Source organism: Rhamphochromis sp. 'chilingali' (genome assembly GCF_963969265.1).
Source record: "Rhamphochromis sp. 'chilingali' genome assembly, chromosome: 10".
NCBI classification, from domain to species: Eukaryota; Metazoa; Chordata; class Actinopteri; order Cichliformes; family Cichlidae; genus Rhamphochromis; species Rhamphochromis sp. 'chilingali'.
The window spans coordinates 33,292,792-33,436,118 of record NC_137937.1 but is presented as its reverse complement, the minus strand read 5'-3'; the positions used below and the strand labels follow the sequence as shown (position 1 = coordinate 33,436,118).

Sequence of the window (143,327 nt, the reverse complement as noted above, 5' to 3'; positions counted from 1 at the left end):
ACTGTCCCATTTGTAAAAGAAAATCTTCAAAGGATTTTCTAATTGTGAACTTTGCTCTGAAAGAACTTGCTGACTCCTTTTCTGGAAGAAAGAAATCTGGATCATCTGAGACAGAAAAGGGAGAGAAGAAATTAACAGTGGTGTGCAGTAAACATGAGGAAGAGCCTAAACTGTTCTGTGTGGATGAGCAGAGAGTTGTATGTCCTGTGTGTGAGTTTTCTCTCCACCAGAGTCACAAAGTGGTTCCTGTAGAAGAAGCAGTCAGTGACCTGAAGGAGCAGCTGAAATCTGACTTAAAGTCTCTGCAGGACAAGAGGAACAAATACAAAAAAGTGGAGAAAACATACAATGAAGTGATTCAACACTCCAAGAAGCAGCTGTTGTCCACAGAGAGGCAGATCAGAGCAGAGTTCAACAAGCTCCAGCAGTTCCTGAAAGAGGAAGAGGAGTCCAGACTGGCAGCTCTGAGGGAGGAAGAGGAGCAGAAGGGGAGGACTATCAGCAGAGAGATGAAGATGATTGAGGAGCAGATCTCCTCTCTGTCAGACAGCATCTCTGCTGTTGAAGAAGAGCTGCAAAAACACAGTGTGCCATTCCTCAGCAGTTATAAAGACACTCAGAGCAGAGCCAGAGCCCAGAGCTCAGTGTCAGATCCACAGCTGGTCTCAGGAGCACTGATAGATGTGGCCAAACACCTGGGCAACCTGTCCTTCAGAGTGTGGGAGAAGATGAAGGAGAAGGTCCACTTCAGTCCTGTCATTCTGGACCCAAACACTGCAAACTGCTGTCTCTATCTGTCTGATGATCTGACCAGTGTGAGACAAGGAGACACATGGCAGCAGCTTCCTGATAATCCAGAGAGAAACACTAAGTATGCCACTGTTTTTGGATCTGAGGGCTTCAGCTCAGGGAAACACAGCTGGGAGGTGGAGGTGGGAGACCATCCTGACTGGATTGTGGGTTTAGTTAAAGAGTCAGTTGACAGGAAGGGAAAGTGTTTTGCTTCACCAACATGTGGAATCTGGTGTTTAGTTTATCGTAGTGGAGAATACACTAATGGTGATGGTCAGACTGTGACAGTGAAGAAGAGTCTCCAGAGGATCAGAGTCCAGCTGGACTATGACAGGGGGGAGGTGTCCTTCTATGACCCTGAAGACATGACTCACATCTACACTCACAGAGACACTTTCACTGAGAAACTCTTCCCATATTTTAATGTTCGGAATTCAGGAGACGCCAAAACCTCTGAAATCAAAATCTGTGAGATTGAGATTTGATTGTAAAGTGATTCTTTTTTTTAACTGTGGTTTTTTTGTCTTGTTTTGTTTGGGGGGGGGGGGGGGGGGGGGGGGTGTTCTTTCAGTCCAGCAGCTTAATTTTAGGGAAATTATTAATCAAACTGTCTAACTTCATTATGAGGTTTTTTTTTAATTTTGTTGATTCAATGGAACCAAAGGAACTTTTTCATGTGAAAATCTGACTCACTCGAGTTTCTGTAAGAAATTTTTGCTTTTAATATTTTTGTTTCTTTTAAATTAATATTTTCACAATATTTCTCATGTTGTTTATGTAAATATTTTATTAATTTTAAAATCTAAATGATGATGATTTCTTTGCTTTTCAAAGTTGTTGAGTGTGAACAGCAAACTGTGACTCTTCTTTAAAGAAGGATTCATGATTAAACTTGTGTCACATCAGCAAGAGTGAACTTTACAACTACAAGATCTAAATGATCCTGAATATCAGCATCTTGTTTTCAGTTAAATAACATTTTATAGTAACATGTCTACTTTACAGTTTTCCAAATTCAAAGAAATGACTTCTAAGTTCTGACGCTGTCTCATCAGTGTAACTACACTTGACTGATTTCATTAAAAATGTTCTTTCTTGTGTTGTTTTTAACCTTAATCAGAAGCTGACATCTCTCACAGTTTGAAAGATTTCTGGATCTTCTCATGTTTCATAATTAGGTTTTAATTTGATTTTCAAACTTCACTCTCAGTCTCAGTGTTTCAATGAATCACCTACCTTTGATTTGTACTTCAATCTTATTCTATGACCCTGAAGACATGACTCACATCTACACTCACAGAGACACTTTCACTGAGAAACTCTTCCCATATTTCAGTGTTGGAGAGGCAGGAGACGCCAAAACCTCTGATATCAAAATCTGTCAGACTGAGATTTGATTTTAAAGTGATTCTTTATTTTAACTGTTTTTTCAGTACAGCAACAGGGTTAATTTTAGGGAAATTATTAATCACACTGACTAACTTCATTATCAGGTTTTATTTCATTTTGTTGTTCTAGTGGAACTATTAGCAATTCAATGAAACCAAAGCAACTTTTTCATGTGAAAATCTTGTGACCCACTCGAGTTTCTGTAAGAAACTTTTACATTTTTTCTTCTTTCTTTTAAATTAATATTTTCAGAATATTTTTCATGTTGTTCATGTAAATATTTTTGATAGTTTTAAAATCTGAATGATGATTTCTTTGCTTTTCAAAGTTGTTGAGTGTGAACAGCAAACTGTGACACTTCTTTAAATAAGGATTAATAATTAAACATCAGCAAGAGTCAACTTTACAATTACAAGTTCTAAATTTCTTGAATATCAGCATCTTGTTTTCAGTTAAATAACATTTGAAAGTAACATGTCTTCTTTAAAGTTTTCCAAATTCAAAGAAATGACTTCTAAGTTGTGACGCTGTCTCATCAGTGTAACTACACTTGATTGATTTCATTAAAAATGTTATTTCTTGTGTTGTTTTTAACCTTAATCAGAAGCTGACATCTCTCACAGTTTGAAAGGTTTCTGGATCTTCTCATGTTTCATAATTAGGTTTTAATTTGATTTTCAAACTTCACTCTCAGTCTCAGTGTTTCAGTGAATCACCTACCTTTGATTTGTGTCTCATCAGCAGGTTAAAAATGTTTAAACAGATAAAATTACAATATGTTTACTGCAGCAGCATCTTCATTTCAGCCATTTCAGTTGATTATTGAAAATCACAAAATGTCTCTTTGAAGTGAAATCAATCAAATTCAGTGATTCTGTTGTTGTTGTGTTTGACTGTAAATCAGCTTTCAGACACATTCAGTCATTGGTTCAGATTTATTTAACATGAAACTTCACTTTGATTGTTGTGTAAACATTTACTGACTCCTTAGAATAAATGATCATTTACTTCTGTTGGTTTGTAAATACAAACATTCACATGTAACCTCAGCTCTCTTAAACTGCATATCAGAGAAGACTTGTGCAGTTTGCTTTGATGGAGTCACTGATTCTCACTTTGGTCTGATCCTCACAGAAATCAAATGCAAATGTTGATAAAGTTCACATTCTCACACCTGTATGTTTATAAACTCTAACATATGTTGTTTAAGAGTAAAAATAAAATTCAGACGTATCCTACAGAAATATTTACACACCGACAGAGCTGAAGATAGTTTGTATGAACAAAGCTGCAGAGATGTGAGCTGAAGGTCAGATTTTATAATATTTCTTTAAAAACATTTAACGCCTAAACAGGACTGCAAAACGAATTTTCCTGACATGCTGCCATGTATGTTGTTGTGAGACTTTCGGAGATCCTGTGTCTCTGAGATGCCATCATAGCTTCTGTTTAAGCTGCCTGTGAAGATTCAGGGAACAAGCTAAAAACAAATTCTGCCCCACTAGCAGCAGGCAGCCACCTCTGATAGTTTGATCTTCTGATGTTTTATAATAAGGCTTTAATTTTATTTTTTACACTTCACTCTGAGTTTCAGTGTTTCAGTGAATCAAAAGTTATTATAACTCTCATTCCTATTTTATTTTTAGCTGACATGTTAGAATATTGATCACAGAACTGTTCAGCAAGTTGCCTCTGTAACGTGAAACAAAAATCAATTTAGGTGATTTTGTGTTGTTGTGGTCCACACTGCACAGAGACAAGCATAAAACACGAGTAGTTTATGGAACAACTTTAGTATTTGACAGGAGAAGTTCACCTTTTGTTCCACCATTCCTGCCTACTGCACACAGTACATGAAAACTTATTAGAGCAACTTAGAGGTTTCTGTTTGCCTCATCCGGTGTCACAGAGATCCACTAGCAGACACATTTGAAAGGAATAGAAAATAGGATAAATAAATAAAAACAGTAAGACCAGGGTAAATGACACAGAGGCTTCAATAAGAAGCCAAACAGTAAGTGCAGATTAAGTGCAGTAACTGGCTATTTATTAAAAACATTACTAAAACTGTATGAAAAATGGGAAAAACATGAGAAGACATATCTGACAACTGCAGGAAGCCAACCAACCCCACTAAACAAACATGTAAACAAATTCTATCACCAGACAAAGTGAGTGAATTCCCAGCATGCCAATAGAATCAAAACATTTCAGAGAATAAAACTATGAATCACTAAGTAAAACAATATATCAGTACAGAAACAATAAAACATTACAATATCTAAAACAACTAATAATAAGTCCAACATTTTGTTGGTCACTTCAAACTACATGAGGAACCCAGAACAGTCAAAGGAAATGGCTACAGGTAGTTTTCACCTATTTATCCACTTGTGCTCTACTTGGTTATTCTTCTGTCTGGAGTGGCTTTGCTACAATCTGGCCCATGACGTCCCAGGCACTATGAAACACTGGGAGGGAGCGTGACTTGATTTATGCAGGGGACAGTGGATCTGAAGTGGTGATTTTCTGTTTTCCTTTAATAACATTGTCTGCCCTGCTAGGCCTTTCCCAGCATGTTGTGAGGTGATTCCAAAATTCCAGAAATTAAAAAACAATCTGAAACTGAGATTTCTCTTTAATGTTCAGAAAAAAAAATGTTGTTTAATAATTATCTCCTCCTGCCAATGGACAGCACAACCTTCATGCACACTACTTATAATTTCACCAAAGACTGACTCCTGATGTACTGAAATGAAACCTGATCATGTGGACGCAACTGTGAACAGTTTTGTTCCTGCAAAAACCACAAGATGGAGACAAAGTTGATATTTTCTCAACAGAATCAGAATCAGAATTGCGTTTATTGAACAAGTATATGCTCAAACACATACAAGGAATTTGTTTCCGGTAGATGGTGTCTCTACCGGATCGCAAGAATATGTAAATGACTCAATACACACACACATTACACACATACACACATCTATTGCAGTCTAGCAGTGTGAAGCAGTGTGAGACTTAGGAGGGAGATGGTGAGGGGAAAGAACATGTTCCTGTGTCGGGTGGTCCTGGTCTGCAGGCTTCTGTACCGTCTGTCAGAGGGCAGCAGGTCAAAAAGTCTGTGTCCAGGGTGTGAGGGGTCTGTGATGATTTTCCCTGCGTGTTTCCTGGTTCTTGAGAGGTGCAGGTCCTGGGTGGAGGGCAGGGGGCGCCCATGATCTTTTCAGCTGCCCGTACAGTCTGCTGCAGTCTGCTCCTGTCCTGTTTAGTGGCTGCACCATACCAGACTGTGATGGAGGAGCACAGGACAGACTCAGTGACTGCAGTGTAGAACTGGATCAGCAGCTCATGTGAAAGACTGTACTTCCCCACTTGTCTCAGGAAGTACATCCTTTGCTGGGTCTTTTTAAGATGTTGGTCTCCCACTTCACCTCCTGGGAGATGGTGGTACCCAGGAACTTAAAAACAGTCTTATAACACAATTTATTTTCACTCTGTGACACTTTTTCATATGTAATATGATTTGCTTCAGTAACCTTAGTTCACAAGTAAAACAAAAAATCAAATCTCTGAAAATATTGCAGATACATTCATTAAAACCTTGTACTGTGTCTGAATATGGTAGCGTGGTGGCAAGAAGCAAGAAAGTCCTGAGTTTGAATCCACCAACTGACTTTCTGTTTGCCTGGGTTTCCACCAACTACTCCAACAGTTAACTGATGATTTCAAATTGCCCGTGGGTGTGAATGTGGGTGAAAACGGTCATTTGTCTCCTTGTGTTGGCCCTGGGGCAGACTAGACTGTCTCGATATGACAGCTGGGATAGGCATTTTGTAACAATGTGTCTGTTTCTGACTTTTATATCATCTTGATTAAAACATGACTGCTCTTTTTTTTTTTTTTTTTTTTAGCATTTTACACTTTCTCTTTTGGTTCAGTCTTGATTTGGATTTGATCAAAAATGTAAAAAGATTTCTTTATTTTCTATGCATGTTGATGTTGTTGTTAAGGTCATGCTGGGAAAGTGTTTCCTGTGGCAGTTGCTGAAAAACAAAGATGTTGTAAAACTGGTTTAGTATCTGTCAGTTGAAATCCTCCTCAGCAGACTAAAACAACTCAGATTTCTCCTTCTTTCTGTCATGTTTATACTTTATTTAAGTAAAAGCAAATCCTGAGAGCTCAACATATAATTTTCTTCTTTCATTTTCTTTCTGTATGGAAACAAAACTGCCGAGATCTTCTAAGATTGTAAGATTGAACTTCTGAAACACCACAGCTTCAACTCATTTTTATGTTCTATTTAGGTTTCGTTTTGTTCAATGGAGATGTCAAGATTTTCTACATTTTTCACTTTTGTGTCGTTTTAAGGAGCACAAACTGAAAACTATCTGAATGACACACACAGCGCCCTCTGACGGACACAAGTGTTATGTGCGTGTTTCAGTTTAACACGTGATCGTGATTCATGAAAATGAAAGTAAATTCTGACACTTTTGAACTGAGCTGAGACGCCATTACAGGGAGTCAGATCTCTGCTGCAAAACACACGTTTGGAGGATTTTTATCAGAAAGTTCAAGAGACACTAATTTGGTGAGTTAAAAATACTTAAAGATCAAATGGCTGAGAAACTTACACTTGTCGAAAGTTACCTGAGCTGCCACGTGTGTTCAGAGACTTTCAGAGATCCTGTGTCTCTGAGCTGCAGCCACAGCTTCTGTTCAAGCTGCCTGCAGAAATTCTGGGAACAAACTAAAAACAAAAACTGTCCCATTTGTAAAAGAAAATCTTCAAAGGATGAACCATCCATGAACTTTGCTCTCAAAGAACTTGCTGACTCCTTTGCTAAGAGACACAGTGCGAGCTCACCTGAGACAGAAAACGAGAAGGAGGAAGAGAAGGAGGAGGTGGTGTGTGATAAACATCCAGACGTCCCTTACTGGTACTGTGAGGATGAAGACAGAGCTGTGTGTCCTGTGTGTGACTTTTCTCTCCACCAGAGTCACAAAGTGGTTCCTGTAGAAGAAGCAGTCAGTGACCTGAAGGAGCAGCTGAAATCTGACTTAAAGTCTCTGCAGGACAAGAGGAACAAATACAAACAGGTGGAGAAAACATACAATGAAGTGATTCAACACTCCAAGAAGCAGCTGTTGTCCACAGAGAGGCAGATCAGAGCAGAGTTCAACAAGCTCCAGCAGTTCCTGAAAGAGGAAGAGGAGTCCAGACTGGCAGCTCTGAGGGAGGAAGAGGAGCAGAAGGGGAGGACTATCAGCAGAGAGATGAAGATGATTGAGGAGCAGATCTCCTCTCTGTCAGACAGTATCTGTGCTGTTGAAGAAGAGCTGCAAAAACACAGTGTGCCATTCCTCAGCAGTTATAAAGACACTCAGAGCAGAGCCCAGAGCTCAGTGTCAGATCCACAGCTGGTCTCAGGAGCACTGATAGATGTGGCCAAACCAGGGGCGGAGCGTGGGGGTGGCTTACTGGGCTTAAGCCCGGGTTGTTTTGTCAGAAGCCCGGGGTCTTTTGAAGTGTAATTTTTTCATAGTTAGATGCCTGGCTGACAACTGTATAAAACAAAAAGTACACACAATATTCGAAGCACACAGTGCACACTGTGGGAATTTACGACTGTGCGTGAATCCCCCCTGATATTGGTATGATCCGAGCTCGGGCACTAAGCGACTGAGCGAGGGGGCGGGGCAGCTGCTGCCAGCAGTGAGTGCGCTGTTGGAGAAACGGAGCCAGCCATACTAAGGAGAGCTTAAGTTTGACCAGGTACCAAAGCAAATCATTCGTACCGTACAAATAATGTAAATATGACGGTGCATCACGAAAGATTGATATCAAACTGATCACTTGACCCATATTACGTTACTTGCTCTTCAAGTGAATCAACAAATGGCGAAATGAAAAGCCGAACAAATGCTATTTTTTTTAGAGAGTCTTAGCTTACATGTGTTTATTTCATATTTTCAGTTCTTACCCTCCCCGACTAAATCGGTTTCAGTTATGTACTGAAACATAAGAATGGACATTAGAGGCTTCTTTCAAAGAAAAAACTCAGGTAAATGTTATTTTATATATTATGCTTTGTATGTTGTTCAGTATATTTCTATGCAAAACAAGAGGGATTTCAGTACACAGCAGGATATTTACATTTGTAACCAGATATTTACATACACTTTAGGGAGAAAACATGAAACATTTTTACTGTACAACATCAATTTAGATTAAACTTTTGTTTTAGATAAATATTGAAATATCTTTTGAATTAGTTAAATGTCAGAATAAAGAGAGACAGAGCTGTCTATTTTTTATCACTTTGATCAATTTTAGGAGTACATATACACTAAGTTTGTTAATTAATAAGAAAACTCCAGATGATTCCATTCTGAGCTGAAGAAGCTTCTGATAGGTTAGTAGAGTCCATGTGAGTAAATTGGTGGCACAGCTGTGGATGCATATAAGGCAAAACACAGAGCCTGTTTTTTTGACATGGGAACATCAAGAGATGTCAACCAAAACACCAGGAAGACAACTGTGGAGCTCCATAAGTGTGGCTCAATTTTGAATACAATTTGGTGCCATTTGCAATTAAGAAATACAGACAGTTTCTCTCTTTACTCTTAAAGTTAACAAATATGTTTTTTATATTTATCAATCTAAAAAAATAAACATTTAGTCTGATTTGATGTTACAATTAAAAAAGTGTTTGTGTTTTGATCTGAAGAGTACATAAATATCTGGTTTCAACTGTATATTTGATGATTGTCAGCACAAAGAGGGAGAGAGAGGAACAGAGAGGGAGATGCAGAATGAGGACAGAACAGAGATGAACAAGAGCAGGTGAGACACACATGTTAGTCAAATGATTGTTTACCAAAAGTATCACCGTATCACAGGTACTCATGTATCTTGTACCTAGTGTTTCTTTTTAGGTTTGCTATTTTTCAAATTCTACATTTATTAAGTTATGCAGGCTTGTTTGCACAACAAGGCTAAATAATTATATAAACTTTTCTCAATCTAAATAGTGGACTTTGGTAGAATTAAAAAAATAAGTGTAGTGCAGGTCTATGATGATTTTTAGTGCTACTATCATCTAGTTCTGATTCTGGTTCTGTCTTGGTTAAATCCTCGGTAGTCCTGATTTTGAACTCTTGTAGTCCTGTTTTAATTCCGGATCAGTTCTGGGTCTGGTTGAATTGGGGTTTAGTCCTCATGTCTTGATACAGCCCCGATTGTGTTCTGCCTTGCTGCTTAATTAAAAAACTAGTTTAAGGTGTCCTGCACATGTGATATATATTTTTCCCTATATGAAGTCATTCCTTTTTGAACAAAACTCAAAACAGAGCCTATTAATCTTTCAGTCATCTCTAACCCCCCCCCCCCCGCCAAAAAAAAAAAAAAAATCCCACATGCATACTACCCTTTAGGGCTAAGCCCCGGGTGTTTCAAATGTCTGGCTCCGCCTCTGGTACCCAGGAACTTGAAAAACAGTATTATAACACAATTTATTTTCACTTTTTCATATGTAATATGATTTGCTTCAGTAACCTTAGTTCACAAGTAAAACAAAAAAATCAAGACTGATTTCTGAAAATATTGCAGATACATTCATTAAAACCTTGTACTGTGTCTGAATATGGTAGCGTGGTGGCAAGAAGCAAGAAAGTCCTGAGTTTGAATCCACCAACTGACTTTCTGTTTGCAATGTGTCTGTTTCTGACTTTTATATCATCTTGATTAAAACATGACTGCTCTTTTTTTTTTCTTTTTTTTTTAGCATTTTACACTTTCTCTTTTGGTTCAGTCTTGATTTGGATTTGATAAAAAATGTAAAAAGATTTCTTTATTCTCTATGCATGTTGATGTTGTTGTTAAAGTCATGCTGGGAAAGTGTTTCCTGTGGCAGTTGCTGAAAAACAAAAATGTTGTAAAACTGGTTTAGTATCTGTCAGTTGAAATCCTCCTCAGCAGACTAAAACAACTCAGATTTCTCCTTCTTTCTGTCATGTTTATACTTTATTTAAGTAAAAGCAAATCCTGAGAGCTCAACATATAATTTTCTTCTTTCATTTTCTTTCTGTATGGAAACAAAACTGCCAAGATCTTCTAAGATTGTATTACGACAACACCATCTGCTGGTTGACTTGCTTTTAACAGTCATGAATGAAAACATTTCCACACTGTCAAACAGACTTTAAATTCCACTGCAAGGTGTGAGATCTCCTGCTGAAAAATACAACTACGAAAAATAGACAATTCAACAGGAAGTGCCTAAACTTTTCTGTGTGTCCTGTGTGTGAGTTTTCTCTCCACCAGAGTCACAAAGTGGTTCCTGTAGAAGCAGTCATGACCTGAAGGAGCAGCTGAAATCTGATTTTAAATTCCACTGCAAAGTGTGAGATCTCCTGCTGAAAAATATAACTACGAAGAACTGTCCTGTTGTTGGTTGGATTCTGAAAATAACTGTTAAGATTTTTACACATTTTTTTTACATGCTATGTTAAAATTCACAAAAAAAGATTGTTACTACTGCAATAACATATTTCTTTGTTTCATTTTTAACACATCCTTTCTAAGAGTGTACTAGCATCAGCCTAGTGAAAAGACTAATCGAGTACACATTCTTGTAATGCAGTGATCTCTCCAGAATAAAAAAAAAACATGTTTTTGAATGTTTTTTATTAATCCTAAATTAGTGCAGTGTTTCATAAATTCATTTATATGATGAATATGAAATTATTATCAATGGCCTAACACAGTTATATGTGACTCTGTGCATTTACTGTGCAACCTAACATTGATACTGTGGTTTCTTAGACATGTTAGTCAGTGCATTGTAGCATTATCTCGGCACTTATCTGTTTACACTGACTCTATTGGTAACAGTACTGCAGGCACGTGCAGAGGGGGGGGGGGGGGGGGCTAGAGGGGCTTGAGCACCCGCCCCTTTCCTGATGGGTGCCCAAAGTGCCCTTTTGATAAGGCAACTTTTTAAAAAAAATTATTATTATTTTTTTAATGTGTGTGTGGGTGCGGAGTCCTGTCTGTGCCCCTCAACAATAATATTTAACTATTAATCACAGTTTTGCTAAATAAAAGGATCTGGCTTGCATCAGTCACATGATCACATTTAACCAATGATCGCCCTTGACGGCAGAACGCGCTGGTTACGAGCCGGGAACGAGCTCACAAAGAGCACGCGCATTTTTAGCGGTCCGGAGCTGTAGGAGAAACACAAGTTAACTCAGAGACACAGACTGATGCGACAAAACCAGTAAGTAGGTGTACAGCGCACACTGTAGTGTGTAGCACACAGGAGTATTAGCTTATTACGTACACGTTGGTAAGTTGTCTTGTTGCAAACATTACCTGTCCTTTTATTAACTGCACAAGTAGTGCTGGTCATAGCTGCTGGCTACCTGTGTAAGGCTGTCATGGGTCTGTAGCTCTGTCACCGTTTTAGGGAACATATTTAGTTTTAAAGTATTTAGAACATATTTAGTTTTAAAGTAAGTTTCTGGGCTTTTCCTGCCTTTCTGGAGGGATTATATTTCACTAAAAAACGATCTAATATGCATGTCCACATAATTATGCATTATTATAATATTTTAGAAAACACACGCTGTATTTTAAAGAACATACATTAAGAAGCAGATTATATTAGATTTATATTTTAAATAAGACAAAATTTGGATTTTACAGCAGTAAAATGATTGTATCTCTACAGTTTAAAAATGTAATAAGCTTTGCCCTGCACAGAGTGGATAGTGAAACAAATGGAATCATCATAATGACATTATTTCATATTTATTACTTCCCCCTCCTCTTTGCTTTATTATTGTAGCTCTAGTAATAAATAATAATGTAAGGATTCTGGATCAGCACCATGATGCCCATAGTATATACAGTATTCTGAAGAAGGTCTAACATGTCACTGTGTGTGCGTGCATGTGTGTGTTTTATTTAGATGGATTTTTAAAAAAAAAAATATTACTCATGATATAACATTGTGCAGACATGGCTGGTAAGGACATGAGGAGGAAACAGCAGGAGCTGTGTGAGGCTACTAAAGGCAGTGCTATAACATTTTTCTGTCATCATTTTATTATAGATTAAGTGCTGGAGTTGTTAGGTGTGAATAATTAGATTATAGTTTATTGCAATAACAAGTTGTGCCTTGTTCTCAGATAGACAGCAAGTGGAGAGTGATATATGAAATGATGGGATGGAAGGAAGAAGAGAAGCAAAGAGTGATTCACAGGCAGAGCCTAAATTATTTCTCACAGTTTTTTGCTGCCTTATGGTTCCAAGCGCTGTCACCAATCTTTGCATTTTGTTATTATCTCATGACACTTGTTTAATCAGCTACCATCTCTCCTATGGACTTTTTAATGTCTACAGTCTCAGATCAACACTGCCCTGCCCTTCCCATATTAGATTCTTGATGAATGTGTGTTGTTGTTATTCAACCTGGTTCAATGTGCCCCTTTTTAACTTTGAGCACCCGCCCCTTTAAACCTCTCTGCACGGCCCTGCAGTACTGTCTTCAGTGCACTGCTGTTTCTTTAAATGAATGATCAAAATATTTGTTAAATGAGTTTTGTGAGCAGACACCTTCTAGACTTCACATCACTAGAGAGAATCTGTAAGTGAAATCTACTGAACAAAACTTGGAGGAGAACCCATTTCTCTTTAATAAACTTCTGTCCAGCTGAATCTTGTTTCACGTGTTCTCCAAACACTCTGCCTTTTCTTTCAACACATTTTCAGTTCCTTTAACTTCTCGTGTGTTAAGCTCTTCAAAGCATTACAGTTGTTTCCTATAAATATGTTTGTCTTTAATTTCCTAGCAGTTACTGCACAGGTGCATTTATCTAAAAAACAGTAATTATATGTTAATATTTTTTAACAGGGAGTGGTGCTTGATGACAGAATTCATCATTGCTGAGTCACCAACCTGATTGGATTCCTCCATCCAAATGACTGCATCCAAACTCAGAAAATAGTTTGTATGAACAAAGCTGCAGAGATTTCAGATGAAGGTGCAGCTTTATAATAGTGATGTTTTATTTGTATATTATATTTACACACAAGATGGAGACAAAGTTCATATAATACATACATTTCTTAATGAAACTTTCATACAAATAATATGTTCGTCTTTCAGCTCAACACGTGACTCCAACTTATATTGGTGTTTTATTCGTATATTATTTTTACTCACAACATGGACACAAAGTTTGTATTTTCATTTACGGAAAAACGTTTAAACATTTTATTTCCACTTTCTCACATTTTTAAATGTAAATCGTTAAATGTTAGGAATGACTTACCAGGTAAAAAAGAGCATTAAGACTGAGCCGAGTTCATCTGTAAATATTTTTAAATAGACAAATAAAACATCTTTTTCTTGTATTTCCATAAACAGTGGGTCTAAATAAATAATTTGTCAGGAGTTATTAAGAAATGTTGAGTTACTATAATTATCAGAGAAAGATGAGTGATTAACTAAAAGTCAGTAAAACTTCATTTATTCTTTTTGCCAAGTGAATCTTTTTTTACCCTGCAGACATGCAAAAACCTGTGATATCAAATCAGACTGAGATTTCATTATAAAGTCAACATTTTCTTATGAGGGAAAAGTTACAGTGGCAAAGCTTTATCGTAAACATTTGGTTGTTTTTTAAACTTTCTTCTTGTTAGCAAACATATTGTCTATGGTTGATTAATATTTTACTCATCAGCACCAGCAGTGATTTTATTGTTTGTTTTTCCTGAAAATCCTCTTTCAGACATTTAACCAAGCATGTAGTTTTATTTAATTCAAACTAGTGATGTCAAATGATTAAAATTTGTAATCAGATTAATCACAGGATTGCTGTGGATTAATTTTGATTAATCACAATTAAATATCATTCATTTTTTGTCATGGTCCTTGTGCCTGTCCTTAATAGGCGATATTAATAGGTCTGCAATTTGTTGCAATCCACTTGGCAATTGTGTCAGTCAAATTGTCCAAGGTAGGTTCACTGAGTCCCCGATGCTTCGTGAGTGGTTTGTTGCAAGCTGGGCAACAAAGTGCTAGCAGCATTCCCGACTAACGTATGCTTCGCGTTAATGTGATATTTTGAGCTGGAAGTGCTTTGGAGAAAACAAAATTCTTTCCTGCACAAAGCGCATAATACTTTATGTTGCTCGACTGTTCAGTCTTGTTGTTTTTATACTCAGATTTCCCATTGAGAGGGCCAACGTGCTGTTTGTCATCTTGCATATTGAGTTGGTTGGTTCAGCTGCCCGTCACCAGATCAACTGCTCATTTGATTCTACTTGGACAAACTGCCCGAAATGTGTTGACAGAGACATTCCAGGGATTTTGAGTCATTCTGCTCTTCAGATGGGTTAACTGCGTTAAAAATGTTAATCAGATTAATCATGATGATGGATTAATCTGCGTTAATGAGTTAATTTAGACAGCCCTAGTTCAAATGCATTCATCACAGAAGTTTCTACTTTTATTGTTGTTTTTACATTTAATTGATTCCTTAGAAGAAAAGAACATTTGATTCTGATGGTTTTTAAATACTCCTGTTGGGCTGACACTGTTTTCTTGAACCAGTTGTAGCACTGATGTTGCTGTAAAATAGATATATAAGCTACTGGACTAGTTCATGGTTCAGAGGAGTGATGGAGCAAAGCACAGTGAAGAGACCAGAGCCAGAAACGTTTCAAATGAAAAGCAGCCATCTTTAATAAAACAGAAAAACATCAACATGATCAGTTGATGTTAAGTAGCTCACACTTATCCTTACATTTGTTCTAAACCCCACAGCTAGGTTGTTTCTTTAAGATTTAGTTTTTTATTTAAGATTTAGAAATCTTCAGTTTCATAATTTACTTCTTTAAGAGACTTTAAGAGAATTCAAGACCAGTCTGTTCTGTGCAGGACTAATAAAGCTAATTTAGTGTTATAAGCTCATTTAACTTGTGCTCATTATTAATCATCCTGATTAGTTTCTCTCCTGCACGAGCAATCAAATCTTATCAAAACCCTTTTTGGTGCGTTGACCCTTTAACACAAAGTTCCTGTAGAGAAATAAAAATAAATTTACTCGTGTGAGCAGGATTTCTCTCCGAGCACAGAGAGCTACCTGCGAGAGCGTGAAACTGTCACAGCGCGTGTAAAGCAGACTCTGCTCTACAAAAAGGTCAAAACCACACAAAAGTTCAATTCATTTTTTATATAGTGTCAAATCACAAAAACGGTCACCTCAAGGAAGTTTTTGGGAGTCCCTACAACTCTAACCAAGTATAACACCATAGTTATTGTCTTAATTCACATGTCATGGTCTGAATAAAGCCTGCGTTTTGTGTGGATAGTTATGCTACAATCATGGCCAATAATCGGTATACCATTGTTGGGTCTAAACTCAGACCCCGCTGTATCCAGGACTTATTCCCATGAAAGAAAAGCAAGGCAACAGTGTTCGATCGGTTTCTTGCGCAAGGGAGGCCTTCATCCGTGTCCAGCACGTCGAAATGACCACACTGGTGGCCTCCTCTCGCTGCCTTTTATTGACAAACTTCAAACAATAGTTTACAAAACACCTCCCCTTGCAACCCCCCTTTGGTTACAAAGACAAGGCACTGTATGTAAATGTATACATGTATACACTGAGTGTGTGTGTGTGTGTGTGTGTGTGTGTGTGTGTGTGTGTGTGTGTGTGTGTGTGTGTTATGTGAGAGTGTGTGTGTGTGTGTGTGTCAGACCTCCTGCTGACCAAAGGGTCGTAAACCCAGGAAGTTTACATCAAAAGAAACAGATCTTTCAGATAGGATGTATCTACAATAAAACCTCCCCCAGCACAGAGTGGCTGGAGAGGTGGTCAGGATCAAAGGGATGGCTTTGATCCTACTGCTTAAACTAAGACTATACAAATTTAAGAAACACAATGGCAACATTCAACAATTAGACTTAACAACCATACACACGTTGCTCCACGTTTGGTGAAAGTAATGAGTTTAGGATTGTAAAAAAACTGAATATTTCATTAATTCGGTTTATACAACCTGATTGGATCCCTCCATCCTGATAACTGCTGCTGTGGATAATGGACCCAAACCATCCTCTGCATCTCCTACTGGACCTGCAGATAAACATTTCCTTCAACAACTGTTTCAGCTTCACTGACACAAGGATACAGAAAATCTACACCTCACACCACAATCCCTGTACTTAGTTTGGACATAAGATCCTTATTGTGTCATATTACGTATTGATTTATTGAACACTTCACTCTTTGTATTTTTTCTTTCATTGGCTTCATTTAATGCATTTATAAGAGCTCTACAATGTTGTTGTTGTTTTTTTTGTCTTTTTAATTATTTTTCAAGAAAGTGGACGTGATTGACAACTTCGAGGCAGTAGGACCTTAAACATGACTTTGACCAGAATCTGATTTGTGACATGTGACAGTAAATTCTTCTGTGTTGTCACAGTTCAGTGTCATATTATGTCATATCAACAGTTTATATCAGTTTAATTTTTTGATTATTAGCATTTCTGGTCTGTTCGCTGTGATTTTTCTCTTTATTTTTCATTATTATTTCGGTGACATCTCTAACACTGGTCAGCTCATCACATTTCAGTTCATGACAAACTTGAAAGTTGGAGTCTAAAGGTCTAAACTCTTATGCAGGTTTGAGGCCACAGCCCACGTAGTAAAAGCAGATATCGTGTTTGGTGGTTATTAATTAACTAGAACACAATTACAACAGGTGAATTATCTAAAAGAACTTTGCTTTCTTGAAGGACTGTAAGGTACAAGCTGTAAAGATGTGACATTTGATGAGTGTAGAAACTTTGCTGAACTGTAACGTGTTCAGAGACATTCAGAGATCCTGTGTCCCTGAACTTGAACTACTTACAGGATGTAGTCAGTTTACAGTAATACAGTCATCTTTGATTGAATCTGGTCAAAGGAAATTAACTTCACTGGTATACATTTAGTTTATAACAACCATATTTTAATGATGTATTATTTGAAAAAATTAACTTTTGACTTCATGTATTTCAGCTGCATTTTAGAATTATACTCTCATGTTCATGAGGGTCAAGAATTTTTCTTTGTTTTGAGTGTGAGAGCAGAGGTCTGGCAGGTTGACAAACTAAACCCTGTGATGAACTTCTGAAACACCACAGCTTCACCTTCTTTGTCTCATTTTTATGTTCTATTTAGGTTTCGTTTTTTTTAAGATAAGATAAGATAAGATGACCTTTATTAGTCCCACACGTGGGAAATTTGTTTTGTCACAGCAGGAAGTGGACAGTGCAAAAGTTATGAAGCAAAAATTAGGATACAATAAGAATAAATACAGTACACAACTGTACAGAATAGAATAAAATAAAATACTATATACAGTAGAATAAAATAAAATAAATATACAATAAGATAAAAATAGAATACAAATACAAATGCTATATACAACTGAGTAAAAATACAACGATGACAGAAAGGATTATTGCACTTAGTGTTATTGCACATGTGTGGATGTGTGTGTTTGTTCAGTTAAAGTCTTTATTATGGAGATAGCAGAAGCCACGACAGAGTCATAGAAGGTCTTCAGGAGTGGGCCCTCCACTCCAAATGACCTGAGTCTCCGCAGCAGGTACAGCCTGCTCTGCCCTTTCCTGTAGAGGGCGTCTGAGTTATGAGTCCAGTCCAGTCTATTGTTCAGATGAACACCAAGGTATCTGTAGCTGTCCACAGCCTCAATGTCCATACCTTGGATGTTCAGTGGTTGCAGTGGAGAATGCTTGTGCCTGCGGAAGTCTACCACCAGTTCCTTGGTTTTACTGGCGTTGATCTGGAGGTAGTTCAGCTGGCACCAGTCCACAAAGTCTTGGGTCAGACCTCTGTACTCCTTGTCGTCCCCATCAGTGATGAGGCCGACTATTGCAGAGTCATCAGAGAACTTCTGCAGGAAGCACTGGGTGGAATTGTGGGAGAAGTCTGCAGTGTAGATGGTGAAGAGGAACGGAGCCAGAAACGTTCCCTGTGGGGCCCCCGTACTGCAGATGACCCTGTCCGACACACAGCCCTGAGTCCTCACATACTGTGGTCGGTCGGTGAGGTAGTCCAAAATCCAGGTAGTGAGGTGATGGTCCACTCCAGAGTTCACCAGCTTGTCCTTCAGAACCGAGGGAAGAATGGTGTTGAAGGCACTGGAGAAATCAAAGAACATAATTCTCACAGTGCTTCCAGCGGTCTCCAGGTGAGCGAGGGAACGATGTAGGAGGTGAATGACGGCATCATCCGCTCCAATGCCAGGCTGGTAGGCAAACTGAAGTGGGTCCAGTGATGAGCTTATTAGGCGCCGAAGCTGAGCCAGGACCAACCGCTCCAGGGTCTTCATCAGGTGGGATGTCAGAGCCACCGGCCTGTAGCTGTTGAGGTCCTTGGGGCGTGAAGTCTTTGGCACTGGTACAACACAGGAGGTTTTCCAGAGCTGTGGGACTCTTCCCAACCTCAGGCTCAGGTTGAAGAGGTGCTCCATCACCCCACACAGTTGGTCCGCGCAGGACCTGACGACCCTCGAGCTGATGCCATCTGGACCCGCTGCCTTCTTGCCATTAATCCTCCTCAGTTCCCTCCTAACCTGGGTGGTTGAGAGAGACAGGCTGGAGCTTTGTGTTGAGTGTGTATTGGATGCTGTAGTTGGGGGTGGGGGGGAGTGAGCAGGGTGAATAGAGGAGGTGTGAAGAGTCTGAGGTGGAACAGCAGCAGTGGGGGTGGGTGAGTCTGCAGCCGATGTTGCAGACTGCCTCATGGCTGAATCAAATCTGTTGAAGAAATGATTCAGTTCATTTGCCCACCTCACATCCCTCCCAGGCAGAGAGTTCTGCTGTTTGTGGCCCGAGATGGTTCTGAGGCCTCTCCAGACTTCACCAACGTTGTTTTGTTGAAGCTGGTTCTCCATCTTCTGCCTGTAGCTGTCCTTCCCATTCCTTATCAGTCCCCTCAGCTCTCTCTGCACCCTTTTCAACTCCTCTTTGTCTCTGGATTTGAAGGCCCTCCTCTTCTGCTTGAGGACGGTTTTAATTTCTGGGGTAATCCAAGGTTTGTTGTTGGAGAAACACCGTACAGTCCTGGTAGGTACGGTGTTATCCACACCGAAATTTATATAGTCAGTAATGCATGTCACCAGGCTGTCGATGTCCTCTCCGTGGTCATCACAAATCACTTCCCACACAGTCGACTCAAAACAATCCTTAAGAGCCTCCTCGCTCTCCTCCGACCATCTCTGTACTGTGCGGGTGGCTGGTGGCTCCCTGCGCACTAAGGGCTCATACACAGGGACAAGGTGCACCAGGTTGTGATCAGATCTGCCTAGGGGAGGGAGAGGTGATGAACTGTATGCCTCTTCTGCATTGGCATACAGTAAGTCCAGTGTTTTATTGACTCTGGTTGGGCAGGTCACATACTGGGTGAAGGTGGGCAGTGTGGAGTCCAGTGAGGCATGATTGAAGTCCCCTGATATTATGAGAAGGGCTCTCGGAGATTGTGTTTGCAGTCTGCTGACCACAGAGTGGAGAGAGTCACAGGCTGCATCCGCATTGGCCGAGGGGGGGACATACGCTGTTTCTACATTTTTCACTTTGGTGTCGTTTTAAGGAGCACAAACTGAAAACTATCTGAATGACACACACAGCGCCCTCTGACGGACACAAGTGTTATGTGCGTGTTTCAGTTTAATACGTGATCGTGATTCATGAAAATGAAAGTAAATTCCAACACTTTTGAACTGAGCTGAGACGCCATTACAGGGAGTCAGATCTCTGCTGAAAAACACACATTTGGAGGATTTTAATCAGAAAGTTCAAGAGACACTAATTTGGTGAGTTAATAATACTTAAAGATCAAATGGCTGAGAAACTCGGACTTGTTGAAAATTTCCTGAGCTGCCATGTGTGTTCAGAGACTTTCAGAGATCCTGTGTCTCTGAGCTGCAGCCACAGCTTCTGTTCAAGCTGCCTGCAGAAATTCTGGGAACAAACTAAAAACAAAAACTGTCCCATTTGTAAAAGAAAATCTTCAAAGGATCATCCAGGTGTGAACTTTACACTGAAAGAACTTGCTGATTCAGTTGCTGGGAGACAGAAATCTGGATCATCTGAGACAGAAAAGGGAGAGAAGAAATTAACAGTGGTGTGCAGTTAACATGAGGAAGTGCCTAAACTGTTCTGTGTGGACGAGCAGAGAGCTGTGTGTCCTGTGTGTGACTTTTCTCTCCACCTGAGTCACAAAGTGGTTCCTGTAGAAGAAGCAGTCAGTGACCTGAAGGAGCAGCTGAAATCTGACTTAAAGTCTCTGCAGGACAAGAGGAACAAATACAAACAAGTGGAGGAAACATACAATGAAGTGATTCAACACTCCAAGAAGCAGCTGTTGTCCACAGAGAGGCAGATCAGAGCAGAGTTCAACAAGCTCCAGCAGTTCCTGAAAGAGGAAGAGGAGTCCAGACTGGCAGCTCTGAGGGAGGAAGAGGAGCAGAAGGGGAAGACTATCAGCAGAGAGATGAAGATGATTGAGGAGCAGATCTCCTCTCTGTCAGACAGCATCTCTGCTGTTGAAGAAGAGCTGCAGAAACACAGCGTGCCATTCCTCAGCAGTTATAAAGACACTCAGAGCAGAGCCAGAGCCCAGAGCTCAGTGTCAGATCCACAGCTGGTCTCAGGAGCACTGATAGATGTGGCCAAACACCTGGGCAACCTGTCCTTCAGAGTGTGGGAGAAGATGAAGGAGAAGTTCCACTTCAGTCCTGTCATTCTGGACCCAAACACTGCAAACCGCTGGCTCTATCTGTCTGATGATCTGACCAGTGTGAGGAATGGAGACACAAAGCAGCAGCTTCCTGATAATCCAGAGAGAAAGGCAGGAGATGTCAAAACTTCTGATATCAAAATCTGTCAGACTGAGATTTGATTGTAAAGTGATTCTTTATTTTAACTGTTTTTTGTTTGTTTGTTTAATTTTTCAGTCCAGCAGCAGGAGGCTTAATTTTAGGGAAATTATTAATCAAACTGTCTAACTTCATTATCTGGTTTTATTTTATTATGTTGATCTAACTATTAGCAATTCAATGAAACCAAAGAACCTTTTCATGTGAAAGTCTTATTACCCACTCGAGTTTGTATAAGAAACTTTTGCTTTTTATATTCTTATTTTTTTAAAATTTATATTTTCAGAATATTTCTCACGTTGTTCATGTAAAAATTTTGATAATTGTAAAATCTTTGCTTTTCAAAGTTGTTGAGTGTGAACATTACACTGTGACACTTCTTAAAAGAAGGATTAATGCTTAAACTTGTGTCATTTCAGCAAGAGCCAACTGTACAAGATCTAAGTTTTCCTGATTATCAGCATCTTGTTTTCAGTTAAATAACATTTAGAGTAACACGTCTACTTTAAAGTTTTAAAAATTCAAAGAAATTCAATTCAATTTTTTCAATTAAATTTTATTTATATAGCGCCAAATCACAACAGCAGTCGCCTCAAGGCGCTTTATATTGTACAGTATATCTTATAATAATTGATACACAGAAAAAGCCAACAATCATATGACCCCTATGAGCAAGCACTTTGGCGACAGTGGGAAGGAAAAACTCCCTTTTAACAGGAAAAAACCTCCAGCAGAACCAGGCTCAGGGAGGGGCGGAGCCATCTGCTGCGACCGGTTGGGGTGAGAGAAGGAAGACAGGATAAAGACATGCAGTGGAAGAGAGACAGAGATTAATAACAAGTATGATTCAATGCAAAGAGGTCTATTAACACATAGTGAGTGAGAAAGGTGACTGGAAAGGAAAAACTCAATGCATCATGGGAGTCCCCCGGCAGCCTACGTCTATTGCAGCATAACTAAGGGAGGATTCAGGGTCACCTGGTCCAGCCCTAACTATATGCTTTATCAAAAAGGAAAGTTTTAAGCCTAATCTTGAAAGTAGAGATAGTGTCTGTCTCCTGAATCCAAACTGGAAGCTGGTTCCACAGAAGAGGGGCCTGAAAACTGAAGGCTCTGCCTCCCATTCTACTTTTAAATACTCTAGGAACAACAAGTAGGCCTGCAGAGCGAGAGCGAAGTGCTCTAATAGGGTGATATGGTACTACAAGGTCATTAAGATAAGATGGGGCCTGATTATTTAAGACCTTGTATGTGAGGAGCAGGATTTTGAATTCAATTCTGGATTTAACAGGAAGCCAATGAAGGGAAGCCAATACAGGAGAAATATGCTCTCTCTTTCTAGTCCCTGTCAGGACTCTTGCTGCAACATTTTGGATTAACTGAAAGCTTTTCAGGGAGATTTTAGGACATCCTGATAATAATGAATTGCAGTAGTCCAGCCTGGAAGTAATAAATGCATGAACTAGTTTTTCAGCGTCACTCTGAGACAGGATATTTCTAATTTTAGAGATGTTGCACAAATGGAAGAAAGAAGTCTTACATATTTATTTAATATGTGCGTTGAAGGACATATCCTGGTCAAAAATGACTCCAAGGTTCTTCACATTGTTACTGGAGGCCAAGGTAATGTCATCCAGAGTAAGAATCTGGTTAGATACCATATTTCTAAGATTTTCAGGGCCGAGTACAATAACCTCAGTTCTATCTGAATTAAGAAGCAGAAAGTTAATGGCCATCCAGGTCTTTATGTCTTTAAGACATTCTGACAGTGGACTCATCTCTGTGCTTGTCCTGTTAGACCTCAGTGCAGCGTTCGATACTGTTGACCATAATATCGTATTAGAGCGATTAGAACATGCTGTAGGTATTACATGTACTGCACTGCAGTGGTTTGTATCACATCTATCTAATAGACTCCAATTTGTGCATGTAAATGGAGAGTCCTCTTCACACACTAAGGTCAATTACGGTGTTCCACAGGGTTCAGTGCTAGGACCAATTCTGTTTACATAATACATGCTTCCCTTAGGCAGTATCATTAGAAGACATAGCATACATTTTCACTGCTATGCTGATGACACCCAGCTCTATCTGTCCATGAAGCCAGATAACACACAACAATTAGTTAAACTGCAGGAGGCCATAAAAAGATCATTTGTAACCTTCACTAAAGCTGTTTCTGTGCTGTGATGAGCTCTGAAACCTGACTGAAACTCTTCAAATAAACCATTCCTCTGCAGATGATCTGTTAGCTGTTTGACAACTGCTCTTTCAAGGATTGTTGATATGAAAGGAAGGTTGGAGATTGGCCTATAATTAGCTAAGACTGCTGTGTCTAGAGATGACTTTTTAAGTAAAGGTTTAACTACAGCCAGCTTGAAGGCCTGTGGTACATAGCCGATTATTAGAGATAGGTTGATCATATTTAGGATCGAAGAATTAATTAATGGCAGGACTTCTTTGAGCAGTTTTGTAGGAATGGGGTCTAAAAGACGTATTGATGGTTTGGAGGAAGTAATTATTGAAGTTAACTCAGAAAGATCAATTGGAGAAAAAGAGTCTAAATGAATATCAATGGTACTAAGAGTAGCTGTAGATAATATTACATCTGTGGGATGATTAATGGTAATTTTTTCTCTAATGATTAAAGTTTTATTTGTGAAGAAGTTCATGAAGTCATTACTAGTTAGCGTTAAAGGGATGGTTGGCTCAATAGAGCTCTGACTTTTTGTCATCCTGGCTACAGTGCTGAAAAGAAACCTGGGGTTGTTCTTATTTTCTTCAATCAGTGATGAGTATTAAGATGTCCTGGCTTTGCGGAGGGCTTTCTTATAAAGCAGCAAACTATTTCTCCAGGCTAAATGATGATCTTCTAAATTAGTGAGACACCATTTCCTCTCCAGCTTACAAGTTATCTGCTTTAGGCTACATGTTTGAGAATTATACCACAGAGTCGGGTACTTCTGATTTGAGGGCTTAGTTTTCACAGGAGCTACAGTATCCAGAGTTGTACGTAATGAGGAGGTAAAATTATTAACAAGATAATCGACATCTGTTGGAGTAGCGTTCAGGTAGCTGCTCTGCTCTATGAGCATTGAAGATGATAACAGTGGGTGGATTATATTCTTAAACTTAGTTTCAGCACTTTCAGAAAGACATCTACTGTGATAAAGTCTACTCTCCACCGCTGTGTAATCAATTATCGTAAATGTAAATGTTATCAGGAAACGATCAGACAGGAGAGGGTTTTCAGGAAACACTGTTAAATGTTCAGTTTCTATGCCATATGTTAAAACAAGGTCTAGAGTGTGATTAAAGTGGTGGGTGGGTTCTTTTACATTTTGAGAGAAGCCAATTGATTCTAATAACAGATTAAATGCCATGTTGAGGGTGTCATTTTTAGCATCTATATGGATGTTAAAATCACCCACAATAATTATTTTATCTGAGCTGAGAACTAAATCAGATAAAAAGTCTGAGAAATCGGACAGAAACTCTGTGTAAGGCCCAGGTGGACGATAGATAACAAGTAAGACTGGTTTCTGAGTTTTACAGTTGGGGTGGACAAGGCTAAGCATCAGGCTTTCAAATGAATTAAAAGTCTGTCTAGGTCTTTCGTTGATTAATAGGCTGGTGAAACACCCAATAATTCCAAGGTCCATTGACAATGTGTCCTAAATTTTAATATGATCATTTAGATCAGATCTCTAATCCCTAAACCTAACCAAGGAAGGAAAAAATGGCAGATTATCTTGGGTAAAAGACTGAAAGTTGAGGCACACAAAGATGTGTCCTGCTGGTAAAGTTTCTGGGCTGCCTTTCCTCATAGCAGCCATCCCTCAAGATTTGTGGGAAGTGGAAGATAAATGTGGTACCTCTGTAACTGCTGCTGCAATGCCAGAGCAACTATTCAATTACCCCACTGTGCTTTTAATTACACTCAACAAAAATATAAACGCAACACCTTTGTTACTGCTCCCATTCCCCATGGGATGGACGTAGAGACCTAAAATTCATTCCAGATACACAATATAACCATCCCTCCCAAACAGTGGTCACAAATCAGTCCAAATGTGTGGTAGTGGGCACATCTGCCATATTGAGATAATCCATCCCACCTCACAGGTGTGCCACATCAGGATGCTGATCTGACATCATGAGTAGTGCACAGGTGTACCTCAGACTGCCCACAACAAAAGGCCACCCTGGAATGTGCAGTTTTGTCTCACAGCAAAATGCCACAGATGCCACAAGCAATGAGGGAGCGTGCAATTGGCATGCTGACAGCAGGAATGTCAACCAGATCTGTCGCCCGTGCATTGAATGTTCATTTCTCAACCATAAGCCGTCTCCACAGGCGTTTCAGAGAATATGGCAGCACATCCAACCGGCCTCACAACCGCAGACCTCGTGTAACCACACCAGCCCAGGACCTCCACATCCAGCAGGTTCACCTCCAAGATCGTCTGAGACCAGCCACTCAGACAGCTGCTGGAACAATTGGTTTGCACAACCAAACAATTTCTGCACAAACTGTCAGAAACCGTCTCAGGGACGCTCAACTGCATGCCCGTCGTCCTCATCGGGGTCTTGACCTGACTCCAGCTCGTCGCCGTAACAGACTTGTGTGGGCAAATGCTCACATTCGATGGCGTCTGGCACGTTGGAGAGGTGTGCGCTTCACGGATGAATCATGGTTCACATTGTTCAGGGCAGATGGCAGCTGAGAATGTCCCAGTTCTTGCATGGCTAGCATCCTCACCGGACATGTCACCCATTGAGCATGTTCGGGATGTGCTTGACCGGCGTATACGACAGCGTGTACCAGTTCCCACGAATATCCAACAACCTCGCACAGCCATTGAAGTGGAGTGGACCAACATTCCACAGGCCACAATTGACAATCTGATAGACTCCATGCGACGATGTGTTGCACTGCATGAGGCAAATGGTGGTCACACCAGATACTGACCGGTTCTGGGTCCCCAGACCCCCAATAGCGCAAAAAACTGCACATTCCAGGGTGGCCTTTTGTTGTGGGCAGTCTGAGGTACACCTGTGCACTACTCATGATGTCAGATCAGCATCCTGATGTGGCACACCTGTGAGGTGGGATGGATTATCTCAATATGGCAGATGTGCCCACTACCACACATTTGGACTGATTTGTGACCACTGTTTGGGAGGGATGGTTATATTGTGTATCTGGAATGAATTTTAGGTCTCTACGTCCATCCCATGGGGAATGGGAGCAGTAACAAAGGTGTTGCGTTTATATTTTTGTTGAGCGTATATTGGGTTTCCTTATGTCCTCTCCTGCAGTGGCTTCCTGCAGGATGCAGGAAATTAAGACAGAGGTTTCTGGAGAAACTGGAAAACTGTTCATTTTGAAATGAAGGAAGAAATTACACCAGTTAACTTATGAACAGGTTGACGTGTTGACTGGAAACCTTTTCCGGGTGACAACCTCATGCTGGTCAACAACAGCAGTGTGATTGTAAAGTCTAGTATATATACACTCCTGTATTTTTAAAGTGTAACAGTGCATTAGTGTTATCTGTAATATTTGAACTGAAAAGAAATCACACATAGTTTTGGTGGGGAAAAAAAACACTGTATTCAATTTCTGATGTAGTTAAATATGAAAAACAATAACTTCTTAAATATACAAAAAACTATAAAAGTAGAAAAAGTTGACAAGATTGTAAATAAACATCAATAATGACTAAAAAATATCAACAACATATGAGAATAAAAATAATAATGAAATGCAAAGAGGTGTATAAACACATTGGGAGTGAAGAAGAAACACCCAGAGCATCATGGGAGTGCCCCAGCAGCCTACACTTATTGCAGCATAACTAAGGGAGGATTCAGGGTCACCTAATCCAGCCCTAACTATATGCTTAGCAAAAAGGAAAGTTTGAAGCCTAATCTTAAAAGTAGAGATAGTGTCTGATAGGTTCGTAGCATAAACCTATTCGCTGGAACGTTCAAGACAATTCTACTACACAGCAAAGCAAGACACGATTAGGCAAAGTTCTTTATGATTCTCGTATACGAGGAAGACCAACTGGACAAAAGCCGTTCCTTTGCTTGACCTCAGTTGTTCTTGTCCGCTCCCTCGTAACACTGCTCTTTTATTGAGGTTACATGAATATACATAGGTTCATTAACATATGACGTCTTACATAGGTATACATACAAACAAAGAGTACCTTGTCTGTGCGTTGTGTAAGTGTGTGTGTGTGTGTGTGGTCAGAATGTGACCACATAAACGACTTCTGGTCTGGAAGTCCAGCAGTTCATCTAAACAAAAGGCACTTATACTTAAACAGATATACGTATGTTTGCTATATCATATATCAGAAGAGAAGATACGACCTTGCTCATGATCCCAAGAGGTGTGTGATCTATGCCAGAACACTCTGGAGAGGAGTGAACGCACCCCCCTCTTCAGGCTACACAGAGTTGTTACAGACTTCCTAGGATGAGACATTCTTTCAATCTATAAATGATTATATACTTCTAAGCATAAATGACAATCCAACAATATAAATCTAACAGTGTCTGTCTCCCGAATCCAAATGTCTTTATGACACAATAGTTTTCCTCATGAGATGAAGCAGGACTGTTTCTCTTCTGGAGTCAGAAGTTTTTCTTTCAGCTCATTCATTTCTTTATCATGTTTTTTCTGCATTTCTTCCAGTTCTTTCCTGGCAGTGTCTCCATCCAGCCTCTCAAATTTATGTTTCAACTCTTTCATTTCTTTTTCCTGTTTCATCTGCAGCTCATCCATTATTTCTCTCTTGTTAATTTCATTTTCTTTCAGGATATTTTGTTTGAATTCCTCCAGCTGTTGGTCGTATTTGTTGTGTAATTCATCTAATTTTTTCTTCTGTCGTTCTAACTGTTTGTCTAAAAGTTTTTGTTTCAAATTAGTCATTTTGTGTTCATGTTTGATGGTCAGCTTTTTCCTTTCTGTTTCCCGATCTTCTTTGTTTTGGGTCTTCAAGCCTTCCATTTCTTGTTTTTGCTTTTTCTGTAGTTTGCCAATTTCTTTCTTCTCTTCTTCATTGTTATCATCTGAAAGCTCTTTTTTAATCCTCTCTTCCTCCTTTCTGTGTGATTCCTGCATCTTTTTAAATTTTTTCTTGTTTTCTGTTTTCTGAGTCAGAAGCATCAGGATTAAGTCGGCCATTTCTGATTTATGTTTATCCTGCAGTTCATCCATTTCTTTCTTCAGGCTATTTTCTTTGTGGTCTGACAGATTCTTTAATCTTTCATATTCCTCCTTCTCCTGCATGTCTTTCTCATGTTGTTCTTTCAGATCCATCACATCCTTTATGAGTTTTTCTAGCTCAGCTTCATTTTTCTTTCTGAATTCATTGAACTCTTCAGCTGTTCTTCTGGCCTCTTCTTTAAACTTCCCCATATCTTCATACATGTTCTCAATTTGTTTCTGATAGTTCTCCTCTAACTCTTTCAGCCTCTCTTCCTGTTCTCTTTTTATTCTTTCCTCTGTTTCCTCTCTCTCACGTTCCAACTTTTTTTTTTCTTGATCATATTTTTCTTTGAGCTTCCTGACTTTCTGTTTTTTCTCTTCATCTTCTTGTTTTCGTTTTTCCTCCAATTCTTTTCTTTCCTTCTCCCAAGTCTTTTGCTGCTCTCTTATTCTTTCTCTGTAATCTTCACACTCTTTGTCAATTATTTCCTTTAAATCTGACTCTGATCTTAGTCTTTCTTCAAGCTCTTTAACTTTTTTTTCCCATTCTTGTCTTTGAAGTTCTTCCTTTTCTCTGTTCTTTCTGTCTACTTCTTCTCTAAGCTTTTGTTCATTCTTTCTCTCTTCAGACTGAATGCGGATGTTGTCCTGAAGTTCTTGAAGCTGTTTCTCTCTCAGCTCTCTTTCGTGATCGATTTCTGCTTTCTGTTCTTCCATTCTTTTTTTCATCAATTGGATTTTCTCCTCATACGTACTTTCAAGCTCTTCCTTCTGTCTCTTCATTTCTTCTTCTTTCTCTTTCAGGATCCTCTGCATTTCTTTCTGTATCGCAGCTTCAGCTTCTTGAAGCATCTCATTGGTGAAGCAGCTTCCACCACTGTACTTCACCATGGTGTCAATCTTTGTTATCAGCTCACTGACTTGTGTGCGGTTTTGTTTCTCACGGTTATTGAACACATGGTATCTTCCTCCACAGTCAGAGAGCAGCTTCTTGAAGGAATTATCACTTATTTTAATGTACTCATCAAGGGTCTGATCATCATTTTGCAGATTGTCTCCTCTGGTGAAAAGAACAATGGTGAACTTTTCCGAATTCTTCCCAAAGAATTTCTTGATCAGTTCTACTGTTTCTTTCTCCTCTTTTGTGAATCTGCCGATCTGTATCACCAACAGGAAGACATGTGGTCCTGGAGCCAGAAGACTGACACATTTTACCAACTCCTCACTGACCTCTTCATTTGACAGAGTTGTGTCAAACAGACCAGGAGTATCGACAACAACAACAGGACGACCGTCCACTTCACTCTCTGCTTTCTGACAGTATGTAGTTACTGACTGTTGGGCTGATGCAGCTTTAAACTCTTTCCTTCCTAGAATGGTGTTTCCTGAAGAACTCTTTCCACAGCCAGTCTGTCCTATCAGGACAATCCTGAGAGGCTCTGTGTTCATGATCTCATCATCACCTATAAAAGAAACATGTAGAATTAGATAATGTTAATATTTATTTGATAAAAATTACACACTGTGGAAGAACACTATATACAGTGGCTTGCAAAAGTATTCGGCCCCCTTGAACTTTCCCACATTTTGTCACATTACAGCCACAAACATGAATCAATTTTATTGGAATTCCATGTGAAAGACCAATACAAAGTCGCGTACACGTGGGAAGTGGAACGAAAATCACACATGATTCTAAACATTTTTTACAAATAAATAAAAAGTGGGGTGTGCGTAATTATTCAGCCCCCTTTGGTCTGAGTGCAGTCAGTTGACCATAGACATTGCCTGATGAGTGCTAATGACTAAATAGAGTGCACCTGTGTGTAATCTAATGTCAGTACAAATACAGCTGCTCTGTGACGGCCTCAGAGGTTGTCTAAGAGAATATTGGGAGCAACAACACCATGAAGTCCAAAGTACACACCAGACAGGTCAGGGATAAAGTTATTGAGAAATTTAAAGCAGGCTTAGGCTACAAAAAGATTTCCCAAGCCTTGAACATCTCACAGAGCACTGTTCAAGCGATAATTCAGAAATGGAAGGAGTATGGCACAACTGTAAACCTACCAAGACAAGGCCGTCCACCTAAACTCACAGGCCGTTTTCTGTTAACAATGTTAACAACAACATTGTTAACAGAAAACCATAAGAAGTCCCATTTGCAGTTTGCCACAAGCCATGTGGGGGACACAGCAAACATGTGGAAGAAGGTGCTCTGGTCAGATGAGACCAAAATGGAACTTTTTGGCCAAAATGCAAAACGCTATGTGTGGCGGAAAACTAACACTGCACATCGCTCTGAACACACCATCCCCACTGTCAAATATGGTGGTGGCAGCATCATGCTCCGGGGGTGCTTCTCTTCAGCAGGGACAGGGAAGCTGGTCAGAGTTGATGGGAAGATGGATGGAGCCAAATACAGGGCAATCTTGGAAGAAAACCTCTTGGAGTCTGCAAAAGACTTGAGACTGGGGCGGAGGTTCACCTTCCAGCAGGACAACAACCCTAAACATAAAGCCAGGGCAACAATGGAACGGTTTAAAACAAAACATATCCATGTGTTAGAATGGCCCAGTCAAAGTCCAGGTCTAAATCCAATCGAGAATCTGGCAAGATCTGAAAACTGCTGTTCACAAACACTGTCCATCTAATCTGACTGAAAGAAGAATGGGCAAGGATTTCAGTCTCTAAATGTGCAAAGCTGGTAGAGACATACCCTAAAAGACTGGCAGCTGTAATTGCAGAAAAAAGGTGGTTCTACAAAGTATTGACTCAGGGGGCTGAATAATTACGCACACCCCACTTTGCAGTTATTTATTTGTAAAAAATGTTTGGAATCATGTATGATTTTGTTTCACTTCTCAAGTGTACATCACTTTGCATTGGTCTTTCAGGTGGAATTCCAATAGAATTGATTCATGTTTGTGGCTGTAATGTGACAAAATGTGGAAAAGAATACTTTTGCAAGCCACTGTATTAGTCAAACCCAAATGGCATCACAGATGTGCTTACCAGTTACTGTGAGCTTTGTCTCCATCTCATGAAGCTGTTTCTGTAGAGAAATAATTTTTGTCTGCTGAATTGACATCTGATCCATTTTGCCATGTATCAATGTGTCTTTTGTGAAGCAGAAATGTTTTTCCTTGTCTATTCTCATTTTGTTCACAGTATCTAACAGTTTTGGGATCTGCTGTTTGTTCTTGATGTTGAGAACAACAGATCTTCCTCCACAGCTCTCACAGAGCTCCTGGATGTCATTGTTTTCCTTTAGAAAGTTAAGAACAGCTGGATCTATAGGATCTGAGTCCACAGTGAACAGAATCGTGGTAAAATCATTGACTCGAGAGCTGAATGTGTTCTGGATGGTCTCTAACTCTCCCTTGTCTTCATCAGTGAGGGGAGCCACAGGTAGGACCAGGATGAAGGCATGGACACCCTCAGGATCACAGAGGGAGATACACCTGAGTGATTCCTCCATCACTGCCTCCTGAGGTTTTTCATACAAGGCAGGCAGCTCCACCAGGGAAACCCAACGTCCACACACCTCTCCCTGATGTTTAACGCACTCTGATGAGTTGGAGACTGAATGAAGCTCTGTCTGACCTAAAATGGCCTTGGCTGCTGAAGTCCTCTCTGCTCCTCTCCTCCCACACAGAACCAGGTTTAAAGGGGGTTTGGATTTGTTAAACACTGTCACATGATCAGCATCATCATTTAATTTGAGATATCTCCCCCTGCTGTTACTCACTATCTTTTCCACTTTTTGCATCAACTCTTGCTGATCATGTTTTGAAAGATCTTTTCTATCAAGACTGACTGTGTGCTGCTGTTTCCTGCAGTCTTGGATGAGTTTTTCCACTGAGTTATTCTCTATCTCCTCCTTATGTGTAACGATGACCATCAAGTGTTTAAAGGAATCTTCTCCAAACAAACTCAGTATGACTTTCAGAGTCTTTCTGTTCTCCTCAGTCAAATCAGAAGGTTTCACTAACATTAGCAGAACATTTGGTCCAGGAGGACAGAGACTCACACAGAGCTTCACCTCTCTTTGAATGTTCTCCACAGACAGACTGAACAAGTTTGGAGTTTTCACTACTGTTATTTTTTTTCCTCTCCACTCTCCACATGAGGCCACACATTGTGATGAATGATCTTGCCTTTTCCAAACTTGTTGCCCAGTGATGAAGTTACCAAGTTTTGTCTTCTTGTCCTCACTTTTGCCCAACAGCACAATCCTGATATCAGACACTGATAGAACAGAAAAAGGATTCATTATCAGAAACATGAACAAAGCTGAATTTATAATATCAGAGAATATTTTCATTTTATCAGTTTTCACTTTGTGGGGACTGTTTGAATAAATCCTGGAGAAATTTCCACATGTTTTTTTGCAAATTAATACTTACTGCAAGACTGAGGGTTTTCAATATAGATTTGTTTGGGAAGACCCTATAAATAGGGCCATTTTAATTTTTATGTATTATGTGTTTTATTTTTTTCTGTTTTGTTTTATTCTATTGCTCTTAACTTATTTACTTTACAGCACTTTTTCTGTGCTGGCTGTGGTTTATAAATAAAGTTGGATTGGAAAACATAAAATTAATATGTAGAGTATTGTTCTACCCCAAACAAACAAACAAACACACACACACACACACACACACACACACACACATATATCTGCCTACCTTTAACAGTAGAAGTCAGTGGGTAGCTCACATGTTCTCCATTGTTCTCCTTCACAATTTGACCCAAACGTGTTAGCAGCTCTTGAAGTTCAAGGCTGCTTTGCAACAAGTATCTGTATCTACATTTTTTAATCATGTCTCTTAAATATGAGCTTTTGATCAAACCTGAGCTCTCCTCTCTGGGTTTTAATATCAGTATCAGTGAATGATCAAATGATTGCTCACTAAAAGTTTTGAGGACTTTAACGAGACTCTCTTTGTATTCCTCTGTAACGTTTTCAGACTGCAGAACCAGCAGGAACACATGAGGTCCTGGATCAGAGAGTCTTGCACACTCTTGTGTAAACTCTGTCACTTTGTCCATAGTGGGAAACTGCAGCTCTGGAGTGTTGATGACAGTGATTTCTTTGTCTTCTATTTGTTCAGAGAGCCTCAAGAAGGAGTTACACACTGCACTGAAACCAGTTGCTCCCAGTATAAGGTTCCCCACTGAACACATTTCAGAACTGTTATTCCCCAGCAGGACAACCCTCAGCTCAGACACTGGAATACAAGAAAAAAGACCAAATGTCCAGTAAGTGCATAATAACTCAGGAGAATAAATATAAATTAGATATTGCAAACTGTTTTTTCATTTGTAGTATTGATTGTGCCCTTTATTAGTCAATACACAAAGACAACAAGACAATCACATTTATTAACAAACAGCACATTCATCATAAATTTCTGGAGTGACAGCGAGATACTTATACATGTCAAGATCCCCAGAGCAGTACAGACATAGTTCAGCTAAACTTACTGTCAGGAGGCAGGATTCCATAGCTGCTGCTCCGCTTCAGAGGGTGTATATCTGTGACATTTAAGATAATTAAAAAATTATATATTAGCATATTTAGAAAACAGGAAATACTTTGTATCAATAGGTAACTTCACATCTGAGCAGACAAGTATCACATGTGGAGTTCCCCAAGGTTCCATCTTGGGACCCCTTCTGTTTAACATTTACATGCTCCCACTGGCACAGATTATAAAGAACAACAAAATAAACTATCACAGCTATGCAGATGACACACAAATGTATATCACAATGTCACCAGGAGACCAAGGCCCTGTGCAGGCTCTTGGTAAATGCATTGAGGAAATGAATGACTGGTTGTGCCACAATTTTCGCCAGCTAAACAAAAACAAAACTGAAGTAATAGTCTTTGGTGCCAAAGAAAAACGATTACAGGTCACCAGAGAACTTCAATCTATACACCTAAAAACCACAAACCAGGCGAGAAATTTGGGTGTAGTGATGGATGCAGACCTAAACTTAGAAAAACACATTAAGACAATAACAAAATCAGCTTACTATCACCTCAAGAAAATTTCATGGATAAAAGATCTGATGTCTCAACAGGGCCTGGAAAAACTAGTCCATGCATTCATCTTTAGCAGGCTTGATTACTGTAACAGCATCTTTACAGGTCTACCTAAAAAAATCAGTCAGACAACTACAGCTCATTCAGAACTCTGCTGCTCGAGTCCTCACTAAGACCAAAAAAGTGGACCACATCAGTCCAGCTCTGAGGTCTTTACACTGGCTGCCTGTCCGTCAGAGGATAGACTTTAAAGTTCTGATGCTGGTCTATAAAGCTCTGAATGGTTTAGGACCAAAATACATCAGTGACCTCCTGACCCAGTATGAACCTTCCAGATCCCTCAGGTCATCTGGATCCAGTCTTTTATCAGTTCCCAGAGTCAGAACCAGACACGGAGAAGCTGCATTCAGCTTTTATGCTCCTTATATCTGGAACAAACTCCCAGAAAGCCTCAGATCAGCTGAAACACTCAGTTTATTTAAATCCAGGTTGAAGACTCACCTATTCTCAGCTGCATTTGAATAAAGCACCAAATCCACACTTTAAAGCTTAAATTTCAAAACTAACATTTTAACTACTGATTTTATCTACTGTTCTAATTTTATCTATTGCTTTTTTTAATCAATTTTAAATCATGCTTTTTATTTGTTTGTTTTTTTAATGTCTCTGTAAAGCACTTTGAATCACCTTGTTGTTGAATTGTGCTATATAAATAAACTTGCCTTGCCTTGCCTAGTGTAAGAAATTGTACAAACAACTGTTATGACACATGGTCTTAATTTTGTGTATTGTGTTTACTCCTCCACATCTGTGGGTAGTGATGGGCAAAGCTAGGTTTTGTGAAACACTGAAACATTTGAAGCAACTGTGCTGAAATGTATCAAGATTTTAAAACAATTTGAAATGCATCTCCATAGTGACACCTACTGGCAACTTTTGCTATTGTCACATTTCTGTGAAACAATCATTCAGATAAACCCTGCCCAACTCTAAACAAGTTTTCTTTTTAAAGAGGCCAGACTCTCAATTATGACTAATGCATGTTTTGGAAAAATCTGCATACAAACAAGGAGATAAAAAATGCTCTGACTGTTAAATGTGCTTCAAAAAAATACTATTTTCTCCCTCTGAGACATATGAGAGACTGTTTCACTTGCTTAGTAATTTATTGCAGTGCACACAAGTCAATTCATAAAATATACTGAGCAAACACTGCTGTATTTTCAGCTGTTTGGTACGGTGGCTGGGAAGTGCAAAGCACATTTACAACATCAACGACAAAATAACATTTCCGAAAACACTTTTACATTAAAAAAAAAAACAAATAAAAAAAATTGACAACAAAATAACATTTCAGAAAACACTTTAACAAGTCCGCAACAAATTAACAAGTGGTTCTTGATGGAAAGGGATTGTCTGAAATACCGGAAGTGACTCAACAATTGGCTTACTCCATATTTGTAGTACAGAAAAGTGATTTGTAGTCAGCTAAACGAGGGCTTTTCAGAGAAGTAGTGTTCAGTTAATGTTTGAAGAGATTTTACAAAAGAGTATGGGTGAGATAATGATGTTCAGATTTTTAAATGTCACGGGGATTTTCTCAAGAAAATATCCAGGCCTTAAAACCGTCATGGTCCACACTCCAGCCCAGCAGGTTGTGGTTAAGCGCCTTTGAATTAGCGGCAGAAGAAGCAGCAGCTAAACGCGGGATGTCAACAAACGTCTAGAAACTAACTCCTCACAGCGCTTTGCTACATTTATTGCCCTGACGGTGCTCGCTGCACTACATAGATAAATGGAAAATGTTTTGCCCGTTTTGTGGCGTTAGCTTCAGCCTCTTCACTTGTTTTTGTGCATTTGTTGCGGACTTGTTAAAGTGTTTTCTTAAATGTTATTTTGTTGTCATTTTTTGTTTATTTGTTTTTCTATGTAAAAGTGTTTTCGGAAATGTTATTTTGTTGTTGATGTTGTAAATGTGATTTGCACTTCCCAGCCACCGTAGTTTGGTGCTAAGTCAGCTTTATTTTATACAAGTTACCTCTCCAGCCTGGCGGCACTCAAAGAGTTGCATGACTGAAGCTTTCAAGGGGTTTCTTTAGGATTTTTCAAAACACTGGTAACCAAAGCTACAGCTGCTGTGATGTTGGGTTTTCTTTTCAGTTAATTAAAAAAATAAAGATTTAAATAAATTAGTCTAAATATGCTTTCCTTTTAAATGATTAAAAGATGATTTTTATTAAGTTATTATATGCTAATTTTGAACATGTAATGCTTCAAATGTTGCTCAGTGGAGGATGAAGAAACTCTCCTTAACTTTATGTGTAATGTATACTGCTGTGGATGCCGTGTCACATGTAAATGACCTCATTAATATTTGGTAAATTGGTTCATGAATGGTTATTATTTTGTTGCAGCTTGGACCCAGCTGATGCTTTTATTTTGAAAGTTATATAGCGACGAGGTGCCGTAAATCAAGTGGCGTAAACCATACAATAGAAGCGCGAGTTTTTAATGCACAGAGAGAAGGTGTGCTCAATGTTTAAGGGACAGGAATGTGAAAAATGGCTATTAAGGTGCAATTCTAAGTTGCAAACGGTTCCTTAGCACTTGGTTGATAAGGGAACAAGGTTGGTATCAAAGTTTGTCTTGTAAATATGTACTTTGTTATTTTACAGAACATATAGCTGCTGACCGCTACTAAGGGTAAAGGTTAAGTTTTCACCCACTAGAGGGTGGTCACGCACCTCGTCATGTTTAGGCAGCGAGTTTCGCTGTTATATGTTATATAAGGTAAAGACAATTCATTTGTGATTTATGAATAATGAAGAGGTTAAAGGTAACATACTGTTTGAGTTACTAATGGTCCTTTATTCTGTATATGTTGTAGCTCTTACAGTGTGTTCACATACACAGCTGTTTAATAAAAGGATCATCAGTTTCCACCCGGAGATGCTTCGTGACATGATGTTGGAGTCTGAGGCTCAGGTTTTAATACACTGAATTTGCTGCATGCCTTTGTTGTGGTTCAGATTTTTACAACAGATGTGTTAATAGGAATAAAAAACAGTAGTCATGAGAATTGTTAACAAATAGGTCACCTGTATTAATTCATGTGTTTTGTCTTGCATTTTTATTTAGGCAGGTGGTAAGCTATCTGTTGAAAATGAAGCACACCAAAATTTTAATTAGCCATGGTCCGGAGGGCCAGCTCTGTTCTAGGATGCCCTCTGGACCCAGTGGAGGTAGTGAGTGACAGGAGAATGGTGGCTAAGCTGTTGGTAGTGGACAATACACTACCAACATTCAAACAATATGTGGACTGTCCCACCAGGGGAGAGAAAATTTTAGACTTACTGTATGCTAACGTCAAGGATGCATACAGCTCCTCCTCCCTCCCCCCACTTGGTAGGTCAGATCATAACCTGATTCACCTCACCCCCCGCTATGTGCCAATTGTGAGGAGGGAACCTGTGACCACCAGGACTGTCAGGAGGTGGTCAGAGGAGGCCTTAGCAGAACTACAGGGCTGTTTCGAGGTGACCGACTGGGAAACACTCTGTGAGCCTCACGCCGAGGACATCAATGGGCTTACTGAGTGTATCACAGGCTACATAACTTTCTGCACCGACTCCATTGTTCCAGCTCAGACTGTTCATTGTTACCCAAATAACAAGCCGTGGGTGACTAAGGACATCAAAGCCCTCCTCAACAACAAGAAGAGGGCTTTCAGAGGGGGCAACAAAGAGGAGGTGAGGAAGATCCAGGTGTTACTAAAGGACAAGATCAGAGAGGCTAAGGACAATTACAGGAGGAAGCTGGAGTGGAAACTCCAGCAGAACAGCATGAGAGAGGTGTGGAGGGGCATGAAGACCATCACTGGATTCAGGCCAACCAACAGCAGGGGAGCTGAGGGAGGTGAGAATAGAGCCAATGAGTTGAATCTGTTTTTCAATAGATTCGACACCACAGTGTCTGCTCCCACCCCCACAACCTCACCTGTAGTCAGCCTGGAATCCAGAGCCACACCACTGTGCCAGCCTCTCTCTTCACATGGCGCTGTTGCCTCCTGTGAGATTCCTGACACCCCTCCCCCCCACCCATCACCTTCACTCAATACCAGGTTGAGATGCAAATGAGGAGACTTCACTCAGGCAAGTCTGCTGGACCAGACGGAGTGAGTCCCCTCGTCCTCCAGACCTGTGCTCCCCAGCTGTGTGGAGTCTTTCATAAACTGTTTATGCTGAGTCTGAGTCTGCAGAGGGTCCCAGTGATGTGGAAGACATCATGCCTCGTCCCTGTACCAAAGACGCCACGTCCCAGTGGCCCCCAGGATTACAGGCCCGTGGCACTGACCTCCCACATCATGAAGACCCTGGAAAGGCTCATCCTGGACCAGCTGCGACCCATAGTAAGACCACATCTGGCCAACCCTCCTGGGTGATAAGTTAGCAGCGATGCAGGTGGATGCTTCTCTGGTGTCCTGGATTGTTGATTACCTGACAGGAAGACCACAATATGTACGTCTCCCACAGTGTGTGTCTGACAAGGTGATCAGCAACACAGGGGCACCACAGGGGACTGTCCTCTCCCCCTTCCTCTTCACCCTCTACACCACAGACTTCAGCCACTGCACAGAGACCTGCCATCTTCAGAAGTTTTCTGATGACTCTGCGGTGGTTGGATGCATCAGCAGGGATGATGAGACAGAGTACCGGGCTGTGATCGACTCCTTTGTCACGTGGTGTGAGCAGAATCATCTGCAGCTCAACGTGGCAAAGACCAAGGAACTGATCGTGGACTTCAGGAAGACCAGGAAACACTTGACCCCTGTTTCAATCCAGGGGGTCAGTGTTGACATTGTGGAGGACTATAAATACCTTGGAGTACACATTGACAATAAACTGGACTGGGCTAAAAACACCACAGCACTTTACAGGAAGGGCCAGAGTCGTCTCTATTTTTTGAGGCGACTGAGGTCCTTCAACATCTGCCAGAAAATGCTCAGGATTTTCTATGAGTCTGTTGTGGCCAGTGCGATCCTCTATGCTGTTGCATGCTGGGGGAGCAGGCTGAGGGTCGCAGATGCCAACAGACTCGATAAACTGATCCGTAAGGCCAGCAATGTTGTGGGGATGGAGCTGGACTCCCTCAAGGTGGTGTCGGAGAGCCGGATGCTGTCCAAGATAAAGACAATGTTGGATAACACCTCCCACCCACTCCATGACATGCTGGTCAGTCACAGGAGCTCGTTCAGTGAGAGACTGAGATTACCGAAAAGCACCACTGAACGACACAGGAAATCTTTCCTGCCTGTGGCCATCTCCCTGTACAACGCATCCACTTAACACACTGTTTACTGCAACAACTACACATGTTTCTTTTCCAACTATTTATTTATGAGTGACTTATGTATGTATGTATATATATGTATATATTATACTATTCTTAGTTAGTGTATTGTCTGTCTTGTCTTAATGTTGGTTTAAAATGGAGCACTGTAACAAAAAATAATTTCCCCCAGGGATCAATAAAGTATTCTGATTCTGATTCTGATCCCTCTTGGACAACATCTCCCACCCCATGCAGGAGACTCTGACAGCACTGAGCAGCTCCTTCAGTCGCAGGCTGCAGCACCCACGGTGTGGGACAGAGAGATTTCGCAGGACTTTCCTCCCTACGGCTGTCAGACTTCACAACATGGTCTCTGCAGAGGACCACACATGTGCAGACAGACACACACACACATCCCATACACAATTCTAACTCTCGCCCTGTCTCCTGGATGTGCAATGGCACCAAGTGCAATTTTTCCTATGTAACTAAGTATTTTATACTATTTGTACAGTATTTTATTATATGTGTATGGTACATATTCTATTGTATATAGAATTCTTTCTATTTTGTATAGCATGTTATTCTCATTTATACAGTTTTATAAGGCAATACTTGGATTGCTACCTTCTTATATATGTTCCCTGTTTGCAATAAAAAATGCTGGTCAGTATTCTCTTCGTCAGCAAGGTTACTTGTTGCTTTCTGTTCCATTTGACCAAACTAAATTTGGTAAAAGAGCTTTTGTCCATTTAGCACCCTTGGCTTGGAACAAGCTGTAGAACAACTGGAAAATTACTGAATTCATTTCATTAAGTGCTTTTAAATCTAAACTAATATTACTTGAGGCCAAGTCCATAACATGCAAATGTTTCAATTAGATTTAATGTCATTTTAACTGAATTTTATTTTCATTTTATTGCATTTTATTTTTTGTTTTTCATTTATTTTTGCATGTGTCTTGTTGCCGCATGTGTTTTAATTGAGTAATTTTTGTAACTGTGAGACACTTGCTGCTGCCTATCTTGGCCAGGTCTCCCTTGAAAAAGAGGTTTTAATGGGATCTTCCTGGTAAAATAAAGGTTAAAGAAATTTTTAAAAAAATGTGTTTATCTTATTCTATTATATTGTTTTTATCTTATTTTCTCTAATTTTTTACTGCTCTTATATTTCAGCCGTGACCAAAAATTTCCCATGTGTAGGTCTAATAAAGGTTTATCTTATCTGTCATATGATGTGGGTGTTTCAACACCCGATCCGAGCGTTTTTGAAAATCTTCACTTCTGAGGTTGGACACGGTACTGAAATGATTTGGGTTTCTTCTTGGATTTCATGACGGTCAGTAAGCTAGTTGTGGCTCCTTTCTAGAATGTAGTTTTGGCTGTGTCCACCCTAAGGTTTTTACCTTCAAAAGAAAATAAACTATTCTGTTTTTGAAACTGCAAATCCCGCTGTTGGGTTGGTCGTTCCTTGGGAGCAGGTGAGTAATTTTTGTGTTGTGCCTTGGTTTCCCCTAGGCTGGAGCATAACACAATACAACACTAAAAGAAAAAACACATTTTCTTCATTTTGCAGGTAACACTGCTTACGTTTTTCTCTTTTGATTGGACTCACAGTTTGAAAATAATATATAACACATCATCAGTCCTTTTTGTGGTGCAATTTTACTCTGGGATACAAAGTTATTTGAACATTATAATGAGCAGTACTCAAACTGAACTCACCGGCTATTGAAGTCGCCATAATTCACTCTGTCACAGACCACAGAAACTGGACACCAACCTCTTCAACAACCTCCAAGAAGAAAAAAAGAATAGATAAGATAGAAAATGTATCTCTTATACTTGCACACAGTTTATATTAGGATTAATATGAGGTGAGTGAAAGTGGCATTGTTCTTGGTCTAAATGGTTGATCTACTGGGATTTTCCCCACACAACAATCTCTGGGGTTTTGAGAGAATGGTGTGAAAAACAGAAATTATCTAGTGAGCAGCAATTTTCTGTGTGTACCTTGTTAATGTCTCAAGTAAAAGTAGAATGGGCGTACTACTTAGAGCCGAAAGGAAGGCAACAGTAACTCAATCAACCACTCATTACAAACAAGGGATGCATCTCTGAAAACAACAACACAACTGACCTCGAAGCAGATCCTCTACAGGAACAGAAGACCACACTGGGAGCTACAACTGTCAGCTGAGAAGATGAAAACTGATGCTACATCTTGCATGGACACACAGCAAAATTGCACAGAATATTCAAAAAACGCTGAACTTGATTGGCCGCATCAGATTTCCCCTTCACTTCAAGTACATCCCAAGGATGCTCTGCTGCACTGACATCTGGTGAATGGAGGTCACTGGAGTGTTTTTCAATCTGCTTCCAGATCAGATGTGTTCTACTTTTAGAGATGCTCTTCTTCATAACTTGTTGGTAACAAGTGGTTGAGTGAATTATTTTTCCCTTCGTCTAGCCATTGTCCCCTGAAATCAAAAATGTATTTTCACCCAGAGAACTGCTGCTCCCTGGATATTTTCTCATTTCAGACCATTCTTTATAAACCTTGGAGATGATGAAATACTCACACCAGGCGTCTGACATAAACAGCCATGCCACATTCAGTCATCTTTCTTCCTGACCCTGATGCTCGGTTTGAACTTCAGCAGGCTGTGCTGACCATGTCTACATGCCTGATTAGATATTTAGATTACTGTGACGAGCATGGGAACAGGCATACCTAATAAAGTGGTTGCTGAATGTATGCAATTTGTTGCAAATTTGTAGTATAATATCTATTTTTGCAAATTTGTATTATAATATCTATTTTTGGTTTTCCTGAAGTATATAAAAATTGGTGTATCTTAAAAATAAAACTATGAAGACACTCAAAATAAAACCTATTTTGTGAAATTTTTTTGTATTTACAGTTTTGAGGGATAAATCTCTTAAATTTCTCTAACTAGAAAAATATGTAAAAAAATAAAATGATTTTAAATTTTTTTGTAGTTTATTGCACTTTTTTGTAATTTATGTAATTGCTATGGACTTATTGCATACATCTTATTAAAATATGGCACTACAGCATGTAAAAACAAAGATAAGCTCTGGAGGAATTTGCTCTATGATAGGTCTCAAAGTGATAAATAAAAGCATGCTTATATATAAACATATATAAATAAATAAACAGTTTTTTTAACATTAGTAATTCTTTTTGTGCATGATTTTATATTGTTGTTGATAATGAATTTAATAAAGCAACAAAACAACCTGAAGAGCCGGTTGGGAGCCAAAAGAGACGGCTCGTTTTAGTGAGCTGAGCTGAAAGAGCTGGTTCTCTAAAAAGAGCCGGAATTCCCATCACTATAACCAAATAATTAAGCTCCAAATGTTCAAAAATTAAAGCCTCTAATATCCACCAAATGCTGACTCCAAAAGTGAGTCAAAGGCTACGTTTGTCTTAATGCTCAATTCTGATTTTTTTTATCAAATCCGATTTTTTTGTCTGCTTGTTCACACTACATATAAAATGTGACAGCAAGCGTGCTCTAGTGTGAACCCTCAAAGCGGCCCGCATACGCAAAAGAAGACGTCACACACAACGCGCTCTGTTTAGACCCAGACCAAACAGTATTTGTTTTGGTAGCTCTCGTGACTTTAATAGCAACGCCATAAACGACACTGGGTCAGCTCTGTCTTAACGTGGCAACTCCGTTTATTGCCAAGCTGCAACATACAATACCTGGCACAACCGCCAGAGGGTGCTGCCTTAACTATTGGATAAATCCTTACCATAACATCCCCCTTTCTGAGTACATTATAACCATAATGTTTCCTGTGCTAATCCACATTTATGTCAACACTACATTCACTGCAACTTAACTTGTAGCTGAATATTTCAATGCTGTTACATTAACTTTTATTCTGTAACGGACATTTATTGTTTCCACTTTATAACAATTATTTTATTTAACTGTGTGAACCTATCCAACTATGAAGGTGGGGTAGACTTCCCAATCCTTCCGCTGAGTGAGGGGATTATTCTGCCCCTGGCTGGTCACTCAGGTGCTCGAGAGTACCTACTACCTACTTCAAAGTCTTTAAGGTACCTCGGTGGGTTTCTGTCTCTGGTGGGATATCTTTTTTCAGTAATCCGGTCATTCGGTGGTGTAAGACACTGCTGTGCCTTGTTCGAAACCGGGCTGCTGCTGTCTTCTGGTATGACAGGGATTTGCTGTTCTGTCGGTTCCGTCTCGGTCTCTTTTAGTGTGATGAGATGGCTCCTGTTTCGACGTAGAAGTCCTCTCAGGGTCTCAACAAGGTAAGAACGCGGCGTCTCTGCTCTGCCTGATATAGTTCCATTTGTTTTCATGTCTGTGATCCAGACTTGATCTCCTGGGTGTAATCCTGTGAGGTCTTGTGCTCTGTGTCTGTTGTTGAACCATTTCCACTGTTTTTCTCTCTCCTTCCCTTCTCTCTCTCTCAGTTTAGTGATGTTTGTCCAGCCTGGGTTGAGGCAGGAAGGAAGTATGGGAACCGTGGTACGAAGTTTCCTCCCCATCAGGAGCTCTGCTGGGCTATGTCCATTGGCAAGCGGAGTGGCGCGGTATGCCATGAGAGCGAGATATGGGTCTCCTTCTTTCTGTAGAAGGTTCTTTACTGTTCTCACCGCTCTCTCTGCCTCCCCATTGCTCTGAGTGAATCTCGGGCTGGAAGTGGTGTGAGTAAAATTCCACTCTGAAGCGAACTTCTGGAAGTGTTCTGAGGAGAATTGTGGACCATTATCCGACCTTAACTCTGTTGGAATGCCGTGGCGTGCGAATATGGACTTTAAGTGGTCAATCACTGCTGCTGATGTGGTAAAGGACAGCTTAGCTATTTCTATGTATCGTGAGAAATAGTCCACTGCAACCAAATACTGGCTGTTACTCCACTCAAAAAGATCAGCACCAACTAACTCCCACGGCCGTGTAGGAAACTCAGTTGGCATGAGTGTTTCTCTGGGTTGCTGTCTCACCTTTGCACACGTCTCACATTCTGCTACCAGCTGTTGTAGTTGAGAGCTCAGTCCTGGCCACCATACCGACTGCTTGGCTCGTTCCCTGGACTTTACAATGCCCTGGTGACCTGTGTGCAGTCGTGTCAAAACATCTTTTTGTAATATCTTTGGAATAACTATACGCATACCTTTTAGGAGAAGGTCATTTTCAACAGTTAGGTCCCCTGCATGCTGGTGGTATGGGAAACATGAACCTGGTATTTTGAGTTTGTCCGGCCAGCCATTCTTGCAGTAGAATTTGATTTGTTTTAGTGTTTCGTCTTTGTCTTGCTGCTCTCTTATTTGTTGTAGTCTCTCCTCTGTTGCGGGAAGACCTGAAATCACCTGATGAGCGTACAGGTTCATTTTGTCTCTTAATGTCTCATCACAAACAGTTTTGTCTGGTGCTCTGGACAGCACGTCTGCAGTTGCGATGTGTTTGCCTGGGACGTGCGAGATGGTGAAAGAGTATCGCATCAATCTCATTCTCAGTCTTTGTACTCGTGGTGGCAGTTCATCCAAGTTCTTGGAGCCCAGAAGTGGTACTAAAGGCTTGTGATCTGTCTGAACGTGGAACTCAATGCCTATAAGAAAATCCGAGAATCGCTCACATGCCCAGGTTATGGCTAACGCTTCTTTCTCTATTTGAGCGTACCTCTGTTCCGTGGGGGTTAATGCTCTTGAAGCGAAGGCCACTGGTTTAGTTGTTTCATCCTCTTGTTTCTGAAGTAGCACCGCTCCTAGTCCATAGGAGGATGCATCAGCTTATACTGTCGTTTGTGCTTTGGGGTTGTAGAGTGCCAAGTTCGGTGGTTTACTCAGTTCTGCCTTAATGTTGTCGAACGCTGTTTGTTGAGTTTCATTCCAACACCACATATTTTTGGCACTGAGTAGTTCTCTCAACGGCTGTGTTTTCTCTGCCAAGTGAGGAAGATACTTGCCCAGATGATTAACCATTCCGAGGAATCGTCTCACTCCACCCACGTCCATGGGCGCTTCCATGTTGCTGACTGCTTTCACTTTCTCCGGGTCTGCTTTGACTCCTGCAGCATCGATGATCTGTCCGAGGAACTTGATTGATGTCTTTGCAAACTCACATTTCTCGCTTTTCAATGTCACGCCTGCTTTTGTGAGCCGTTCCAGGACTGCGATCAGTCTCTTGTCGTGCTGGGTTTGTGTGTCAGCATAAACCAGAATGTCATCCATCTGGCAGACGACTCCTTCCAGCCCCTCTAAAAGCTGAGACATTCGTTTTTGGAAGTGTTCGGGGGCTGAAGATATGCCAAAACAAAGTCTATTAAAACAGAACCTTCCGAATGGCGTGATGAAGGTTGTGAGAAGAGCTGACTGTTTGGACAAAGGTATTTGCCAAAACCCTGAACTAGCGTCGAGTTTCGAGAACACTTTCGCGCCCTCTAGTTGACCTAGAGTGTGCTCAACTGATGGCAACATGTGTCTTTCTCTTTTCACTGAGTTATTCAGTTTGGTCAAGTCCACGCACACGCGCACTTCTTCTCTGTTTGGTTTAGGTACTGGAACCATTCCTGCACACCAGTCAGTAGGCTGCTCTACTCTGGAGATTACACCTAACTCTTCCATACGAGCAAGCTCTCTTTTGACTTTGGGCAACAGGGGAAGCGGGACCCTTCTTGGGGTTGACAGGGTGAATGGTTTAGCGTCTGCTTTAAGCTCAATTTTGTATTCCCCCTCCATTCGGCCTAACCCACTGAATAGTGTTGGAAACTGCTGCTTCACTGTTTCTACTGAAGTGAGTGACACAGTTTCTATTCTAGCCACTAATCCAAGTGCTACGCTCGCTATGCGGCTTAGTAATCCTTGTGTCAGGTCTGCTACTACATACACAGGCTGTACTGTAGCTTTGCTTGGAGTGCTCAAGTTAGCAGTAAATTTCCCTCTAACTGTTAATGGAGACATTCCCACCCCATATAGTTTCAGATCTGTGGGTTGCAGCTGCGGTTTTTGTGCTAGAGTGTTGTACTCTTTTTTGGGCAAGACGGTTACGTCCGCTCCTGTATCAATTTTTAGCCAGCAGTCTGCATTGTTAACTTTTACTTTAGTCAACCACGCATCCTCTGTTCTATCTGAGGCTACTGTTCCCAGAAATGCTATTTCTTTTTCTTCTCTGTTACCACCCGCTGCACGTATTTCTCCCACTGCCCCAGACCTACATACTCTTGCGTAGTGACCTTTCTTTTTGCACTGATTGCAGAGTACCTCTCTGGCTGGGCACTGGTGTTTGCTGTGAAAGGGTGTCTTTCCACATCGGTTGCATTGGCTTTTCACATTCCTCTCCGTGGTTTGTGGTACAGTCTTTCGTGGTTTGAAGTGTTTCGTTTTTGCTTTAACGATGTCCACGTTGCAAAGATTCTCCTGCTTGAAGTTGTTTTTAAGAAGATCCTGTTGTTTCTTAACAAGTTCACTTTGGCGAATCCGTATCACTGCTTTTTCTAACGTGAGCTCCGCGTCCATTTGCAGTTGCTCCGAGAGCCTCTTGTCTCTTATTCCAACAACGAGTCTGTCTCTTATCATTTCACTGTGCAGCGCCCCGTAGCCACAATGCTCAGCCAAGGCATATAGGGATGTAATAAACCCGTCTGCAGTCTCTCCTGCTTCTTGCTGCCTTTGGTTGAACTTTGCACGTTCAAAGATAACATTTCTTCTGACTACAAAGTGTGCCTCGAGTTTGTCTTTGAGAGTGTGGTACTCACTCGCCTCCTCTTCGGTCAGGTTCAACGAGGTGATCACGTCTTCAGCTTCATCGCCCATTGTATATATCAGAGTGTTAACCTGGTTTTCGTCCGATTGTAGCTCGAGTCCGGATGCTATCCTGAACCTGTCGAAGCGTCGGATCCATTTCGGCCACTCTTCCGGCTTTGAAAAATCAAACTTCGACGGCGGTGATACTTGAAAAGCTGCTGGTGCGGCCGCCATATTGCTAGTCGCGAGATGCTAGTTAGCGCTTCTTGCTAATTTGTTAGCTTAGCTCTTACTGTGGCTGGTATTGCAACCTTGCAGGGCGAGTTCTCTCCGGTGAGGAAGTTTCCGTGTTCCGTTATGTTCTTCTTCTCTCCCGAGCACTTCTGACACCATGTTTTGGTAGCTCTCGTGACTTTAATAGCAACGCCATAAACGACACTGGGTCAGCTCTGTCTTAACGTGGCGACTCCGTTTATTGCCAAGCTGCAACATACAATACCTGGCACAACCGCCAGAGGGTGCTGCCTTAACTATTGGATAAATCCTTACCATAACAGTATTGTTTGACTGATGGCCCTTAATATAAAGACTTGTTTCGGGCTTTACGTTTCCCAGTTTTGTTTTAAGTTATAAATTAATTTTGTTATTTGCATATGGCCTAATAATTATCCTTATTGCTGTTTTAGAGAGGAGCGGTGCTTCAAAGGATAGTTGAGGATTTCTGTCAGAATCTGCAGATTATACAGTACAAATAAAATGTTCACGTTTCTCCAACGTTGTCTTCCCAACAGTTTCACTAACATCTACACTGGATGGCCAGGAAGCGTTCACGATGTCTTCTCGGGCGCTTCTCCGGCACTGATAATTGGCGTCTGTCTTGTGTCAGTGACGTAAAAGCCGGATTTAATTCAACATGACCATTCAAACAGCAGTCGCTTTCTAAAACATCAGATATGTATCGGATTCAGTACCACATACAAAAGTGACCCAGGTCATGATGCAATCTCCATTACAATAATGCTGAATATGTAACTTATTTAACTGACATAACTAAATTTAATTGTTGTCTTTAAGGCTATGGATAAGGGTTTTGCTTTGCTGTAATCATTTTTTGCCAAAACGTGATCTTATTTTATTTCAGGATAGAACAAAAAGGTTGCAAATGTTCCAAATACAATTTACATTTTTGTTGTTAAGACAAGAATTTTGTGATGAGTGCTGTGTCATATATTTCTGATATGACAAATGTAAAATAAAATACCTAGCTATAAACAGCTAGAGTTTGTAAGCCTTTATTGAGTCTTTATTCTTAACAGGCTACAGGGACTGAATTTTACAGGCACCTTTGTGTTATGTAAGTTCTACTTCCTGGTTGTGCCAAAGCCAAAATGGTGGAAATACGTTTTAATTTAAACTTCCACAGTTTCACACTCAATAATTCAAAAATTCTCCGTGTCACAAGATGAAAAACGTAATGTTTCATTTTAGATACAAACTGATCACACATTAAATTACACAATTTCAAAATAACTGATTTCGAAGCGCTTCGTATTTCCGCTTTATTAAACAGTGAAACTAATTTTACTGATTTATCCATTTTTACCCCAATCTGAAGCTCTGCGTAGAGCTAGAGTGATCAGAGAGTTATTTTCATCTTAGTCACGGATATTTCTGTGAGAATAACGAAGTGTCGATGTAATTTGAGTACACTCGAACCTGCCGGCGGGTCAGCGATCGATTTTCAGTCATAAACGTCAATTCTGAAGTTTAGTGTAGGTAGTAATCGATTCTATCCACCCATCCATCATCCACAGTAAGCTACGGTTTTTACAATAAATGTATTTTAATCGTAGGTCGAGTTACTCACCTCTCCTAATCTCCTCCTTAATGAAAGCGAAAGCGTTTAGAATGGAAAACAAGGAAGCAGACGGACAAGTACGAGCTTGCGCAGAAATAGCGCCACTTGGCCATGTCTAAAAAGAGAGGACATTTTTTATGTATAAATAATAACAATAATAGTTCTGTTGCTTATCGTATATTTTGTAAAATCCTGCAGAGTTGAAGATTTAATAGCTTGTGTTACATTTCTGTTAAATTTGTATCGTTTGTCACAGAAAAGAGAGATTTAGGCTAGTGGACACATTATTCTTTTGTCTGATTTAAGCATTCTCATAGTGAAGTACTAATTGTAATTTTTTTAATTTAAACTAATCAAACTCATATCTAAATGTTAAACATATTGTCTCTCCAGCATTTCTTATATCAGTGAATATATGTTTATTTATGAATTAAACATTTATTTATATGTGTATTTATTATGCATATCAAGCACTGACTGAAATGTGAGACATTTTGCTACCCTTGAGCCACATAGATTCAACATGGTAGAAGAAGAGCTGATCTTCATTATTACTGATGATTAAAATAATAAATAACTATCAGAATTCTGCAGAATCAGTCTGGATCAGATTCAGATCGCTGTGAATTCAAACAGTCTGAAAATGAAAACCTTTTAGAGGAGAGTCACTGCCATCTGTTTCTGCTCTAACGGCTGAAGTAAATCTGCTCATACCTGAGCACTGAACTCTGGCTCAGCAATTTTCTACATTCATCAGAAAACTGCATTCTGCTCAAAATAAACATGAGCTTATGATTTGAGAGTTATTAACCTCAAGTTGCTCATACAAATGTGTGTGAAAACATTTACACAGGAAAAGCATAGAAAAAAATGCTTGTATAAACAGGTTTGAATGGCTGCATGAGGTAAGTGGTATAAAGTGCTTTGAGTGCTCAGGTAGAGTAGAAAAGTACTATATAAGAATTTACCATTTACATAGTGTACACATTACAGCTGTTTTTCTTTTCTTTTCTTTTCTTTTCTTTTCTTTTTGTTCTTGGTGCCTAAGCAACAGTAGAGAAATTGACACAATGGATCAAGGTCTGAAAATAAGCTGAAAAATTAATAAATAAATAAAATGAACCAATGACCTTGAAGAAAAAAACATGAAAAAGAACTCAAGACTCCAAAGGAACAGCATGAAAAGAGCCGACTAGAAAAACAACAAGGGCTGAGCAACTTGAAGAGAAAATATGAAGAAGTGAAGGATTCGTCACAGAGACATAGAAACCTTCTGTTGATGATCCTTTCTGCCACTTTAAACTCTAAATGTGACAAACTCATCAGACTGAAAAATGTCTGATGAGTTTAAACCCAGTTTTACTCACTGAGCTCATAGAAACCACACTTTACCAACATTTTCCAAAAGTAATCTTACATGATAAAAGGCCTCTGGGCATTTATTTGGGCAGTTACTTTAAAACATTATCAAAATTCAAAGTCAGTGGTCGCCAAGCATTATTAAGTTGATGCTAACAATCTTTTATTTGATTTCAATTTCATATTGAACACTACTGTTTTTTTATTCTTTGCTTTTTGTTTTTTCTCATTGACTAGCAGCCAATTCATTTGTGCTTGTTAGGGACCAAGCGGCCAAGGCATAGAGGACACAGGCAAAAAAAATATTTTCAAAAAGGGTTTTCTTTATTTTAACCCTCAAAAAGTTCAAAAATGACAAAATTCAAAAACATAATTAGCAGGCCCATAAAAGAGGTCAACTAAATATAACTATACGAAAGGTAATTTCCAGAAACTTAAACAAACAAAGTGGGATAAAACTTAACTCACAAACTGACCTAATTACAAAGACATGAGGGTAGCTTTTAAATGTGTGTGTTAGTCCCCATAGGGAAATAGTTCCTCTCCATTTAACCCATTCACCTAGTCAAGCAGTGGGCACCCACCAATGCAGTGCCCGGGGAGCAGTGTGTAGGGACGGTACCTTGCTCAGGGGTACCTCAGGGTAGCCGTTTAGTGGAGTTGAACCCCCGACCTTCCGATCATGGGGCCACCACTCTACCTACTGAGCTATCCCTGCCCCAACCATAGTGGTTTGGCCAAACCATTTACACACAATAGGGGGAAACAAAAACACACACTAATATTAACTAAGCACAGAATAACCTAAGTAAACCTAAAACAACCCTGCTCCTGGTAAGCGCATGGTTGGTCCTGCTGAGCAGGCATTTTGTTCCCATAGTCCTCAGCCAAGCCTTTTGCCCAGGAAACAGCCACCGCCCAAACCCAGGTAACTCAAAGAAAGAGAAACATAATTAATATAACAAAACATTTTTAGAAAAACCATACAATGCTACTATGTGCGCCTCATAATATCAGTGTTAGGTTTAACCAAATGATTAATGAATTATATTAATGAAGAAAACTGCAAAACAAACTAATAAAGTGAACAAATGGACTGATTTACCCATGTGTGGCTGATGCCATCACAGTGCTGCCAGACGCTCATCAAGTGCAGTCAGCTTCCCCAGCCAGTAGGCGTGAATCATGTTGGGGTCTACAGCTTGCTGTACTTCTTAGGACACTACTTCATCGCACTTTTCTGCAACTCTGATAGTTGGCAAACTTCCCTCCGTGCTACCTTGATCTTGGCCTCTAGTCTCCTTCTCCATGAAGGGTACTGCTCTTTGAGCTCCTGCCCCTTTCCTGATGGGTGCCCCAAGTGGCCTTTTCTTGAGGCTTTTTTTGTTTTTGTTTTTAATGTGTGTTTGCGTGTAGAGTCCTGCCTGTGCCCCTCAACAATAATGTTTAACTATTAATCACAGTGTTGCTAAATAAAAGGATTGCATCAGTCACATGATGACCATTAACCAATGATCTGATCACCCTTTGGCTGCAGAGCGCGCTGGTTATGAGCCGGGAACGAGCTCGCAAATGCATTTTTTGCTACCTAGAGGGTGCTGAGCTGTAGTGGAAACTCACAAATTAATTGGGAGACGCAGACTGATGCAACAGAAATCAGTCAGTAGGGTGTACAGTGTACACTGTAGTCTATAGCACACAGGAGTATTAGCTTATTACGTACATGTTGGTAGACTGTCTCGTGGTGTGTTCGCAACTTTTGAAGCCAATATGATAACCTTATTACACCAATGATGTAGAGGTCCAGCCTTTCAGATCTAATGGTATCAAAGCTTGAACTTGAGATGATTATTCATGCTTTTATTTCCTCTCGTTTAGACTACTGTAACGGCCTTTTTACTTGTTTTAACAAATCAGCCTTAAATCGTCTTCAGACTGTGCAGAATGCTGCAGCACGTCTCTTAACAGGCACCAAGAGAAGATCTCATATCACTCCAGTTTTGGCCTCCCTTCACTGGTTGCCTGTAAATTTTAGGTTTCATTTTAAAATTTTAGTTCTAACCTTTAGGGCCCTACATGGTCAAGCTCCTCAATATTTATCTGACCTGCTGAAACCACATTCATCTTCTTGGGCTTTAAGGTCATTAGATCAGAGACTGCTGGTGGTACCGCGCACTCATTTTAAAACTCGTGGTGATCGGGCCTTTCAGACAGTGGCACCACGGTTGTGGAATTCTCTTCCACTGTCTCTTCGCTGCACGGACTCCATTGATTCTTTTAATAAAAAACAGCTGAAGACATTTTTATTTAGGAAAACATTTGATTAATTTCCTCTTATGCTGTTTTTATTGTTTCATTGTTTTATTTGCTGTTTTATTTACTGTTATATTGTTTTATATTTCCAATTCCTGTGTTGTAAAGCACTTTGTGATTTTTTTTTTTATCTGTGAAAAGCGCTATATAAATAAATTTTACTGACTTACTTACTAAATTAAAATCAAATCACTCAAAAATATGCTCTGGAAAAGAGTAGAATTCTTGGAACAGAGTTTAATATACAGAATCACATGAATAGAATGAAAATACATACAGTATAGTATAGCATGACAATTACATAGCAGAAAGCAAAGCGACGCGAACCCCGGGGTGAAGAGCCTTTAAGCACAAACAGCTCAGACTAATACACAATGACAGAAAGGGAGAAAAGCAGCAGCAGCAGCCCGGGGCATCTCGACCCTCCTCTTTATGTAGGGTCAGTGACCCCTCCTGCTGATGTTGGGTATTTTCCATTCCTTGCTTTTTCCCTTTTCCATATCAAAAATTTAACTAAAAAGTATTTTCTCAACTCTACAAATGTCAACATTAACCCCAATTATCGATATAATATGTTTGTCAAATTTTCCCCAATCAATTTTCAATTTTGCACTTTGTTCTTCTTAAATCTCCGACACCTGTGTTACATAACCTTTTGGCATTGCTCCATAACTCTGAGAGCACTATTAACAATTAATCTTCCTGACGGCTTTGTCGGGTTTGCTGCCAGGGGTGGGCTACGATACCTGTTAAGGAAGGGTTTTTCACAATTTTGGCAACCGGAGACGGGTAAAAGTGTCCAGGTGCACTCTCAGGCGGGCAAATTTGTTTACTTTTATGGGTTAGAGATGGGTGCTTCACCACCTTCTGGCAGCGGAGAAGCTCCCAGGTGCAGCTCAGCGGGGCCAAGTTTATTTAACCCTTTGTTTGGACTGGTTACCATTGGTCATATTACAGTCAAAGGTTACTTATTGATCCTAATCACTACATTTCAGACAGTATTGATCACATATGCTCATTCAACAAGTGGCACAGACTTCATTAATATACTTGTGCATAATATTTGATCTACAAATGTGGGTCTTGTGTTTATTTTAACATGCAGGTTAAATGCTTATCACCGTGATTCCATTATATAAACACTCCAGTTCAGATATATATAGAGAGTATATGTGTATATGTGAGTATATGTCCAGTGTACACAGATATGTCATAAAAATCCACAACAGTGGCAACAGACGAATTGAAACAAATGAGCGTGCTGTGTGTGCGCAACAGGGCCACAAAAATTACCTGTCCTTTTATTAACTGCACAAGTAGGGCTGGTCATTAGCTGCTAGCTAACTGGGTAAGGCTGTCATAAGTCTGTAGCTCTGTCCACCGTTTTAGGGAACAAATTTAGTTTTAAAGTAAGTTACAGGGCTTTTCCTGCCTTTCTGGAGGCCTTAAATTTAATTAAAAACTAATACGCATGTCCACATAATTATGGATTATTATAATTTGGATATTCAAAAAACACACTGTTTTAAAGAAAATACATTAAGAAACAGATTATATTAGATTTCTATTTAAAATATGACTGTTATGGCCCGTCAAGGCGAGGCCAGACCACGACATAAAGGGTGATCCATCCCCGTCCAACCCCAAGCAGCACGTCACACACTTAATACTTTGACAGTGATTTATTTACAATGAGTGCAGTTAAACAAAGGAAGGGAGCATATCATAACTTCAGGGTGAACCCAAGGCCAAAACAACAAACAAAAGGTAGCCTAGCTCAGAAATAAATACAACTTACCTACTCAAAAGAACTAAATCAAACGACAATCACTTTCCTCCCTGCCTAACAAAAACAGGAGAAAACTGATCAAACGAAAAGGCGGTCCACCCCTACATGCTCTTACATTAACCAACATAGTGACACAGTGAACAGTCTGCCGGTTGGGTTGGGCCAAGGATTAATGACCTGGCAGTCCCTGGCGGTGTCTTCTTATCCGCTGCCTCCCGGTCCTTAGCCAATCGGTGCGATCCATCCACCCTGGATACACCAATCACGGAGGAGCACCTGCACACTCAAATTTACATATGATAATTACGACAACAGTTGTAACAATGACAAAAGGCTGATTTTTACAGCAGCAAAATGATTGTATCTCTATAGTTTAAACATTTAATAAGCTTTCTGCCTGCACACAGTGGATAGTCAAACAAACTGAATCATCACTAATACATTATTTTATATTTATTACATAATTTTTTTTATTCTCATTGCTTTATTATTATAGCATTAGGAATAAATCATAAGGGAAAGATTCAGGATCAGCACCATGATGCAAACTTGTGGCCATAGTATTCTGGAGAAGGTATAAAATGTCATTGTATGTGTGTGTGTATAGATTTTTTGTGTTACAGTCTTACCCTACCATGACCACCCCTTTCTTTTGCCCTACTTATATTTCAGTTTCAGTTTATTTCCCGCAGTTTTTTTAATCTGTTGCCTTATGGTTCCAAGCGCTGTCACCGATCTTTGGATTTTATTATTACCTCTGATGTCCATCTTTTTTACTATGCATTTGGCAAATACACCTGTAAAATGGAGGCATGCTACAGTTTCTAATGAGTTCAAAGGTACAAGGACCATCTAGCAAAAATAGTCAACTGCAGCCACAAGATGGCAGTAATGTAAAGCATGGGTCCAAACAGCTGAGGAGCTTCATGACAGAGCAATGCCTGAGATAAAAGTAAAGAGATTGATTTACTTTAATACTTCTTAATTAATCAAGGTCTGTTTTTAGATTTGACTCGGCAAGCACTGCCTGCCTTGCTTGTCCTGATGGAAAACCACTGGGTGATGAAGACATGTTACTTATTGGATGACCTCTGATGAATGTGGTCCAGACATTAATGTTCTCCTATGATGACTCTACTTTTTACATTTAATGCCATCATCAATTGAGTATATTTTTTTTGCATTTTTTGTAGCTCATTTTAATTGACAGCATCAATTAAAGAAGTCCTTTTCTTTCCAAGCTTCTTAAACATCATAAATTGAATATTTCTTTTTAATATTTTAGCTAATGATAAGAAGACTGTGTGACATCTATAATTGTTATTAACATTAAGGGCAAGTTAAGTGAGGCAGTATATGAGAAGAAGTTAAAAAAAAAAAAGACACACATTCACAATTGCTTGTGAGTGTTTGTACTCCCTGTCGCATCTAAAATGTTTGATATTCTGTAATCTGTGATTTTAAAAAATAATTAACAAAGTGAGCAAACTGGATTTGCACTGGCATCTTTGTAATGTTATGTTTCATTAGACATAAAACCATCAGAAATATAAAACTGCTAAAGAGCAGAAACTGGCAGGACTGTACAAAAAAATATCACTTTGTGATTGGTGTCAGAACACACAGCTGTTAATCAGATGCAGTGTGGTAACTTATTTTATTTGTTCAGGTGTTACAGAGCGCAGTAATAAACTACACATTAAAAGCCTTCAAGGCCTTGTCATTTCAGAATGTGCATGCATGTGAATCTGAGGATTAAAATGAACTACAAAAAAATGCATAAATTAATAAAATTACACACATTTCACACTAAAACAGCCCAACTACACGTTTCTGTTAAAGCGACTGTTGTATTCCAACTGTGGTGTTGCAGGAAAACACAATGCAACAGTGCCATCTAGTGACTCCTCAGGTTAACAGCACAGTAAAGGGGTCACGTTCAAAGAGTCACTGGCCACTTCTTTACGTACACCTGTTCAACTGCTCATTAATGCAAGTCTCTGATCAGCCAATCACATGGCAGCAACTGAAATCATTTATGCAACTGAACATAGACTCAGCTGTTATTGTCATACATTGTTAGACATGAGTTTAACCAGTGAATGAATGCCACACAGTGCACAGGGACAGTCTACTCAGATAAACCTCCTGAAAGCTTTCATTACTGCTATATATTAATTACTGTTCACAGTTACTGCGTGCTATTTTAGGAGTAACCTGTCTACCTGAGCAGTCATACTTAATTTAAGACGCCCACATGGACCCTGGCAGGTGTCCTGCTGATGACACTGAATACAAACCAAGACCCTTTAGTTTGTTCTGCACACTCCTCTAAAAAGTGAGGCGTTCGCTGTTTGTAATTACAAGTTGGTGTTTGTTGTTTTGTTGGGTGGTAGCAGCATGTGACCTTTTTATTATAGTTCATTAATCCATTTGAAGAGTAAATGAGTAATTTCAGTCTGACGTGTCTGACGTGGTCCAATAGTTCATTTCAGACACCATCGCTGCTGCCCTTCACTATTCCCTCTCCCATCTGGAAAACAAAGACTCATACATCAGGGTACTTTTTGTTGATTACAGCTCCGCCTTCAATACTGTCATCCCACACACAACTCACTCACAAGCTGGCAACACTCGGCCTGCACCCCACCCTATGTGACTGCCTACCAGTGTTGGGACTATAACGCGTTATTAAGTAACGCATTACAGTAACTACGTTATTATTGTGGTAACGAGCACGGTAACTAGTTATTATGCCAAAATCAGGAACGCGTTAGTCTTTACTGGGATTTAGATAGGGTCGTTACTCGTTACTTCGTGTGGTGGCTATCGCGGAGCTTCCAGATTCAGTAACATTAGCAAGTGGTGGAAGCCAGCAGGTGGATGAGGGAAAGGAGACGCAGGAGGAAGAGAGACCCGAAGCGGCCGCCGGTCCGAGTGTGAACTGAACTTCAGGTAAGAAGTTATGACCTGCAGTCTATCTGGGTCAGATATAAACCAAGTTTAGGTGGAGTTTATTTTCGTTATGCTGACTTTTTCGTACTGCGTGCTAGCTAGCATGACGGGGTTTCTACACAGCTGGGTGGGTGCTATGTTACTGATGTTGAACTTTATTTTGTTCATAAGGTTAATTATTAGAGTTGCCAACCGTCCCGTAAAAAACAGAATCGGCTCATATTCAGAGAAAATATCACGTGTTTCGTATTGATGTGAAAGGGAGCACAGTTTGTCCCAGACTTCAGCTACAATGAAAAAGACACAAAGCTGGAGTTACTCTGTGTTTGCTGCACAGCTGCCTCTTCTCTCATCCCCTCCCTTCCTCTCATGTTTCTACTTCAATCATGAAAACTGATCAATGATCAGCTGATCGGCTCTCTTGTTTGTTTATCGCCCACTTCGCGCCAGAAAGAAGAAACCAGCCGATGTCACGTTAAACAACAGCAGCACGTTTAAGCTTGATCAGCTGTTGTTAGAATTTATTTAATATTAATTTCTAGTATCAGCTGATGTTTGCTGGAGCCACAGCTGTGAAAGCTGCTGGTCATGATTTCGGTTTGGTTATCTGGTGAGAGGGAAACATGAAGATGAAACCAGGAGATGTCCTTACTGAATCATCAGAGCTGAACAGGTGATGGAGAAACAGGTTTACCTTTTAGGTGACATGAGTGAGTTAAAGGGAAGTTATGAACTGTTTCTGAGAGACCACTTACACCAGGATCCTGTTCTAAGTAGCTGACAGCTGGTAACTGTGCAGGGGCGGATCTAGCAAAGTTTTGCCAGGGGGGCCAGGTAGGGCATTAACAGGGAGAGGTGGGCACAAGGAAATACTTTTCTTTCTTAATCTCATTTAAAATGTCTAGCTTTTAAAAAATAATTATCTGAATCTTACAACAAACGATTGATAGATTGATACATATATACCATCAAAACAGTGAACATCATTGTCACAACAGTGTTTGTTTTCATTCAAAGGCTTTATGATTTTTCCTATAATGGCGGGCCGGTCTCTAGTCACAATGCTTGGGCCGATTTTTTGTCCCAGTCCAGCCCTGTATGCAGCTCATCTGAAGTCTGGTGTTACCTACATCTTCCTATTCGGAAGGCAGAATTTCCGAGTTCTGAGTACAATCGAAAGCACCACGACTGCAGTTTTTGTGTTGGATGTAAAAAGCGCACATGACGCTGTGACGTAGGCTAGAATCATGGCAGCGGTCAATGACGGTCCAGGCGTGGGATTTCTCTCGTGGAAATAGGCACATTTTTTTTTTTCTATTGGTAGGTGGCACAGTGCACTTGTGGCAAGTAAGCAAGCTAGAAGACTGGCAAAGTTATGGAAGAAACATATTAACAAGAGAATTCTGAGTAAAACCAAAGTTACTTTCCCTAGTAACTAGTTACTTTGAAAGTAACGAGTAACTTGAAGTAACTGAGTTACTTTTGATAGAACTAGTAATGTAACTAAGTTACTAATTTAAAGTAACTTACCCAACACTGCTGGCTACAGGACTTTTTGACTGGCAGGCCCCAGTCCGTCAAGATCAGCAACAGGTCTTCAGCCAGTATTATTAAAAACACTGGCGTTCCACAAGGTTGCGTCCTCAGTCCCATCCTCTACACCAGGGGTCCCCAAACCCAGTCCACGAGGGCCGGTGTCCCTGCAGGTTTTAGATGTGTCCTTGCTCCATCACAGCTGATTTAAATGGATAAATGACCTTCTCAACATGTCTTGAAGTTCTCCAGAGGCCTGGTAATGAACTAATCATGTGATTCAGGTGTGTTGACCCAGGGTGAGAGTTAAAACCTGCAGGGACACCGGCCCTCGTGGACTAGGATTGGGGACCCAAAGATAACATAATTTTGTCATGGTGTGAGGACAACAACCTCACCCTCAGCACTGACAAGACAAAGGAGATGATATTGGACACGAGGAAGAAGAGGAGGCCTCACCAGCCACTGTTTATCCAGGGGCTTGAAGTGGAGAGTGCGAGCAGCTTTAGGTACCTGGGTGTCTACATCTCTGAGGACCTCACCTGGACACTGAACACCACACAGCTGGTCAAGAAGGCTCAGCAGTGGCTGTATTTCCTGAGGAGGCTGAGGAAATTTGGTATGTCGGCCAAGATCCTCAGCAGCTTCTACAGCTGCATTGTGAAGAGCACACTGACCAGCTGCATCACTGCATGGTACGGCAGCACTACTGCTATGGACCGCAAATGCCTGCAGAGAGTGATAACAACTGCGGAGAAGATCACCAGGACCCCGCTGCCCTCTCTGCAGAGCATCTACCATTGCAGAGCCCAGAGGAGAGCTGCCTCCATCCTTAGAGACCCCACACACCCCCAACATGGACTGTTCACACTTCTGCCCTCAAGACGGTTTAGAAATGTGAAATCCAGAACATCCAGACTCAGCAACTCCTTCTTCTTCGCGGATGCAGCCTGTGACACTCTCCACTCTGTGGTCAGCAGACTGCAAACGCAATCTCCGAGAGCTCTTCTTTTAATATCAGGGGACTTTAATCATGCCTCACTGGACTCCACACTGCCCACCTTCACCCAGTATGTGACATGCCCAACCAGAGACAATAGAACACTGGACTTACTGTATGCCAATGCTGAAGAGGCATACAGTTCATCACCTAAGAGCATCCAATACACACTCAACACAAGGCTCCAGCCTGTCTCTCTTAACCACCCAGGTTAGGAGGGACTGAGGAGGATTAAAGCCAAGAAGGCAGCGGGCCCAGATGGCATCAGCTCGAGGGTCGTCAGGTCCTGCGCAGACCAACTGTGTGGGGTGATGGAACACCTCTTCAACCTGAGCCTGAGGCTGGGAAGAGTCCCACAGCTCTGGAAAACCTCCTGTGTCCTACCAGTGCCAAAGACTTCACGCCTCAAGGACCTCAACAGCTACAGGCCGGTGGCTCTAACATCCCACCTGATGAAGACCCTGGAGCAGCTGGTCCTGGCTCAGCTTCGGCACCTGGTGAGCTCATCATTGGACCCACTTCAGTTTGCCTACCAGCCTGGCATTGGAGCGAATGATGCCGTCATTCACCTCCTACATCGTTCACTCTCTCACAGGGAGACCGCTGGAAGCACTGTGAGAATCATGTTCTTTGATTTCTCCAGTGCCTTCAACACCATTCTTCCCACGGTCCTGAAGGACAAGCTGGAGAACTCTGGAGTGGACCATCACCTCACTACCTGGATTCTGGACTACCTCACCGACCGACCACAGTATGTGAGAACTCAGGGCTGTGTGTCGGACAGGGTCGTCTGCAGTACGGGGGCCCCACAGGGAACGGTTCTGGCTCCGTTCCTCTTCACCATCTATACTGCAGACTTCTCCCACAACTCCACCCAGTGCTTCCTGCAGAAGTTCTCTGATGACTCTGCAATAGTCGGCCTCATCACTGATGGGAACGACAAGGAGTACAGAGGACTGACTCAAGACTTTGTGGACTGGTGCCAGCTGAACTACCTCCAGATCAACACCAGTAAAACCAAGGAGCTGGTGGTAGACTTCCGCAGGCACAAACATCCTCCACTGCAACCACTGAACATCCAAGGTATGGACATTGAGACTGTGGACAGCTACAGGTACCTTGGTGTTCATCTGAACAACAAACTGGACTGGACTCATAATTCAGAAGCCCTCTACAGGAAAGGGCAGAGCAGGCTGTACCTGCTGCGGAGACTCAAGTCGTTTGGAGTGGAGGGCCCACTCCTAAAAACCTTCTATGACTCTGTGGTGGCCTCAGCCATCTTTTACGGTGTGGTCTGGTGGGGTGGCAGCATCTCTGCCAGGGACAGGAAGAGACTGAACAGGCTGATCAAAAGGGCCAGCTCTGTTCTAGGATGCCCTCTGGACCCAGTGGAGGTGGTGAGTGACAGGAGAATGGTGGCTAAGCTGTCATCCCTGTTGGACAACATCTCCCACCCCATGCAGGAGACTGTGACAGCACTGAGCAGCTCCTTCAGTGGCAGGCTGCGGCACCCACGGTGTGGGACGGAGAGATTTCGTAGGTCTTTCCTCCCCACTGCTGTCAGACTCCACAACAAAGACTTTAACTGATCAAACACACACACCCATACATGTGCAATAACACTAAGTGCAATATTCCTTTCTGGCATTGTTGTATTTTTACTCAGAATACAAATGCTGTATACAACTATTTTTATCCTATTGTATATTTTATTCTATTTCATTCTACTGTATATAGTATTTTATTTTATTCTATTCTGAACAGTTGTGTACAGTATTTATTCTTATTATATTCTAATTTTTGCTTCAGAATTTTTGCACTGTCCACTTCCTGCTGTGACAAAACAAATTTCCAACGTGTGGGACTAATAAAGGTCATCTTATCTTATCTTCCCCACTGCCTGCTTGAACAGCTGACCTATTTTTGAACAGTAATAGTAATTTTTTTGCGCATCAGGTCATCCTGCATATTAAGGCAGCATATTAAGCTATAGCTCTTTTGCACACATCTGTTTCAGACTTCAATATTTTGTCTCCTTTTCTGTCTTCATTTATTTATTTGTACTATTTGTATTTTATCTGTTCTATTTCTATTGTATATATTAATCGGCATCTGTGGGTGGACAGCAAAGAAAGAATTTCATTGCACAGAGAAATGCCCATTTTTTTCCTGTGACACATGACAATAAACACTTTGAATCTTTGAATATTATTTAAAGTAGCTTGAACAAACTCCATCAGGGTAGTTTACATCTTAGCAAACGCTACAGGCTCTTCTCTGCCTTTGCACTCTCTGTAGTGTGTGCGGTAAACACATAATAATATAATAAAATTATTAATAATGACAATAAGGCCACAACCCATGAATATGTCCACTTCTTCCTCTTCCACTGATATTCTTCCTGGAGCTTTCTGTGGCTTGCTTTCACCTCCTCCAGGTTCTGTTTTTGCTCCTGATGAAATTGCTCCCAGATCGCCTTTCTTTCTATATCCCAAGCATCTCGCTCTTTCTTCATCTGTCCTGTACTGCTCCAGCTTCCTCTCAGTCTCTCTTCACTCGGTACAACACATAAGTATGGGATATCACACCCTCGCGTGTCCTGGCTGAAGAAACCTTTAATCACGCCTTTAAGGCAGATGACGTGTGATGACACGCGCACGGCCCCGCCTGCACATATAGCCGCTGTCATCACAGTCATCCCTCAGTTCTTACGCTCTTCACCTCGCTGAGAACACCTCTGCTGAGTGTGGCTAGCTAGCTACTGCTAGTTAGCTCCGTTGTCTGCCGACTTGAACTTAGCTTAACTGCCCCTGTTGGTGTTAGCCTCCACCGCGCAGTTGGTGTGTAGGCTGCCCGCGGAGCGCTAATTTCAAGTTTTTCCTGTGCAGCATTTCGCTTTGCGTTTTGGAATGTACTCCAAACCGAAGCGAGCAAAGCAGAAATCTTCTGTTCGCCCCTGTCCTCAGGGATGCGGTTTCTCTTTGCACGACTGCGACCAGCACGATGCCTGCCCTGTCTGCCTGGGGATCGTCCACGCTAGGAGAGCCTGTGCGTTTTGCCGCCAGCTCCAGCGCTCGACCCTAGAAAGACGGGTGACGTTTGTGGAAAAAGTGCTGGGACGCTCGGCTGTCGCACTGCATGACCCTCCCCTTTCCGAGTCTGGAGCCCCGGCTTCGTCCGAGTCCGAAGACGAGGATTTTCCGGTCGATGTCCCCGCAATTAGCTGGGCTGACCACATGGAATATGTTGACGGGTTAGCCGATGACGAGCCGGAACCATGCAGGAGCGCTGACGGGCTTCAGCCTGGGTTGAAGCCCGCCAGCGCTCCCCAGGAAGACGATGACGTGCTGGACATCGGCCTGGACATCCATGGTTTGTCGGAGGATGAGCAGGAGAGCTCATTGTCGGCCCAATGTGCCGCCGCTGCTGCGCCTGTTGACCACGATGACATCTCTCTTTTCTCCCTGTTTCACCGTGCTCCTGAGAAGCTGCAGGTGGACTGGCCCTCTCCTCCGCCAGCTCAGAAGCCGTCGCGGTTCGCGGGGTTTTTCCTCCCACCGGAGCCCGCAACGGTCAAAAACTGCCTTCCCATGTTCCCAGACGTTCTCTGCGAGCTAACAGCATCATGGGACAAACCTCTGTCTACCCGCGTCAATGTGCCCGGCTATGGACAGTACATGGAATTGGACGGCGCCGAGGGGGCTGGCTTAGCTAACCCACCCCCTATGGAGCCGTCTCTGGCTGCTTATCTGGCCCCGTCCCATAACCATGGTGTCGGTGGCCCCGCAACTCTGCCGTCCAAGCACTGCAGATTCTCTGCTTCGCAGCTGGAGAAGATTTATCGAGCTCAGGCCGGCACTGCTCGCGCCATGAGCTCTGTCACCATGCTCCAGACGTACCAGGCAATGTGCCTGACGGAGCTCGGATCGCTGGTTCCTGATGACATCCCGCTGGCACCTCTTCTTAACAAGGTCAGAGTCGCCACAGATTACATCCTCCGTGCGTCTCGCTGTGCAGCGCTCTCCCTGGGCAGAGGGATGGCTTCGACAGTAGTGGCGCAGAGGCACCTGTGGCTGACCCTCTCTGACGTCCCGGATAGGGACAGGGCTGTATATCTGGACGCACCAGTGTCTGCGGCTGGGTTATTCGGACATTCACTTGAAGCCATTCAGGCTAGATTCGATCTGAGGAAGAAGCAGACGGAAGCTCTGCGCGACATCATCCCCAGACGTCAGCCCAAGCCCGCAGCTAGCTCTCACAGGCCCGCCGCTCCTCTGCCAACTGGCAAGAGACCGGCGCCCACTGCTGAAGTGGGTGTGCCGCCAGGGAGAGCACATCCTCCGGCCCGAGCTCCACGCCAGTCGGCCTGGAGCAAAGGCCCACCCTCGGGCCCCCAGCGGGACCCGACGCCCAGGAGGAAGAAGCCTCAGCCCTCTTAGCTATGGTTTCGAGTGGAGAGGGGGTCCAGCTTAAGTTCTGTTCAGGTTGTCAGCCCCAGAAGGCGCTGCACTTTCCTAACACTGTCTCCCAAGCACAAAACCCCTGCACACAAAATGCCTCAGGTAACTCCCTGTTCAGGTGTGTTAAATGTTCAGGTGACCACATCGAGTGTTCCCGCTGTTTTTCATTGTTGTGCCCCAGAAAAGGTGCCTCCAACAAAATGTATAAATGTACATGTTTCCATGTTACAATCAATAAAGAGTGTTGTTTATTCTCAAACAATCAAATGCTCAGCCTGCAGGCAGAATGAGCCAGGTCAGGCAGGTGATGCAGTCCCCTGCAGACACACTGGGGGGCGACAACGCCCCGTCGACGGTGCTGCAGGTCAGCCGGCTGGCTGCTCACTTCCCTCGATGGCGCGCTTGCGCCCCCTCTCCGTGGGTGCTGCGAACCGTTACCATGGGTTACCGGTTGCAGTTCCGGGTCAAGCCGCCTCGTTTCCAAAGAGTCGTAAACACGACTGTCAACACCGAGGCGGCCATGATACTCAGAGAGGAAATAAAGGCGCTATTGCAGAAAAGAGCAATACGAGTGGTCCCCGCTTCGGAGACAGACAAAGGTTGGTACAGCCGTTATTTTGTTGTTCCGAAAAAAGGGGAGGGCTTCGTCCCATCCTCGACCTGCGAGTCTTGAACACGTATCTACGAACGTACAGGTTCAAGATGCTAACACTCAGACAGCTCTTGAATGCGGTCGGCCCGGGAGATTGGTTTGCAACAATCGATCTAACAGATGCTTATTTTCATGTGGTTATACACCCGAAACACAAGCAGTTTCTGAGGTTTGCATTCGAGGGCGTAGCCTACGAATACCTAGTTCTGCCGTTCGGGCTGTCGCTCGCTCCTCGCACCTTTACGAAATGTGCCGAGGCAGCGCTAGCGCCCCTCAGAGAGAGAGGAATCCGCATCTTAGCCTACCTAGACGACTGGGCTCTCGTAGCTTGCTCCAGAGAGCAGGTGGAGACACAGCTGTCGCTGGTTTTGTCACACATTCAGACACTGGGGTTCTCTGTGAACTTTCAAAAGAGCTCACTAATCCCGAGTCAGCAGATTACTTTTCTCGGTTTGGAAATATGCTCGCTTTCCAGCCGCGCATGTTTGTCGGAGCACAGAGTGGCCACGTTTCATCGCTGCCTCGCTCAGTTTCAGTTGGGACGCAGACTGCGTTTCCAGACGATATTAAGCTTGTTGGGCATGATGGCATCTATGATCGCCGTAGTGCCACTTGGACTGTTAAAAATGAGAGCGTTTCAACGCTGGACTCTCTCTCACCATTTGTGTACATCGCGTCACCTCCGGAGGAGGCTGCCGGTAACTGCGTCTTGCATGCTAGCTCTCAGTCCTTGGAGGGAGCCCGGGCTGCTCCTGTCTCGCTCTCTGCTGTTATGGTGCAGTGTTCATTTTCTGTCTCTAAGAGCCACCCATGTCCCGGGCCACCTGAACCTTCTCTCCAGGGGGGTCCTCTGGTGAGAGAATGGAGGTTACACCCTTTAATAGTGGCTCAGATTTGGGACCTATTTGGCAAGGCGCAAATAGATCTTTTTGCTTCCAGGGTAAATACTCACTGCCCCCTGGTCTTCTCCATAATCGACCACGATGCACCCTTGGGCTTGGACGCGCTAGCGCACCAATGGCCAGACGTGCTCCTGTATGCATTTTCCCCAGTGGAAATGATATCTCCAGTTCTAGAGAGAGTGCGTCGGCATTCCCCCTCTCTCTGATTCTAGTGGCCCCTTGGTGGCCCACAAGGTCGTGGTATGCAGAGATAATCAGCCTGCTAGCAGCGAGTCCTTGGCAGCTTCCTCTCCGCAGGGATCTCCTCTCTCAGGCGGGAGGAGAAGCGTTTCATCCGCGCCCAGATCTGTGGCGCCTTCATGCTTACCTGCTGAGAGGTTAAACTTGATTGCTAAGGGTTTGCCACCTAGTGTGATAGCGACAATTCAGAGTGCTAGGGCCTCATCTACTAGAGGCTTGTACGCTTACAAATGGCAAGCCTTCGAGCAATGGTGCCAGGACCGCCACATTCTCCCATTTCAGTGCTCTATTGTGGATGTTTTGACATTCCTGCAGGAGCTGCTGGATAAGGGCCTTTCATTTTCGACAATTAAGGTTTATTTAGCAGCTATATCTGCCTGTCATATTGGCTTTGACGGGGTGACACTAGGTGCACATCCCCTCGCCATACGTTTTCTGAAAGGAGTTCGCCGGCTGAGGCCCGTGCTTAAGTCCAGTGTCCCTGCTTGGGACTTGTCTTTGGTGCTGGAGGCCCTTTGTAGCCCCCCGTTTGAACCCATTGAGTCTGTGGATATGAAATTTCTTTCATATAAGACTGCATTACTTCTCACTTTGGCTTCGGCAAAGCGAGTGGGTGACCTTCATGCGCTCTCTGTGCATCCCTCCTGCACACAGTTCTCTTCTGATGGCCACAAGGTCGTATTGCGTCCAAATGCTGCCTATTTTCCCAAGATCATGCCTGCATCTTCTAGCTCAATGGAGTTTGAGTTGCTGAGCTTTTGCTCCCCTCCTTTTGCATCTGAGGAGCAGAGGAGGATGCATTCTCTTTGTCCAGTGTGTGTGCTACGCACCTACATTGAGCACACTCAGAATGTGCGTTTATGTGACCAGCTGTTTGTCTGCTTCGCTGATCCAAATAGAGGTAGAGCTCTGTCCAAACGGAGGCTGTCCCATTGGATTATAGAAGCTATCTCACTGGCATACGGCACCGGTGGTCTTGCTTTGCCCCACGGGGTAAGAGCTCATTCCACCAGGGGGATGGCAACCTCATAGGCTCTTTTTAAAGGGGTGCCTGTAGCTGATATTTGTGGGGCAGCTAGTTGGGCATCAATGCACACTTTTGTGCGGTTTTATTGGTTGGTCGTTACAGCCCCTTCGGTGGCTCATGCTGTCCTTTCTGCTGGGTCTACCACTCACTAAGGATGTGGTGGTCCGATTCCGGTTCGGTGGCTGCTCTGTGGGGCGTGTATATATGTCCCATACTTATGTGTTGTACCGAGTGAATCGACTGAAAGGGAACGAATAGTTATGTCTATAACATCTGTTCCCTGAAGGAGAGGAACGAGGTACAACACAAGGTGGCCCCACTGAGCAGTTTGGCTCGGTGAAGAGCGGCTATCGAACTGAGGGATGACTGTGATGACAGTGGCTATATGTGCAGGCGGGGCCGTGCGCGTGTCATCACACGTCATCTGCCTTAAAGGTGTGATTAAAGGTTTCTTCAGCCAGGACACGCGAGGGTGTGATATCCCATACTTATGTGTTGTACCTCGTTCCTCTCCTTCAGGGAACAGAAGTTATAGACATAACTATTTGTTTTTTCCTTCCTCCTCGCTTAGATCCCGCCTTCCTTATGTCTGATTGGACAATAGGTTTACATCAACCAATGGGATACAAGAAAATACAAGATTGACAACCTAAAATGAACTTGTAAAAGAACTTGCAGCAAATACAAAGTTTTCCTTGTTTCACATTAGATAACAAACCTTTGGTTTTCTTGTAACTTATAACTCCATGAACACTTAAGTTATGATTGACTTCTATTTATTGTGATTTTAGACAAGTTTTTAATGCATTTAAACTCTTTTTTTGTCTTTTAAACACATATATGAAATATTTACAATAAAGTCTTTACATGACAATATTTATATCCCTTTAACCTGTAGGGTCTAAAATAGATATTTGAGACCAGGCTACACCCACATTGGATGGGTCCCTCCAAGACTGTTGGAACAACAAAAGTGATGGTTTGGTGTGGTATATGGGGTACAACGATATTGGGTCCATTCTTCATCAATGGAAGCCTCAAGGCCACTGGATATTTGAAATTGCTACATGATGATGTGTTTCCCTCTTTGTGCACTGAAGCTGGTACGTTCCCTGAGTTTTTCCAGCAAGATGGTGCACCACCACATTACGGTTGAAGGCAGGTCTATGGTGTGAAGATACGAGATGTGCAGCACCTGAAACTACGGATACTGGATGCCTGTGCTGGCATTTCTCCTGCGGTGTTGCTATCAGTGTGTGAAGAGTGGGAGAAGAGGGTTGCATTGACAATAGGGCTGGGTATCGTCAATGATTTCTAGAATCGATTCGATTCCGATTCACAAGGTCCCGAATCGATTCGATCCACGATTCAATTCAATTCGATTTGAATCTGGGAAATTTTGACAGTCAGAAATATTATAATTCAGATCAGTATATTTACATGTTTTTGTATCTATAAAAAGGAAGCTGACACTCGCAAGACTTTATCAAAGGTGTGAGCGTCACAGCAGATGTCTTTGTGTCAAAGTAGCTGAAGATAAAACACAGAAAGACATGAAGGTGGTTTTCCTGGCCTGGGATTTTATAAAAATATTCTGCAGTAATAATAATAATGCAGAAAACAGATTTTTAGACGGGAAACTGTTCTTGAAGTACAGAGAGAGAGCGAGAGAGAGCTGTGATTTTATCCTGGTGGAAGCAAAACAATAAAAGTCAGAGGGAATTCATGACGATGTTTATGTGAAGCGTAGTTTGGATCTTCTTTTGCTGCTGGTTCGGTCAATATTGTTTGGAGAGAGATAAAACTAACAGCTTTAGAATCAGCGCAAAAAGGACATAAACACAGCGCGGACCCGCCGACAGATCAGAATCAGCGAGCTGTCAGCTTTCAGCCCCGACCGTGTCCGTGCCGTCAGGTGAGAAAGGCGATTCTGATCCACGGGTCAGCGCTGTGTGTTTTTGTCTTTGTGCAGAATCCGTGTACCTGCTCTCATTTACTGTCTTAGCTGTTTGCTGGTTGTTGAAATTTTGTGAGATTTCACCAGAGATTCTGGCATTTCAGGCATAATGAATTTATATTAAAAAATCGATTCAGGATGTTAATGAATCGATTTCACGTTATCCAAGCCAGAATCGATTTTAATCGATAAATCGATTATAAAAACCCACCCCTAATTGACAATCCAACACAGTGGGCAGCACATTGAACACATTTTAAAGGTGGTCAGAAACGTGTTACGTTGAAACCAAGCACACCATTGGTTTTCTTGTGACATTACCAATAAGTTTGATGTGTCACATGGCCCTCTTCCTATTGAAAAAACAAAAGTTGTATCCAAGATGGCCGACTTCTAAATGGCCACCATTAGGGATGGGTACCGGTATCCGGTGCCATAAACGGTAGTAACCAGACCGAAAAGCAGCGCACATTTCGGTGCTTTATTTTGGTGCTTTTTTTTCCTGAGCTGTGACACACTTTAGATTCTAGCCAATCACTTTACGTTTCCGAGGATAGTAGGCGGGTCCAGGTACATACGTTCTTTTAGAGCAGAGCTAAAATGCCCAAGGCGAAGCGGTCAAAAGTCTGGTTGTACTTCACAGCAAAAGATGCAAACTCAGCAGCCTGCAACAAGTGCTTTAAGGTGATACTGTCAAAGGAGGTAACACCTCAAATCCGATGAAACACCTGGCGACGCATAGTGTTTTTTTTAAAAGCCGAGAAATGCGCCGTATTTGATAGCTTGCTGCGAGACCTCACACCGTGCACATCTACTGCGGGTGTGGTGCCTGTTATCGGACCCGGAGTTAAACAACATCCCCCAAAGAGTAGAGTCCTGGCCCCTAGCCCTGCCAGTGTAGCAGAAATGATGACGGATGATGATGGCAGCAACAGCCGTTCTTCTCTGCGTGAGTAGCTTAATGTTGTTCGTGTGTAATTTACGTTGAGTAGGCTAACCACGTTATTAAATTAATGCATGTAAGGTGAACTAGCAAACATCAACATAGCTACATGCGGCTGTCTTCTTGTTTGATGGCAGATACTCCCTTCACCCTGGCCAAAAAGGCTAAAATGCCCAAAGAAAAGATGGAAAACAGTTAAACATGAGAGGTTTTTGGACAAAGTTTGTGTTTTTTCCATTGTTTAAGCACTGCTTCCAGCCAAGAGTGATACCATATGTGCCCCATAGCTGCAGAAAAGGCTAACATTGTTATCTTTTTACAAAAAAACAGCTGAACATGACAGGTTTTTGGACCAATTTTGTGTTCTCCATTCTTTAAGCACCGGTTTGAACACCGTTTCAAAAGTACCGGTTTGGCACCGGTATCGGATAAAACCTAAACGATACCCATCCCTAGCCACCATGGTCACCACCCATCTTGAGGAGTTTGCCCCCTCAGATACACTAATGTGCCACAAACAGGACTTTAATATCACCAACCATTCCCATTTTATTACGGTGTATCCATATAAATGGCCCGCCCTGTATATTTCTATAAAAGCAAAAACTTGTGAAAAACATGGAAAAATTAAATTCCTGTAGTAGAAAAATGATGCATCAATTCCAATATTTATTTCCCTTTTTTCAGATTTTAAGTAAAATGTGTTTTAAATTTCAGGGAAACATTTGATATTGTTGATAGTGGTGTGCAGATCGATATTGGAATATCGATTCCTCCGATACCAGTTTTTTATGTTCTAGAATCAATTGTCATATTAAAATATCGATATTTTAGTAATTTGGGGTAAATTTGTAGTTTTTCATTAACAGGAAAACTTGGAAGGAACTACTTCCTCTTCCGCCTTTCTTAGTCATATGCGAAATATGGCTGCATAAAGGTGTCGCAGCCCCTTGACGTGTGCACTCATAACAACGGCTGAGTATAAACAAAGTCATGTGTGGAGGTATTTTACCTCTACAAAGAGCCAAGACATGGTTTGCGATACATGTGGCAAGACAGTGAGGTGTTGTGGCAATGTGTCATGAATTTTTGTAAATAAGGTCTGCAACACAGAAAGAGCTGTCTTTTCCCAGGAAGCTCCTGGCGCTGGCCCAGAGTTTCATCGGGCAAACCAGTTAGTAGATAACATAGTAAAACATTGTTACAGCTAGCTAAGCAGTTTTTTGTTACTAGGTCATACTGACACATACACATACTTAATCTAAGCATGCAAAGGTTATACAAAATCATGTGATTGGGCGCTATAAAAATAAAATTTAATTTAATTTAATAGCGCACAACTTAAGGGTTTTTATTTCTATATGATAATTCTGCATTATTAAGCAATAAGAACAAGTAGTCTGATGTCCTGTAATGATTATGAAACTATAATTTGAAATACAATAAAACAATAAGTTTTTGTGCAACGTATCAGTATTGGATCAGTATCATCAATACCACCCAGAATTTTAGTTGGTATCGGATCTTAAAGGAAATCAGTGGTATCGCACATCACTAACTGTTGACCATAAGATTTTATTATAATGATTAGCGCATTTATCTTAACATAGTTTCAGCAATAAATGAATTTGTTACAAAGGAAAGAATTTACCTCAAATACATAAAAAAACAAATCACAAAAATTCAAAATGATAGAATTCACCATTAACAACTGGAAAATGAGAATTTGACATGATATTGTGACTGTTAATGGAAATGTTTGCAGCTTCTATCATTATATCATAACAGCAACTCTGAATTAAAATCAACTCAAACTGCACTAAAAAAATACAACTTAGTCATGAAAGAGTCTACCTTTGAAAATACAAAATGAATATAAAGGTCAAAATATAGAAAAAAAAACACATTTAGTAGCCTGTAAATAATATAAAGGCCTCTGAATGATTGTAAAGAAGACATAATTTTGGTAGTTTCCAAAACCTCATTTTATACTGTTTTTAAAGTTTTGTTTTTTATCTCAGTTTACCTGCTGATAATTCTGGAATCATGTTATTTGTTGTTATTCTAAAAAGCTAAGAAACCTCTAACATACAGTCAAACAAACTGGAGAACATGCAAAATAAAAAAAAGCCAAGAATGTGAACATGGCTACATGATGCACTTGTGTATGACCGAGGCCTGTAGATACTGCTGGGTTACATGCTGATCAGTTACTAGTATCAGTGAATAACATTTATTGTTACAGCAACAGAAGAACATTAGCTGATGGTACACGTTTTGACTTTTATGACGTCCCAGTCAAGATATCCATCCCTTTCCTTTTGATGTTTTTCTTTCAGGGCTTTGATTTCCTCTTCTTTTTTCTTTTTTTGGTCTTCGATTGCCTTGTTCTCATTTTTCAGTGTTTCTTCTTTGTGACTTGAAAGTGCCTCTAAATTCTTGTACTCTTTGGTGTGTTCTTCCTGTTTCTGTTGCATTTCTGTCTCATACTGTTGCTCCAGAGCTTCCAGCTCCTTATCATGTTTTAACATCAGGGCTTCAAGGTCTTTGGTGTATTTTTCTTTGAACTGATTGAACTCTTCAGCTTGTTTTCTGGCGTCCTCTTCATAAATCTTTTTCATATCCTCCATTTCCTTCTTGTAGTTTTCCTCTAATTCTTTTCGCTCCTTCTCTTCTTGTTCTCTTTTTAGTTGAGCTTCTTTTTTTCTTTTCTTTTCAGATTTTTCTCTTTCCTGTTCGTACTCTTCTTGAAGCTTCTTCAGTTTCTCTCTCTCTTCCTCGCGTCTCTGTTCATCTTCTCGATGCCGTTTTTCCCACCACTCTTTTCTTTCCTTCTCCCAAAGCTCTCGTTTTTCTTCCATCTCTTTTTGACTCTCCTCCAGTTTTCTGTCAATGGTTTCCTTTTCCTCTGATTCTGACATGATTTTTTTTTCCATAGCTTCTCTTTCTTTTTCCCACTCCTGTTGTTGACGTTTTTCCTGCATTTTTCTTTTCTCTTCTTCTTCTTCTCTAAGTTCTTGCTCTCTCTTCCTCTGCTCTCTCTCCTTTTTGATGTTTTCCTCCATTTCTTGAAGCTGCTTCTCTTTCAGTTTTCTCTCTTCTTCAATTTCAGCTCTCTGTTTTTCCATTCTTCTTTGCAAGTTCTTCTTTTCTTCCTCATGTTTCCGTTCAAGTTGTTCTCTTTCTGTCTGCATTTCTTCTTCTTTCTCTTTCAGGATCCTCTGCATTTCTTTCTGTATCGCAGCTTCAGCTTCTTGAAGCATCTCATTGGTGAAGCAGCTTCCTCCACTGTACTTCACCATGGTGTCAATCTTTGTTATCAGCTCACTGACTTGTGTGCGGTTTTGTTTCTCACGGTTATTGAACACATGGTATCTTCCTCCACAGTCAGAGAGCAGCTTCTTGAAGGAATTATCACTTATTTTAATGTACTCATCAATGGTCTGATCATCATTTTGCAGATTGTCTCCTCCGGTGAAAAGAACAATGGTGAACTTCTCCGAATTCTTCCCAAAGAATTTCTTGATCAGTTCTACTGTTTCTTTCTCCTCTTTTGTGAATCTGCCGATCTGTATCACCAACAGGAAGACATGTGGTCCTGGAGCCAGAAGACTGACACATTTTATCAACTCCTCACTGACCTCTTCATTTGACAGAGTTGTGTCAAACAGACCAGGAGTATCGACAACAACAACAGGACGACCGTCCACCTCACCGTGTACTTTCTGACAGTCTGTAGTTACTGACTGTTGGGCTGATGCAGCTTTAAACTTTTTCTCTCCTAGAATGGTGTTTCCTGAAGAACTCTTTCCACAGCCAGTCTTTCCTATCAAGACAATCCTGAGAGGCTCTGTGTTCATGATCTCATCATCACCTATAAAAGAAACATGTATGGGATTAAATTAGTGTTAAGAGCTATTTGTTGATAATGAAATACATATCAGAGTATCACAGTGAGAGGACAGTAAATATCAGGTACAGCTTACTTACCAGTGACTGTGACGTTTGACCTCATCTTATTAAGCTCTTCCTGTAGAGAAAATATTTTTGTCTGCTCTTGTGAAATTTGATCCATTTTTCCAAATACAAATGTTAATGTTGTATAACAGAATTGTTTATTTTTGTCTGGTCTCATCTTTTCCACTTGATTCAACAGTTCTGGGATCTGCTGTCTGTCTTTCATGTTGAGAACAACAGATCTTCCTCCACAGCTCTCACAGAGCTTCTGGATGCACTGGTTTTCCTTTATGAAGTTAACAAAAGCTGGAGCTGTAGGATCTGAGTCCACAGTGAACAGAATCGTGGTAAAATCATTGACTCGAGAGCTGAATGTGTTCTGGATGGTCTCTAACTCTCCCTTGTCTTCATCAGTGAGGGGAGCCACAGGTAGGACCAGGATGAAGGCATGGACACCCTCAGGATCACAGAGGGAGATACACCTGAGTGATTCCTCCATCACTGCCTCCTGAGGTTTTCTATACAAGGCAGGCAGCTCCACCAGGGAAATCCAACGTCCACACACCTCTCCCTGATGTTTAACACACTCTGATGAGTTGGAGACTGAATGAAGCTCTGTCTGACCTAAAATGGCCTTGGCTGCTGAAGTCTTCTCTGCTCCTCTCCTCCCACACAGAACCAGGTTTAAAGGGGGTTTGGATTTGTTAAACACTGTCACATGATCAGCATCTTCATTTAGAGTTAGATATCCTCCTCTGTTTTCACTCACAATTTTTTCTATTTCACGCATCAGTTTTTGTAGGTCATGTCCTGAAGGCTCTTTGTTGTCAAGATTGAATGTGTGTTGCCTTTGTTTGCAGTTCATTATGAGTTTTTCCACAGATTTATATTTTGTCTCTTCATCATGGGTCACGATGACCATTGAGTGGTTAAAGGCATGTTGACCAAATAAGCTCAGAATGAACTCCAGAGTTTTTCTGTCCTCATCAGTGAACTCAGAAGGTTTCATTAACAGTAGCAAAACATTTGGTCCAGGAGAACATGCATCAACACACTTCTCCATCTCTTGTCTCACTTTTTCCACAGGCAGGCTGAAGATGTCTGGAGTTTTCACTACTGTTACTGGATTTTTGTTCCACTCACCACTCGCAATCTCACAGTGTTTGGTTGCCATTAATCTTGGTACTTGAAACATCTTTTTTCCAATGACGAGGTTTCCCAGAGCTACCTTTTTGTCATCACTCTTTCCAAACACAACAATCCTGAGTTGGTGTTCTGTAACAAATGAGAAAATATACAAGATTCAAAATGTTTTAAGAATGAAATAAACTTCAAGTATTAGTACTTTCCATTATATATGCATTTAGAACAGTTACTGTCAGGTATAAAGCTCCACTGTGTTTTACTTGTTGTATGAAGTGCTTTGAGTGTTCAAGTAGAGCAGAAATGTGCTGAAGAAATATCACAGTATTACTATCAATGATCAATAACAAAATTCGTATTACAGTTGAATTTTGATCATGTTGTAATCTTCTGTTTTTTCTTAGTTGAAACTTGACTAAAACACAAAAAACACAATGAGTGAAACTGTGCCTCTCTAACTGTCCTGGAGTCAGAGTTAGGGTAAAGAAAGAAAATAAACACTGTAACACTTGTAACATTTTTTAGGAAACCTTTAACTGTCACATCTTCCAGTCATGTCACATTTGTACTGCTCAATACCTTTTTAAAAATTTTGAACCATCTGTACCATGTTTGTACAAATGATCAGTTATCTAATATTAACCACATTTTTAAATGAATAACATTTTTATTGTGTGATGGAAAAATTTGTTTCACCTCATCTAACCTCTGTCTTACCTCTGTGTGTATGTAATTGTAACTTTTGGTAGAGTATGAAGATGGGAAAACAACAGTGGTGAAAATTTCACTCACTTCACTTCACACCTACTAACATACACACAAACTATGAAGACCAGCTTACACTCATAAACATGGCCATATCTCTCGTCACTGTTAAAAAGGAAAAACTTAACAGACACTGTTGATAGAGGGAGTTAACTCTGCAGGTTTCAGAGTTAAATTAATAGTAGACTCTGGTGCTACTAGCCAGTGTTCAGGCAATAAACTTAGTGTCAATCAAATTTGTGAGATGACTGAGATTGTGCTGCCACTGCTGGGATGCAGTAGCTCCACCACCCCACTAGGAGGAGGAAGCTTCTCTAGTAAATATAGAAAAAGTTAATGGAGTCTGGCTAAATTGATACCAGGACAAAGGTTATTAGCTCCGAAGTTGACTGTACTGGAGCATGAGAAATATATGCTTGTAAGTATGATTATATTCTGTGTTCATGTTAAGCAAGTGATGTGAAATGGTTCTATATTCCAAATGTATGTTTTAATGTGTTTTTTCTTATGTTTGTAGTTTTACAGTGCCTTCATTAGGGAGAAAAATAAACCCTCCAATGACAACTAGAAGATTTTGCTTCTCCTTTTGAAGAACTGTTTATCTATCTGTCAAACTGGGCATCAACGTACAGGGAGGGCAGAATAGAGATGCTGCTGATTGAACATCACAAGAGATTTACAATATGAAGGCAATGTTCTTGAGTTGCTGAGCTTGTAGCATTAAAACAAGCAAGTGAAGATCAGTCACTAGGGATGCACCGATACCACATTTTTGGAAACGAGTACGAGTATTTGCATTTCAGTACTCGCCGATACCGAGTACTTAATAAAAACATGATTTAAATTTACAGGTAACAGCTTTAGTCCTATAATTTAACAAAAAAAAAACAACAAAAAAAACAAGGGACTGGTTTGGAATTAAGAACATTTATTTAAAATGAAGAGCATGTTGTATGCAACATATTACAGAATAAATAATTATGAAAAAAAAAATTTAAACAGTGACAGTGCAACTCAAGTATTGTTTTCAGTTTATTGTAAACTCTGCCGCTTTGGACAACACAAGGGGCATTAATAAACATCTTTGCTATTTAGTGCACAATATTTGAATAAACTAACAACATCCACCAACATAGAACTGTAGCAGTCAGTGCAACTGAGGTAGGTATTAACATCAAGTCTAAGATGACTCACTTAATGGAGAGAAAAAGTGAGTGGCAGGTTTGTTTTTTTTAAGAAAAGTAGCTTTTCTGCATTATCAGCAGTCAGCCTGTTTCTGTTTTCATCTATAATGTGTGACACTGAGCTAAAAAGCCTTTCACTTTCCATACTGCTACATGGGGCTGAGAGGTATTTACGGGCTATTTTAGCCAAAGTGGGGAACCTGATTTTGTTGACAGCCCAGTACTTCAGAGGACTGTCTTCACGAGGGCTTGGGGCCTCTCCGAGGTATGTGTCGAGCTCAATGGCAGCACCTGCTGCCAGCGGCTGTGCTGCCTGGGGCTGCTCCTTAGCGATTTCGTCAAATACAGTGTCCAGACTGCTGCTAATGCTGGCCTGGGCCTTGAGGAACAGTTTAGCAGGAGGTTCTGCAGCTTCTGCCCGACTCCCCTCTGCCTCAGCTCTGGACATCATCTGCAGCTCCTGCTTCAGGTGTAGCTTGGCCTCTGGAGCAGTGTTGTTGGAGAAGAAGCGATCTTTATACCTGCACAAAATTCATAAATGTATTAATATGTGGAAAAATAGGACTGATTTTAGTTTCCCCTAAACCACTGTGACAAATGCCAGCCATTTGACTTTCTGGTAATAATAAGGGAAATGTATTTCATATTATATATATTGCATACATTTGTATTTGTGTATTTTAGTTACAAATATATAATATTTCAGATGTAAAATAATTTTACATTTAGTACTGTAGTTTATCATTGAATACCTATAGCACACAGACTTTACCTTGGGTCGAGTATGGTGGAGATGAAGTACAGTGGGTTGGTCTCGACGTCACTGAAGCGCTTCTTGACAGCTGCCAGTAAGGTTGCTTTCATTGTCGTGGTCCGCGTCTGTTTCTCTGTTTAGAAGTCTCACTAGCACAGTCACAGCTGGGATGACATCAGAGGCTAGTGCGTCGTAGCTGCTCACTTTTTTAGTTAGTTCCTCAAAGGGGGCGAGGATGGCAACAGTCGTCTCCATAAGAGCCCATTGGTGAGCGGTGAGATAGTCAGGGAGTTCGTGCTCGGACACATACACGCCCAGCACTCGCTTTTGCTCAATGAGGGACTGGAGCATGTAATACGTGCTGTTCCAGCGCGTCTGTACGTCCTGCTGCAGTCTCTTTATTGGCTGGTTGAGCTGTCCCTGAATGTGCTCGAGGCGGGAGTAGGCTAAGGTGGAATGTTTAAAATGCCCAACTATTTTCCGTCCCACTGCTATAGCATCAGCTATGCTCCTCTGTGCTAATAAGCATGGGTAAATAAGCGTGGGTAAACTCTTTGTACTCGTTGTCGTGTTGGGATTTTAGGTGCTTGATTAAATTACTTGTGTTAAATGCGCTACCTTCTGAGCCTCCTCTGGACAATTTCGCTGAGCACAATTTGCAGTCCGCCTTTGTTTTCGTGTCTTCGTTCACTTTGAAATAGTTCCACACGGCTGACTTGTCTCGCCTCACCTTCTCCCAGCTCCGAGCTGCAGCCGGGGCCTGGGGGCGGGCACTCGGCGCCTGTGATTAACCCCTTACATGCCGCTCAAACATAGACAGGTCTCAGACCGTGGTATCGGTCCTCGCTATCGGGGGACTTTTAACGAGTACGAGTACTTTAGAAAATGTGGTATCGAGGCCGATACCGGTATCGGGTATCGGCCTCGATACCAGTCCCTATCAGTCACCATTTACAGAACATTTCTGGATAAACACATCAGATGATACAGGATTTTGAAACATTATGGAAACAATATTTTTTAACTGATTCAATGAAATCTGTTGCTGGCTTGAAAACTTGTGGCTGGCTGAACTCAAGGAAAAAACTGAAAGTAAAATATTGCTTGGTGTTTGTTGACATGTTCTTAAATTGTGTAGAAGTTTTCCCTTCTAGTGGAAAAGATACTGATGCAGTAGCCAAGACTAAAAAATAAAGCCTCTGACTAAAGCTCAACAGAGAACCAGCTTAAAGCAGTGACAATTTCAGGTAAAGTTGACAACCCAGACAGCAGTTAAGGTTGAAGGTCATGCCACTTGGGTTCATGTCAGCCATTGCAAGGGGATTCCAGAACCCCAGCAATCACCCAAAGGGTTAAAAGACTTCCAGGTTGACGCTGAGGAAGACAATGTATGACATGTTCTGGCCTTTCAACGTACAGATGTATTGGAATAAAAAAAAAAAATGGTGGGGTGGTGGGGTGAAAGAGCGCCCTCCTCCAACAAGAGCGAGCCAAGTTCCAACTCAGTGACGTGCAGAGCAAGACTTTGTGACCCCCTCAAAGGATCAGCGATGGAACACAGACAACATCTGTTTGAACAGCCAGGCTGATGTGGCCTCAAAAGTTCAGAATGTTTTTCAGTTACGGTGAGTATTGGTATGGCTTTTGTTTTTATTGTTTTTTTAAACAGCCACATATCTCTTCAAACATCATAAACTCCTCTTTATAACTGATCTAATCAAAAATAACTACAGTAATTACAGTATGCAAATTGCACAGGTATTTGAGGTAATTACACAAGTATTCAGTTCAATTCAATTTTATTCATATAGCGCCAAATCACAACAACAGTCGCCTCAAGGTGCTTTATATTCTAAGGTAGACCCTACAATAATACATACAGAGAAAAAAAACAACAATCGTATGACCCCCTATGAGAAAGCACTTTGGCGACAGTGGAAAGGAAAAACTCCCTTTTAACAGGAAGAAACCTCCAGAACCAGGCTCAGGGAGGGGCGTGGCCATCTGTTGCGACCAGTTGGGGTGAGAGAAGGAAGACAGGATAAAGACATGTTGTGGAAGAGAGACAGAGACTAATAACAAGTGTGATTTAATGGAGAGAGGTCTATTAACACATAGTGAGTGAGAAAGGTGACTGAAAAGGAAATACTCAATGCATAATGCAAGAAAAGTCAAGCGTGCAGCTGCCAAGATGCCACTTGCCACCAGTTTGGCCATATTTCAGAGCTGCAACATCACTGGAGTGCCCAAAAGCACAAGGTGTGCAATACTCAGAGACATGGCCAAGGTAAGAAAGGCTGAAAGACGACCACCACTGAACAAGACACACAAGCTGAAACATCAAGACTGGGCCAAGAAATATCTCAAGACTGATTTTTCTAAGGTTTTATGGACTGATGAAATGAGAGCGAGTCTTGATGGGCCAGATGGATGGGCCCGTGGCTGGATTGGTAAAGGGCAGTGAGCTCCAGTCCGACTCAGACGCCAGCAAGGTGGAGGTGGAGTACTGGTTTGGGCTGGTATCATCAAAGATGAGCTTGTGGGGCCTTTTCGGGTTGAGGATGGAGTCAAGCTCAACTCCCAGTCCTACTGCCAGTTTCTGGAAGACACCTTCTTCAAGCAGTGGTACAGGAAGAAGTCTGCATCCTTCAAGAAAAACATGATTTTCATGCAGGACAATGCTCCATCACACGCGTCCAAGTACCTCAAAAATACAACTTGCCTAATAATTCTGCACTCCCTGTATAGATAGAAAAGTTAACATGTGTTACTCTGCTGCAAAATCCAGATCAAAAGTAACTGATGTATGATAGCTGTGTGGAAACGTATGGCTAATTCTGGTTTTATCTCAAACTTAAAAGAGGCTGATAACAGAGTTAAATCATGGTTTGTTGCATTAATTTATCCACAGGTTTAGTCGCAGGCACTATCCCCTCATGGTACGGTTAAACGTGCAACTTTAAAATTAAAGCTAATATTTAAATTTAAATTAAACTGTAAAACTTTACAAAAATAAAAACAATATAACCCACAAAAACAAAACATAAGCCTGACTCTTACATTTCGACTGATTCACTGAGCGTGCTAATTGTATTATAGTAATAATCACACACAATTTAAACTTTGTTTGATGTTTGAAGTTCAGCTAATTACTAACACAAAACCAAAGGGAACCTAAAAGGAATGATTTACTGTGAGGAGATGGTTATCGGTGAAAAACAGACGGAACCCGTGTGCGCACTCCTACACACCCAGAAAACAAAAACTTAATTGGAAATGTTTTCAGTTTATAAATCTATTCTTGGTATGTGTAGGTCTCTCTCTCTCTCTCTCTCTTACACACACACACACGCACACACACTTTCACACACACACAAAATATCATACTTTTTGTAACATTTTTCAGAATGAGAGTAAAATCAAATGAATTATTATGTTAATTAAATTGCATTAATATTTAAAAATATAAAAATAAAAGCTTAAATGTACATGGGCCATGAAACCCTGAGGGTTGTTAGGTAGGACACTGAATTATTATTAATATTAATTAATGTCTGCGTCATCATAACGTCTGCTTTTCAGCAGCACAACAACTTTGCACTTTCCAATCATTTATGTTCTAGAATCGATTCTCACATTAAAATATTGATATTTTAGTAATTTAGGGTAAATTTGTAGTTTATCATTAACAGGAACAAGTAATCTGATGTCCTGTAATCATTATGATGCTACAATAGATTGAGATACAATAAATAAAATAAGTTTTTGTACAAAGTATCGTATCGGATCAGTATCGTCGGTACCACCCTGAATATTACTTGGTATCGGATCGGAAAGGAAACTTTTTACTCACTATGATCATCATTCATCATTTTCCCCCAGTAATTAAGGTTAGGATATGTATTTTTTTTATTCCAATCCATTCTTCATTTGCAGCATTTAAATAACCTTTATCAGATTTGATGGTTTTGTTACAGACTTTAAAAAAAGTGTTTTGCTTTTCTTTCACAAATGTAGGGATTGTGTTAAAATGTGAAAAAAAATAATGATGTCATGTTTTGTGACGAGGACCCACGCAGAGAGAGACTTGATGAATTTAAGAATCTTATGATTTAATAAAGAAATTTGCAGACTTGCACAGAGAGGGTAAAATTATGATGACTGATAACGGAGACGAAGACAAGAGACGATGAGGACAGGGAGGAACAGGGGTTTAAATGCACCAAGGAGACAGTCAGAGGGAACTCGGTACAACTGGAGACATTTAAGGATGCAGGGACTAACAGAGACATGGAAGAAGTCTCATCGTGACGAGTAGTTTATCTTGCTTGGCTGCTCAGCACCCCCAAAGCTCTGATCCTAGAATCGCCCCTGGTCTTTAACAACCTTGCTGTGCATTAATATTGAAGACATGTATAGGATTGAGCTAGTTTAGTTTTATTATATTGATTAATTTTTTTCAAAATAAGCAAGAGAACAGTACCTCCTGAAAAACTTGAGTTTTTTCCTTTTGAATAAGTATTATTTCTCTTTATTTAGACAAAAGTATTTCTTATCCGATGACTCAAATAATCTAAGGAATAGTGGATAGCTTATTCTATTACTGAAATAATCAATCTTTCTGTTTGAGATTTCATCAGATTCACAGTCGATTTGGTGTTTGTGTCCCAATGTGTGCACCCAGAAAAATGTCACAATGTTTGTCACTTATTATTTAATGCAGGGGTCTCAAACTCACGGCCCGGGTAATAAATCTCATGCAATTTGGCCCTTGTATGTATGTATTTATTTATTTATTTATTCATTCATTCATTCATTCATTCATTCATTCATTCATTCGGGGAGGGGGGGGGGGTTGTTTATGGTTAAGTTCTTTAAAAAGCAAACCAAAATAATTTGCAGTAACTGTTAAAAACCTGTATACAAATGCATACTTCTGTTTGAGTTTTATTTATTCATTTGTTTTATTTCATATGAAGGCAATATGAGCAGAGAGTAGAAAGATGTTGAGGGATTGGCTGTGCTATTTCAATGAGTGTTATTTGTAAAGAAAACAACTTTCACGAGCAGTCAAAAACGAATGTGTATGTGACTCACACAAATATGTGGTCACAACTGTGAATTAAGTGTTGTTACATATGGAGGCAATTGTGCATGTTTTACATTGCTGGTTTACTGATATAATGAGGTTCACAAAGTCATGCATGTTTTGTGTCACAAGGGAGAGCATATCACTTTGGACAGTAGAGGGCAGCAGAGTGCTGCCATTCTGGCAATTCTGACCAGGCCAATGGCAGCAGTTTTCCTGTTTTCATTATCTCTCTGTTTTACAGGTCAATAATGTGTCCAAATGTATAGAAATGCACAGCTAAGCACTAATTTAAGACTGTTTATGATGTGAAAAGTATCACACTGTATTTATTTGAGCTACTCCAGCTCTGACACACTAAATAGCTATGCCTGGGTAATGGTGGACGCTATTGTCCTTTATCAATTATACCTGCCTCCATATGACATGAAGGTCCGATCCAGTTATGTTTACAGTTCCGGTATACTTGTGTAACTTCGTCTTCATTGCAAGTGTTTTTTTTGTTTGTGTGTAGCATGTCTGTAAAATGTCCCTAGCCAGTTCCTAGTCAATCATAAAATTGCTGTTTAAATGCTGTTACAAGCTAAGATGTCTGAAAATACAGAAAGCTAGAAAGCTCATGAGTATTGCCAACAAAAATGTCAGCAGGTACAGTAGAACTAAAGGTAGAGTCCTTCTTCCATAACAAGACACTAACATGACAATGTGGATTATTGTCCTTATTATTCTGAGGTTGGACACGGTACTGAAACGACTTGGGTTTCCTCTTGGATTTCATGACGGTCAGTAAGCTAGTTGTGGCTCCTTTCTAGAATGTAGTTTTGGCTGTGTCCACCCTATGGTTTTTACCTTCAAAAGAAAATAAACTATTCTGTTTTTGAAACTGCAAATCCCGCTGTTGGGTTGGTCGTTCCTTGGGAGTAGGTGAGTAATTTTTGTGTTGTGCCTTGGTTTCCCCTAGGCTGGAGCATAACACAATACAACACTAAAAGAAAAAACACATTTCCTTCATTTTGCAGGTACCACTGCTTACGTTTTTCTCTTTTGATTGAACTCACAGTTTGAAAATAATATATAACACATCATCAGTCCTTTTTGTGGTGCAATTTTACTCTGGGATACAAAGTTATTTGAACATTATAATGAGCAGTACTCAAACTGAACTCACCGGCTATTGAAGTCGCCATAATTCACTCTGTCACAGACCACAGAAACTGGACACCAACCTCTTCAACAACCTCCAAGAAGAAAAAAAGAATAGATAAGATAGAAAATGTATCTCTTATACTTGCACACAGTTTATATTAGGATTAATATGAGCACTACAGCATGTAAAAATATAAAGATAAGCTCTGACGGACTTGGCTCTATGATAGGTCTCAAAGTGATAAATAAAAGCATGTTTATATATAAACATATATAAATAAAAAGCACGTTTTTTTAACATTAGTAATTCTTTTTGTGCATGATTTTATATTGTTGTTGATAATGAATTAATTAAAGCAACAAAACAACCTGAAGAGCCGGTTGGGAGCCAAAAGAGACGGCTCGTTTTAGTGAGCTGAGCTGAAAGAGCTGGTTCTCTAAAAAGAGCCGGAATTCCCATCACTATAACCAAATAATTAAGCTCCAAATGTTCAAAAATTAAAGCCTCTAATATCCACCAAATGCTGACTCCAAAAGTGAGTCAAAGGCTACGTTTGTCTTAATGCTCAATTCTGATTTTTTTTATCAAATCCGATTTTTTTGTCTGCTTGTTCACACTACATATAAAATGTGACAGCAAGCGTGCTCTAGTGTGAACCCTCAAAGCGGCCCGCATACGCAAAAGAAGACGTCACACACAACGCGCTCTGTTTAGATCCAGACCAAACAGTATTTGTTTTGGTAGCTCTCGTGACTTTAATAGCAACGCCATAAACGACACTGGGTCAGCTCTGTCTTAACGTGGCAACTCCGTTTATTGCCAAGCTGCAACATACAATACCTGGCACAACCGCCAGAGGGTGCTGCCTTAACTATTGGATAAATCCTTACCATAACAGTATTGTTTGACTGATGGCCCTTAATATAAAGACTTGTTTCGGGCTTTACGTTTCCCAGTTTTGTTTTAAGTTATAAATTTATTTTGTTATTTGCATATGGCCTAATAATTATCCTTATTGCTGTTTTAGAGAAGAGCGGTGCTTCAAAGGATAGTTGAGGATTTCTGTCAGAATCTGCAGATTATACAGTACAAATAAAATGTTCACGTTTCTCCAACGTTGTCTTCCCAACAGTTTCACTAACATCTACACTGGATGGCCAGGAAGCGTTCACGATGTCTTCTCGGGCGCTTCTCCGGCACTGATAATTGGCGTCTGTCTTGTGTCAGTGACGTCAGTGACGTAAAAGCCGGATTTAATTCAACATGACCATTCAAACAGCAGTCGCTTTCTAAAACATCAGATATGTATCGGATTCAGTACCACATACAAAAGTGACCCAGGTCCATTACAATAATGCTGAATATGTAACTTATTTAACTGACATAACTAAATTTAATTGTTGTCTTTAAGGCTATGGATAAGGGTTTTGCTTTGCTGTAATCATTTTTTGCCAAAACGTGATCTTATTTTATTTCAGGATAGAACAAAAAGGTTGCAAATGTTCCAAATACAATTTACATTTTTGTTGTTAAGACAAGAATTTTGTGATGAGTGCTGTGTCATATATTTCTGATATGACAAATGTAAAATAAAATACCTAGCTATAAACAGCTAGAGTTTGTAAGCCTTTATTGAGTCTTTATTCTTAACAGGCTACAGGGACTGAATTTTACAGGCACCTTTGTGTTATGTAAGTTCTACTTCCTGGTTGTGCCAAAGCCAAAATGGTGGAAATACGTTTTAATTTAAACTTCCACAGTTTCACACTCAATAATTCAAAAATTCTCCGTGTCACAAGATGAAAAACGTAATGTTTCATTTTAGATACAAACTGATCACACATTAAATTACACAATTTCAAAATAACTGATTTCGAAGCGCTTCGTATTTCCGCTTTATTAAACAGTGAAACTAATTTTACTGATTTATCCATTTTTACCCCAATCTGAAGCTCTGCGTAGAGCTAGAGTGATCAGAGAGTTATTTTCATCTTAGTCACGGATATTTCTGTGAGAATAACGAAGTGTCGATGTAATTTGAGTACACTCGAACCTGCCGGCGGGTCAGCGATCGATTTTCAGTCATAAACGTCAATTCTGAAGTTTAGTGTAGGTAGTAATCGATTCTATCCACCCATCCATCATCCACAGTAAGCTACGGTTTTTACAATAAATGTATTTTAATCGTAGGTCGAGTTACTCACCTCTCCTAATCTCCTCCTTAATGAAAGCGAAAGCGTTTAGAATGGAAAACAAGGAAGCAGACGGACAAGTACGAGCTTGCGCAGAAATAGCGCCACTTGGCCATGTCTAAAAAGAGAGGACATTTTTTATGTATAAATAATAACAATAATAGTTCTGTTGCTTATCGTATATTTTGTAAAATCCTGCAGAGTTGAAGATTTAATAGCTTGTGTTACATTTCTGTTAAATTTGTATCGTTTGTCACAGAAAAGAGAGATTTAGGCTAGTGGACACATTATTCTTTTGTCTGATTTAAGCATTCTCATAGTGAAGTACTAATTGTAATTTTTTTAATTTAAACTAATCAAACTCATATCTAAATGTTAAACATATTGTCTCTCCAGCATTTCTTATATCAGTGAATATATGTTTATTTATGAATTAAACATTTATTTATATGTGTATTTATTATGCATATCAAGCACTGACTGAAATGTGAGACATTTTGCTACCCTTGAGCCACATAGATTCAACATGGTAGAAGAAGAGCTGATCTTCATTATTACTGATGATTAAAATAATAAATAACTATCAGAATTCTGCAGAATCAGTCTGGATCAGATTCAGATCGCTGTGAATTCAAACAGTCTGAAAATGAAAACCTTTTAGAGGAGAGTCACTGCCATCTGTTTCTGCTCTAACGGCTGAAGTAAATCTGCTCATACCTGAGCACTGAACTCTGGCTCAGCAATTTTCTACATTCATCAGAAAACTGCATTCTGCTCAAAATAAACATGAGCTTATGATTTGAGAGTTATTAACCTCAAGTTGCTCATACAAATGTGTGTGAAAACATTTACACAGGAAAAGCATAGAAAAAAATGCTTGTATAAACAGGTTTGAATGGCTGCATGAGGTAAGTGGTATAAAGTGCTTTGAGTGCTCAGGTAGAGTAGAAAAGTACTATATAAGAATTTACCATTTACATAGTGTACACATTACAGCTGTTTTTCTTTTCTTTTCTTTTCTTTTCTTTTCTTTTTGTTCTTGGTGCCTAAGCAACAGTAGAGAAATTGACACAATGGATCAAGGTCTGAAAATAAGCTGAAAAATTAATAAATAAATAAAATGAACCAATGACCTTGAAGAAAAAAACATGAAAAAGAACTCAAGACTCCAAAGGAACAGCATGAAAAGAGCCGACTAGAAAAACAACAAGGGCTGAGCAACTTGAAGAGAAAATATGAAGAAGTGAAGGATTCGTCACAGAGACATAGAAACCTTCTGTTGATGATCCTTTCTGCCACTTTAAACTCTAAATGTGACAAACTCATCAGACTGAAAAATGTCTGATGAGTTTAAACCCAGTTTTACTCACTGAGCTCATAGAAACCACACTTTACCAACATTTTCCAAAAGTAATCTTACATGATAAAAGGCCTCTGGGCATTTATTTGGGCAGTTACTTTAAAACATTATCAAAATTCAAAGTCAGTGGTCGCCAAGCATTATTAAGTTGATGCTAACAATCTTTTATTTGATTTCAATTTCATATTGAACACTACTGTTTTTTTATTCTTTGCTTTTTGTTTTTTCTCATTGACTAGCAGCCAATTCATTTGTGCTTGTTAGGGACCAAGCGGCCAAGGCATAGAGGACACAGGCAAAAAAAATATTTTCAAAAAGGGTTTTCTTTATTTTAACCCTCAAAAAGTTCAAAAATGACAAAATTCAAAAACATAATTAGCAGGCCCATAAAAGAGGTCAACTAAATATAACTATACGAAAGGTAATTTCCAGAAACTTAAACAAACAAAGTGGGATAAAACTTAACTCACAAACTGACCTAATTACAAAGACATGAGGGTAGCTTTTAAATGTGTGTGTTAGTCCCCATAGGGAAATAGTTCCTCTCCATTTAACCCATTCACCTAGTCAAGCAGTGGGCACCCACCAATGCAGTGCCCGGGGAGCAGTGTGTAGGGACGGTACCTTGCTCAGGGGTACCTCAGGGTAGCCGTTTAGTGGAGTTGAACCCCCGACCTTCCGATCATGGGGCCACCACTCTACCTACTGAGCTATCCCTGCCCCAACCATAGTGGTTTGGCCAAACCATTTACACACAATAGGGGGAAACAAAAACACACACTAATATTAACTAAGCACAGAATAACCTAAGTAAACCTAAAACAACCCTGCTCCTGGTAAGCGCATGGTTGGTCCTGCTGAGCAGGCATTTTGTTCCCATAGTCCTCAGCCAAGCCTTTTGCCCAGGAAACAGCCACCGCCCAAACCCAGGTAACTCAAAGAAAGAGAAACATAATTAATATAACAAAACATTTTTAGAAAAACCATACAATGCTACTATGTGCGCCTCATAATATCAGTGTTAGGTTTAACCAAATGATTAATGAATTATATTAATGAAGAAAACTGCAAAACAAACTAATAAAGTGAACAAATGGACTGATTTACCCATGTGTGGCTGATGCCATCACAGTGCTGCCAGACGCTCATCAAGTGCAGTCAGCTTCCCCAGCCAGTAGGCGTGAATCATGTTGGGGTCTACAGCTTGCTGTACTTCTTAGGACACTACTTCATCGCACTTTTCTGCAACTCTGATAGTTGGCAAACTTCCCTCCGTGCTACCTTGATCTTGGCCTCTAGTCTCCTTCTCCATGAAGGGTACTGCTCTTTGAGCTCCTGCCCCTTTCCTGATGGGTGCCCCAAGTGGCCTTTTCTTGAGGCTTTTTTTGTTTTTGTTTTTAATGTGTGTTTGCGTGTAGAGTCCTGCCTGTGCCCCTCAACAATAATGTTTAACTATTAATCACAGTGTTGCTAAATAAAAGGATTGCATCAGTCACATGATGACCATTAACCAATGATCTGATCACCCTTTGGCTGCAGAGCGCGCTGGTTATGAGCCAGGAACGAGCTCGCAAATGCATTTTTTGCTACCTAGAGGGTGCTGAGCTGTAGTGGAAACTCACAAATTAATTGGGAGACGCAGACTGATGCAACAGAAATCAGTCAGTAGGGTGTACAGTGTACACTGTAGTCTATAGCACACAGGAGTATTAGCTTATTACGTACATGTTGGTAGACTGTCTCGTGGTGTGTTCGCAACTTTTGAAGCCAATATGATAACCTTATTACACCAATGATGTAGAGGTCCAGCCTTTCAGATCTAATGGTATCAAAGCTTGAACTTGAGATGATTATTCATGCTTTTATTTCCTCTCGTTTAGACTACTGTAACGGCCTTTTTACTTGTTTTAACAAATCAGCCTTAAATCGTCTTCAGACTGTGCAGAATGCTGCAGCACGTCTCTTAACAGGCACCAAGAGAAGATCTCATATCACTCCAGTTTTGGCCTCCCTTCACTGGTTGCCTGTAAATTTTAGGTTTCATTTTAAAATTTTAGTTCTAACCTTTAGGGCCCTACATGGTCAAGCTCCTCAATATTTATCTGACCTGCTGAAACCACATTCATCTTCTTGGGCTTTAAGGTCATTAGATCAGAGACTGCTGGTGGTACCGCGCACTCATTTTAAAACTCGTGGTGATCGGGCCTTTCAGACAGTGGCACCACGGTTGTGGAATTCTCTTCCACTGTCTCTTCGCTGCACGGACTCCATTGATTCTTTTAATAAAAAACAGCTGAAGACATTTTTATTTAGGAAAACATTTGATTAATTTCCTCTTATGCTGTTTTTATTGTTTCATTGTTTTATTTGCTGTTTTATTTACTGTTATATTGTTTTATATTTCCAATTCCTGTGTTGTAAAGCACTTTGTGATTTTTTTTTTTATCTGTGAAAAGCGCTATATAAATAAATTTTACTGACTTACTTACTAAATTAAAATCAAATCACTCAAAAATATGCTCTGGAAAAGAGTAGAATTCTTGGAACAGAGTTTAATATACAGAATCACATGAATAGAATGAAAATACATACAGTATAGTATAGCATGACAATTACATAGCAGAAAGCAAAGCGACGCGAACCCCGGGGTGAAGAGCCTTTAAGCACAAACAGCTCAGACTAATACACAATGACAGAAAGGGAGAAAAGCAGCAGCAGCAGCCCGGGGCATCTCGACCCTCCTCTTTATGTAGGGTCAGTGACCCCTCCTGCTGATGTTGGGTATTTTCCATTCCTTGCTTTTTCCCTTTTCCATATCAAAAATTTAACTAAAAAGTATTTTCTCAACTCTACAAATGTCAACATTAACCCCAATTATCGATATAATATGTTTGTCAAATTTTCCCCAATCAATTTTCAATTTTGCACTTTGTTCTTCTTAAATCTCCGACACCTGTGTTACATAACCTTTTGGCATTGCTCCATAACTCTGAGAGCACTATTAACAATTAATCTTCCTGACGGCTTTGTCGGGTTTGCTGCCAGGGGTGGGCTACGATACCTGTTAAGGAAGGGTTTTTCACAATTTTGGCAACCGGAGACGGGTAAAAGTGTCCAGGTGCACTCTCAGGCGGGCAAATTTGTTTACTTTTATGGGTTAGAGATGGGTGCTTCACCACCTTCTGGCAGCGGAGAAGCTCCCAGGTGCAGCTCAGCGGGGCCAAGTTTATTTAACCCTTTGTTTGGACTGGTTACCATTGGTCATATTACAGTCAAAGGTTACTTATTGATCCTAATCACTACATTTCAGACAGTATTGATCACATATGCTCATTCAACAAGTGGCACAGACTTCATTAATATACTTGTGCATAATATTTGATCTACAAATGTGGGTCTTGTGTTTATTTTAACATGCAGGTTAAATGCTTATCACCGTGATTCCATTATATAAACACTCCAGTTCAGATATATATAGAGAGTATATGTGTATATGTGAGTATATGTCCAGTGTACACAGATATGTCATAAAAATCCACAACAGTGGCAACAGACGAATTGAAACAAATGAGCGTGCTGTGTGTGCGCAACAGGGCCACAAAAATTACCTGTCCTTTTATTAACTGCACAAGTAGGGCTGGTCATTAGCTGCTAGCTAACTGGGTAAGGCTGTCATAAGTCTGTAGCTCTGTCCACCGTTTTAGGGAACAAATTTAGTTTTAAAGTAAGTTACAGGGCTTTTCCTGCCTTTCTGGAGGCCTTAAATTTAATTAAAAACTAATACGCATGTCCACATAATTATGGATTATTATAATTTGGATATTCAAAAAACACACTGTTTTAAAGAAAATACATTAAGAAACAGATTATATTAGATTTCTATTTAAAATATGACTGTTATGGCCCGTCAAGGCGAGGCCAGACCACGACATAAAGGGTGATCCATCCCCGTCCAACCCCAAGCAGCACGTCACACACTTAATACTTTGACAGTGATTTATTTACAATGAGTGCAGTTAAACAAAGGAAGGGAGCATATCATAACTTCAGGGTGAACCCAAGGCCAAAACAACAAACAAAAGGTAGCCTAGCTCAGAAATAAATACAACTTACCTACTCAAAAGAACTAAATCAAACGACAATCACTTTCCTCCCTGCCTAACAAAAACAGGAGAAAACTGATCAAACGAAAAGGCGGTCCACCCCTACATGCTCTTACATTAACCAACATAGTGACACAGTGAACAGTCTGCCGGTTGGGTTGGGCCAAGGATTAATGACCTGGCAGTCCCTGGCGGTGTCTTCTTATCCGCTGCCTCCCGGTCCTTAGCCAATCGGTGCGATCCATCCACCCTGGATACACCAATCACGGAGGAGCACCTGCACACTCAAATTTACATATGATAATTACGACAACAGTCGTAACAATGACAAAAGGCTGATTTTTACAGCAGCAAAATGATTGTATCTCTATAGTTTAAACATTTAATAAGCTTTCTGCCTGCACACAGTGGATAGTCAAACAAACTGAATCATCACAAATACATTATTTTATATTTATTACATAATTTTTTTTATTCTCATTGCTTTATTATTATAGCATTAGGAATAAATCATAAGGGAAAGATTCAGGATCAGCACCATGATGCAAACTTGTGGCCATAGTATTCTGGAGAAGGTATAAAATGTCATTGTATGTGTGTGTGTATAGATTTTTTGTGTTACAGTCTTACCCTACCATGACCACCCCTTTCTTTTGCCCTACTTATATTTCAGTTTCAGTTTATTTCCCGCAGTTTTTTTAATCTGTTGCCTTATGGTTCCAAGCGCTGTCACCGATCTTTGGATTTTATTATTACCTCTGATGTCCATCTTTTTTACTATGCATTTGGCAAATACACCTGTAAAATGGAGGCATGCTACAGTTTCTAATGAGTTCAAAGGTACAAGGACCATCTAGCAAAAATAGTCAACTGCAGCCACAAGATGGCAGTAATGTAAAGCATGGGTCCAAACAGCTGAGGAGCTTCATGACAGAGCAATGCCTGAGATAAAAGTAAAGAGATTGATTTACTTTAATACTTCTTAATTAATCAAGGTCTGTTTTTAGATTTGACTCGGCAAGCACTGCCTGCCTTGCTTGTCCTGATGGAAAACCACTGGGTGATGAAGACATGTTACTTATTGGATGACCTCTGATGAATGTGGTCCAGACATTAATGTTCTCCTATGATGACTCTACTTTTTACATTTAATGCCATCATCAATTGAGTATATTTTTTTTTTTTTGCATTTTTTGTAGCTCATTTTAATTGGCAGCATCAATTAAAGAAGTCCAGACGCTTTTCTTTCCAAGCTTCTTAAACATCATAAATTGAATATTTCTTTTTAATATTTTAGCTAATGATAAGAAGACTGTGTGATTTTAAAAAATAATTAACAAAGTGAGCAAACTGGATTTGCACTGGCATCTTTGTAATGTTATGTTTCATTAGACATAAAACCATCAGAAATATAAAACTGCTAAAGAGCAGAAACTGGCAGGACTGTACAAAAAAATATCACTTTGTGATTGGTGTCAGAACACACAGCTGTTAATCAGATGCAGTGTGGTAACTTATTTTATTTGTTCAGGTGTTACAGAGCGCAGTAATAAACTACACATTAAAAGCCTTCAAGGCCTTGTCATTTCAGAATGTGCATGCATGTGAATCTGAGGATTAAAATGAACTACAAAAAAATGCATAAATTAATAAAATTACACACATTTCACACTAAAACAGCCCAACTACACGTTTCTGTTAAAGCGACTGTTGTATTCCAACTGTGGTGTTGCAGGAAAACACAATGCAACAGTGCCATCTAGTGACTCCTCAGGTTAACAGCACAGTAAAGGGGTCACGTTCAAAGAGTCACTGGCCACTTCTTTACGTACACCTGTTCAACTGCTCATTAATGCAAGTCTCTGATCAGCCAATCACATGGCAGCAACTGAAATCATTTATGCACCTGAACATAGACTCAGCTGTTATTGTCATACATTGTTAGACATGAGTTTAACCAGTGAATGAATGCCACACAGTGCACAGGGACAGTCTACTCAGATAAACCTCCTGAAAGCTTTCATTACTGCTATATATTAATTACTGTTCACAGTTACTGCGTGCTATTTTAGGAGTAACCTGTCTACCTGAGCAGTCATACTTAATTTAAGACGCCCACATGGACCCTGGCAGGTGTCCTGCTGATGACACTGAATACAAACCAAGACCCTTTAGTTTGTTCTGCACACTCCTCTAAAAAGTGAGGCGTTCGCTGTTTGTAATTACAAGTTGGTGTTTGTTGTTTTGTTGGGTGGTAGCAGCATGTGACCTTTTTATTATAGTTCATTAATCCATTTGAAGAGTAAATGAGTAATTTCAGTCTGACGTGTCTGACGTGGTCCAATAGTTCCACAACATCACTACTAATACATGTCACATATTAGTGTTTTAAACAGTAATAATTAAATATATTTGCTGCTGTTACGGATTCAAATATTGGGGATGGATACAAGAGGAAAAACCACAATAACCACACTGGTCCGGCCGGGTTGAGTCAAACGATGATTTTAATGATCACACGCGTGGGAGATGGACACCGTACGCAGACAGCATCAGATCTCAAAATGGTGCAGCATTGATCAACCTCTTATAGCCTCTAGTGGCCCCCACCTTATCATAAAAGCCTAAACATTCACATGCTTTCTCTCACACGGCGCCTAAGCTACGACCTTGGCTCCCTGTTTATCTGCTCCTGCTGAGATGGGGCAGAAAACTCCAGTATGTTCTGTTCTCTTCTAATCAGACAAATAAGGCGATGACTTTCTGCGAACAGTATTTCTTATAACTCAGCAGTATAATGCATCATAAAACAATATCATTCATTCACAATAAATCAGCAGTCTAATGTAATGCAAATCAGTTTAACAAATGCAATAGTTATCACCTTCTTCTAATTCAGGAGAATAATGCAAACTAAAACTACATAATAATTCACAATCTTTAATTAGGGGTATAACATGGCGTAAAATAATATTATAATCCCACACTCCCCCTGTTGAGCTCTTTAGAATAATGAGCTCACCTACACCCTGTAATCCAGTGTGTTCGGGTTCATTTCTTCTCACTCCTGAGGCCCTTTGTCCCCCTGTTGGGCGAACCATATGTGAGATGACCTCTGTGTTCGCGCAGTTCAGGTGCAAGAAAAACTATTATTACAACACTAGCAGGTACAGATGACACTCTCCAGTTCTCCCACAGCTTTATTTTGGTGCTACCTTATACCTTTCAGACGTACTCAGACTAGAACCTCTGTCCAAGGAGCTATTAGCCTTTATTTTATTGCAGCAGCCACCAGTGTCGTTCAGTTGGGTGATCCTCTGCTCTCCTTTCTTCAACCTCAGGGGTTACACAACCCTTCAGTCGTGGCACAGATCAGGGGATTATTCTGCCCCGATTTCAAACAACGATCTGTGTATCCTCGGGTCCTGTGTGTCCTGTGTATCCTCCAGAAAAAGGAACAGGAACGTGTCCCCCTCTTGCCCAAGAGCCTCTCGAACCTCGTTGGTCTGGTGTTCCTGGATTTCCGCCAATCCCTTCATGGTTATTGCTGTGTTTATGGGATCCATCCTTTAAGGTGACTAATTGGAGCCCAAACGCCATGACACCTGGACCCAGTTGGTGTCTCGGCAGTCACCGTGTCTGTCTCCGCTGCAAAGGATCGCTGTATATCTGTGACCTCGTCTGGTGTCTGTTCCTTTCTCTGTAAGAGACAGAAAACCAAAACACCTCTCTGCCTAGCTCTAATAATCTAATGTTGTTATCTACTGACCTTCTAGTGATTCAGAATTGGTTTAGAATATTCAGAATGTCCCAGGGACTTATTCTAATCATACCCTATGTGTGTGTAAGCGTGTATGCATTTAGCCCTCTGCACTCAAAGTCAATACCTGCAATATATCAGTCCGGACCATCACGCCGAACGAAGCTTATGACCTTCAAAAGACCAAGTGCCAACTCATTATAAGCACATTCGTGTCTGAAAATTATTAAAACCACTCATATTAAGAAAAGACATCAAAAACAAATTAGCCATTTTTAATCCTAACATTTGCCCCCCAAAAATCATGTGTTTGCTTCCGCCTACTGTCCCCCGGTTTCCTCTCCAGTGTGGTACTCAGCTTCTCGTGAACACAGGCATTTTATCTTCTAAACGCTATTCAGTTCATTTCAATGATTAATGCTTAAACATGGAAATAATGATTTATGCTTCTCACTGATTCTCTAAAAAAGTCCGGAAACCTCTTGGGTCACTATTAGCTTAAGTTTTACCATACCTAAGTTATTAAAACACAAATGAAGTCATAAAAATGTTCATATAATCCTTGTTTGATGTTAAAACTCAACTTCCCCCCTTTTTTGACACATTCCCATGTGTCAAATCAACGGAGCTAGAAAAAACAAAAAGTTAGTGACCTCATATCTTAGAAAGTATGAGACCTTCTCCTATCCAGTGTCGGTGCTCCAGTCCTGTCATCCTGTGCCAGGGAATGAAATCAATTTAATTGTCATGTTAGATCTGTTCAACTCCTGGCTCCGCCCAGAGCCTGCGTCCGCAGAATTGCCAAGAAACAAAACCTGTAATAATATGAACTTCACTTCAATATGAACCTGTTGACTACTTCTGAGACAGCAAAGGAAGATTCGCTCCTTCTCGAGGACAGGCACTGACTCCCACTTATCCCCTGGAGCCAACTGTCCCTTATGGAGACACAATATTGCAGCTACAAGGTTTTGCAGATTGTTAAGTTGATCGGTGTGTAAAGCTCTGACTCAGGTATGTAATATTAAATGAATGTTGTGTAATCAACTGCCACTACTTAAACTTAGCAAAAGACATAACTGAATAAAAGATCACAAACAATAGCATATCAGTGTTATGTAAGCGCGTGCGGCCTTCTATGCTCGAAGTCACTCCAGTCCATAGATCAGCCAAACATCGCGCTGACTGTAGCTTTTAACCCTTATTAACTTGAGCACAACTCTATAATGAGCAACAAACTGCAATATGTATAAAAATGATCATGGTTACACCTGCAATGAAAGATCATATGATTATCCTGACACCTGTAAATAGAAGATTAATCTGGGGTTATAACAATCACTGGAACACAAATGTTAGTATAATGTCAAAAGCTTCAATAAATGATTAATTCAATGCTTGTTATATGATTCTGATGCAATAATAATGCTGATGCTAAAATAACAGTAAAACATCCCCTTTTATCCCGTTTATAAACTTCACACATAAATGTTTATAAATGCCTCTTTTAAATTTTACTTCCCCCTGTTTTTCCCTCACTGACCACAGCAGGGGAAACTCTGTTTTGATTCAGCCATGAATGCAGCTCACCTGATTCATCACTGAGCCCCACCTTGACTGGCATCTGACAGGGTGGCGCTGCATACTTTTCCTTTAATGTCACTATTTTCAATCTGTTAATTAGAGTGCTTGAACATGAAGTAGACTGCGTCCACAACAAGTCAATATAGCTGTAAATGTGGCCAATTATCAATCTATTACCAATCAATAACGAAAAATAGCTTTTATTTTATGCATGCTTTTAGTCAACCACTCACCCAGAGGATCTCCAATCTCAGGAAATTCCTTCTCCTCATTTAATGAGTCTGTCCTCCTTCCATGCCCTGGTAACTGGTCCATCCAGAGCTGTATCATCTTGAAATATACATACGACAAGCCAAACCACACCTTGGTCACACCAACCCTTCTCCGCCCTGAAGATGTCCAACGCCATCTTAGTCTGGACTGTCAAAGGTGATTTTAACGCTGACTGTTCCGACAATCCATTTTATAACATTTCCTGGTCAGATTAGCCAATCTCTGCACCAGGGTTTTAACCATTTTGCAATTTTCATTAGTTTTTATTTTTATTTAGTTTCGACATCAGATTTTCAATTTTATATCAGTTGTAATTAGTTTTTACCAATTGTTTGCTAGTTTAGTCTAGTTTTTATTTTCTGAAAATCCTCAGTTTCAGTTTAGTTTTGATTAGCGTCAGTTATAGTTTTAGTTGTGTTTTACAAAAATTAAGTGTAATAAAATCCCAGTTTCATCATATCAGTCATGCTCTTGTGCTTATCCTTGGGTGTTGAGACTATTAACTATTAACTCTTGCAGCACTGTGTGTTCGTAATTTTGGTTCAAGTGAACTGATAAACCTTTTGAAGGCAATTGACTCACACAGTTATGTAGATGTCCCAGTCCTGTTGTCTCGGGATGCATCACGCTGCCTTGTCTGGGGTTAGCTGTTTTCTGGGGATGCGGGTTGAGTGGGGGAGCTCTTTGAGGAGGGGGAGTATGCTCCCCCTTACCTCTTCAAGGTAAGCTTGGTTAGCCTTCTGGTGTAAACTTTTCAAGTGCACTTTAAGGTTTGTGGGTTTTTTCCCTTTAGAAATGTCCTCTTATCCAAAACACAGTCCTATTCAAAGTAATCCCAAATTGGACTCTGGCGCTCTCTCCCGACTTTTCCTGACATGATTCTGCGCGTGGACGGAGCAGCAACACAGACGACTCGACTAACGTACTGCCACCTGCTGGCATAATGAGACGGCAAGAAAAACCTGGAAACTAAACTTCATTTTCACCCTTGACTATTGTAGGACACGCACACATCAATGAAAACTAAACACATTTTGCTATAAATTCAGTTAATTTTAGTTAGTTTTGTGAACACTCATTACAGTTTTAGTTAGTTTTCCTTTTTTGTTTTGATTTTATTTCCGTTAACGAAAATGTTTTTTTCACTTCTAATTTTCATTATTTGATTTGTTTTCCTTAATAATAGTAACCTTGCTCTGCACACTGGAATAAACATAATCAACATGATCAACATTTTACTGCGTGTTAATTCACCATCTTATCGATTCAAATGCTCCATCCTTATGTGGTTTGCGACATTATGTTTATCCACTCTGTCTCTAAATGTTTGAACAATTTTCAAGTTTGGGGTCAAATTTTGAGAATTTGACCATAAGTGAAAGTTATGGTGTCATCACCCCCTTCGGGGCTTACCTTTCCCATTTTTGATGATATTCCTCCCTATTCTTTGCAAGTGCCCCCTGTTGGTGGCGAGAAACTGTTGGTGTGGTCAAGTGGGTGCTGTAAAAACAAAAGCTCAGGACAGAACAGTTATCAGTCATGTACTTCATACAAAATTAGCATATATTTGATTTCATATTGATCCTCTGAGTGTAATGGTACATTTTAATTTGAATTTCTCAAAGCTAAACACAATATTTTTCTTTATTTTGCTCTTGTTCTTGTGCAGCACCACCTCTCAGCACATGCCCCTGTCGGTTCTATCCTACTTTTAAATTGCTGACTATTTCAAGAAAGCACCCAAAAGACGGGGACCAGTGTTTATCATTACATATCTCCATTTTGAGTGTGACAAGCCTAGCATTCCCCTGTTATTCATAGACCTCAATAGAGGGGGGGGTTTTGGCTTTTTTTTTTTTTTTTTTACACCTCTATAAAAGTTAATTGACTCTTTACAGTGGCCCGCTATGGTTAATAATAACATGTTCAGTCATGAGTGAAATCAAACCTTTTCTTCACTTTAGCATTTAACATTCCCAACAATATAATGTGATACCTTAATTAAAACACAGCTACTAAAACACAATTTTCTTAATGCAAACATCAGTAACTCAAAATTAGCAACCAAAGGGTTAAGTCTGCAGTTCACACTCATGTGACGCTACAGCCTCCCCCTTTAGTCTCTGTCATCCTTCTGTTCCTGCAAAAACAAAACAAAGCAAGACAAAACATCCACCCTTCTTTTACAGGCTGGGTGAATTGTTTGTGGACATTTACTAATCCTAAAGTCAGTACCGTTTTGTCTCAGTATCAAGTCAGTTAAAACTTTTAGTCGTCAGTCCATCACAGTCCAGTCACATGCATACATCCACACACATTCATACCAGATATTGCTGATAATGGAGTCTCACGCGCAACCTATTCGAGCCTCCCTCACCAGCAAGATGACGTCATCATTTCAAAGGAAAACAGTTCCTTGTTTTTTTGACTGGATTGACTCGCTGCAATCCTTTTAGGCTCAGGACTTCTCATGTGATCAATGTCCCATATAAGTGAATTTCTCCCAAGCCCATTATAATCATGGAGAAAAAATTTGCGACTGTTTTCAGTAAGAATATTTTATAGCGCTTTAAAGTTCAATCTCTCAGGCCTGGATTAAAGAGCTGATTTGTTAAATCAGGAACTCACAAAATACCAAAATATCACCACCGGTGGATCACACCTCTCAGATGTTCTTATTTCAGTGCACTGTAACAAAAGCAAAAACAAATGTAACCAATAAAATACTCATATAATAACAAATACTGGGGCCCATTGCAAACATGTCCAAGCATAAAACCATCTTTCTCTCTCTTAGAGAAAGAAAACAATCCAAACCTCACTGATAAAATCAACCTAGTGTCAAGCAAAACCCAAAAATCAACCAAAACTTCACCAGAAAGTTTTTCTCGCTCCCGGGACAATATTGTGTAGGCATACAGGTATCGTAACTCCTTTTTGCACTGACAAAAACATGTTGGACTTACTTGATTCAATAGTGGACACTGGTTGCACACAAATGTTTTGCTTTGGCAGAAACTTAAACAACTGAGTTAAATCAACACAACCTTTTCATATTCAGTAAACCTGGGCATTTTGTGTTCATAAAACACGATTGAAACATTTCCAGATGGAGTAAGTTGAGTTCCCGGAATATTTTAATCCTTCAATTCTGTCATTTTATTTCAACACTATTCAGAAACTTTTATCCAAATACTACTTGGTCACTTAAATACCACATGTTGTCTTCATATTGCATGCGGTTCAACAAAGTCTAGATCCTGGTTACCATAAAAATTGAAAGGGTCTACAACAACTACCATCCTCCTTCAATTAAATCTCACTCACAACAATGTGGCGCTCCGAAATAAAACTCACACCGTTAATTCATCCTTTTCACTATGTACCACTGCTCCTTATCAGGCTGTGTGAAGCACAGTAAACAATTCAGTGGAGGCCTTGAGCCATAAACAGACATCACGCACAGACATTGTTTTCATAACCAAACTGCTTTAGACCTTGTCCCCCAAATCTACACAAATGCCCTCTGGGTGACATGAAATGCATTTAACCAATAAACAATCAATGGCTTCTTGTTGTTGTAACAGATTCTGTATTTGGATGTTTGTGTGCAGCATTTGTTAGTAAAGCATTCTTCATTGCACAAGCGTGTGCATGTGTGTGGGTGTGGATCACTTCTCAGTGAATTGACTCAGCGCGTGTGTGTGTGTCAATTCTGACTCAATCAACGAGTGCATATGTGTTCATATATGTGTTTCTCTTCATTCTGAGTCAGTGCATGTAGATGTGTGTGTTTGTGTTCATCACTTTCCTGTTCTGGTGTTCTGGGTAAACCACGGCCTGAAGTGTGCCCTGGGGTCCTGCCCTCCTCCATTTCAGTCTGTTTGCATCCATTGGTGCTGCTGCTCAAAGTTCTGTCCATACTGGTTCTGGCCCCAATTGAGGCAGTCCTTTTCTCCAGTGTCCTACCTCTTCTCCTTGTCCAGCTCCTCCTTAACTTGACCCTTTTGCTTCTGTAGCTCCTTCAGGGCTTGCTCCTGCTGTTGGAGCTTTTTCGTCAGGTTTGGCAACCTCTTGCTCCAGCAAGCTCCGGCCTGATTTCAAGTCCTGTGTCTGGGACTCCAAGCCTGACTGATGGGTTCGATTATCAGCCAGCTCCTCCTGAGCCATGCTCAGTTTCTGCTCTGATGCCTTGAGCTCTTACTGAGGGCAGAAACCTCAGAGTCTTTTCCGTACACGTCAGATTGAAGTTTATTGATGTTTCCCTTGCTTTGCTCCACGGCCTTCTGCAGCTCTGCTGTTTGGCTCTTCTCAGAGGTCAGCTCCTGGCCGAGCCCCAACACCTGTGCCTTCAGCTTATTTTCTTCTTGTGCTTTTGTCCATTCTGAGGTGCCTCCTGACCTCAGTTACTCCTCCTGTCTCTGGCACGCCCTTTTTGCTGCCCGATCATCCGTGTTGGTCCGTCACTGTCCTGCACAGTTTTAATGCAGAGTTGTTAAGGTCAGCATTCTTTTGCTCGGCCTCACTTTTCATCCGGGCTTAATGGGCATCTCGTCACAGCTCTGTCAGCTGAAGCTGTCTGGAAATCTCCCCCGTGTAGTGAAACGGGCCTTGGGTTTAACGCTCTCCGTCTCCGCTGCATGAGATCGTTTTTTCCCGCAGCACTGTTGGCATTTGCAGGTTGTTGTTGTGGGTCCAGCTGCTGTAGCACTTGGTCAGGGTCACATCAAAGATGGTAGAGGAGAGAGCAAAGATGGTAGAGGGGAGAGCAGGAGTCCAGGTCAGCCTCGGCCGACAAAGCAGCCTGTAATCAAGCATAAAGAGAAAAAACAAAACAAAAACGGACGAACAGGAAAATGATGTTGTGTTGGCTGTGTTATTCAGAGAGGGGAGAAACAACGGGGCCAAGCCCTGTGTCAGCCTTCTCTCCCCCTTTTTTGTTTTTTCTCACCATATAATCAACTCATAACCCACCAAGCTGACAGGACAACACAGGTACATGTTAAAATTCTTAAGATCATGATTAAAAACCCAAAAATGGAATTTTCTTTCATTCAGTAATCACTTGTATTAATCAATCAGCAGAAAACATGTCACAATTTGACTTTTTCAACCACTAAATTTGTCGTGTCCTCACTGGTTGGTCAGACCAGTGTCTTTTTTTTTTTTTTGAAGTTGTTGTCCTGCAACCCAGAGAGTTTATTTGTTAGTAGTGGATAAACTTTATCATTTAACAACAGGTGTATGTTAAGTTTCGCTGCTTTAACCTTGCTGGAAAATCTTCACGTGTTTATGAATGTAAGCTGTTTCTTCATTGCGTGTGTATGCGTTTGTAGGTGGGTTAATTTAACTTTTTCTCAAACAAGGCATTTGTTAGGTTTTGTATTGTTGATTCTTGCTTGCGTGTAATTATATTGTCCTCAACGTTCCAGCGAATAGGTTCAAGCTACAAACCTATCAGCATTCCTCTAACACGTGCCTTTCTCATACATTTCTCTACTTGTGTGTGTTTTTGTTTCACCTTTTGTTGTGATGCTCCGGACGCCTTCCCAACCTCCACAAGTCTGTTGGCCCCAATTTTATGTGTTAAAAACTTCCCTTAATTTGTCCTCTAATTCTCTCCTAGCTGCTGTCTTTTCCACAGCTGCTGATTCTTGCTGAGTTTGGTTTCCATTACTATAATTTTGCTTCGGTCGCTGTGCTTGCGGGGGGCAGTTGGTCCAGGCCCGTAGCCACCTGTATTAACACACTGAGAGATTTATTTAATATCATTTGCATCACTGTTAAATAGACCAGCAGGCAACACGCCCACCTTTAGAGTGCAGACTACATGTAGGGCTGGGTATCGTCACTGATTTCTAGAATCGATTCAATTCCGATTCACAAGGTCCCGAATCGATTCGATCCACGATTCGATTTAATTCGATTCGATTCGATTTAAATCTGGGAAATTTTGACAGTCAGAAATATTATGATTCAGATCAGTACATTTACATATTTTCGTATCAATAAAACGGAAGCTGACACACGCAAGACTTTATCAAAGGTGTGAGCATCACAGCAGATGCCTTTGTGTCAAAGTAGCTGAAGATAAAACACAGAAAAACATGAAGGTGGTTTTCCTGGCCTGGGATTTTATAAAAATATTCTGTAGTACATCAAAAACGAAAGAAAACCATTAATCAACATATGAACATTACCTCTGACGTTACAGCGGTTTTATTAGAGACACGGCTGAGCGTTTTGCATTTTGAATAATTTTAAAAAGTTTAAATTTGTTCAGTATTGAACAGCAGAAATTAGGTTTTCTTTTCGGAAGAATGTAAAAGGGAAAAAAACAGCGGCCGACAGCGCTGTAAGCAACAGTAGACTTGTGCGTAACAAGCAAGCGAATAATGAAGAAAGGGAAACTGTTCTTGAAGTACAGAGAGAGAGGGAGAGAGAGAGAGAGAGAGAACTGTGCATCGCCGTGGAAGCAAAACAGTAAAAGTCAGAGTGAATTCATGACGATGTTTATGTGAAGCGTTTGGATCTTCTTTTGCTGCTGGTAAGGTCAATATTGTTTGGAGAGACATCAAACTAACAGCTTTAGAATCGGCTCATAAAGGGCGTGAACACAAAGCGCGGACCCGCCGACAGATCAGAATCAGCGAGCTGTCGGCTTTCAGCCCCGACCGTGAGAAAGGCGACATCTCACTGATTCTGATCCGCGGGTCGCGCTGTGTGTTAAAGTCTATGTGCAGAATCCGTCTACCTGCTTTCATTTACTGTCTTAACTGTTTGGTGGTTCTTGAAATTTTGTGAGATGTCACCAGAGATTCTGGCATTTCGGGCAAAATAAATTTATATTAAAAAATCGATTCAGGATTTTAATGAATCGATTTTACGTTATCCAAGCCAGAATCGATTTTAATCGATGAATCGATTATAAAAACCCACCCCTAAATGCAACTGTCATGGTCCTGGGTCGGTGACCCAGCGCTTTTAGTTTGTTATCATTTTCTAGATGATGATGATGATGATGATTGTTTAAGTTCTATGTGTTATATTCGGTCTGCCTCTGAGTCTGCGTCTGTATCTGTCTGTCTATGGTGTCACCCCATCTGTTTGTGAATCTGTCTGTTTAGTTCAATGTCTTGTCTGGTTCCATGTGTCTGAGTTTCCAGTTTTATTGTGAAGGTCTGTGTCGTATGTGAGTGTGCTCAATTTACGTTTCCCCTGTCCCGTCAGCTCAGATTCCTCCCAACTGTGTTGCCCTCCTGTCTCTCATCCCCTGATTACTGGTGTGTGTATTTAAGCCCTGTGTGTTCACCTGCCTGTTGAGAGGGCCAACGTGCTGTTTGTCATCTTGCATATTGAGTTGGTTGGTTCAGCTGCCCATCACTACCAGATCAACTGCTCATTTGATTCTACTTGGACAAACTGCCCGAAATGTGTTGACAGAGACATTCCAGGGATTTTGAGTCATTCTGCTCTTCAGATGGGTTAACTGCGTTAAAAATGTTAATCAGATTAATCATGATGATGGATTAATCTGCATTAATGAGTTAATTTAGACAGCCCTAGTTCAAATGCATTCATCACAGAAGTTTCTACTTTTATTGTTGTTGATACATTTAATTGATTCCTTAGAAGAAAAGAACATTTGATTCTGATGGTTTTTAAATACTCCTGTTGGGCTGACACTGTTTTCTTGAACCAGTTGTAGCACTGATGTTGCTGTAAAATAGATATATAAGCTGCTGGACTAGTTCTAGGTTCAGAGGAGTGATGGAGCAAAGCACAGTGAAGAGACCAGAGCCAGAAACGTTTCAAATGAAAAGCAGCCATCTTTAATAAAACAGAAAAACATCAACACGATCAGTTGAGGTTAAGTAGCTCACACTTATCCTTGTTCTAAACCCCACAGCTAGGTTGTTTCTTTAAGATTTAGTTTTTTATTTAAGAATCAGAAATCTTCATAATTTACTTGTTTAAGAGATTTTAAGAGAATTCAAGACCAGTCTGTTCTGTGCAGGACTAATAAAGCTAATTTAGTGTTATAAGCTCATCTAACTTGTGCTCATTATTAATCATCCTGACTAATTTCTGTCTTGCACGAGCAATCAAATCTTATCAAAACCCTTTTTGGTGCGTTGACCCTTTAACACAAAGTTCCTGTAGAGAAATAAAAATAAATTTACTCGTGTGAGCAGGATTTCTCTCCGAGCACAGAGAGCTACCTGCGAGAGCGTGAAACTGTCACAGCGCGTGTAAAGCAGACACTGCTCTACAAAAAGGTCAAAACCACACAAAAGTGGCATCAACACATAACCCAGTGTTTTTAACAATCGTAGCTCTGTTGTCCAGCCTGCCACCACAAACACTCTGTTCACACTAGGGCAGGGTATCGATTTCCATTTCTATAGCTGATTCGATTCTGATTCACGAGGTCCCGATTCGAGTCGATTCAAGCTCAACTCAAGCTCAATTCAATTTTGACTCCAACCGTCAGAAATATTATAATTATGATCATTTATCAGTACATTTATCCATATTTTTATATCTGTGTATTAAAACAAAGCTGACACTTGCGAGACTTTATCAAAGGTGTAACTGAGGATAAAACACAGGAAAATATGAAGGAGATTTTCCTGGCCTGGCTTTCTACAGCACACAACACTCTTAAAATATTCTGCAGTACAAAAACACAAGAACACCATGAATCAAAATATGAACATTACCTGATGTTGCTGAAGTGAAGCAGAGCAAAGTTACAGAGGTTTTATTAGAGACACATTTTTGTAATTTGGCATAATCTGTAAGAGTTTATATTTCTTCAGTATTGAACAGCAGAAATGAAACTTTCTTGTCACAGGTCAATTTTGAAAAAACAAAAGCACTGAACACAACTGAAGACTGGTGCGTAATAAACAAGCGAATAATGCAGAAAACAGATTTTTCATGGGAAACTGGTCTCTGAGTTACTGAGAGAGAGAATTCAGTTCAATTCATTTTTTATATAGTGTCAAATCACAAAAACAGTCACCTCAAGTAAGTTTTTGGGAGTCCCTACAACTCTAACCAAGTATAACACCATAGTTACTGTCTTAATTCACATGTCATGGTCTGAATGAAGCTCGTGTTTTGTGTGGATAGTTATGCTACAATCATGGCCAATAATCAGTATACCATACACACGTTGCTCCACGTTATGTAAAATATTTTATTTGGTGAAAGTAACGAGGTTAGGATTGTAACAACAAAAAAAACAAAATAAAAAATGAATATTTCTTAAATTCAGTTTATACAACCTTTTTTTTTTTTTTTTTTTTTTTTGTCCCGTTTGGATCTTTAGCCATCAGAATTGTTGTCTTAAGGCCAAGAAAGATGCCAAGCGGATTTATTTTACCAAGTGGATCATCATGGCCTTGCCATATTGGTCCATTTGATTGACCTTTATTATAAATATGAATTGATTTTATTTTCAGTTGCTACAAACGGGACAGACATGACTGGGGGATAGGACAGGGAGAAAGAATGAAAGAAAGAGAGGGAGAGAAAGAAAACCAAAGGGGAGAAGAGACGGTGAGAAGGGGGGGAAGAAAGAGAAAAAAAACCAAAAAAACCTGGGTCACCTGTATGGAGAAAAAAAAAACAGAAGAGAAAGCAAACAACAAAGAGCAACATAATAAATAAAAAACAGCACCATCACAATAAACTAGCTAGCAGTAGGTATCAGTAGATACTAAATAATAAACGATATTGTGCAGCACGCAAGATAAACAGCGCACAATGTGCTTTGAGGCAGCAGCCAAGAAAGCTGTAGTCCGCGTCTGTGAATACCCGTGTGTACACCTGTGTGCATACCTGTGTGGATCAGCATGCTTGCATTCCAAAGGTTTCTCCATGTAACGATCTGCTAGGGAGTGTGGGGAGCCACAGCCCCGTTCTCCAGGGTATGAAGCAGGTATGGAGGAGATCAAAACTCCAGACATCCAGAGGCCCCCAGAGCACAAGAGACCAAGGAAGACCAACAGAGGGGCAGCCGCGCCACTGTCCCAGAAAGAGCTGAGGAGAGTCCCAGATGAGGGTTCACTCAGCAGCCGCGGAGCAGAAGCCAGGGGGAGTTGCAGTGACGCGCCCGTGAGCTCCGCCGGCAGCCAGCTGTGCCTGAGTGACCGAGCCCCAAGCTGAGAGGCAGGGGGCACCCCACCTCCGAAGTGGCCCGAGCGAGCCCCAGGCTCCAGGCCCTGATAAGCGGCCGCCAAGGAGTGAGCCGGTGTGTACCCGGACGCCCACCCCCAGACACAAAGAACCACCAACGCACCGACACCTGAGGGAGTCCGCCACTGGCAGGGGAAGTGGTGGTGGGGGGAGATAGGCCTCCAAACCTTGGAGGGCCTGAGATGTCCCCAGAGATGTCCCCAGAGATGTCCCCAGAGAGGTGGCGTCTGATACCCAACCTGACATATAGACACAGACGTACAGGCACACACAGGCAAGGCAAGGCAAGGCAAGGCAAATTTATTTGTATAGCACAATTCAACAACAAGGTGATTCAAAGTGCTTTACAGAGACATTAGAAACAAAAACAAATAAAAAGCATGATTTAAAATTGATTAAAACAAGCAAACAAACAAACTAACTAAACACACACATTTCACACCTGTTCGCGCGATCTGAACCCTTATTGTAAGGGGAGCTACCAGTCCTTCTGTGGACGAGCTACTTTCTATTTTAAATTCCCTGAATTTAAAACACTCTCTAGACCCAGTCTAGACCCAGTTGGGGAGCTACCCAGAGCTCTAATCCCACACCTGTTCGCGCGATCTGAACCCTTATCGTAAGGGGAGCTACCAGTCCTTCTGTGGACGAGCTACTTTCTATTTTAAATTCCCTGAATTTAAAATACTCTCTAGACCCAGTCTAGACCCAGCTGGGGAGCTACTCAGAGCTCTAAACCCACTTAACAAACAAACAAACAAACAAACAAACAAACAAAACAGTATATAAGATCAAAACAGATAAAATCAGAAATAGATAAGATCAGTAGTTAGTGTAAGTTTTGAAATTTAAGCTTAAAAGTGTGGATTTGGTGCTTTATTCAAATGCAGCTGAGAATAGGTGAGTCTTCAACCTGGATTTAAATAAACTGAGACAGACACAAACATCCATTCCCACCCTCATGCTCTCATATGCACTTACAGTTTATACAACCTGATTGGATCCCTCCATCCTGATGACTGCTGCTGTGGATAATGGACCCAAATCATCCTCTGCATCTCCTACTGGACCTGCAGATAAACACTTCCTTCAACAACTGTTTCAGCTTCACTGACACAAGGATACAGAAAATCTACACCTCACACCACAATCCCTGTACTCAGTTTGGACATAAGATCCTTATTGTGTCATATTACGTATTGATTTATTGAACACTTCACTCTTTGTATTTTTTCTTTCAATGGCTTCATTTAATGCATTTATAAGAGCTCTACAATGTTGTTGTTGTTTTTTGTCTTTTTAATTATTTTTCAAGAAAGTGGACGTGATTGACAACTTCGAGGCAGTAGGACCTTAAACATGACTTTGACCAGAATCTGATTTGTGACATGTGACTGTAAATTCTTCTGTGTTGTCACAGTTCAGTGTCATATTATGTCATATCAACAGTTTATATCAGTTTAATTTTTTGATTATTAGCATTTCTGGTCTGTTCGCTGTGATTTTTCTCTTTATTTTTCATTATAATTTCGGTGACATCTCTAACACTGGTCAGCTCATCACATTTCAGTTCATGACAAACTTGAAAGTTGGAGTCTAAAGGTCTAAACTCTTATGCAGGTTTGAGGCCACAGCCCAGGTAGTAAAAGCAGATATCGTGTTTGGTGGTTATTAATTAACTAGAACACCATGACAACATGTGAGCTCTAAAAAAGAACTTTGCTTTCTTGAAGGACTGTAAGGTACAAGCTGTAAAGATGTGACATTTGATGAGTGTAGAAACTTTGCTGAACTGTAACGTGTTCAGAGACATTCAGAGATCCTGTGTCCCTGAACTCGAACTACTTACAGGATGTAGTCAGTTTACAGTAATACAGTCATCTTTGATTGAATCTGGTCAAAGGAAATTAACTTCACTGGTATACATTTAGTTCATAACAACCATATTTTAATGATGTATTATTTGAAAAAATTAAACTTTTGACTTCATGTATTTCAGCTGCATTTTACTCAGAATTATTGCTTCATGTTCATGACGGTCAAGAATTTTTCTTTGTTTTGAGTGTGAGAGCAGAGGTCTGACAGGTTAACAATCTAAACCCTGTGATGAACTTCTGAAACACCACAGCTTCACCTTCTTTGTGTCATTTTTATGTTCTATTTAGGTTTCGTTTTTTTTAAAATGAGAAGTCAAAATTTTCTACATTTTTCACTTTGGTGTCGTTTTAAGGAGCACAAACTGAAAACTATCTGAATGACACAGACAGCGCCCTCTGACGGACACAAGTGTTTTGTGCGTGTTTCAGTTTAACACGTGATCGTGATTCATGAAAATGAAAGTAAATTCCGACACTTTTGAACTGAGCTGAGACGCCATTACAGGGAGTCAGATCTCTGCTGAAAAACACACGTTTGGAGGATTTTAATCAGAAAGTTCAAGAGACACTAATTTGGTGAGTTAAAAATACTTAAAGATCAAATGGCTGAGAGAGCTCTTCTTGAAAATTTCCTGAGCTGCCATGTGTGTTCAGAGACTTTCAGAGATCCTGTGTCTCTGAGCTGCAACCACAGCTTCTGTTCAAGCTGCCTGCAGAAATTCTGGGAACAAACTAAAAACAAAAACTGTCCCATTTGTAAAAGAAAATCTTCAAAGGAATTTCTAATTGTGAACTTTTCACTGAAAGAACTTGCTGAGTCAGTTGCTGGGAGACAGAAATCTGGATCATCTGAGACAGAAAAGGGAGAGAAGAAATTAACAGTGGTGTGCAGTAAACATGAGGAAGTGCCTAAACTGTTCTGTGTGGACGAGCAGAGAGCTGTGTGTCCTGTGTGTGACTTTTCTCTCCACCAGAGTCACAAAGTGGTTCCTGTAGAAGAAGCAGTCAGTGACCTGAAGGAGCAGCTGAAATCTGACTTAAAGTCTCTGCAGGACAAGAGGAACAAATACAAACAAGTGGAGGAAAAATACAATGAAGTGATTCAACACTCCAAGAAGCAGCTGTTGTCCACAGAGAGGCAGATCAGAGCAGAGTTCAAGAAGCTCCAGCAGTTCCTGAAAGAGGAAGAGGAGTCCAGACTGGCAGCTCTGAGGGAGGAAGAGGAGCAGAAGGGGAGGACTATCAGCAGAGAGATGAAGATGATTGAGGAGCAGATCTCCTCTCTGTCAGACAGCATCTCTGCTGTTGAAGAAGAGCTGCAGAAACACAGCGTGCCATTCCTCAGCAGTTATAAAGACACTCAGAGCAGAGCCAGAGCCCAGAGCTCAGTGTCAGATCCACAGCTGGTCTCAGGAGCACTGATAGATGTGGCCAAACACCTGGGCAACCTGTCCTTCAGAGTGTGGGAGAAGATGAAGGAGAAGGTCCACTTCAGTCCTGTCATTCTGGACCCAAACACTGCAAACTGCTGTCTCTATCTGTCTGATGATCTGACCAGTGTGAGGAATGGAGACACAAAGCAGCAGCTTCCCGATAATCCAGAGAGAAACACAAACTATTTCAATGTTTTTGGTTCTGAGGGCTTCAGCTCAGGGAAACACAGCTGGGAGGTGGAAGTGGGAGACCATCCTTGGTGGATTGTTGGTTTAGTTAAAGAGTCAGTTGACAGGAGGGGAGAGTGTTCTGTTTCACCAAAATATGGAATCTGGTGTTTATGGTATGCCAGTGGAAAATACTCTAATGGTGTTGGTCGGACTTTGACAGTGAAGAAGAGTCTCCAGAGGATCAGAGTCCAGCTGGACTATGACAGGGGGGAGGTGTCCTTCTATGACCCTGAAGACATGACTCACATCTGCACCCACAGAGACACTTTCACTGAGAAACTCTTCCCGTATTTTAATATTGGAAAGTCAGAAGATTGCAAAACCTCTGATATCAAAATCTGTCAGACTGAGATTTGATTGTAAAGTGATTCTTTATCTTAAATGGGGGATTTTTTTTGTCTTGTTTTTTTTTTTTGTTTTTTTTTTGGGGGGGGGGGGGGGAGGGGGGGGGTCTTTCAGTCCATCAGCTTAATTTTAGGGAAATTATTAATCAAACTGTCTAACTTCATTATGAGGTTTTTTTGTATTTTATTGATTCAATGAAACCAAAGGAACTTTTTCTTGTGAAAATCTGACCCACTCGAGTTTCTGTAAGAAATTTTTGCTTTTAATATTTTTGTTTCTTTTAAATTAATATTTTCACAATATTTCTCGTGTTGTTTATGTAAATATTTTATTAATTTTAAAATCTGAATGATGATGATTTCTTTGCTTTTCAAAGTTGTTGAGTATGAACAGTAAACTGTGACACTTCTTTAAAGACGGATTAATGATTAAACTTGTGTCACATCAGCAAGAGTCAACTTTACAACTACAAGATCTTAATTTTCCTGAATATCAGCATCTTGTTTTCAGTTAAATAACATTTTAGAGTAACACGTCTACTTTACAGTTTTCCAAATTCAGAGAAATGACTTCTAAGTTCTGAAACTGTCTCATCAGCAGGTTAAAAATGTTTAAACAGATAAAATTACAATATGTTTACTTCAGCAGCATCTTCATTTCAGCCATTTCAGTTGATTATTGAAAATCACTAAATGTCTCTGTGAAGTGAAATAAATCAAATTCAATGATTCTGTTGTTGTGTTTGACTGTAAATCAGCTTTCAGACACATTCAGTCATTGGTTCAGATTTATTTAACATGAAACTTCACTTTGATTGTTGTGTAAACATTTACTGACTCCTTAGAATAAATGATCATTTACTTCTGTTGGTTTGTAAATACAAACATTCACATGTAACCTCAGCTCTCTTAAACTGCATATCAGAGAAGACTTGTTTTGATGGAGTCACTGATTCTCACTTTGGTCTGATCCTCACAGAAATCAAATGCAAATGTTGATAAAGTTCACATTCTCACACCTGTATGTTTATAAACTCTAACAAATGTTGTTTAAGAGTAAAAATAAAATTCAGACGTATCCTACAGAAATATTTACACACCGACAGAGCAGAAAATAGTTTGTATGAACAAAGCTGCAGAGATGTCAGCTGAAGGTCAGATTTTATAATATTTCTTTAAAAACTTTTAAAGCCTAAACAGGACTGCAAAACAAATTTTCCTGACATGCTGCCATGCATGTTGTTGTGAGACTGTGAGATCCTGTGTCTCTGAGATGCCATCATAGCTTCTGTTTAAGCTGCCTGCGAAGATTCAGGGAACAAGCTAAAAAGAAATTCTGCCCCACTAGCAGCAGGCAGCCATCTCTGATAGTTTGATCTTCTGATGTTTTATAATAAGGCTTTAATTTTATTTTTTACACTTCACTCTGAGTTTCAGTGTTTCAGTGAATCAAAAGTTATTATAACTCTCATTCCTATTTTATTTTTAGCTGACATGTTAGAATATTGATCACAGAACTGTTCAGCAAGTTGCCTCTGTAACGTGAAACAAAAATCAATTTAGGTGATTTTGTGTTGTTGTGGTCCACACTGCACAGAAACAAGCATAAAACACGAGTAGTTTATGGAACAACTTTAGTATTTGACAGGAGAAGTTCACCTTTTGTTCCACCATTCCTGCCTACTGTACACAGTACATGACAAAGAAAACTTATTAGAGCAACTTAGAGGTTTCTGTTTGCCTCATCCGGTGTCACAGAGATCCACTAGCAGACACATTTGAAAGGAATAGAAAAATAGGATAAATAAATAAAAACAGTAAGACCAGGGTAAATGACACAGAGGCTTCAATAAGAAGCCAAAACAGTAAGTGCAGATTAAGTGCCGTAACTGGCTATTTATTAAAAACATTACTAAAACTGTATGAAAAATGGGAAAAACACGAGAAGACATATCTGACAACTGCAGGAAGCCAACCAACCCCACTAAACAAACATGTAAACAAATTCTATCACCAGACAAAGTGAGTGAATTCCCAGCATGCCAATAGAATCAAAACATTTCAGAGAATAAAACTATGAATCACTAAGTAAAACAATATCAGTACAGAAACAATAAAACATTACAATATCTAAAACAACTAATAATAAGTCCAACATTTTGTTGGTCACTTCAAACTACATGAGGAACCCAGCACAGTCAAAGGAAATGGCTACAGGTAGTTTTCACCTATTTATCCACGTGTGATCTACTTGGTTATTCTTCTGTCTGGAGTGGCTTTGCTACAATCTGGCCCATGACGTCCCAGGCACTATGAAACACTGGGAGGGAGCGTGACTTGATTTATGCAGGGGACAGTGGATCTGAAGTGGTGATTTTCTGTTTTCCTTTAATAACATTGTCTACCCTGCTAGGCCTTCCCCAGCATGTTGTGAGGTGATTCCAAAATTCCAAAAATTAAAAATAAAAATAAAAATCTGAAACTGAGATTTCTCTTTAATGTTCAGAAAAAAAATGTTGTTGCTTAATAATTATCTCATCCTGCCAATGGACAGCACAACCTTCATGCACACTACTTATAATTTCACCAAAGACTGACTCCTGATGTACTGCAATAAAACCTGATCATGTGGACGCAACTGTGAACAGTTTTGTTCCTGCAAAAACCACAAGATGGAGACAAAGTTGATATTTTCTCAACACAATCAGAATCAGAATTGCGTTTATTGAACAAGTATATGCTCAAACACATACAAGGAATTTGTTTCCAGTAGATGGTGTCTCTACCGGATCACAACAATATGTAAATGACTCAATACACACACACATCTATTGCAGTCTAGCAGTGTGAAGCAGTGTGAGACTTAGGAGGGAGATGGTGAGGGGAAAGAATATGTTCCTGTGTCGGGTGGTCCTGGTCTGCAGGCTTCTATACCGTCTGTCAGAGGGCAGCAGGTCAAAAAGTCTGTGTCCAGGGTGTGAGGGGTCTGTGATGATTTTCCCTGCGTGTTTCCTGGTTCTTGAGAGGTGCAGGTCCTGGGTGGAGGGCAGGGGGCGCCGATGATCTTTTCAGCTGCCTGTACAGTCTGCTGCAGTCTGCACCTCTCCTGTTTAGTGGCTGCACCATACCAGACTGTGATGGAAGAGCACAGGACAGACTCAGTGACTGCAGTGTAGAACTGGATCAGCAGCTCATGTGGAAGACTGTACTTCCCCACTTGTCTGAGGAAGTACATCCTTTGCTGGGTCTTTTTAAGATCTTGGTCTCCCACTTCACCTCCTGGGAGATGGTGGTACCCAGGAACTTGAAAAACAGTCTTATAACACAATTTAGTTTCACTCTATGACACTTTTTCATATGTAATATGATTTGCTTCAGTAACCTTAGTTCACAAGTAAAACAAAAAAATCAAGACTAATCTCAGAAAATATTGCAGATACATTCATTAAAACCTTGTACTGTGTCTGAATATGGTAGCGTGGTGGCAAGAAGCAAGAAAGTCCTGAGTTCGAATCCACCAACTGACTTTCTGTTTGCCTGGGTTTCCACCAACTACTCCCACAGTTAACTGATGATTTCAAATTGCCCGTCGGTGTGAATGAGGGTGAAAACGGTCGTCTGTCTCCTTGTGTTGGCCCTGGGGCAGACTAGACTGTCTTGATATGACAGCTGGGATAGGTATTTTGTAACAATGTGTCTGTTTCTGACTTTTATATCACCTTGATTAAAACATGACTGCTCTTTTTTTTTTCTTTTTTTTTAGCATTTTACACTTTCTCTTTTGGTTCAGTCTTGATTTGGATTTGATCAAAAATGTAAAAAGATTTCTTTATTTTCTATGCATGTTGATGTTGTTGTTAAGGTCATGCTGGGAAAGTGTTTCCTGTGGCAGTTGCTGAAAAACAAAAATGTTGTAAAACTGGTTTAGTATCTGTCAGTTGAAATCCTCCTCAGCAGACTAAAACAACTCAGATTTCTCCATCTTTCTGTCATTTTTATACTTTATTTAAGTAAAAGCAAATCCTGAGAACAACCTAAAAACAAAAACTGTCCAGTTTGTAAAAGAAAATCTTCAAAAGATGTTCTATTTGTCAACTTTGCACTGAAACAACTTGCTGACTCCTTTGCACTGAGACAGAAATCTGAATCATATCTGACAGAAAAAGAAAAAGAAGTGGCGGTGGTTTGCAACATACATCAAAAGGACCAAAACTGTTCTGTGTGGATGAGAAGAGTACTCTGTGTCCTGGCTGTGAGTTTTTGCTCCACCAGAGTCACAAAGTGGTTCCTATAGAAGAAGCAGTCAGTGACCTGAAGGAGCAGCTGAAATCTGACTCTCTCTCTCTGAAGTCTCTGCAGGACAAGAAGAACAAATACAAACAAGTGGAGAAAACATATAATAAAGTGATTCAACACTCCAAGAAGCAGCTGTTGTCCACAGAGAGGCAGATCAGAGCAGAGTTCAAGAAGCTCCAGCAGTTCCTGAAAGAGGAAGAGGAGTCCAGACTGGAGGCTCTGAGGGAGGAAGAGCAGCAGAAGGGGAGGACTATCAGCAGAGAGATGAAGATGATTGAGGAGCAGATCTCCTCTCTGTCAGACAGCATCTCTGCTGTTGAAGAAGAGCTGCAGAAACACAGCGTGCCATTCCTCAGCAGTTATAAAGACACTCAGAGCAGAGCCAGAGCCCAGAGCTCAGTGTCAGATCCACAGCTGGTCTCAGGAGCACTGATAGATGTGGCCAAACACCTGGGCAACCTGTCCTTCAGAGTGTGGGAGAAGATGAAGGAGAAGGTCCACTTCAGTCCTGTCATTCTGGACCCAAACACTGCAAGTGGCTGGCTCTATCTGTCTGATGATCTGACCAGTGTGAGATTTGGAGACACAAAGCAGCAACTTCTCAACAATCCAGAGAGAAACACTCAGTATTTTAATGTTTTTGGCTCTGAGGTTTTTAGCTCAGGGAAACATGGCTGGGATGTGGAGGTGGGAGACCATACTCGCTGGAATATTGGTTTGACTAAAGATTCATCTAACGGGAAGGGAGAGCATTTCTGCTTCACCTGAATTTGGAGTCTGGTGTTTGCTATATGGCAGTGGAAAATGCTGTAATGGTTTTGGTCAAGCTATGACAGTGAAGAAGAGTCTCCAAAGGATAAGAATCCAGCTGGACTATGACAGAGGAGAGGTGTCCTTCTATGATGTTGATGGCATGGCTCACATATACACCTACAAAGACACTTTCACTGAGAAACTCTTTCCATATTTGCATATTGGAGAGCCTGGAAGCATAAAAGTCTGTCAGACTGATATTTCCCCCATAGTGAGAAAGATTTTGTAGTATAGTCAGTGTATCATGCTTCTGTGTACTGTATGCACTCATGACAAGTGTACTTAACTGTATGTTTATACACTACATGGACTGCATTAAATACATTTTAAGATGACTGTATGGAGATGGGTTACATTTGTGACTTTTTTTATATTGAAAATAGTCCGTGACTGATTATATTTTCTTTCATCCCACAAAAGAAATGATTCGTTGCTTTGATTGGTTTTACCCGAAATACTTGAGAAATTAGATATATTTTTGTTTTTGTTTTTTAAAAAAAATATGTTAATGACAATGACAATAACTGTAAGCAAAAGGAATCTTTCTGTTCTTGAAATGTACTGAATGTATTTTGATGAGATTTATCACCAGTAGGGGGCTGTCTATGGGGAAATGGTCAGCCAACAAACTGATCTTAGGTTGATAAGTTGGAACAGCACATATCAGATGCTGTCATGGCTACATAATGAGAAAGAACCAGTCTGGGTATCTCTTGCTTCTCTTCCAACAGATTTAACGCCACTTACGGCTGATGAATGTGACATCGCAAGGAAGGATGCAGTAACATTAATTTAAAAAATGACCTTTGTTTGCTCGTTATTGAGCTTTTACAGCGTGGCAGGAATTATTTTTAAATAAATACAATTTCTTCCACCTTTGGCTCATTAAATTTTTTTTAAGTGAAGGTCCAATTTATTTCATAATTGTAGAACTGTATCTTATTTTGGAAAAAATAGACGGAAGTTTTACTTTCTCAGTGATGCTGTGATGTAAACAACGACCATTACTTCCGGTTATGGCCGCAGGTATGGTTTTTCCTGATTTCTAAAGCGGTTTGCGGGAAATTAAATTGATTTTTTGCACACTCTGTTTATTTCATATCACTAATTTTAGAACTAGTATCAGTTTCACGGATATTTTTTATGGTTTTTGGTCCTGAGCGCGCTAACAGCTAGTTAAAAAAAACTGACTTGATAGCACATTGTTAAGCTAGTTACGTTTTTCTCGTTTCGACCGTATTTGCAGCAGTTTAAACGCAACTGTCCATTTCTCGCTGTAAACATCAATGCCCAGTAAGTATTCCTTTTTTAAAAATATCATTTAGAGACTGATATGTTATTTGGTGCGGTGCAGCTTCAAGGGTCGGTGACCCACTCAGCTAAAACACATTTTGGTGCTAAGCTGACCTGTTTTTCGTAAGGCTGATTTCAGTTACTACATTTTCCCTTCTTGCATGTTCTTACGTGTGCGTTTTCCAAAATGTTTTGGTATTGATTCATTATTTTATGATTTTTCTATTGTCTTCTGCCCGTTTTCAGCTTTGAAAACCTGAATTAAAAATTAAAAACACACCACAGAAAAGTAATGAAATTCTGGTATTATAATGTTCTATTTCCGTTAGGACCTCTACTCAAGGAAGTAAAGGAGACTTTCAAGCAGTGAACTTTGATGGTGATGGAGAGTGATGGATAACCCGACAGCAAATAAGAGCCACATTCCCTGTCCGTCTTGGATGGCCCAGAATGGCTGGTCAGCAGCTTCATCTCAGAACCCGCTCGTCAGCCTTCTCCCCACCTCCTATGAGCACATGCAGGCATCTCATCAGAGTTGTACTAACAATTTGAACACTGTATCTTCCAGAAACAACCCTCATGCTGACATGTATAAAACCTCTCATATTGGCAGCATTCCATCATCCAGCTCGCTGTTTGCCACAGATATCCCAAATCTCTCTCAAGGTATTTCTTTTAATCAGCAAAGCTCTAACCTTTCACCGATCATGGTATCAGCGAACCAAGGAAAAAATGTTACCCCACCAGCTCTTCAACAGTCAAACCAAGGACTTCAGCTTTGTGGGCCCCAGGATTTATCTGTTCTCTCATCCCACAATGCCTTCAAAACATTTCAAAATCCAATATCCAGTCAGGGTTTGTCAAGTGGGATTCAAGGTCTACCCCCCCGCCTGCCGTCATGCAGACAACATCAAGCTGCTTTTGACGGAGAAAATGTGGAGTCCGCTCATGGTGCAGGAAACACTCAAAGCTATACCTCATCCACCTCTCAGGAGCAGCGTGAGTGGTTACCTTCATCACATTGCAGAGGTAAGCTGTAGCTGCATTACATGCATGTTACAATGTATTTTTTCACATCATATTAATGTAGGTGCACATGCAAGGTTGGATTTAAACTCGGTCCAAAGCAGTGTTTAATATTTTAGTTGGTGCATTAGTTAAGCGGCTTACATAAATGCAAATAGTTGATTAAGTGTTAGGCTTTTGAGGGGTGTTGAATCATATTCTAGCTATCACAGGACAAAAGAACAACACTGTATGACAAAACTAACAAATTAAATTCTTGATTATCTGATATTTAAGGAAAGCATGAAATTCAGAGATTAGGATTAAAAATTAAAGAGTTCAGTTTTGACTAAATCTTCAATTAATTTTTAGGTTTCAGACATATATAGCAGTTGGGGGTCTAATAGATCCACCTGTTTTGTTTTTTGTTTTTGTTTTTTTGGAAGTGTAGATGTTTTTTAAAGTCTTTTAGCTCTTCCTCACACAGTCTTTAAAAATGTAGCCAAAATGTAGATTATGTTACGTTAGACTGATCTAATTTGTCTGTTGTGGATTGTTATAAAAATTTCAACTAAAAAGTTGACTTTGTTTCGCCTGTCTAAACAAGTGTTTGCAGAACTGTTTAACACTTTGTGTGTTTGTTTTTAACTTTACTGTCTTCTCTTCAGGAGCTGTGAATGACCCTGTCCCAAAAGCAGCTGTTCAAAACACAAATAGATCTACTACGGTGAGAAAAATAACAGCAAATGCAGATGAAACTTCTGCTGTTTGATGGATGATTTGAAGATTTTTGCATTTTTCCACACCTTTTTGCTTTTACAGAGGTTTATATTTTAAGTCACTTTTAACTGTAGCACTGCAGTATGAATCTTGCCTTTTAACCAACATCACGTTAAAGAGCCTTGGAGATTTTAGATGATTACTACTATAACTATTATATTTTGTCCTGTAAAGGTTTTATTATGTCTGCTTTCAGGCCAGCAGTGAAAAGCGGCGTTCAGATGTTTTACAGCAGCGCGCTGAGCTGCTTAAACAACTGGCAGAGATGGATAAACTTGTAAGTGTGTTATGGCATTTTTTTAAATAAAGAAGGTAATTGATGCTTTTAAATAGTTCCCAACAAACATAGTTGAAACCCTGATAGCACATCTCTGGTCAAAATTGTGCGCAGTACAACAACAAAAACAGAACTGTGAAGTGGTGGACATACCGATTCATTTGTTAACTAAGTAGTCACAAACAGATGGGGACACGTTTTCTCCATGTACAATAAGTAGAATTACGAGAGTCTGTTATTGCTATTTGTGTTAACATACATCAGTTTTGTCTCATGTTGCAATATGAACTTAAGTTAGTTCCCCCTGCCCATAATGTCGGTGTCTCCCAGACTGAAAGACGTGGTGTTTAATTTTCTTTCTTGGTAGAAAGTGTAATGATGAAGTTGACATTTTCTCAAAGTCAAAATGTTTGCTGGGTTGTTATCTAGTATTAATACTTTAAAATTATTAAAGAAAATTCTACACAGTTGCTCCCTGCTTACTTCACTTTCCTCCTGTTAAGCTGAAAGCATTGCCATCAGATAACAGCAGCGATGGGCAGTCGTCAGATGATGAGCCACCTCAGTGTGAACAGACTGCTGCAAATTCAAAGGTAACTGCACAATAAATTATGCCTGCACATTCTTTGGGCTTTTCATATGCTGTGTGATTGTCAAGGTTGTTATCACATCATATCACCTTTTAATTATTTCTATTACAGTCGCGTAATTCAGCAAATGGTTCTTCACCTTCATACTATGACGAGGAAAATGATGCTTGTGATACGCCAGAGTCACCTGCAGAATCGCTGGTATTTACCTGCATTTTTTACTTTGTTTATGATATTAAATTTTGCATGCTGATTACAGCATGTTGGATTTTATTATTGTATTACATTATAAATTGTAAATTATCATTAATAATAAAAAGTGAACATAAACCCATGTTTTGGGAAACCGAAAAGGACTTTTATGAAGGGAAAAATGTTAGAGGTTTTTAATTTGTTTATCTTTGTTTTTCGTTGTTGTTTTTGTTTAATCTTAAGTCAAGGAAAAAAAGATTTCTTTTATTTCTTTCAGAAAAAGGAAGTTGTTTCAGACATGTCAGGGGAGGACAATGATGAGGATTACTCACCAGGGAGTGATGAAGAGTTCAAAGAAGGTTCTTCAGATGAATCCAGTCATAGCGATCCAGAGTCCCCCATGAGTGAAGAACCGCACCAAGAAGAGCAGAACTCAAAATCAGAAAATTCTTCTGGAAAGGATAAAGGAGTCACTCCTGTAAAAAGGAAACCTATGATTAGTCAGGCAGAAGCGTCACAAACGCCAGTGTTGCCAGCTGTAAAACGACCAAATTCAAAAGCTCGATTTTATGACAAGAAGAATTACTGCTTGTTTTGCTCCAAGCCGGTGTTAAAACTGTCACGGCATTTTGAGTCAATTCACAGTGACAAACCAGAGGTTGCAGCTGCATTTCAGTATCCCAAACACTCCAAAGAAAGACAAAATATATGGAAAAAATTAACAAATGAAGGAAACTTTGCACATAATAAAAATGTTTTGAAAACAGGAGAGGGAACTCTTGTCGTACGACAAAGACCGAAAGTGCTTGGACAGGCCCGTGACTTTCTTCCTTGTCTTCACTGTCATGGTCTTTTTGTGAAGAGAAACCTGTTCAAACACATGAGGACGTGCCCAGCGAAAAGCAAGATTGAAAAGGATTCAGGTATTGGAAAAAAGCGCATTGCATCAATGTGTGTGCTGGCAACTGTGGACTGTGAAGACCGTGGCATAAGTGATGTCGCTAGGAGCATTCTGAATGAAATGATATACGATGATGTGACGCGAGCTGTCATGGATGACAGGATTCTCTTGCAGTTCGGGGAATACATGTACAATCATTATGGCCGTGATGCGAAAAAGCACCCATATATAAGACAAAACCTTCGTCAGATAGCAAGACTTGTGCTTGAGGCTCAAAAAACGACCCCAATGAAGAAGCTGGAGGACTTTTTTCACCCTTCAAACTTCCAGCGTGTGGTGTCTGCAGTGAACGTCCTGGCAGGCTATGATTCAGAAACCAAAATTTACGCCGCTCCTTCCGTTGCAATCAAGCTTGGTCACAGCCTGCAGAAGACCTGCACTATTGTTAAGGATAACGCGGTAAAGTCTGGTGATACAAAACAGGCAGAGGCTGCTAAAAACTTCCTCTCTGTGTACCAAAAGAAGTGGACTAAGCTTGTTTCTTCGGCCGCATTAAGAAGTCTCAGAGAAATTAAATCAAAACGAGCAAAGCAGATACCACTTGTTCAAGATATGAAGCGCTTGCATTTCCACTTGGAGAAGGTTCATACTACAGCTGAGAAGAATCTACGAGACAGTCTTTCTACAGAAAATTTTGTCGCTCTGGCCAGAGTCATGCTTTCCCGGATAATCCTCTTCAACAAGAGAAAGCCTCGAGAGGTTGCAACGATTCAGCTGACGGAATTCATGTCACGAACAAAGTCAGATCCGCCTGATGACTTGGACCTGTCTGTCACAGAGTTGGAAAAAACCATGTGTAGGTTCTTCACCAGAGTTGACGTACGTGGGGACTGTGGGAGAAAAGTCCCTGTTTTACTGAAGCCCTCATTTGAGTCGGCTCTGGAGCTTCTAGTGGATTCTCGTGAGGCATGTGGGATCACCAGTAAGAATCCCTTCGTCTTTGCCCGACCAAATGCTCTGTCTAACTACAGGGGGACAGATTGTCTTCAAGGATTTATCAAAGAATGTGGAGCTCAAAACTCTGAAGGTCTGACATCAAAAAATGTCCGCAAGCATTTTGCAAAAATGCTACAACTGATGAACCTGGATGAAAATGAAGCCAACCAAATTTTTGGGCCTAATAACAAAATCCAGATCCTGCGGCAGTGCAATGACTCCACACTGGATGATATTGAAATGGATTCTGAAGGTAATAAGGCTTATAAAAAGTAGGCCTACACTACTTTAGACTAATTGGCACTGATTCCTGACTCCCATCACTAGCTAGAAATATAAGAAAAAAGTAAGAAAGTTGGATATTTTTAACTGGTTAAAAAAAACGTACGCCATGAGCTACTCAGTTGTGATTGTTTGCAGAAGGCAACATGCTGAGTGAAGTTATAAAGCTGGAGTCACTCAGTTAAGTTAAAAAAAACAAGTGTGTGTAAATCCTGCAATTTATTTGAAGAAATGTGTGTATACGTGCGAGGATTGCTGAGAGAAAACATCTTTTTGTCTTTAATCCAGCTGACTCGTGGGATCAAAGTGAAGGCAGACCAGCATCTCTTAATCAACAAAAACATGGAGGAAAAAGTGCCAACAAATCTATCAGAGGTAATCATGGTGAACTTTAACAGACTTTCTCTTGTTTCTTTTTCATTTTTGGCCAAAAAAAAAACAGGACAGAAAAAAATAATAAATGGCAGCTAAGTCATTAAAAAAATAGCAGGTCATGAAACAGTAAAAGAAGCAAAAGATTTGTTAAGCTGTTGTGTTCAAAATGTTCCAAAAGAGGTGCGCTCGTTGGCTTTTTTGCTGTTGATAAACCTGAACCTAAAAAACATTCTCACTGTCATCATCTGTCAGATGATTCTGTCCTCGATTATGCTCTCTGCATCCGTGAGTCCGCTCGTGTCCAAGTGACTTAATATTCATGATAAGTTAAAAGGGTCTGTGCAGACGTCCGTGTGCTTTGTGTTTTGTGACTGTGTAGACTCGTCCACAGGGAATTTCCGTTACAGTGCAACAGTAACTTGACACAGAAAAAATCCAGATTACAACAAGCGAAAGTGAAAATGCATTTGGCAAAAAAAAAAAAAAAGAAAGAAAGTGAAAATGCACAAAACACAGTTTATGTTTGGAGGTTTTACATTTTCAGTGGAAAACAAGTTCTCAGGTTCAAAATGTTAATTCAAATCATTTTACGACTATATTTAAATGTGCAAACATGTTTCAACACATGGCTGAAATATGTTGGAGGTCACTAGAAAGATTTTAACGTGAAATGCATTCAGAAAAAGATTGTCTTACAGGGAATTGCAAACCTTTCTGAAACCCTACACCGTAACCTGATGTCCACCTCCCTTGAAATGTAACTGTAGTCTGGGTCAGTGCAGCCCACAACTCTTCTGATTGGCCAGCTCAGTACTGTTGATTCTTTCTATGCATTTACTGCTTAATATCTAAGCACGTTTGTAAATATGAAAATGTGGGCAAATTGCTCCAATATGAGATTTGACATCGACTGTATCAATAAATAAGTGAGAACTGAGTGATGGTGGAGGCGTAGCAGGAGAGGGTGAGATTCAGAGAGAATCTGTGGAAGAAAACCTGCCACCAAGCAGGTTGATTTCAGTCTGTTACCCCAGTAATTGTCAGAGAGTTTAACTTGGTTCTGTTTCTAGAACAGAAACTCCAGACATTTCCTCTTCTCAGGATTAATGTGAGTTCTCTTTTTTTTTTTTTTTATTCTGTTAGGCTCTAAATGTACACCCAAACACGTATGGGGGGATGCTGAGGTTCGTGCTGTAGAAACACACATGATGCGCTTCATTCAGGAGCACAAAGTGCCCCAGAAGGACGACTGCGTCAAGTGTCTTGAAGCTGAGGCAAAAGCACTGAGGAACCGCACGTGGAAAGGTCTAAAGAACTACGTCCGAAACAGGATCACAACTCTGAAAAGACAAAATGACTCTTCGCAGGATTCTCCGACCAGCTGCAAAAGGCCCAGAGAAGCAGAACCACAGCAAAGTACTGCACATTACCTACAGCTATAGATGTGATATGTTGCTGAAGGCCAAACCTGTTTTTTTGGTTTTTTGTAAATGTCTTCAGCAACCCTTTTTCCTTATTCTTTGCTATTCTTTACCTCCTTCTCTCACTCTTCGATCTCTCTGTTCAGCTTTTTTTTGGTATCTGTCTCTTTCACAAAGTCATGAGTGTCTTCCTCTATTAGAATGGCCAACAAAAGCTAATAATTGCCCACCACTTTAACAATACCAGTCTGTTCTTTTTATGAGCACAGCAGTTTTCATCGTGGTGTTGTTTCAAATAATCCAGCTGATTTTTTGAATACTCACAGTTTTATGCTGTACCCTTAAATGCTGTTTTAGGGTACAGATTAGAATCATAGTTGTTGTAAATATTGTATTTGCATGTCTGTGTATATGTGCTGGGATTTCTAAGGTGAACATAGACTTAATTACTTAATTACTTATTTATTTATAGCGAGACAGCCTTCGAGTGGACGACAAGCTGACTCACAGGATCACGATGAAGGTTCTACTGCAGACAGTGGAGAGGCACCTTTTAATCATCAAAAAGCACATGGAGAAACAAGAAGCTCCAGCAAGACTACACGTCCCAAATCTGTCAAATCAGGTGGACATGGTAATAATGGTAGTATTTAAGACTGACACGGTATTTTTAGGTAATATCATGTCATGCTAGCTACTTCCTGAGATGTTTTCATTACCAGACTGTCAGACTTAATTTTACTTACAGTATTTTACGTATTTTACGTACATTAGTAGAATTCAGTTGATCTTTTAGACCTCCATGGTTCTTACTCTGTCATTGCGTGGCTAGCATTTTAGCCCAGGTTTTAGGGATACCTGCTTTTTATCAGTGCAAATTAAATAATTAGATTTTATTTTTGGTTCTGGTCTTGCACACAGATCACAAGGAAGTTCTCAGAAAAATATTCCTATACTCTCTGCCCAAGATGAATTTTAATGTCAGGATCATTGATTTTTTTTCTTTTCTGCATGACAGGTTCCCTTCATAAAACTAAACACACGTGGGAGGAGGCAGAGGTCCACGCTGTAGAAAGACACATGATGAGTTTCATTCAAGGCCACAAGGTGCCTCAGAAAGACGACTGCATAAAGTGTCTTGATGCTGAGCCAAGAGTGCTGAGAAACCGCACGTGGAAAGGTGTAAAGGACTACGTCAGAAACAGGATCACAACCCTACAAAGACAAAGCGGCTTCTCCCTGGATTCACCGAAAAGCAGGAAAAGGCCCAGAAAATCAGCAGAGCCACAGCAGAGTACTGCATATTACTAACCGCTGTAGATTTGATATGATGTTGTTTTCTTCAACATTCCCTCTTAATTGACTTATCTCTCCCCCTACTCTCCCCATTAAGATTCCCAGTAAAAAGTAATAAAGTAATAATTTTCCTTATACGTATATATTTTTTGTCTTCAATACAGTGAGACAGTCTGCAGGTGGAGAACAAGCCAGTTCATGGGATCACAATGACTCCTATGCAGGTGGTGGAACAGAAATGTTTTATGATCAACAAGAAGATGAAGAAACAACAAGCTCCAGCAAAACGAGCAGATCTGTCAAATCCAGTGAGAAAGGTAATAATGGTCACCTTTAATATACTTCCTGTCTATTCATTTCTGTTTGCCTTTGGTTTAGATTGCCTTCATCACAATAATGGGACCGTCACACAAACTTATAATAAATTAATAAAAATACAAGAGTCAAATTAGTAGGCCAACCACCTTTTATGTGTTGCTGAAGGTTCAGGACACCTTACATCTTTCTTCATCTGCCTCGTTCATCTTTGCAATTTTTTGGAATGTTAGCTTTTTACCACGATGAATGAAATAATCACATATTTTGTCAAATAAGATTCAAACTATTTCACAAGTAAACCCACCAGCCTCTAGCGGCACAGTATATTAACACAATCTAGATATGGCGGTCCTACGTGCAGCATTTTAGGTGAAAAGAGCTCATGGAAAATAAACAAATAGTATCCAAAATGGAACAAAGTCTGTGTGTGGAGCATTTTACTTATGGCCCTTCCAGTTCAATATTATATATTTCATAAAAAGTAAAGTAGTCATTTATATTTAACATCTAAAAATAAACGGAATAGGTGTACCCACTTCTTTGTTGGGCATGATGGATGCACTTTCTCAACAAGCAGTCATTAGCATCCGAATGAAACAGTAATCTGGTATTATCTATAAAAACAAGGTGGGCACAAATACAGCAAATAATACATTCAGTTGCATGATAGAAGCATCTACAGATGGCCCCTGACAAAATCATAAAAAGAAATAACCATGAAAAAATAATATATTGTTATGGGTTTTTTTTTCATCCTCATAGGTTTCCACCTTAAAACTAAACACACGTGGGAGGAGGCAGAGGTCCACGCTGTAGAAAGACACATGATGAGTTTCATTCAAGGCCACAAGGTGCCTCAGAAAGACGACTGCATCAGGTGTCTTGATGCTGAGCCAAGAGCGCTGAGAAACCGCACGTGGAAAGGGGTGAAGGACTACGTCAGAAACAGGATCACAACCCTGCAAAGACAAAGTGACTGTTTCCAAGATTCACCAAAAAGCAGGAAAAGGCCCAGAAAATCAGCGGGACAGCAGAGTACTCCACATTACCAACAGCTGTAGATTTGATATGATGTTAATACTCAAATCTGCAACATTTCACATCCTTCAGCCGACTTATTGTTCTTTAGTCTTTCTGTCCATTTGTATATCAGATGTGAGAATATCTTTCCATTATGGTTCTCAGTTTTTGTTTTCTTTTTTTTTATGTTTTATTTTATCAAGTTTGTTTAACAGAGACTGTTCATGAATACTGAAAAATTACTGTTTTATTCACATTTAGATAAAAGGTTTTTTTTATGGTGTTCCTGGGTACTGTGACCAATTTTGAATACAGTATCTGGTTACATTGGTTGGTATACTGGCACATGATGCTTTGTTAAAATAAATGTTCAACAGTAAAGTCTCAAAAATAATATTGTAGCTTTTTTTTTGGCCAGGGGGGCAAAACCTTGTATCTTGATGGCACGTTATTGTACACCAAGAGTGTACAGGAGTGGTAGGAAAATTAGTCATTCAGAATGTTTGAATTTGATCAAATATAACTATAAAAGGTTCATCAAAACAGTATCTTAATTTCTCAAAAAGAAAGTACTTGGTGACAGAACTGCACTGTTCATTCTTAACAGTAACAGAGAGGCATGGTACACCCTTAGTAGGTCGCCAATCTGACACTCATTTAAGCACGTGTTTAGTATTGTAGCTTCTTGTTGGCTGACCTTATTTCATTTACCATATATGTATTTAGTTACTTTTCAGGTTTTCTGGGCATCTTCAGCTGGAAAGAATTAGCAGCTACTTTTAAATTATTTAAATAAATGTGCAATAATCTGAAATTCAGCACAGATGATATAGTATAGAAAACATTTTCATCTAGTCCCATTATATAACTCCAAATTAGTAACCGAATTAAATATGTACGTTTTGGAGGCTTTTACTGTGAAAGGACAAACGGAAACGTGAGACTTTCCAGCGTGATGACGCTTCCATTGCAGTGAGTCTCAGGTGTATAACGGGAACCGGGGATGCTGGAGCTACTATCAAACGCTTACAAAACTACTATTATTGCATTCGTGCATTCTTCTACATTTTAATATAACGTAAAGCATTTCGCTTCCGGTGTAGGGGAGGCGAAAATGAGGACGCAAATGTTCAAGTGCTGCATGCGGAGCCCGCCGTTTCCTTTGATGTCCGAGGGTATTAAGTCTTTTATAACCGAATATGAATTTGTTTCTTGAGTCATTGGTGTTTTATCTCATCGTGTTTGCTTATGTGTACTGTTACTGATCTGTTTCATGATCATTTAGATCCGGTGCTATCCGAAGGACAGCTAGCGGTTATGTAGACTCGACAGTTTCTGCTAAAATTTGCTTAAAAATCATAGAAACTGAACTCATAGCGAAAAATCTGTGTTTTTGAAAATGCAACGTATTCCAAAATCTAACCTGTGTCAGTGGAGAGCGCAGGATCACATTACAACCCTCCTGATATATTTTTCTGTTTTCTCTTTAGGTGACGCCTCCAAAACGAAATACACCTATCAGTGATGGTTATGGAGCATGATGGACGTCCCCTCAGCCAATCAGAGCCAGACACCCTGCCAGCCGTGGGCGGGTCAAAAGGACTGGTCCACAGCTTCACCTCCAAGACACCTCTTTGACCCTCTGCCCAGCTTTCAGCATCTCAACCTGAGGTCTCCTTCTGATTACACTCCTTGCTACAACCACCTCCAGATGTCCAGCTCCAGCTTCCAGAGAGACTTCACTGTATTTTCACCCAATAACAACAATCCTCATAACAGCTTGTTACATGTTAATAACACCGACCACAGTGTGCAGCCAGTCATTCCTGATGTTTCAGCCACGATTCCAGCTGCAAGCCAAGGAGGTAACATGAATGAAGACATTCGTTCTTGTGACACCCAATGGACATCACTTCATTCCCCTCACAACCCTTACCAAGCTGTAGCTCAACATTTCCAGCATCCCTACACACAGCAGGATTCAGTAAATGGACCTCAGTCACCACATCAAAATCATTTGCCCATTAGGCCTCCTTTATATGAAAACGAGAGTCTACAGTGTATACCTCAGCCTGGATTTGAGGGAGCAAATGCCAGATCATCTGCAGTATTTACTCACAATCATGCCTCGCCCACATCTCCCATCGAACAGCAGCCTCGGTGGACACTTCCAGCACACTCTGGAGGTGAGTTCATTAATATTAATCAGATGTCATGTGCTGTAGTGTGAATAAAAATAGACCACTTATTACTATTCTGGATCTCCCCTTTCTCCCCAGAAAACATAAACCAGTTTGTTCCCACTGCAGCTGCACAGGTCAAAAGCTTCACACCTCAGGTGAGGAAACATCTAATATTAAATATGCATATATATAATTCTAATAATTTATAGCAAAATAATTTCTTAGTCTTTAGAACCCCATAAATTTAAGGAAGTTGTTTATAAGTTTCTAACATTATAAGCTAACTTCTTCACGTGTGTTTACTCTGCTGTAAAACTGAGGAACCTTTATTCTTTAGAATCAGAAACTAGGTTGAACATCAGCTCGTGTTGACTCTGTTATCACCTGTGTGTCATCTTAGCTCTGAGAATGAGCTTTTACCTTTCCTCTCTGCAGTCTCTTAACTCTGAATCTCGTTATGGTCTGGACCCAGAGCTACTGCCTAGCGCTGTAAGTTCTTTTATCCTCTTACCTTTCTGTCTTTTCCTAACTAACTCCTGTCTGCTCCTTTAAAGTGAAGAACAATGTTCTCTTCAACTTCTCTCAGGCTTTTAGTCTGAAGGACGATGCATGTTCTCTCCCTAATATGTCTAATTTCCATTAATGTAAAGTATCGTTAACTATTTCTGCTTGTTTCTTTTGCAGCTTAGTATTTATCCTTAATTCCATGCATTTACACGTATATGTCTTTCCTCTGAAATGTTAACATATTCTTGATTCCGCCTCTTGTTTCTCTCTTGGCCTTAGGTGAAGGTGATGACGGAAGACAAGGCTGAGTGGGAGGGGAAGGTTTTTACCTCTGAGCCTTTTTCCAGTCTTCCTCCATTGGCAACTACTTCCTGTATCGTAGAGGACAGAGGTGAACACACACAAAACTGTCTGTATTCCTAAATTTATTTTATCCAGCACTCTGGTTGCAGATGGCATATTCACCAGTGCATCACCATTACTTAAAACCTGCATCCCATCTTTGATCCTCTGTGCTTATCTCTGTTGTAGGTAATGCAAGTCCTTTTGCCATCCGCTCCACTTCGTACTGTGTGCCCTGTGAGGGTCAGGCCGCTCTGCTTAGCTGTCTGCCGCTGGGCGCTCTGATCACCCCTCTGGTAAAACAAAGTGCTGAAGAGGTTAGTTTCTCGCTGCTCAGTTTGCTTCATATTCTGTTAAAAATGGAGATGAAGCTACAATACTGTTGCTACAATCAACTAATATGGCATTTAGATATTAGATGCATTAAATGTGTTTGTTTGTTGCCTCTAGAAGCCACTCCCACTGTGCAAAGAGACAGAGTGTGTTGTGGGCTGTAGGGGGTGTGGAGCTTCCATGTGTCCAGCGATGGGCTGGCAGGATTGTGGTCAAAGGTTTTACTGCCCCTTCTGTGGCAAACTCAGTGAAGGTAAGATTTAACAGAGAGAAGGTAAACTCACAAATACCAGAAATACAAAAAAAAACTATATTTGATTAAATTCAAATACACTAAACTTCATCTATGCAGTAGTTATGTGGTCTGTACAAACACTAAGGGCAGTCGTGTATTCCAGGGGTCGAGCTTGATAATAAACTCCTTGCTTTCACTTTAAATTAAATTAAATTTGTACTGTCTTTTGTTTCCTTCAATAGTTTGTTTTTTTACCAACTTTTTCTACACTGTACTGTTTATTAACAGAAAAATATTTTGTGTCTTTTTGACCTGAAGACTTTATGGATTTATGGAACGTACTTGTTTGAGTAAAAATACTTAAAATATTGGTGGAATGAAGACAAGTAAGAAGTTTAAAAGCCATTTCAGTGTATTGAACTGCTGTGGACAAACTGAGTGTAGTTTGTTGTATTTTGTTGCTTTTTGTGTAGCTGCAGTTTGTCTGGCTTCTCTTGTGTTTCAGTACCATGGCAGCACTACCAGCCTACCAATGGTGTGAACGGGGTTCGGCTTGATAAGGAGAAGAGGCCTGAACTCAGCACGGGGTCATATGAAATCCTCAATTCTCAGAAGGTTACCCATTTACAGTTTTGTTTGCATGTTGATGATCATTAGCTGCTCTTGAAAACAGGCTTTGTGAAATTTAAGTACAACTGTGACACGCTTGTCATATTGTTTCAGGGGGAAGCTGCTGCACTCCTTCTAGCCATAGATGTGTCTGTCTCAGCACTGAGAGGAGGACACTTGGAATTTGTAACACAACAAATACAAATGCTGCTTAACTCTATGAACAGGTAAAACAGTGTTCAGTAATATTCCTGTGCAATTTTGATAAATCCTGGTTTGTCTTTAAGGTTTCATCCTGTGTGTTTAGGGAGGATGGTGATGCTTTAGATGTCCGTGTTGGTTTGATGACGTATGACAGCAGGATCCACCTCTACGACCTCACTCCTGAACTGTCCCGCCCACACATGCTGGTCATCACAGAGACAGAAGACCTGCAGCTTCCTGTGAGGGAAGGACTTCTGGTGCCCCTCAAAGACTGTATCAGCAGCATCGACAGGTAACAGAGATGCTAGCAGTTTTTTCAGATGTATTTTGCCGAGTCTGTATGACTAACTGATGCAGTGGTGCTACTTTGTTCATGTCAGTGTTTCATGTTTCACTCTTTCAAGTAATATTTTATCTTTTATTGGTAGCAAAGCAGGGAATCAGCACAGGCAACCACAACGTTTGAGGTCCATGTTGATAAAAAGCTGTGGAATTTGGCACATTTGTCATGGTTACTCCCCTGATCTCATTCAGTGGCCTTGACCACTGTGGTGCCACAAATGCTGCAGTCACTATAGTGAAAACGCTGGCTGGAGACTATAGAACAGGCAAAATAATTGCAAATGTATGCAATAAACCTGCAATCGTGTTGCCTTTGAAATGATTGCTTCAAACACAGGTACCAGGTGTGCGACCATGTGGGGTCAAGCTGGCATTTACATGCAGGCTGTTTCTGATAATGCAGCAATTAACTTGACCCATCACAAACAGGTGAACTCTGTCTTATTGCCATTTTATTTCTCACCTTTCCTCGTTTACAAAAATTAAACTCACGAGCTGTTTTTATGGCTTAATAAGGTAGATAATAGCCCTATTACCCTAATAACCCTAACCCATGGTAGACATGTTTTTAGGAAAACAATGCTAGTATGCTAATTACCACAAAACCCTGGCAGGCAGGCGGTTAGGTGTCATTTACATTCAAGTTTGTTAATGCACTTACTTAGAAAGTCACCCAGGAATTTCAAATTGATACCATAAGTGCTAGGAGGCTGATTGGTAGCACTTGCAGAGCACTTGCAGGTGCCACTGTTTTTAAACTCTAGTCTTGTCTTGATGTCTTTTATGAGTTTCACAATCTGTTTGTCTCTGTTCTTCATGCAGCGTGTTACAACTCGTTCCTCAGTTCAACACAGAAGGAACTGACTCCGGTGGAGTTCCCATGGAGCTGCCTGTCAAAGCAGGACTTGCTGTACTACAGGTTTGGCATAACTGCACTAAACTTCATCAGGCTAAATGTCACAATTAAAGGTTTTTCTTTGTGCGATGTGGCTGCATTAAATATTGATAAAATCATAACTGACTGTATTACAAACTAGGGTCTGGGTTGTCCTGGCAAGCTGCTGATCTTCCATACTACCTCTCTGATAGAGACTGGACATACAAGCTCAGGCTTCTTTGGCACCAACAAACCAAAGGTAGACTATCTCAATGCCATAAGGTGTAAACACCTGTGGGTACTAGGGTCGCAATGTAACCGTTGAACTCATCCTTGGTGAATGACCCCTCACCATATGTAAATTTCTTTCTCCTCCCCCTCCCACAGTCCATCTTTCAGCCATCAGAACAGGCCGTGTCAGTGGTCAAGGAGTGCGTCCATCAGGGATGTGGTGTTCATCTGTTTGTCCTCTCTCACCAAGATGTGGGTGGGGCTTGGCCAGGCGACATTCCATATTTGACAGGTGGAGCTCTGCACACTTACAGCCACCTCCAGGTAAATCAGCGGCTTTTCCTACTGTTTCACTGAGAATTCCACAAATGAAATGGTTAAAATCCTGGACGTTGAATAATACTGAATTAAGTGATGGTTGTAAACACTGCAACATCAAACATGGCATATTTATAACCATGAAGGTTGCCACATGGGAGACACAGTAACTAAAAATGACACTACACTAAAGTCCAGCTCAATTTAAAGCCTACAGCCTGCAGTTAGTTATCCTAATGGGGTGACAAATTACATTCTGCTTCACTCTTACAAATCCTGTTTAAAATGTGTGTAAATACATGTGACAAATTGTGCTTTTTAAACCAAGAATAAAAACGAGGTCTAGATCCTTACATCAGCAGACAAGCAGATGGAACTAGAAAAAAGCCATCTGGAGAAAATTAAAGAGGCCATCAGATTTATCAGTACTGCAGGAGGTCTTTTATCTGTATCTGTATAATGACGATTTGGAAAATGTTTTGTGAGGTCTGGTTGTAAACTGGTATCTTTTTTATATGCTCCACAGGGAGAATTGGACAGAGAGCGTTTCAGCACTGATCTAAAGAGGACTGTAGAGACACACACAGGCTACAAGGCTGAGCTCAGGATATTTGTCAGCAAAGGTGAGATTTATTTCTTAGTTAAGATTTTGCAGGGAGTGCTCTGCAGAAATGCTTCCATTACTTGTACGCGTCTCACTAGATTTACGCGTGTCCGGCTGTTACGGGCTGTTTGTTCCTGGTTCTAACCCTGGACGTGTCACTTTGGCCACCCTCGATACGTGGACCACACTGGCTGTGGAGCTCGCACACACCAGAGCTCTGGATGAGACGAGGGGCGTAGCCATACAGGTGGGTCTGTCATTTTAATCCATTATGGTGACAATTTTAAAGCTTTTTGCTGATGTAGTTTACAAATAAGGTGATATCGATGGAACGGTAACTGCACATACTGGGAACCTGTTTACATGTTAGCTGTACACTAAACCTGTTTTTTTCCCTTTTGTCCTGTGTGTCAGGTTGTTTTATCTTACACCCTCCAGACAGGAGACCGGAGGACCAGGGTTCACACTCTGACCCTGCGGTGCTCACATCAGCTACAGGACACCTTTCGTCACTACCAGGCCCAAACACTACTCACCTTCTACTGCAAGAAGAGTAAGGAGTTTGCACTGTTCACGGGTAGACTATTAGAGCTGTCTTTGATCTTTTCTAACTTTATAACAATATAAATTATATTGTGTGACAAAATCTACCTACACACAAGTTAAAGGAAGGAGTCCTGCTGGGATTTCTGCTCTACTTTCATGTAATATGAAGACTCAGAGAGCTGCAGCCTTCTGTCACTCGATAAACAGAACAGGAGCAGAGAGCAACACCAAGGAAACGAAAGTCAGATTAAACAGCTTTCTGCTTTTTAAGACGAATAAATAACTAAATCCTTAAAGTGAACAAATATTCAAATACTAAAATATTTAGGTGAGTCAATCCTAAACATAATGAAAATTGCATGAAAACCTGAAATTAATCAATATACAATTAACTGCGCTCAATAATCTGTAATATTTTTTAATATTATTATTATTATTAATAAAAATATGACGTCATTCCCATCTCATGCTATTAATCATCTGTTTGCCAGTTTTATTTGGGGGTTTTTGTAAGTCTGTACTATAGTAACTTTATCTCTTTAAAAGCTTATTGGTGCAGCTTTACAGTCTCTCATGTGGCATCTTGGTAAAATTATTCACTCGCCCCTGTAAAGTGACGGCATTTACACTGAGGTCTGAATGAAGCTTGATGTAAAGATTCTGAGGTATTGATGTTGTCTTCTCTTCTTTTAATAAAGGCATCAACATCCCCATAAATATTAACATCTGAAGCTGCCAAATGATATTCAAATGATGCCTTCGTTCTGTCTGGTCAGTGTACTGTGCAGTACAGGAGCGCCCCCTGCAGGAGCTGAGGGAGGAGCTGCAGACGGAGGTTACGGAAGCGCTGGCGTCCTATCGAAAACACTGCTGCTCTGCTTCAGTGTCCGCGGGGCAGGTGAGAACATTGCGTACACATGTCCCGCTTTTTATGGTTTTATTATATTGCACATAGTTGAATTGTTTTGAATCTTGCTGACCATACGTACTGCACTGTGTGCGTCCTGTAGCTGGTTCTTCCTCAGTATCTGCGAGCTCTTCCTGTTTACATCAACAGCCTGAGGAAGAGTGAAGTGCTGCTGCCAGGCTTGAGGAGCTCCATCCATCAGCGCCTGCAGCAGCGCTGCCAGGTGCTGCGCATGGACACCTGCAGCACTGCCACACACTTCTACCCTCTGCTGCTGCCTCTGGTCAGTGCCATCAACACATGGGAGTTTGTCTTACATGTCTTTATTCTGTTAAATAAAGGTGTTCTTGATCAGAGTGACGCTAATATGTCAGGATAAAGTTGTGATAAAGTAACTTCAAAATAGTGTCAGATGCTCATTTGGATGAAGCAGAGAGAAATGGTTAGAATTTATGCTCACATGTCGTGATGAGATATTCTAAAAGCAAGAAGAATTTATTCTTATGGTACAATAAGTGTCACTAGCTGTATTAAAAATTACTTTATTTATTTTTAATTGTATCATTACCGTGATTTTTAAATTTACATATATATTTAAATGCAGTGAGGTTTCAGCAGAAAAACTGTCTGCACAGTTTAGTTTTTCATTCATAAAACGAAAGGAGAAAGAGAAAGGATTGATTTCCTGTTACATGTAGCAAACTATTCTCTATTTTAAGAACAGAGTGCAGTCACAGCCAGGCAGCACAGGCCACGGTGCTGATGAGTCATTGACAAACTAGTATTTCTCCAGCCCTGCATTAGTGGTGAACTGTGACCTCTTTTTCCATTGAACAAGTCAGCATAGAGATTGCGCTTAAAATAGCAACGCTATGTATTTAGTAAGTGATTGCTCCTTTAAATAGTCACCATTAGCTTAGCCTTTGCACCATTGGACAGTTCCACTTGTGCCATTTTGAGCTTTGACGACTTTTACTAAATTCAGCTTTTCACTCCTCCGTCACCTGCAGCCTTTATCAACTGACAGCTCCAACCTTCCAAAACCAGAGGAGGCACTGCGCTGCTCTGCAGCTAGCCTGGAGCCCAGAGGTCTTTATTTGGTTCATACACCCCTCACGCTGCTGCTATGGGTGGGCACCCAAGTCCCAGCATGCACACTGGTTGAGCTCTTCAACACCAGCTGTTTTTCATCCCTGCCCTCTGGAGAGGTGAGGATTGAGGAAAGATATGGATGCATAGAAGAGATTATGTCAGATTTTAGTGGCATTTAAATTTTCTTTCTTTATGATGATAAATATATTTATTACTTTATTGTAAATAAACTGTGATCACTATAATAACTGATTTACAGAGCAGAGCTTTGTTATTTTGATGGAAAGGGTCACAGAAGTCTACCATAATGTAATTTCTGCTCTCATTTTTGATGTACTCATTAAAATGAGACATATTTAATAACATTACATTTTCAAAAACAACTTCATTACAATAACATATACACAGAAAACACTATGCATTTATGAGGGCATGGAGATAAAAGATAAGAGGCACACCGTACGGTCGCTTCCCACGTCAACACCACATGAATCGGATGAATGATTTATTTTCTGCAGTTACAGCAGAGACTAAAGCGCTGCAGTCGTCGTGCATAAACAGGCAAACATGAACTAAAGGGACTGAAGCTGGCTGCTTATTTGAGTGAAATTAAATGTATCAAGGGAGGTTGCTGCAGAGGCAATGCTTTTTCAGTTTTACATCTTCACTGTTTTATTTCATTCTGACCGCTGAACCCTCGCTCTGCTGCCCCCCTGGACACTAAAATTACCGTCAACATTTCAGCTAGTTTTATAGTCGGGCAATATTTCTCCCATGGAGGTGATCACAAGTCAAAAACCTCTGAGCATGCAGCTTTCTAATCCTGCAACCACCTCACAGAGAGTGAAGAATGGGGTATCTGTTATAAGAGCGCAGAGAAGATGAATAGACATGCACACCGTGTGGTCACTTACTGGTGGAGCAGCACATAAAGCAGAGATTTTTTAGCCCATTGTGACCATGGAGGCCATTAAAGCAAAGCAGCCATCGTGTTAAAAAATAAACTAAATGCACTTAAACTGGAAGCGCGTCTGATCATCAGAGATTACTCCAGAAACAAATGCCATTCAGTGTAACATGAATGCTTGTCTAACCAGAGCTCACAGCATAATCATCTGGGTTGGGATGCACACTCAATAATCCGAGTAAAACCCAGGAAAGTTGATTCTGTTTATCTGCAGCGCTTTCACTCATCCGAGTGACTTCTTCAGTCTCAGCTGACTGCAGGTTTCACAGTCTTTTAAACAGTACAGCTGCATAACAACCGAGACTATCACCACTGACTAACAATGAGCCATGAGCTCAGTCTCTTTAAACGTATACTTTCCCGTCAATTCAGAGTTATCGAATCACATGACAGAGAAAACAAGTCGAAAAAACTCCACACAGAAGGGCCCAGCTGTAACGTTAAATGTATGATTTAGCGTCTTTTCTGATAATTGAACTTGTCTGGACTCCACCAAAGAACCACCTAAGTTTCCTGATCCTGCGAGCTCGTTTCTTCTGGAGGAAATCCTGAAGCATGAGCGTCGTCCACACCAAGGTGCAGCTGCTTCACTCTATAAAACTTAGTGGCCACAGATGCACTCCAGGACCTTGAGGGAGGATTCAGCAGTGTCATGTTGGATGTTAGGAGTAAGATAGACCACTGATGCTGCGAGCACTGTTTCTGACAGTCCTGCTTGTTTATTTAGAGGTGCACTAGCTCACCATCAGTGTTAGTGAGCCTTTTGGTCATATTTCAACATTCAGCCAGTTTGCATGACTGAATTAACAAACAGTAAGGCCATCATTCTGTAATCATTTTAATATGTGTGTGTGGGGGAGGGAGTTTAACTGTCCTACTCTGTTGAGTCAGTAGATGTTAGTCAAAAGTGGCCAGAGTAAAAAAACAAAACACAAAAGCCCATAAAACTGTTAAATCTCAGCTCTTTTAGTAAAAAAAAAGAAGGTAAAAAAAAAAGATGTTAAGTACATAAAGTGATGATTGCTTTTGTTTGTAACAAAGTGCTATAAAAACACACCTATGAAAATGTCATCCACAAAGCAGTTTATGTGGAATGAGAAGTTCTTTTAAAAAATATATTTTTCAGGTGTTTCTTTTTCATTTTTGTTCCGTTTTTTCCTCCAGACCAAGCTGCCAGTTCTGGAAAACCATCTGTCCATCAGTATCCGATCCCTGATCAACACACTGAACTCAGGGGCATCGTGCACCCGCAAGGTGAGCGGCTGTGTCAACTGCAGCTGAAGGCTGAGTGTATTTGTTCAGACAGCATCACCCCAGTATGATGACCTTATGTTACACATCTGCTGTCATCTCAGCGAGTTCAGTCCACATCTGTTCCCAGCTCTCATTTGAGCTATAAACCTGCACGCTGAGATACACTGCTTCTTTCAGGAATGGTGATGCCGTTTTGTACAGAATCAGTCAGTAGGTTTTGTAGGGGCTTATTTATTATCTGGAACATTAACTCCTCTGGAGAAGGTGAGTTATGTATCAGCTGCAAGCTGAAATCTTGCAAGAAAGTTTCCCTGCAGAGCCCGATGCCTTCTTCACAGCAGCACCCTGTGATTTCAGGTCATAGACACAGACGGGGTTAGCTGCAGAAACTCGTGTTTTGAGTCTTGGTGTGTATATGTAATGCAGCTGTGTACAGATTAGCACGACTTAAGACCGGAGACGCTTTCGAAAGCGTAACCTCCTGCGTATCGTTCTTTTTCAGCTGTGGGTGGTAAAGCAGGGCGACAGTTGCGAGGAGGCCCTGCAGCGCCACCTTGTGGAAGACAAGAGCCCCAATGGAGGCGCGTCCTACGCAGACTTCCTCTACCATCTCCACGTCAACTCTGTCCGCCTGCTGCAGTGACACACACACACACATATTTACATATTTATGTGGATACAACGTCTTTAACACAAGATGAAACCACAGAGTATCCACCTCAAACAACAACCACAGGAGGAACAAAGCTCTCATACAGTAATGTAATCGAGTAATGAGGAAAGTCTATAGTCAGATATATAAGGAATGCATGGAGACATTTCAAATGATGCAATATTTGATCTGTTGAAGGACTGCTGTGATATTATTTATGTTTGTGTGACTTCTTTTGTTTTGAATGGACTGTTCATTTATTCCTCTATCGTGGAAAGTCTCTAATCTTTGCCTGAGATTTTTGTGTACGTGTGTCTCAGTGTGTGTGCGATGCCCAGAATGTGTTTCTGTGTGAGAAATATGTCCAATAAATAAATGAACTCAGTCAAGAAGGGAAGTTTCAGGTGTCATCTTGCAGCAGCAGATTCATTTGTGGCCAAAGGGGCAACTGTCTAATGAGTCCACGTGGCTGATAACATTAATTCACAGCAATTATGTTGCTACAAGCAACACTCAAGCATGTTGCTGAAGCATGGGCGAGGGGCTGCGGGGGGCACGTGTAGTTTGACACACTCTGTGAGGTTGTAGTTGAGCCCTGGGTGCTTTGAGCTAAATGCCAACAATTGCTCATTGGCTCTCAACAGAAAATATGTAAAAAAAAAAAATGTTTCAGGTTTCTTTCATAAAGTGCATTGGACCAACAAACCATGGTGGTGCTACTGCAAAGAATACGAGAACAACGGAGTTTTCTCAGAAAACAGCAAATATAAACCTTGTGATTTGGGTGAAACTACACAGTGTCATAGAATTACTGAAGGTATTGTCTTCGTATATTTTGGGAACTGTAAATTTACCTCGTCCACGAGTCATTCTTTGAAATATCTGAGATTACTTATTTCAGACCAACACCTCTTGTGATCTCTTCTTGTGAAGAAAGGTTTTATTGACAGAAGTGCTTAAGTAGAAAGGTGCTTATTTTTAAATAACCTATGAAGATTTGATCTCATAACGACAGAGTTTAAAAGGTCAGTGCTGTAATAATATTTGTCCTGCAGCGAATGGTTTCTTTCAGAGGTAATCTGATTACCAGCAGCCATCTGGGCCTGCATCAAACTCTGTCTCATTCTTAGTCCTCGTGTCTCTGATCTCACAGCTTTTATTTTTAGATCTTGTTACCTTCTTATCCTCCCAGATTCTCACGATTAATCACAGTTATTTTTTTGTGTGCATTTCTCTGAAGAGTATTTGTTTCTGTTCTAGCCCATTTCAGGCTTTGCCGGCCAATTTCACAATGTCCTCTGTCCAGGTCTTGAGTCCAGCTCATTAAGAAAAGATGCAGATAGAACATTCAACATTCATTATTAGTCAGCGTGTCCTTCCAAGAAATCTGCTAACTGCTGAGTTGATGTCTGTAGTTTTTATTGGCAGTGTGTAGGCTTTTCACGCATTTTGGGTAGAGCTCAGATCAGTGAAACCATTTTCACTAAAGAGGATGTGGACCTCAGGAGTAGAGGTTAAACTGCAACCAGTCATTGTCCAACACTATCTGAAATGAAACTTGACTTCTTGGGAGAGTCCAGACGGTGATGAGGGACAAAAGCTGTGGATAATCTGAATCCTCACAAATAAGTAAAATAAACAAAATTTAAAATAAAAACAATGTGGTAAAGAAGGTATTCAGATCCTTTACCTAAGTTAAAGTGCCAAAACTGCGCTTTAGAAATAAGCTATGAAATATATACTGAGGTAGAACACTTTAGTAAAAGTACTTTTACATACGCTTAACATTAAAGTAGCCAGTACTAAATACAGTTTTGCACTTTTTCATACTTAATGAGTTTTTATTGTATTTCCTGCACAGCTGTGTCCATTACTTGACACATATTTGTTGTTTTGAGGAAGTCACGAAGATGCTGATGTAACTCTTCCTCAAACTTGAAGAGAAAACTTTTATTTACTGCACACATAGCGGCACGTTTTGACAGCAGAAACAAGCTCTCTCATATTTGCCCCTATTTGGAAATACGCACCAAGCTGGCGGGAGGTGTGTTCGATTACGTTGTCGCGCTTGCCGTTGGACTGTTTGTCCACCAGAGAGCGACAAAGAGTCGAAGCTCCGCTGCCGCTCAGGAAGCTGCGAACCAACTCAAGTTGACTGCGTCAATTTAGCCGAGCTGATCAGCACGAGACCGGAAATTCATTATTGCTGTTTTCATAATAGAATCCAACATCGTTTCTTAGACGAAAATGAAGACGGATGCACTCATTTGGATAAGATAGGTGAACTATGACATTTAATTACTAATCTTCACAAAGGTGCATGAATAAAATTATTAGATTTAAGGATAAATTATATGCTACCCAGCTCTGTTTTCTGTCACTTTGCATGCAGCTAAAAAATAGTCCTGATGTGGTGGCATGACCAAAGCGATGGTGAGAGGAGTGGTTTATGCACACACGTCGATACAGACTATACTGAGCGCCTCCAAATATTAATGAATGACAATACAAAATAATACCAAATACAAAATTTCTAACTTATTTTTTTTAGATAAAGAATGAGGAAATGTAGGCTGTGCATCATCTTCAAGTATTTCAAAGATTGAACATCACATATTCAAATTGCTCCAAATACACACTTAAATGCATGCAGAGAGAATATAGCTGTATTGCTGATTTTAACCACCAGGAGCATTACAACCCCAAGATAATCTTTGCTGTCAGGACTTAGTATCAAAATATATAGTCAGTACTCTTTTCTGATTTTCAGTAAAAAAAAAAAAAGGAAACAGTGACGATAACGTTATGGTATTACAACTTTTATCATATTATATAATGGTATTATTTTCTAAAGGCAAATTTGCATTTTCTCTTATTTTCTCACTATAATGCACATTTTTTCAAAAAGCCTCAAAATTATTTTTTGTAAGTAATGAATTTCTGATCAGTTCTTCCTGCTGGAAAAGGGTCCATGTGGTTATATAGCCTAACCCTTAGCCAGGCTTATCCCACTTTTCGGGTGAGCTTTAATATTTTAGGTGAACCAGTCAATAGTCAGTAGCAATGTTTAAAAATCAAATAACTCTGGGCACTCTTCTTTTTCAAATAGCTAAAATGCTTTTATTCTCATAAGACTGTAAAATAACATGAAAAAAAATAATTTCAGCATACAACCCATTTCATGGAAACAATGGCTGTTTGCTAGTGATATTTTCCATTTGTGCTTTTCCACCGACTGGAATCTTCCACTTGTGGTAATATACCAATAGGAATCATCAGCTTGGAAAATGTGTAGGAATCAAAAAATATGTTAACTTCTAAAAAGCTTTTAGCTGATTGAAAATGCTGCTGAAAGAGTGCTA

General features: G+C 40.4%; 8 protein-coding genes, 1 long non-coding RNA gene and 2 pseudogenes across 15 annotated transcripts in view; 7 read left to right on the top strand and 4 right to left on the bottom strand.

Annotated features, from left to right (window-relative positions):
• Nucleotides 1–2,189, top strand: part of LOC308404312 (nuclear factor 7, brain-like) — a gene marked incomplete at both ends in the record, with an annotated part of 2,331 nt that extends 142 nt beyond the window's left edge. Inside the window, 2 exons of the mRNA XM_080894331.1 lie at nt 1–1,180; nt 2,093–2,189. The exon at nt 1–1,180 is cut by the window's left edge and continues 142 nt beyond it. Coding sequence (XP_080750457.1) covers nt 1–1,180; nt 2,093–2,189 — 1,277 coding nt within the window. The remainder of the gene's footprint in view (nt 1,181–2,092) is intronic.
• A 3,140-nt stretch (nt 2,190–5,329) lies between these two features.
• On the bottom strand, nt 5,330–7,428 carry LOC308404546. Of its 2 annotated transcripts, none has more exons than XR_013973146.1 (4): nt 7,300–7,428; nt 7,052–7,198; nt 6,819–6,934; nt 5,330–5,471 (listed from the first exon to the last, which is right to left on the bottom strand). It is a non-coding gene; the product is annotated as an uncharacterized lncRNA (long non-coding RNA). The 2 variants fall into 2 exon arrangements; XR_013973147.1 differs by having other exon boundaries at nt 5,343–5,471; nt 6,835–6,934.
• LOC308404544 (E3 ubiquitin-protein ligase TRIM35-like) lies at nt 6,216–9,028 on the top strand. Its single transcript, XM_080894625.1, has 3 exons — nt 6,216–7,960; nt 8,162–8,249; nt 8,961–9,028. Exon 1 carries the CDS (start codon nt 6,802–6,804, stop codon nt 7,717–7,719), a length of 918 nt encoding a protein of 305 aa, XP_080750751.1. The 5' UTR covers nt 6,216–6,801; the 3' UTR covers nt 7,720–7,960; nt 8,162–8,249; nt 8,961–9,028.
• Nucleotides 9,029–20,115: 11,087 nt separating this feature from the next.
• LOC308404372 (E3 ubiquitin-protein ligase TRIM35-like) lies at nt 20,116–21,177 on the top strand (annotated as a pseudogene). Its single transcript has one exon. The product of its transcript is annotated as an E3 ubiquitin-protein ligase TRIM35-like (transcript).
• A 5,567-nt stretch (nt 21,178–26,744) lies between these two features.
• Nucleotides 26,745–49,477, bottom strand: LOC308404541 (uncharacterized protein). The gene is made up of 6 exons (XM_080894621.1): nt 49,385–49,477; nt 41,490–41,559; nt 33,870–33,920; nt 33,071–33,613; nt 31,395–32,630; nt 26,745–29,842 (listed from the first exon to the last, which is right to left on the bottom strand). The coding sequence occupies exons 2-6, from the start codon at nt 41,506–41,508 to the stop codon at nt 27,768–27,770; spliced, it is 3,924 nt and encodes a 1,307-aa protein (XP_080750747.1). The 5' UTR covers nt 41,509–41,559; nt 49,385–49,477; the 3' UTR covers nt 26,745–27,767.
• Nucleotides 49,478–71,400: 21,923 nt separating this feature from the next.
• Nucleotides 71,401–86,830, bottom strand: LOC308404542 (GTPase IMAP family member 8-like). Of its 2 annotated transcripts, XM_080894622.1 has the most exons (4): nt 86,749–86,830; nt 84,566–84,635; nt 74,496–75,737; nt 72,021–74,379 (listed from the first exon to the last, which is right to left on the bottom strand). In XM_080894622.1, exons 2-4 carry the CDS (start codon nt 84,582–84,584, stop codon nt 72,764–72,766), a joined length of 2,877 nt encoding a protein of 958 aa, XP_080750748.1. In that variant the 5' UTR covers nt 84,585–84,635; nt 86,749–86,830; the 3' UTR covers nt 72,021–72,763. The 2 variants fall into 2 exon arrangements, with proteins under 2 accessions (XP_080750749.1, XP_080750748.1); XM_080894623.1 differs by lacking the exons at nt 84,566–84,635; nt 86,749–86,830 and adding an exon at nt 78,927–79,082 and having other exon boundaries at nt 71,401–74,379.
• LOC308404545 (zinc finger BED domain-containing protein 4-like) lies at nt 77,348–78,933 on the bottom strand. The gene is made up of 2 exons (XM_080894626.1): nt 78,327–78,933; nt 77,348–78,075 (listed from the first exon to the last, which is right to left on the bottom strand). The coding sequence occupies exons 1-2, from the start codon at nt 78,416–78,418 to the stop codon at nt 77,565–77,567; spliced, it is 603 nt and encodes a 200-aa protein (XP_080750752.1). The 5' UTR covers nt 78,419–78,933; the 3' UTR covers nt 77,348–77,564.
• Nucleotides 86,831–110,367: 23,537 nt separating the features above from the next.
• Nucleotides 110,368–111,961, top strand: LOC308404543 (nuclear factor 7, brain-like). Its single transcript, XM_080894624.1, has one exon. The coding sequence runs from the start codon at nt 110,502–110,504 to the stop codon at nt 111,918–111,920; it is 1,419 nt and encodes a 472-aa protein (XP_080750750.1). The 5' UTR covers nt 110,368–110,501; the 3' UTR covers nt 111,921–111,961.
• Nucleotides 111,962–114,087: 2,126 nt separating this feature from the next.
• Nucleotides 114,088–117,245, top strand: LOC308404371 (E3 ubiquitin-protein ligase TRIM35-like; annotated as a pseudogene). The gene is made up of 2 exons: nt 114,088–114,124; nt 115,936–117,245. The product of its transcript is annotated as an E3 ubiquitin-protein ligase TRIM35-like (transcript).
• A 762-nt stretch (nt 117,246–118,007) lies between these two features.
• LOC308403869 (uncharacterized protein) lies at nt 118,008–128,163 on the top strand. Of its 3 annotated transcripts, none has more exons than XM_080893659.1 (13): nt 118,008–118,042; nt 118,639–119,338; nt 119,983–120,041; nt 120,291–120,371; nt 120,875–120,964; nt 121,073–121,162; nt 121,431–123,303; nt 123,621–123,707; nt 124,851–125,123; nt 125,601–125,762; nt 126,147–126,422; nt 126,589–126,741; nt 127,505–128,162. In XM_080893659.1, the coding sequence occupies exons 2-13, from the start codon at nt 118,702–118,704 to the stop codon at nt 127,801–127,803; spliced, it is 4,080 nt and encodes a 1,359-aa protein (XP_080749785.1). In that variant the 5' UTR covers nt 118,008–118,042; nt 118,639–118,701; the 3' UTR covers nt 127,804–128,162. The 3 variants fall into 3 exon arrangements, with proteins under 3 accessions (XP_080749785.1, XP_080749786.1, XP_080749784.1); XM_080893660.1 differs by lacking the exon at nt 118,008–118,042 and adding an exon at nt 118,049–118,309 and having other exon boundaries at nt 125,601–125,753; nt 127,505–128,163; XM_080893658.1 differs by lacking the exon at nt 118,008–118,042 and adding an exon at nt 118,049–118,309.
• Nucleotides 128,164–128,709: 546 nt separating this feature from the next.
• On the top strand, nt 128,710–140,352 carry LOC308404881 (protein transport protein Sec24C). Its single transcript, XM_080895161.1, has 21 exons — nt 128,710–128,937; nt 129,253–129,948; nt 130,042–130,100; nt 130,381–130,434; nt 130,732–130,843; nt 130,984–131,111; nt 131,245–131,380; nt 131,868–131,977; nt 132,086–132,198; nt 132,279–132,467; nt 133,340–133,436; nt 133,555–133,653; nt 133,782–133,949; nt 134,470–134,566; nt 134,646–134,794; nt 134,962–135,100; nt 135,870–135,991; nt 136,104–136,283; nt 137,011–137,208; nt 139,224–139,313; nt 139,816–140,352. Exons 2-21 carry the CDS (start codon nt 129,300–129,302, stop codon nt 139,954–139,956), a joined length of 3,030 nt encoding a protein of 1,009 aa, XP_080751287.1. The 5' UTR covers nt 128,710–128,937; nt 129,253–129,299; the 3' UTR covers nt 139,957–140,352.
• Nucleotides 140,353–143,327: the final 2,975 nt, after the last annotated feature.

Coding starts and splice junctions, on each gene's coding strand:
- LOC308404544 (XM_080894625.1), top strand. CDS start 6,802: ATGGCTGAGAAACTTACACTTGTCGAAAGTTACCTGAGCTGCCACGTG.
- LOC308404541 (XM_080894621.1), bottom strand. Junction 33,614..33,869: donor TGGAATCCTGCCTCCTGACA/GTAAGTTTAGCT, acceptor CTTGTATTCCAG/TGTCTGAGCTGAGGGTTGTC. Junction 32,631..33,070: donor ACTGACTTCTACTGTTAAAG/GTAGGCAGATAT, acceptor CTGTTCTATCAG/TGTCTGATATCAGGATTGTG.
- LOC308404545 (XM_080894626.1), bottom strand. CDS start 78,418: ATGAAAGCAACCTTACTGGCAGCTGTCAAGAAGCGCTTCAGTGACGTC. Junction 78,076..78,326: donor TCCACCATACTCGACCCAAG/GTAAAGTCTGTG, acceptor AATTTTGTGCAG/GTATAAAGATCGCTTCTTCT.
- LOC308404542 (XM_080894622.1), bottom strand. Junction 74,380..74,495: donor GTCAAACGTCACAGTCACTG/GTAAGTAAGCTG, acceptor TTTCTTTTATAG/GTGATGATGAGATCATGAAC.
- LOC308404543 (XM_080894624.1), top strand. CDS start 110,502: ATGGCTGAGAGAGCTCTTCTTGAAAATTTCCTGAGCTGCCATGTGTGT.
- LOC308403869 (XM_080893659.1), top strand. CDS start 118,702: ATGGATAACCCGACAGCAAATAAGAGCCACATTCCCTGTCCGTCTTGG. Junction 120,372..120,874: donor TGGCAGAGATGGATAAACTT/GTAAGTGTGTTA, acceptor CCTCCTGTTAAG/CTGAAAGCATTGCCATCAGA. Junction 121,163..121,430: donor AGTCACCTGCAGAATCGCTG/GTATTTACCTGC, acceptor TATTTCTTTCAG/AAAAAGGAAGTTGTTTCAGA.
- LOC308404881 (XM_080895161.1), top strand. CDS start 129,300: ATGATGGACGTCCCCTCAGCCAATCAGAGCCAGACACCCTGCCAGCCG. Junction 130,844..130,983: donor CTGTATCGTAGAGGACAGAG/GTGAACACACAC, acceptor TCTCTGTTGTAG/GTAATGCAAGTCCTTTTGCC. Junction 131,381..131,867: donor CTGTGGCAAACTCAGTGAAG/GTAAGATTTAAC, acceptor CTTGTGTTTCAG/TACCATGGCAGCACTACCAG.